General features: G+C 51.2%; 4 protein-coding genes across 8 annotated transcripts; 1 reads left to right on the forward strand and 3 right to left on the reverse strand.

Annotated features, from left to right (window-relative positions):
• Window positions 1-55,595: 55,595 nt before the first annotated feature.
• Window positions 55,596-61,231, reverse strand: RPS15A (ribosomal protein S15a). Of its 2 annotated transcripts, none has more exons than XM_032961112.2 (5): window positions 61,102-61,231; window positions 59,383-59,530; window positions 57,927-58,006; window positions 56,920-57,005; window positions 55,596-55,740 (listed from the first exon to the last, which is right to left on the reverse strand). In XM_032961112.2, exons 2-5 carry the CDS (start codon window positions 59,513-59,515, stop codon window positions 55,647-55,649), a joined length of 393 nt encoding a protein of 130 aa, XP_032817003.1. In that variant the 5' UTR covers window positions 59,516-59,530; window positions 61,102-61,231; the 3' UTR covers window positions 55,596-55,646. The 2 variants fall into 2 exon arrangements, with proteins under 2 accessions (XP_032817003.1, XP_075925985.1); XM_076069870.1 differs by lacking the exon at window positions 61,102-61,231 and adding an exon at window positions 60,282-60,668.
• Window positions 61,232-61,294: 63 nt separating this feature from the next.
• LOC116946171 (uncharacterized) lies at window positions 61,295-66,022 on the forward strand. 3 transcript variants are annotated; one of them, XM_032961109.2, is made up of 5 exons: window positions 61,307-62,255; window positions 62,958-63,209; window positions 63,860-64,027; window positions 64,479-64,680; window positions 65,398-66,022. In XM_032961109.2, exons 1-5 carry the CDS (start codon window positions 62,211-62,213, stop codon window positions 65,508-65,510), a joined length of 780 nt encoding a protein of 259 aa, XP_032817000.1. In that variant the 5' UTR covers window positions 61,307-62,210; the 3' UTR covers window positions 65,511-66,022. The 3 variants fall into 3 exon arrangements, with proteins under 3 accessions (XP_032817001.1, XP_032816997.1, XP_032817000.1); XM_032961110.2 differs by having other exon boundaries at window positions 61,295-62,255; window positions 63,860-64,034; window positions 64,479-66,022; XM_032961106.2 differs by having other exon boundaries at window positions 61,303-62,255; window positions 64,479-66,022.
• LOC116946172 (ADP-ribosylation factor-like protein 6-interacting protein 1) lies at window positions 65,623-70,406 on the reverse strand. The gene is made up of 6 exons (XM_032961111.2): window positions 70,225-70,406; window positions 68,544-68,677; window positions 67,846-67,965; window positions 67,264-67,381; window positions 66,761-66,845; window positions 65,623-66,422 (listed from the first exon to the last, which is right to left on the reverse strand). The coding sequence occupies exons 1-6, from the start codon at window positions 70,264-70,266 to the stop codon at window positions 66,304-66,306; spliced, it is 618 nt and encodes a 205-aa protein (XP_032817002.1). The 5' UTR covers window positions 70,267-70,406; the 3' UTR covers window positions 65,623-66,303.
• Window positions 70,407-71,799: 1,393 nt separating this feature from the next.
• Window positions 71,800-120,492, reverse strand: SMG1 (SMG1 nonsense mediated mRNA decay associated PI3K related kinase). 2 transcript variants are annotated; one of them, XM_032961113.2, is made up of 65 exons: window positions 119,940-120,492; window positions 117,984-118,102; window positions 116,737-116,895; window positions 116,168-116,301; window positions 115,995-116,053; window positions 115,678-115,891; window positions 115,191-115,316; window positions 114,673-114,745; window positions 114,072-114,169; window positions 113,212-113,385; window positions 112,452-112,676; window positions 111,855-111,956; window positions 110,876-111,154; window positions 110,336-110,466; window positions 109,416-109,577; window positions 108,803-108,921; window positions 108,600-108,687; window positions 107,857-107,958; window positions 106,913-107,062; window positions 106,385-106,590; window positions 104,794-104,993; window positions 104,094-104,258; window positions 103,251-103,405; window positions 102,631-102,773; window positions 101,649-101,868; window positions 100,591-100,700; window positions 99,917-100,070; window positions 99,656-99,815; window positions 98,806-98,932; window positions 98,259-98,546; window positions 97,652-97,821; window positions 96,100-96,223; window positions 95,854-95,998; window positions 95,548-95,686; window positions 94,861-95,121; window positions 94,194-94,380; window positions 93,436-93,597; window positions 92,488-92,720; window positions 91,470-91,624; window positions 90,834-91,056; window positions 89,598-89,844; window positions 88,995-89,224; window positions 88,523-88,771; window positions 88,234-88,372; window positions 87,905-88,014; window positions 87,518-87,739; window positions 86,977-87,170; window positions 86,252-86,424; window positions 85,431-85,710; window positions 84,844-85,116; window positions 84,245-84,485; window positions 83,706-83,932; window positions 83,031-83,187; window positions 82,266-82,455; window positions 81,485-81,738; window positions 80,503-80,745; window positions 79,667-79,804; window positions 79,010-79,162; window positions 77,483-77,662; window positions 76,382-76,612; window positions 75,812-76,023; window positions 74,534-74,640; window positions 74,191-74,364; window positions 73,562-73,668; window positions 71,800-73,425 (listed from the first exon to the last, which is right to left on the reverse strand). In XM_032961113.2, the coding sequence occupies exons 1-65, from the start codon at window positions 120,011-120,013 to the stop codon at window positions 73,348-73,350; spliced, it is 11,124 nt and encodes a 3,707-aa protein (XP_032817004.1). In that variant the 5' UTR covers window positions 120,014-120,492; the 3' UTR covers window positions 71,800-73,347. The 2 variants fall into 2 exon arrangements, with proteins under 2 accessions (XP_032817004.1, XP_032817005.1); XM_032961114.2 differs by having other exon boundaries at window positions 101,649-101,847; window positions 119,940-120,491.
• Between the last annotated feature and the right edge of the window lie 1,404 nt (window positions 120,493-121,896).

Raw genomic sequence — 121,896 nt, forward strand, 5'->3', positions numbered from 1 at the left:
GGTTGAAATCGGACACCTTTTTAAATGTTCGCCCGCAGCCACGAAGGCCGGTGTGTGTGTGGGGGGGTCGATACGCGGATTCGCAAATCATCTTCCGCCTCCGCTTGCTCTGCATCCCACGCGGCAAAACAATAAATAAATAAGTGAATCGGGCATCAACGTTTTGTTGTTGTTGACTACACAGAGAGCCGCATTCTCCTGCGCCGGCATAAATCACCGTGACCTCGTTATGACGGCGAGTGAATTGTGACGTCCGCCCTTGTCGAGATCTCGCGGCCCCTTCTCTGTGCCTGCTGCAAAAAAAAACATTGCGGGGGGCCTCCCACCCCCTCCGGGTTCTGCAGACAGAGATACCCAAAACTGGGACAAATCGTGGCTGGAAGAAGCGGGGATGGTGGAGGGGAGAGCCACGTGTGACTGACAAAAGTCAGGACTATCGATGCTTATTAATGCTCTGTCAAGACGTGCGGATATCTCAGGGCAGTTGTCTCAAAATGAGGAGCCTTTGGGAAAACCCAGGACAGGTGGCGACTCTCGCGGCGAGGCGAAGTTTGGTCACCCACAATTAGTCGTGTTTATTTCAACATTTCTCGAGCGACGGATGATTTCCTGGTGAATGTTCATCAACCGGACAGTTCGACACGGAGCGTTGCATCATTAAAGGGGTCGTTCGGGCTGCAGCCCGGTACGCGTGGCGATTGTGATGGCATTAAGAAGTTAAACATGACCGCATTGCAACAAAGGGCGTCTCGTTACGGTGATTGGGTGGCGCAGGTTTTCCTTCCGTAACGGCTTTCAGAACGCAAACACTTGCAACGCACACACTAACGATGCATCACACTCACAACGCACACACTCACAACGCACCGCACGCGCATACGACGTAACGCATCCAATTAAGACAATTTTTTGGCAGTACATTCGTATTTAGTAATTGCCACAATATGTACACTGCACGCATAGTAAACAGGACAATAGGGTGACCCATTAGTGTGGTTATTAGGCGAGGCTTGAAGACGGTGCCTGCGGGCGTGGGTGGGGGGGGGGCATGATACCCATGGGACATCTCTGCCAGCAGCAGCGGCAGCGGGATGCAAATTAGCACTGGTGATTAGAGCTCTCCGGATAGAATGGGCGTTCTTCCGGCACCGCCCACGCACACTTGGGATTCGGAGAGAGAGAGAGAGAGAAAGGAGAGACGGCGCGTGCTGTGATGGTTCCTTTGCTGTCAGGGTGGGGTGGTGGTGGTGGTGGTGGTGTCGGGGGCCATCAGCAGTCATCGCCTGCAGCCACACGGCCGCTCGCCCGTGGCCCTCCGTTGTGGCGGCGGCGGTCGCAGGGCCCCGGGGCTCGGGGGAGGCGACGGCTGGCACGCGAAGGATCGGACGCGGTCGCCTCCGGCAATTAACGCGTCCCCGAGAAGGTGGCAAAACGCTCCGGCAGTTTGATTGCGCACGTCGTGCTAATTGTAAGTGCGGTACCGCGCGTGCGTGTGTGCTCGAACCTGAAAATGCTGAGTACGCTTAACGTTATCGGCCTCGCAGCTACAACGCAGTTTATTTATTAGGCGCTTCCGTTGAAATGTTTCGTGCAATATGCATGTTCGCTCCGTGACCATATCTGTTGAATATTTTTGTTCGTTATTGTGTTTTAGTGTTTTTGTTGTTGTTCGCCGCACCTCCGATGAGCACGAACGGCTACGCGCGAAAGAATTCCAGCATACATACATCTTATTATTTTTCTATCTACGTGACTTTACCAAAGACCCCAAGAGTATACATACATTCTTGTAACGGAGATTGGCTGGTGGAGTGAATGCTCATATTACAGCATCATGAAATAAAAGTGGCAGAGCCGAGGTTCGGGTTTTGGGATCGGGGCCCAGCGGTTGTGGTTAAATCGGGGTCAAGTTGCTGATATTTCTGTGCTTGAGCCAAGAGCTCCCGCGGCGCTCTGCATCTGTAGCGAATCTGGGAGCTTGGCCCTGCCCACGTGAGGCACCGCTGCTCTGACCAAAAAGCGTGCCGCAGCCCATATATTCTATATTCCTATCCCTAACCCATGGCTGATGCGGATGCCTGATGGGCGAACGGAACATTTTAATCTCTCCAGCGTGCGACTTTGGGCATCCAGAACAGACCGTACAGCATATAACGACGCAATGCCCCGATCCACAAACACGAGGGAGACATCACAGCGATGATACACTCCCGCTGCTCCAGACGCGGCCATCTCGCTCGACCGCCTCAATGTGAACTTGCAGTCGATGCTCTGAATCTACACCAACAGCCGTGCGAAAGAAGAAGAAGAAGATCCCGAACCGTATCCGTCACAATTGCCACTGCGGTGTTGTTGTACCCATTGGCACACCAATTAGTGGCGGGGTGACAGCAGTGTTTTTTTTTTCAAAGCAGTCGTGGAGTTTTTTTGTTTATTTCTTTATGACGGTGTCAGAAGAAGAAAAAAAATTCCCAGCAGAGGCCTTCAGCCAGAGGGTGTGTGGGGGGGGGGGGGGGTCCACAGCGCTCAGCGTACACAAGTCGCCTGGTCTCTCGACGCTAGTCCGGTTCCGGATATTTTGTCCCGCGCCGCACGATGTCACGTCAGCCACTCAGCCCGGCTCAGCGCGACAGTGAGCTCGGCTTCTCACGAAAATCACCCAACACCCCCCCTCCTCCCCCCTCCCTCCAACCACGGAGTTTTGAATTTAAAAATGACCGCAGGAGAAGGCGAAATCTGAACAGAGGTTCATTACCCTAATACGCAAGCACTGGGGAAATTATCGGCGGAAACCGTCACCGGCAGCACGGGGCTCGCGGTCCGTCTCGTTTGCATCGCTGCCGAGACAGCCCTCGCGAGACGCCGTCTCGCAGGAGCAGCAGAGAGACCGGGAGCGCAGAGGAGAGAGAGAGAGACGGCGAGAGCGCGAGTAATCCTGGGGCTCAGGCACACCCCGCCGGTTCACTCTCCCTCCGCTGGCGCGCGTTAGCGCTCGGGTTCTATTGCGGCTGACCTTGCATTGTTGGAGCAGAGCCAGTCATCGCTGGCGAATTTATTAACTCGAGGATAAACCACCCCCCCCCCCCTCCCAACACCCCCCCCCCCCCCTCGCGTTTCCGGGCGCGTGAGGAAGCGGTGGAGGCGTTTGCTTGAGTGTGGTGAGATGTTAACTACCTCGCCCCGTATACAGGAGGTTCATGGGTTCGATCCCAACCCTGACGCCTGCTGTATATTTGGAGTTTGCGTGTCTCTCTCTCCCCGTGGTCGCGTGGATTTTTCTCCGGCTCCGGAATTTCCCTCCACATTTATTATCAACATCACGCGTTTGAGAGTATGATATATTTGTCTGCTACAATATTCCACACGATGATCAACCAACTTCGTTGAGCTATCATTTGTGATAGCCAGGTCGCTTCTGAAAAAGAGCTACATCGCTCAGTGGGCCTTACCTGGTAAAATTCCCCCCAAAAAGTTTAGTTTAGTGTGCAGAGTTTGTGCTCCCAGAGCGTCGAGAAAAATCTTTCCCCTCCCAATCATTGCAGGGAGAGCGATGGGGGCAGAAAGTTCCAGTTTGGTCTCCTCGGGCACGAATGCGGAGAGCCGACGTTGAGAAAGTTTGTCTGAACAATATGGGCATGTTTGAGATGGTCAATGTAACAACAGGCGTTTACACAATCATGTATCATTTACAGCAAATGTGTTTTGGTTCATCATTTACTTTTGGGTCGGATCACGTAAAGTGAATTAATGTGTCGTAAACCCTCCTCCACCCCACACCGCCAATACATGAAGGTTGTCACGTGAACAAGCGTGTCGGTTTATAACTCCTTCGGCTGTGTTGGGTGGAGGAGGGGTTGACGACACACTGCTTTTTTGTGTCTAGTGTGTTGTCCCTTCTCCCGGCACCTCCGATTTAGCACGGTTGGTTACGTACGGCGCGAAAGAAATTCAACGTACATACATGCATACATTTCACTCACTACTGCCTGTAGATGAGGGCCTACCGGCCATGTCAGTCTTGGGGGTTGTTTGACCATACTTCACCACGGTGGCCAATGCGGAGTTGTGAAGGGAGGTGCTAGAGACCGGTTCAGGTATCACTCGCCACTGATTCTAGCCGTGCCTTCGAATCACACGGATCGCAATGTTTATGTAATCAGAATATTCATTTTTTTCTGGAGAAATCCGATGAACTATGAAGCTCTTTGACACAGATGTCCACTAGGGGCGGGTCCGCGAGTTACAACAGCAAACAATACATCGCTTCACCGCAATTACCGTCGTGACGGTTAATAAATGAAGTCAACATTTATTCAAAATTACAAATGTCCATTGTGAAAGATTACGTGCGATGTCTGTTGAATCTTCTATTCTTGTGTGTGGCGTGCGCGTGTATTTGGCGTGTGTAGTGCAGTGCGGCGGCGTGGTAGTCGGCACACTGCGCTATGACCCGAGTTTAACATGGTCCTTCGTTTCCCCTAGATCCCCTTGGCCTTAAATAAGCACCTGGTGTGGTGTGTAAACGTCAGTACTGGCGAGAGAGACGGCTGGCCGGACGTGCTTCTGACCACACCACCTCCTCGAGCACCGTGCCGGTCTTCATGGGTGCTCGCCAAGAGCACTTTGCCTCGACAGTCTGTGTGGCTATACGGGGGATCTTTGTATTTAAAACTAAACTATTTTATTTTACCAGGTAAGGCCCACCTGAGCTATATAGCTAAATGCGGAAGGGAAAAACGGATGACCCGGAGAAAACCCCCACTTGACAACGGGAGAGAGAGAAAGACGCACACTCCAAATATAGAGCAGCAGGCGTCAGGGTTGGGGATCGAACCCACGGCCTCCTGCACACCAGGTGGACGCGTAGCGTTGCGGGGCTGCGCCTCGAAGAAGTGCAGCGAGGGGGGGGGGCGGTGCCGTGCGTGTGGTGGAGTTCGCCCCCCCCCCCCACCCTGGTTAGTGCGGCACGGACGGAGAGCGCAGCAGCGCTAACCCCTGGCGAGAAATGGAGAGCTTATCTCGCCGCTCGCACCCGAGCTGCCATAGTCGCTCTCTGCCCCCGCATCTTCTCCTGAGCGGTGGGGGGGGGGGCGGTGGGGGGGGGCAGAGGGGGGAGGAGGGCGCCGTCGCGACGATGCAGCTCCGTCCCGGTGTCCGCTTTGATTGGTGGAGGTGGTTGGGGCGGTGAGGCGCGGTGGTAATTGCTACGGTGGCACGAGGTGGGTGGGGGTGAGGGTGATGGGGCCTCCTCGGCGCAAGGTGTCCGCGATAGATGACCACCACCACCACCACCCCCCCAAGCCTCCACCGGCCTTCAACCGCTCATCGAGGCCCCTCTGATTTGTGTCGGGTGACGTGGAGAAGGGCGCGGAGCAAAGCTCTCCGACGCCACGGCAAGATGCACAGCTGCCTTCGATATCTGGTGATGCCTTTGTTTATCATCTTACGCTTGTTTACCCAGGAAAGCCTCCAGTGAGTCCCGTGACCTTTTTATGTGTTTCCACGAGTGCCCTGTCAAGTTTTTTTTTCTCTTAGTAGCCGGTGGTGGGGTGGGTGGGAGGTTGGGGCGGCGATGATTGACGTGCGTAAATGATGGACCACGGCGCGGGCTCGTAACGTAAGGGCGCCTTTAACTCCCAACGTGCCCAGCTTGGAAGAGGCGTGTCGCCTCGTTGTTCTGTAGAGCGACCCCGCCGCCGCCGCAGCCGCCGCCGCAGTGACGAGGGCGGCCTCTGAAATTCAGAACCACCCCCGCGAGCTTCTGCAACACCGCGGCGACGGCGCCACCACCGCCGAGGAGGGATGGGAGGGGGGGGCCGCATCACCGCCCATCTAATAACTCGAGCGTGCAAATCTCCGGTGACAGATTCACAAGCGGCGGTTCGTTATGGGGGGGAGGTGGTGTTGGTGGTGGTGGTGGTTTGCTGGCCGCGGGAGCGGCGGCGGCGGTGGGTGGAGGGAGATTCGTCACATCGCGGCATTTGTTACGTGACGGCGAAGGGGCTGCTAAGGCGGCGTTAGGGCTGCGAGCAACGCAACAACAAAAAAATATATAACAACACTTTTGAGGATTGCGAAAGACGACGCGCGAAACAGCGACGGTGGGTGGGTTCACGTGGGCAGCGAGTCGGCGTGGGTTGCTCGTGCAAAGCGGACGTTGACGGCGTCAATGAGAAACAAAAACATAAAGATCCCCCCCCCCCACCGTATAGGCTCAATGGACTCGCGCACGCACGCGTGCATAAATATCCAGAGATTGCATAGCCCATTGCACAGGCGACAACTGTCAGCGAGCGCCTATTAAGATAGCGCAAAACCCATCTTCTGCTCACGGTGCGTGGGCGCGGACTGAAGGCTCGTCGCTGGAATTGTGGCCTCCAATCCGAGATAACTGCCTAATCCAATTACGTCACGCGTGACTGCGGAGACTCTGATAGTATTCGATAGCAAATACTCTTGGCTGTTATCTTCCAGCGATCAATAGTGATTTTCTTATATACTTGGTAGCAATAATTGGTTTAAAAATATATATAAATAAATCTCCCCTCTTTGACGGAGAGCTGCTGCAACATGTCGCGTGCCTCTTCCGCTGGCCGGGCTGCCACTTATGTGGGATTTTGAATTTTGGGGGAAATGTCAGCGTCTCGCTGCCCCGTTTTCCACTTGCTCTCCACCTGAGTGACCCGTGCGGCTCATGATAGATAACAGAAAAAACCCCACCGATCCAGAGTATTTAATCCTCCCTTTGAGTATCCACCTGTCGGCTTCACTGGGGAGGTGGATGTGGTTACGTCGAATGACCAATGTCACGGATGGGGGGGTATTCATTCGTTCATTGAATCTTGACTTTCGTACTCTTTAGTTATTTCGGTAAAGTCACGTAGGTATAAAATAAATTAAATCACGACGTTTCAGGCGCAACACAAGCGCCCATCATCAGGTGGGACAACCACAGCGCCCGAAACGTCGCGATTTTATTTATTTCATTTTATACCTACGTGACTTTACCGAAAGAACCAAAGAGTATGGATCCCTGCAGTCACGAACACTTCAAATCAAGATTAAAGCTTTCGTGACTGCAGGAATTCATATTCTTTGGGTCTTTCGGTAAAGTCACGTAGATAGGTTCAAAGAAAATAACAAAAAACTACGACGTTTCGATCACAACACAAGCGATTACGGTCGCTTGTGTTTCGATCGAAACGTCGCGGTTTTTTGTTTATTTTATTTGTATTAATTTGAACCTATCTACGTGACTTTACCGAAAGACACAAAGAATATGATTCGTTCATCGATTGGCTGGCCCTTTGTCAAAAAAAATCCAAAAAGCTGAATGAAGGCATCCCCATTGCAACAGGTCGTGTGTTCACCTCAACAACCAGGCTGCCCTCTGTGTTCGGATAGGTTTAGAAAATGCCGCTGCATTTACCAAAGTGAGCCTCACCCGAGGCCCCGTGGCTTAGCTTTCGCGAGGGTCCTGTCACGGTTTTGCAGTATGGGGGGGGGGGGGGGTGATGATTGCGGTCTCCAGGGTGGTCCAGATGTCTTCGCGACCCTCAATTTAATTGACCGCTAAAGTTTTGTTGTGTTCCTGCGAATATTCATTTCTTATTTTAAATGATTAACTTTCAGATAATTAAATTTGGGGCACAACACATCTGGACCACCCTGTACAGGCCATTTCAAGTTAGCAATTTGCGAGTAATTTTCCAAATTTGGAAACATGATGCCGGCACACGATGGCGGACTCAGATGGCGGCGGGAGGGGGGGGGGGGTTGACCATACTTTACCATGCTGGTCGACGAAGGTTGTCAAAGGAGTGGTCCAAGACCTGATCATAAATCACTCGCCACTGATGGTAGCCGTGGCCGGGAGTTAAACTCCGGTTCGTTGGGTCCGCGGAACAGCACGCCAACTACTTTGTCAACTTCTCGGTGGCGAGAGGATGAGATGTTAACTATCTCGCCTGGTATACAGGAGATCGTGGGTTCGACCCCGACCCTGACGCCTGCTGTATATTTTGAGTTTGCACGTCTCTCTCTCTCTATCCACGTGGTCACGTGGATTTTTTCCCCGGCTCCTCCCGTTTCCCCCTCCACATTTAGAATCAACATCAACCCGCTTTGAGAGTATTCGGCTGCAATAAAATTCCACACGATGAACAACCAACTTCGGTTGAGCTATCATTTGTGGGCAGGTCGCTTCTGAAAAAAAGATCGACATCACTCAGTGGGCCTTGCCTGGTAAAATAAATAAAAAATAGTTGAGTTTAATTTGTTTTGTTTATCGGCATTTAATTAGAACCCTCGTCACGGAGCGCTGAGCACAGAATTCTCCCGGAGTGAGCGAGACGCAGCCTCCTGTGCTGCCTTGACCCGAGCGAGCGGAGAGGAGTGGGGTGGGGGGGGGTGGTCGCTCTCCGATTCGGAGGGATGCCGACCTCGCCGCGCCGAGTCAAGCGGTCCACCCCCCCCCCCCCCCCCCCGTCGCTCGCTGCTTCCGCGTGCGGACGCCGGCGACTGATTTGCCGGCCCGCGTGGCATTCAGCGGAGGCTGCGGTTTTTGGGTCGCGGTGAGCGGAGCGACGCGAGTGGGCGGCAGAGTGTGCAGAGCGCCAAGCTGCTGATGATGCTGCACATTGATTGCGGCTGATGCTTCTGCTGATGCTGCACGATGCCGCTGCTGCAAGATTCTGATGCTGCTGATGCTGATGCTGCTGCAGGACGCTGCACGATGCTGCTGATGCTGCATACGCTGCTCGTGCTGCTGCAACCATTGAACAAGGGGCGTGATGGAGGCGTGAGAGGAGAAGCGTCACTGGAGAGAGAGAGTTAGAGCAACAGGATGGTGAGAGTAGCGTGGAAGGAGAGCGAGGGGGCATGACAGATGTACCGGAGTCAGAGGGGCACCACGGGGGTGTCAGAAAAGCACTGAGGGAGAGTGAGATGGGAGTGGGAGTAGCGTGGGAGAAGCATCAGCGGAGCGTGAGAGAATCACTGAGGGAGAGTGAGATGGGAGTGGGAGTAGCATGGGAGAAGCATCAGCGGAGCGTGAGAGAATCACTGAGGGAGAGTGAGATGGGAGTGGGAGTAGCGTGGGAGAAGCATCAGCGGAGCGTGAGAGAATCGCTGAGGGAGAGTGAGATGGGAGTGGGAGTAGCATGGGAGAAGCATCAGCGGAGCGTGAGAGAATCACTGAGGGAGAGTGAGATGGGAGTGGGAGTAGCGTGGGAGAAGCATCAGCGGAGCGTGAGAGAATCACTGAGGGAGAGTGAGATGGGAGTGGGAGTAGCATGGGAGAAGCATCAGCGGAGCGTGAGAGAATCACTGAGGGAGAGTGAGATGGGAGTGGGAGTAGCATGGGAGAAGCATCAGCGGAGCGTGAGAGAATCACTGAGGGAGAGTGAGATGGGAGTAGCATGGGAGAAGCATCAGCGGAGCGTGAGAGAATCACTGAGGGAGAGTGAGATGGGAGTGGGAGTAGCGTGGGAGAAGCATCAGCGGAGCGTGAGAGAATCACTGAGGGAGAGTGAGATGGGAGTGGGAGTAGCGTGGGAGAAGCATCAGCGGAGCGTGAGAGAATCACTGAGGGAGTGTGAGATGGGAGTGGGAGTAGCGTGGGAGAAGCATCAGCGGAGCGTCAGAGAATCACCGGGGGATAGAGCGAGATGGGAGCGACGTAGGAGCCGCAGGAGGAATTGGGAGTCGTTGTGAGAATTGACATCGCCGCTGCTGATGGAGGCCTCCGTGTGCCGGGACACCCGTGGCCGTGCCACACAGCTGGGTCCGCCAGTCAGGCGAGGCGAGGCAGCACGCGATGGGTGTCCCCGCTCCTGATTCAATCGCCGACCGTGCCCCCAAAAAAAGCGACGGGCATTGGAGTGTTTCAAGTTTAAGGTTTTTTTGTTTGTTTGGTCAACCAGGTGAGCACTCGAGAGACCAGGATCGGAGCGTCATTTGCGAGAGTGACCTTGGGCATTCGTCCGCCAGTACGGGCCGATGATTGCCGCTGCTGCTGCTGCTACTACTGTGTAATAATTCCGACTGAACAATGTGCCGTGCAATTTTCTAATTTGGCAACTTTGGACCCCTGACGCTGCCGCGCCAATGGTGCCCACTCAGAGGGGGGGGGGGGGGGTCTTTAACGTCCACTGCGAGCGTAGCAGACGGCGTGTGACGTTTATTATTGTAGATATTACAACCGCGATAATAACCAGGGCGGCCACCGGAGTCGAACCTGTGACTCCCAGCGGCGGGCGACCAAGGGGAAGTGTCGGTCGTGAGCCAGATGATTGAGCCGACGGGAGACGAAAGGCAGACCTTCAGAGATGCGATGTTAACTCTCCAGGAGGAAGCCGTGGTGATGCGTGGTGGCATCGGGGGTAGCGAGATGTTAAACCCTCGCCGGGTATGCAGAAGGCCGTGGGTTCGATCTTTACCCTGACGCTTGTTGTGTATTTGGAGTTTGCGTGTGCTCGCTCCTCTCCGATTAGCACGCGTGGCCACGTGCGGTGTGACAGGAGCTCAACATAGATGCGGTACACATTTAGAAACATGCGTTTCGACTATTCGGCTGCCGCGATTTGTCCCCACGATGATGAGCCGCCAACTTCGTCGAGCTGTCATTTGTGATAACCAGGTCGCTTGTGAAAAAAGAGTTACATAGCTCAGTGGAGTACATTAGTTTGTAAAAAATAAAAATAACATAAAAATGGTGACCTTCTTGAGCTGTCGAGGTCAGGTCCATCGCGTGCGTCGCGAGAAGGTCCGCGGTGGTCCAGGGGCTTTGCGGCCCCATCCCGCACCCTCTGGGCGTGCACGCGCGACGCTTGGCGTGCATCATCGCCGTGATTGAGGTAATTTGCGGTATCGGTCACACCCAGATTGTGTTAAATGATGACTAATTGCGGTACATTGCGCGCATTTACGCCCATTGAATAATAACATCGCGCGGCACAGCTCCTCCTGCACCGGGGATGGATCGCCGGCACGCTACCGATGTGCTAGATCGGCTCCCCCGCATTCCTCCCTGGTTCCGGCCCTTTCAAATTGATCGTCGCGAATTGTAAACATTTGTGTCACGCTGGTGGCGGTCTGTGCCCTCTGTTGCGTCTGTAACCTCGTGGTGAGAGAGAGAGAGAACGAGAAAGAGGAGGGGGGGGGGAGGAACCTGGCTGGAAATTGGACCTCTACATCACACGTGCGGCGAATTACATGATGATTTAGAGGGTAGCATCCGGCGCGCTTTCAATTCTCGCAGAATGGGGGACATAAATAGTTTATTCAGGTGATTTCACGCGCCCGCGATGAACACCCACGGTCGCGGAATGATAATGTGGCCAGGCAGAGGAGACATTGCCCCGCCCTAGTGATGAATAATCAGGAGACATACATACGTACAGACTCACACACAGACACATACGTACAGGCTCACACACATACATACATACAGGCACTCTCACTCAAAACAAAGATCCCCCGTGTAGCCTTAAAAGACTTGGGGCAAGTGGTGTTAGCGAGCACCTATGAAGGCCGGCTCGGCACACAAAGGGGTGGGTGGCCAGCACCACGCCCGGCCGCCTTTGTCTCCCTAGTGGCGATGTTTTCACATCGGACAAAGTACTCACTTGAAGCTGAGTCGACCTAGGGGAGCCCAGGACTGGTTCAAATGTTGCTCGCTAGTGTCGGTCGTGAGCGGAAATCGAACTCGGGTCGCCGGTTTCGTAGCACAGCGCGCTATCCGTTACACTACCGCTCCTCATACCCTAACGCACAGTGGCACACACACACACCGAGACACAAGAACACACGGGCACGCCGCACCTCCCGGCTCTCGTCATCACGAATTCTCCTGGGGGAGCAGTGACGAAGTTCGGCGGTGCGCGGTGCCCCCTCGAGTCGACGCGAGTGACGCGACCCGGGCGTTCTGTGCGCCCGGCTGGCCTCGGTGACGCTCGGCTGGCCTCGGTGACACAGAGAGGCCGAGCCTCGGTGAGCCAGAATATTTATTTAGACTGCAGGATGAATCCGATGAGCTATAAAGCTCCTTTTTTATCACAGATTTCCAGTACGGGCACAGAGTCAGAACGTTACCACAACAAACAATGAAAACTATAGGAGTGCAAAGTATTGTAAAGGTAAACAAATAGCTTAAAATAAATTTATCTCTGCACAAACAAAAAGTATACTATGTTTTATTTTACCAGGTAAAGCCCACTGAGGTATTAACTTATTTTTCAGAAGCGATCTGGCCGCAAATGAGAGCTCACCAAAGTGATTTGTTCACCACGTGGAAATTTCTAGCAGCAAAAATTGTCTAAATAATCTCAAACGAATCCCTCTCTTCCCCCCCCACCCCTCATCACCACCGTCTCTGAGCCACTGCAGATCGTGGTGTTCAATCTATGTCCGTCAATGACGAGGAAAGCCCCCCTCGCAACAGAAAATGAACGTTGGCCACGTTCATTTAAGGACCACACCAACTCTTTCGGTTATTTTGAGCTGGTGGTGTGTCTAAGGCTGCCAGCGTCTGGACGCGCAAATGCTGCGCACCACTGCGCGATGCTGAATCGATGTTTCCGTGTTCAACGATCGGCAGATGCATTGGAGTAGCCATCGGGTGTAACCTCGGTCATGGAGATTGTCTAACCATACTTCACCATGCTGGTCAGTGCAGGCTTTCAGTGGCCCGGTTGCGGGACTGGTTTTTGGGACCGTTCAGATATTTGCTTTTGCCACTTGATCCGTGGACCGGTTTTGAAGGGCGGTGCGCTCGCAATTGCGACGAGCGCGTTTCTCATTCAACTGGGAGCCCCCTTCTTCATATCGTCGCGTGCCTCCAATTTGGCAACAAACAAAAACACCAGGATTCATTTGTTGCGTGTTGGTCAGATGTGAAGATGTAGAGAATAAGCGATACACAGACGAGCGTGTTGGTCAGATGTGAAGATGTAGAGAATAAGCGATACACAGACGAGCGTGTTGGTCAGATGTGAAGATGTAGAGAATAAGCGATACACAGACGAGCGTGTTGGTCAGATGTGAAGATGTAGAGAATAAGCGATACACAGACGAGCGTGTTGGTCAGATGTGAAGATGTAGAGAATAAGCGATACACAGACGAGCGTGTTGGTCAGATGTGAAGATGTAGAGAATAAGCGATACACAGACGAGCGTGTTGGTCAGATGTGAAGATGTAGAGAATAAGCGATACACAGACGAGCGTGTTGGTCAGATGTGAAGATGTAGAGAATAAGCGATACACAGACGAGCCCTGTGGATGCGCTCGTTTTTGCACGGCAAGGCCCTGCTTGCTTCTTCAACAACAACGGCGACATTTGACACAAACGAGAAACGAATGCCAATTCATTAATTCGGCCACGAGGGCTTTCTTTTTTGGTCTATGCTCAGCATTTCTGTCACCTCTAAATACCACGTTGGCGATTTGTGTGTTCCTTGGCTATTTTGTGAGTGTGCACACGCGCCAGCAGGATAGAATGAATTACAACTTTGACCACAAAGGGGCATTGAATTATTTTCTCTGAAAACGTTTTTTTTTTATACCCGTGGCAGCACCACGGGAATGGGGATTTAAAGCCAACGACGTAGAGTTTGGAAAACAAAAAGAGAAATGAGCGGCAGAGGGAAGGGATGCCGGGATGGACAAAGAGGGGAGGGCAGCAGGAAGAGAGGAGGAGGGAGAAGAGGAATGACCGGGCCAAGGTGTCAGGGATGAGAGGGTGGCTGATGGTGATGATGAGAAGGGAGGGAAGGGAAGAGACGGAGAAGAGGAGACGGAGCGAGCACGAGTGAGCTTCACGAAGGGGCAGCGGCGTCTGTTTTCACAGGGGGCAGTCGGGGAGAGAGGAGGGGATGCAGAGTGGGGGCTGCCACACAGGTCACGTGATTTGCGGCAGGTTTGAGCTATCGCCTTCTCGTTAAGCATCCTCAGCACGTTGTGTCATACAAATGAAGGACATAAAACAAATAACCGGGCCTTCGGTGGAATAAATAACGTTCGAGGAAGTTATACATATATATTTATTTTTACGGGGGGTGGGGGAGGGGAGTGGTGGCGCAGCGGGTTACTCGCCACTTCACGAACCTGGCTACACCTGAGTTTGATTCTAGGCCACACAGCTGAACAACAACGGTGATCGATACGTGAAGCGTTTTTGGGCCTCCCCTCTTCACCAACCGGTGGAACGGGACCGGCTTGGTGAAGTATGGTCAAACAACCCCCATGACCAACAACAGGCTGAGGAAGCCTTAACAAAGGGGTGTTTCACGTATTTATTATTAAATATACTCTCCAATCCTGCCTTAACAGCACTTATTAAAGTAAATAAGCAAATTGGAAAACCCAGCCATGTGAATATCATGTAGGTCTTCACCTCTCTGCCACGTCAATAACTTCTCCTTACCGCGCCTTGTTGACGTTTGACGTTTTTTGCTCCACGTGCTGGGAGCTTCTTCAAGGGAACTGAATTATTAGAAACCCTGAAGGGGAAAAGAACACATTGAAGAGGAAGTTGGGCGCCACGGTGGCGAGATGTTAACTTCCTCGCCTGGTATACAGGAGGTCGTGGGTTCCATCCCGATCCTGACGCCTGTATTGTATATTTGAAGTTTGCGTGTCTCTCTCTCTCTCTCTCCCAGTGGTCGCGCGGCTTTTTTTCTGGGTACTCCGGTTTTTCCTCCACATTTAGAATCAACGTCGTCGCGTTTAGAGTGTTTGGCTGCTGTAGATGTCCACGGTTTGTTTGCCTCCGCGCTTAGAATGAACAACACGCGTTTAGAGTATTTAACTGCTACCATAAATCCCCCACACGATGACGATAAGCCACTTTGGTTGACGCTACCGTTTGTGATGGCCAGGGTCGCGTCTGGAAAAGAGTTATATATAGCAGCTCAGCGGGCCCGTACCTGGAAAAATAAAAATAGTCACAAAAAATAGTCCACTACCCTCCCCCGTCCCGTAGTTAGTTGCTTTGTTTGAGACAGCACATCAGCCCCAGGGAGGGGGGGGGGGGATGGGGAGGGGGTGCCGTGAGACACGGAGGGAGATGCAACGGCCAGCCAGTCCGCCAGCCTCTCGTCATCCGGGCTGTCCGCGAGCCCCAACAGCAATGTCCCGTCGTTGCTCTTTGCAGAGACGAGCGTGCGCCCGTGACGGCGCTGGACAGATACAAATATCATCGCAGCTTCCACGACGTTTCACCTCGCCCCCACCCCACCCCCGGGTGCTGGGCCACGTGGCGGTTCGGGTTGGTGGCTTCCCAACGCGCGGTTAATTGAACCCCCACTTCTTTTTTTTTACTCTCAATACGTAATTCAGTCTTGTTGTAGAATTTTAAGCAAGGGGTCGTAATTAAAAAAAAAAAACAAATTCCAGCCCTGGAAATGCCACGGCAGCTATAATTGTAAGCACAAATCGTTCCTGAGGTTTTAAGGCGATGGACTTCCATTACAATTTTTTTTTTAATGTGTGTGTCCTTTTCTGGAAAGAAAAAAAAATAACTCAGGAGCTAATTTCTTCCTGATTTATGTTGCCCAGGCTCGCCGCTCGTCACGTTCAGTCGTAGATCGCCCCGGGTTATTGTACCACATCATCAACATTTGAGCAATTAGACTGCATTGCACGTCCTATAAAGAAACGGAACTAATTAGCCTGGCGATACTGCTGTGCACAAACAACAACATTCGTCAATAATAATATCAGCTCGTAACGCGCCGCCGCCGCTGCTGCTGCACGGCGTTCACTCGCTCTCGCACCAACGAAGAACCACTCGGAGGCGCGAGGAGGAACCACAGACACACTAAAGATCCCCCGTATAGCCTTAACAGACTGTTGGGGCAAGTGCTGTGAGCGAGTAGCACCTATGAAGCACGGCACACGAGGGGTTAGTGGCCAACACCACACCCGGCCGCCTTCGTCTCCCCAGTGGGGATGTTTACACACCGCACCAGGTACTCGACCTAGGGGAGGCCCAGGACCGCTTCAAATAATCGTCACTGGTGTTGGCCGTGAGCGGGAATCGAACTGGGTTCGCCGGGTTCGAAGCGCAGCGTAGCGCTCACCGCTCCACTACCCGCTCCCACGGGGAATGCGGCAGGAGTAGCGGCCACGTGGTCTTATTCTCTCGTACATCTGCTGATGTGGATGCAGAACAACGGCTACAATGTCACATTCAGGTGGTCAAGCCGGGTCAAGAGCAGTAGCGGAGTAGTGTATCATCCCCGTGATGTCTCCTTCGTATTTGTGAATCGGGCGTTGTGACCTACGTTTTGCGGTCCGTTCTGGATGACCACAGTCGCACACTACTCGTGGAGAGTTTTTAATTTTCCACTTGTGCATCACGTATCCGCATCTACTACCATAATGACTTGTGCAGATGCGATTTAGAGTGGACCCATGAACTTCGTGCAAGATCAATCCCAGCCACGTGATGATCTAGCACAACCGACAATAACCAGAGCTCTGCGGTCCTCTATATATTAAGGTTGCTATTGGCCAATCAATCAGTGTTTACCTGAAAAGCACACGTGATGTAAGTGCTATGAATAAGGACCATTGCTTGAAACGTTGCTTATTATATTTCCTCGTAAGGACACAGTGTTGTTGACGAATGTCGTCTTTGAGTCTATATATATATATCTCCAACTGAAGCCCTTTTAGAAGAAACATGGCTTTGAACATGATAAATTGAAGTCGACGCATCCAAGCTGAAGTGGCTCTACTGGGGGCCCGCATGGGGACTCCCCCGGGCGGGGTAGCGCAGCGAGGGCGACCCCCCCCCCCGTCTCACCACGGACCTCCCCCCCCCCCCACTTCACCCCCACCCCAACCTCTGCCAGCCGCAGTCCAACACGCGTCTCGCTCGTCTGCGAACTCGCCTGAATTTGATTCATTTCCGGAATTAGGCCGCAAACCTAAGCGGTGGGTTTTATTATCACGCGCGTGCCGATAACGCAACATAAATTACCCGAGCCGAGAATATGAATTGGTTTACTTGGCAACGCAGGGAGAGCTTCTGCTCAAGTATTCTGCGGGGATTGCCGGCCATCCGTCATCTATTTTTCCTAATGGGTGAAAAGGCACGGTATTTGTAAGGATGTGTAATTAAGCATGAGATTGCGCGCTTAATAATTGATCCATAAATCGGCACCGCCTCCGAAAAAGAGAAAGTTCCGAGGTGCAAACATCACGGTGACGACGGCGGCGGCCTCGGTAGAGACGAGTCGACGCCGCTGGCGCTTCCCTGCCGGGCATCGCTGCTCCACGTAGCCGCCTCCACACAGCCCCCCCCTCGCCCCCCATCTCCTGGGGCGGAATCGATGCGGTTTGTCTGCCACGCGTTCTGCCCACCGGCTGTCTCTGCGTGAGCTGCGGGGTGAACACGTAGATACCGCACGCCCAACCCCCCCAGGGTCACGCGTCCCTCGCTTCTCCATCGTGACCCCCACCCCACCCCCGCAACTCGCCTCGTCCCCCCCCCCCCTCTCCGTGCCGTGTCCTCGCGGAGCCGAGTGGCGCCACGGCTCAAGTCGACTCACGCCTCCGCGCATCGGCGGTGCCGACCCTCGCTCCGAGAAGGGGCATTTTAGCAGCAGCAGTGACCTATCATTTTCTTATTATTCTCGACGCTGACTTTCATTAACCAGCTCGGGGGGGAAGGGGGTAAGAGGTCACCTTTCTGGATTGTTGTGCAACTGGCCAGAGAACAAAGTCAGGGTGCATTTGTGAGTGTCTGGGTAGGAGCGTAACATCGCGCCGTCAGTTTTACAGATGCGCACAGTGGCCCCCGTGATTATAGCAAAGACGCCTGCTCCACAGCAACACGATCGTTGTATGTTTGTTGAACTTCGTTCGCACCGTACGTAGCCAACCGCGCTTATCTGATGGTGCGGGTGAAGGACAAGAAACTAACAACAAGCAGTTCTAAAGAAATGAGTTTGTCGATCTAAGTGATTTAAAAGTGCATAGCTCCAGTGGCTTCCTAACATCGGAAGGGAAGCGCGTTCCAGACGGCCGCAGAAGCGCATCTGAAAGCGCCGCGCGATGCGGTGAACACCGCCTTTGTTCTGGTGGTCAGCCACAAGCCGCGGCCGATGCTGCTCCGAGGATGACCGCGTGATCATGGTTTATGCTCCTGGACGAGACGGCCGAGACCTTCTCTCCACCTGAAGCAGGGCTTCTCGCCTTGGTGCCGTCCCTTGCCTCTCTTACCTCTCGCGTGAGGCCGTGGTGGTGGCGCGGGTTGAGCTGCGTGAGGCCTCGAGGTGGGTACGAGAGAGGTGGAAGTCACGCAACGTTTACCAGCTATGGTAAAAGCACACATTGGCTTTAAAGTGGCCTGTGCAGATCTAAGTGGAGAATGAAAAAAAAAACTTGGTAATTTTAATGACGACCGGAAGGCATCAGCTTCACAAATAAAGGAGTACCTTGATGTGTGTCGTCACACGTTCACATCTAATGCGTCTTACATCAACGCGTATCGATGGGCAAGGTGCGTTCGACAATCGCAAAGCACGAAGCGTGCACCGATCAATGCATGGGATTTACAAAATAAAATAAAATGTCACCTCTCCCGCACCTCCAATTAGCACGGTTGACTACGTACGGTGCGAAAGTAAGTTCAACGAACATACATAGGACCCGATGTTCGCCTTGAGCAACCTGCACCGGCGAGGAGCTATGCGTGTTGAACTTCCTTCGCACCGTACGTAGCCAATCGCACTCATCGAGAAGTGCGCGGTGCCCCTTGAGCATCCTGGAAGCGGTGCAGCCAGTCGGTAGACTCGCAGTGTAAGTGGGGCGTGCGTTTGGCTGCGGGGCTGTGCGATGGAAGGTGCCGCTGGGGGAGGTAGCAAAAGGCGCTGTACTGATGACCACGTCAGCCCTGACCATGGGGGGTGGGGGGTGTCTGGAATGATGTCGCAGTTTGTGTAATCGACCAAGTGAGCCGTGGTGTTTGTTGCGAGTGGGGGGGTAACGCCGTCCCCTCCTCCCCTCTGCTGTCGTCTCGCCGAGTCGACTGGCGGCGGGAGCTCCACGACTGAGCGCACGCAGCATCGGCCGCGTCCACCCTGGGTCACGGCGCGTCCACCCTGGGTCACACCGCGTCCACCCTGGGTCACAGCGCGTCCACACTGGGTCACGCCGCGTCCACCCTGGGTCACAGCGCGTCCACACTGGGTCACAGCGCGTCCACCCTGGGTCACGCCGCGTCCACCCTGGGTCACAGCGCGTCCACCCTGGGTCACACCACGTCCACCCTGGGTCACAGCGCGTCCACCCTGGGTCACAGTGCGTTCACCCTGGGTCACAGCGCGTCCACACTGGGTCACAGCGCGTCCACCCTGGGTCGCAGTGCGTCCACCCTGGGTCACGCCGCGTCCACCCTGGGTCACAGCGCGTCCACCCTGGGTCACACCACGTCCACCCTGGGTTACACCACGTCCACCCTGGGTCGCAGCGCGTCCACCCTGGGTCACAGCGCGTCCACCTGGGTCACGCCGCGTCCACCCTGGGTCGCAGCGCGTCCACCCTGGGTTACACCACGTCCACCCTGGGTCGCAGCGCGTCCACCCTGGGTCACGCCGCGTCCACCCTGGGTCGCAGCGCGTCCACCCTGGGTCGCAGCGCGTCCACCCTGGGTCACGCCGCGTCCACCCTGGGTCACAGCGCGTCCACACTGGGTCACAGCGCGTCCACCCTGGGTCACGCCGCGTCCACCCTGGGTCACAGCGCGTCCACCCTGGGTCACAGCGCGTCCACCCTGGGTCACGCCGCGTCCACCCTCAGTCACACCGCGTCCACCCTGGGTTACACCACGTCCACCATGGGTCGCAGCGCGTCCACCCTGGGTCACATTTGTTTGTTCCCACGTCGCGAGGCTCCAGAGTAAATGTTTCTGCTCAATGGCAAATGTTGTCGTACGTTTGCGGCGACTCCGTTGTTCTGACAACTTCCGTCGCCCCCACCACCACCACTAACACCATCCCAGCCCATCGCCAGCCAGGCTTTGCAGTGCGATTGTCACGTGCCACGACTGACACCAACGGACACGCGCACTCTGCCAGGGCTATAACAAATTTACGTGGGCGAACACAAACATACCTTCACGCACCATTAACTGGATTTTTTTTTTACCACACGCTACACAGATTATTTCTCTGCTCCTCCTCCTGGGCGCCGCGCACGGCGTCATACTCCCTCGCCGCGCCATACCCCACTCGCCATATCCCCTCGCCGCGCCAAGCCCCCTCGCCATATCCCTTCGCCGCGCCAAGCCCCCACGCCGCGCCTCCAGGCAAAGGGGGCGTGCGTGGGCCAGCAGCCGCGTCTGCGTGGCTGCTACGCGCAAGAGAGGGATGCCGTGGGGCAATGGAATCGATGCTTCCCTGCTGGGGAATTCGACTCCGGGGTCAGAGATCGGCCGTGGATTCTTGGCGCTTTGAGATTTCCTTCGAAGGACCTCTTCCTTTTATCGCGTGTTTTTTTGCGGTTGGGCTGGATAGGTCTTCGTGGTATGTTTTTTTCGTGTTGTTCGGCGCGATGTCCGACGTTTCGCACAATGGCCGATGTGCTGAGAGCTGCTTCAGTGATTGAGTCGCCTGCACGTGTTCGCTTCTCTCGTGTCAGATTCCCACCTTCGTGACGAACTTTTTTTAATTTCTTTGACACGGCGCTCTTAACATTCACCTGAGGAAATGAAAATATATCACAAAAGAGGATTTTCATTTCAATTCTAATCTTCATCTTTTACCCAGATGCATTATACGGGGATTACAATGCCCTCTGCATAATTAATAGCATGTATCTCTCTGGACGTGGAGAAAAAAAATTAGGCCATTAACTTGGAAGGACTTTATAATAAAGGAAAAGATATCTCCACGTTGAGATGCACTTGTGTTGCTAAATGCCCCCTCTCCTCTCGGAGCCAAGCCTCGCGAAAGGTTCCCATCAACGCCGCTACTGTAGCCACGAGCACGCGCAGCCGAGAATCAGCATTTAATATGCAAAACGACTTCAATAAATATTCCACAGAAATTGTGTAAAGACAGCCTCGCATTTGCATTTAAATAGAATTGCGTTAGTGCCATACTTTATGAATGTAAAGTGCCCACGATGCCGTGGCACGGACCGCGGAATTCCAAGTAGGGCCCGGGCGCGGTGAGAACGCAACGCCCGCTTCGGGCGGCGGTGTCTCTGGGGCTCGGGGGGGGGGGGGGACCGAGGGAGCGGCACCGGAAGTCGAGAGAATGGTCGGGCGCAAAAGTCTCTACGGAAACGGGGGGGGGGGGGGGGAGCGGTGTGACCCAGGGTGGACGCACCGTGACCCAGGGTGGACGCACCGTGACCCAGGGTGGACGCGCTGTGACCCAGGGTGGACGCGCTGTGACCCAGGGTGGACGCCGTGTGACCCAGGGTGGACGCGCTGTGACCCAGGGAGGACGCGGTGTGACCCAGGGTGGACGCGCCGTGACCCAGGGTGGACGCGGTGTGACCCAGGGTGGACGCACTGTGACCCAGGGTGGACGCGCTGTGACCCAGGGTGGACGCGGTGTGACCCAGGGTAGACGCGCTGTGACCTAGGGTGGACGCAGCCGATGCTGCGTGCGCTGAGTTGTGGAGCTCCCGCCGCCAGTCGACTCGGCGAGACGACAGCGGAGGGGAGGAGGGGACGGCGTTACCCCCCCCCCCCCACTCGCAATAAACACCACGGCTCACTTGGTCGATTACACAAACTGCGACGTCATTCCAGACACCCCCCACCCCCCATGGTCAGGGCTGACGTGGTCATCAGTACAGCGCCTTTTGCTACCTCCCCCAGCGGCACCTTCCATCGCACAGCCCAGCAGCCAAACGCACGCCCCACTTACACTGCGAGTCTACCGACTGGCTGCACCGCTTTCAGGATGCCCATTGCTCCTCGCTAACGCTGGTTGCTTCATGCGGACATCGGATCCTATGTACGTATGCACAGTGTCTTTCGTACCGCATGTAGACAACCCGTGCTAATCGGAGATGCAGGGGAAGGACAACAAACGCAAAAAAGCACTTCTGAAAAAGAAAGCCTTCAAGCTAGATTTTAAAGTGCATAGCTCCAGTGGCATACCAATATCGGAAGGGAAGAGCGTTCCAGACGGCCGCAGAAGCGCATCTGAAAGCACCGCGCGATGCGGTGACCACCGCCGTCCTTGTTCGTTTTGCTAAGCCAAAAGCCGCCGCTGCTGCGAGGATGACCGGGGCTGGCGTGATGATGGTTCATACTCCTGGACGAGCTCAGCGACGCGTTGCGGGTTTATTTGTGACGCGAGGACTTTGTGTGCGTGATTAGTGCGACCGAGAGCGGGGGAAGATCGAGGGTTTGTGAGGTTCGCTGTGGCCCTGGCGAGCGTGGGCCACTGCAGCATCGACAGTGGCAGCAGCAGAAGAAGCTTTAATGAGGGAACTTAGCGTCCAATTAGGGCACCACGGTCGCACACTGATCATCGGGCCAATAATTCTTGTTGACAGTAATGCATAATGCAGCCCTAAATTAAACTAACCCCTGTAATGGTTTTCCTTAAGGAATGTTCATCTCTCCGTGGTTCGGAGAAAAATAACACCATCAGGACCGAGTTATTCCAGCGAAATGTTAATTACATTTCGCGCGTAATTTTTCGGATGATACGGGCCAGGCTGAACGAATGTGCCAGGCCTTCAGATGTGAGAGCGTCGTACAAGCGCGCAGATTACATTGGTCCAACAACATTTAAACATCAAAGGTATTCGATTCCAAACCAAGGTTAACCTCTTTAATTACAGCAGCGGCAGAATGTGTTGAAAGTTTGATCGCCTCCCAGATCGTTCTTCAGTCCCCGATCCGTGGACCAACACCATTGAACTCCTCCAGTCGCTTCTCCATCTGGGAGACCGATGATGTTTGGAGTAAAATCACGGCGTGGCATCCACGGTGCGAGATGACGGAACGCAACCGGCAGGACACCGTGAATCCACTCCGACACCCCGATACCACCTACACCCGTACTCCCTGACCACCACCAAATCCACAATCCACTCCCCCTATACCACCACCAATCCGATCCCAAACCTCACTGTGCCACTCCCCCTATACCACCACCACTATCAACCTCACCACTCGCCCCACACCACCAACCCCACTCCCATAACCAACTGCACCACTCCCTCTCTGTACCGCCATCAACACCACGACCGGCATCCCAGAAGGAGTTCCAATCACACCAGCAACCTCGCGAGCCAGTCGATGAATTTTGTCCCTAAGTGTAACCTCAATGTGCTAAATTACAACAACAAATTATTAAATCGCCACGATAGCATACATTTATAGCAGTCTCTGCAGAATGTACCATGACGACGAATCGCAATGTTTTTTAGCAGGACCGCCGCCGCGAGTTCGGAAGCGCCTTTCAAAATGCCATCGGGGGGGGGCGATTCGAAATTCGCCGATAGAACAACGGCTGATTGTGCCGCCTGTGTACGCCCTCGCGGCTTTTACTATCACCTCGGGGCATTTTTTGTTTGACTCGCGAAAGCTCCTTCCTTTCTGTCCGCATCGCTATTTCGCACCCCGAGTAGGCGTTTCCCTTAATTGAACTGTAATGTTGGCCGCGCGAAGCGAATCGTCGTGTTCGGGGTTACCCACGCGATCAGGCAGAGGTACGAGAGACGACTCTGAGCTTCGCCCACTTCGTATCCTTCCGCCACGGTGGCAAGATGTTAACTACCTCGCCTGCTATGCAGGAGGACGTGGGTTCGATCCCGACCCTGACGCCTGCTGCTGCTGTATATTTGGAGTTTGCGTGTCTCTCTCACCGTGGTCACGTGGATTTTTCTCCAGGTCCTCGGGTTTGTCCCTCCACATTTATAAACACGCGTTGAGAGTATTTGGCTGCTATACATTTCCACACGATGAGCCACATCATTCAGCAATCATTTGTGGCCAGGTCGCCTCTGAAAAAGAGCCATATATCTCAGTAGGCCTTACCTGGTTAAAATAAAAAGATTAGTTTTTAAATAAGTTTAACATAATCCGGGTGACAGATCCACATCCCATTTCTGCGTTTTCCGTTCATTTGTTTTGTTCGTATAATGAGCTCGATGTGCCGCGACCCTTGTCTCAATCACGAGGTACCCCCCCCCCCCCACACCCAACGTGAGCGGCTATCGCATCGCGGTAGTGGGGGGGTAGCGATTAAAATATCACGATGCCAAGCGGTAGCAAAGACGCCACTGCCGGGTGCGGCGGTTATGGTTTGTGTTTGCTCCGGGTCGCAGGAGCCCAGCACCCTGCGCCCTGAGTGGTACAATCTATTAAACTATTACAAAACATTTCTTTTCATTTGACCAGGTTAAGGCCCAACTGAGCGATGTAGCTCTTTTTTTCAGAAGCGACCTGGCTATCGCAAATTATAGCTCCAACGAAGTGGCTTATCATGTACAGAAGCCATTTACTCTAAAAGCGTGTTTCTAAATGTGGAAGGGAAAAATAGGAGGACCTAGAGAACAAATAATCCACGCGTCCACGAGGAGAGAGACATGCAACCTCCAAATATACAGCAGGCGCCAGGGTCAGGATCGAATCCACGACCTCCTGTATACCAGGCGAGGAAGACAACATCTCCTAGCCACCGTGGTGATAATGATGAGAGAGAGAGACATGCAACCTCCAAGTATACAGCAGGCGCCAAGGTCGGGATCGAACCCACGACCCCTGCATAGCGGGCGAGGGAGACCACATCTCCTAGCCACCGTGGTAGCGAGAGACGACCAATCGTGCGGCGAGGATCTGCGGCTGCGACGGCGTCGAGCAGCAACGGAGCGGTAGAGCCGAGTGCTGTCCGGGGTAACTAATGAAGACGTTAGGAGGCAATTACGGCTCCGAGTTGCGATACACGCAGGCGCTGACCCTTGGGCCCACGCGAGCGGGTTGGTTGCTTTATTTATTTGTCATCGGCGCGGTAACGAACCCGGCCCCCGGTGGCGTCCCCACCCCTCTCCCCGTGGCGAGAGCCCCGAGATGATGTCCGCGATGTTGTTTAGGACGCGCGGCGAAGGAGGGGGAGAACGAGCGGCCGATGAGGACCGTGGCCGCTGTTGACGCCAGCGAGTGTCTGTCTCAGCTTGCTCGGAGGGGGCGGCGGGGGGGGTTACGTTCCAACCGCTGCGCGTCGCGGTGATGGGATGCAGCGGACGAACATTTGAAAGTCGGAGACAATGGCGTCCCTTTCAGAATCATCAGAACGTTTGTTTATGCTGGAGGAATCCGATGAGCGATGAAGCTCTTTTTGCACAGATGTCCAGTCAAGGCACTTGAATCGGAACGTTACAATAAATAAAATACCCAAAAAACACGATAGGAGCGCAAAGTAACAGGGACGGCAAACAAATCACTTGAGAAAATTTACACAATGAAACTAAACGATGTTTTTGTATCTTACCAGCTAAAGCCCACTGAACTATTAGTTTCTTTTTCAGAAGGAACCTGGCCACCAATGATATCTCAAATAAGTGGTGTATGACGTGGCAATTAGATTATTTAGACTAGTTTGCGAATCTAAATGATCTTAACACGTGTTTAATACAGAAGCTCAAGGCTCCTCTCATTCTTTGGATTTGTTTCCTCTTTAATTGTACTCGAACTCTACAATACATTGGCGTCGTTTCAGGAGAGGTAAGACATTTCCATCGCAAACTCGCGCTGCGGAGAGGCCGTGGAAGATGACATCACAGAACTACTCAGAACTACTTCCGAAGTCACTCTGAAGAGCCTCTTTTTGTATCCAACAGGAGCTCGCTTTTGTACAAAGCTCTGCAAAGAGCGTTGGCAGCTCGAACCAACGTGGTTTTAATTCTCACCCGCTGGGACCCGTGTCATCGCGAGGATCTTACGTGAAACGGAGAACATTGTATGAGGACCTGCGTCTCATGGAGATTCGTGCCACAAAGAGTATCTGCGTCGCGAAGATTCGTGTGACCAAGGGGACCCATGTCACATGTAGATGCGTGGATATCCGTGCCACCAAGGGGACCTGTGTCACCAGAGATCAGTGTTTCACGGAGATTCGCGTGACTTAAAGGGATCTGTGTTACCAAGGTGACATCATCAAAATCTGAAATCTTTATTTAGACTGCATGAATCCGATGAGCTATGAAGCTCTTTTTTCACAGATGTCCAAGTGTATCACAGATGTCGGGGCATCGGGGAGCTATGAAGCGCTTACGGGGCCAATCAACCGCGAGCCGCAACCGGAAGAGTTTTATGATCGTCACGGCGCCGTGGTGCGGCTGGCAAACAAACGGGCGAGCAATTGGTGCCGAGACGAGAGGAGACGACGACGACTCCGCGGTTTTGTTTGTCTCCAACGAGATAATAGCTTGAGCAAGCCTTCCCTCCCTCCGCCCCCCGCGAAACTGCGGCGCTCGATTAGATTCTGAATATGGGCGTCCCCGCGCCGATTACGGGGAGGAGGCATAAAAGCAATTAAAATGTACAAGTGAGCGCATTATGAGCATTGTTATTTATAGAGGGGAGTGTCGCACGCGCTGCGGAGTGAGTGATTTCCGTGGCGCGTGCGTCTGCCCGCACCGCTATTGACTGACAAGCAAAGAGTTCGGCGGTCATAATTCCTCGGCGAGCCCCATGCATTTTGCATGAAGTGGGAGTTGGCGTGAGATTGTGAAGAAAAATAAATGAGATGGAGGAGACTTCATAAATCTGGCCCGATACGTGGCGACGACACATCTATTCCCACGATTTATCGGGAAGCGCCGAGCCATCGGTTATGCCAGCTTATAATTTAAACAGCCGCGCGCGACAACGCGGCCTCGGCGCCGCCAATCTACGATCCCCCCCACCTCCTCCTCCATCCCCCGGGGGCCTTTCGCTCCGCGGCCACTGCCACGGATTTCCTGCCGCCGTCGCCGCTTGCACGTCCCCACGCCCCTTCCCGCAGCGGTGCCCTCTGTGCCCACACACGTCTGACCGTGCGCACGGAACGGAGCGCAACAGATTCCGCCGAGAGCGTCGTGTGTGTGTGTGCGCCCTCTCTCTCGCGTCGCGCTAATGCAATAATATCCATTTAGACGAGCGCCTACGGGCCGAGCGGCCTCGTGCAGGCAAAGCCGCCGTCCCCGAGACGCGAGTCTGAAAATTGTAATTTGCTCACAGCGAGGCGAAACCGCGGTGCCATTTGCCGCAGATGGAGATAAATGACAGCGAGGCCGCTGCGCCCACGTGCGCACGACAACATTTGCCCCCCCCCCCCACTCGAGTCGAGTCGGAGGGCTCTGACGAGCCGTGCTCGCTGCCGGTTTCAGCGGAGGATCAAAAACGCAAGCCGCGTGCTCGCGCCGTCCACGGCCGCGTTTGCGGCGAACTGCGACGTCCCTGCGTGGTGCTGAGATGTTGCGCCGCGTCGGTCCCTGCCTCTGGCGCTCGTTGTCACCTCCGGTCGGCAGCACACGGTGACCTGACCCGGACATGGAGATATGACCCCCACAGTTCCGCAAGTGTCGCGTCCATCCCACTTCACCCGTACACTTCTGCAGTGTCAGGCCCATATACCTTAAAGCCCCACTCCCTGTCCCTGCGAATGTCACTAAACACTCGGAGAGTTCTGTAATAGGGTCAGTTCGGTAACGTTCTCCTAGAGCTGACAAAGCACGATTAAACAAAACACCTTCGCGAGCGCCGTTGTGCTTTAATAACGGCGTAAACACGCAATGTGTACCTACCATTGGTCTCTACGCGAGTCTCTGAGCCTCTGCGTGAGGCTACATGCGTCTCCGTGCTAGTCTACGCGTCTCCGTGTGAACTCGAGTGAGGCCACGTTCCAAGGCTGGCACGGCCTGGTTTTATCCATTCGGGTTTTAATCGGTTTTTATATAAAACCGGAGCACCTGCCCAAATCCGGTTTTATTCGGTTTTATTAAAGTTAAGTCGGGATTTCAGTCGCATGCACCCCATTAGCGGCGTTCGGGCCGGGGCCCGGGCTCAGCCGACATGCGCGTGAGCCACGCGGTGCGTTCGGCCCTCGCCCAGACTTTCGTCGTGAGTTCGTCACTCGTCGGCAGCGACTATCCCGCAGCTCCAGAAGATCAGCCATCAAACTGTTCAGCATGGCCACGTAGACCGCCGCTGCGTCTGAGCGAAACTTCTCGACGATGGGATTTATCCATTCCAAGTTGAGGAACAGCCTGGCGCCCGACACAGTCGAGAAGCTCGTCTTCATTAAGTGGAACCTCAACGCGTTCCACGACTACCCGACGCCCGACGACGGCGACAACAACACCGAGTCCAGCAGCGAGAGCGACGACGAAGACGACGACGCGGCGGCGGACGACGACGAGGAGCAGGATTGAAGTGTGCACGAGACGCCGATAATAAAACCAGGTTTTAATCGGCAAAAATCGGGTTTAATTCCATTAAAACCAATAACCCGATTTGTCGGGCAAAAAAATCTGTTTTTTCCCACCCTTGCCACGTTCTGTGCGAGCTGCCAAACCGCGAGCGCCCCTCCGCACGGCGCGAATACCAAAATGTGCTTCTTGGTATTCGCATTATAATCGGAGGCCGAATTGGCTCTCGCCTCTCGATCCTCAGCCCTCCTCCCCCCACCCCACCCCCGCTGCAGTATTGGACACGAAAGGACAGAGCATATTTCTCGGCGGTCCCTGGCCAGACGTTAGCGTGAGCGATGGGCGGTGGGGAGCCGTGTTATTGATTGTAATGGCTCAGAACTGTGTGGGGGCCGAGCCAGGATGAACGCGCTCATGCATGGAATTTATTAAACCGCAGCGAACGCCGTCTCTGTGCGTGCGCGTGTGTGGACGCGTGAGTAAACATTCGCAACGTTTGAGCTTGCAACCAAATTCGTGTCACTCGTGCGGCGATGATTGAATCGCCCCCCCCCCCCCTCGGAATGCATCGTCCGATCTGCTCGGAGCTCGGCAGCTGCGGCGGGGTACGTGCCCCTGGCTAACGCGTCGTGTTGGTGACCGCCGTGCCATTCAGATACGTGGCTGGAGACATCGGAGGACGACGTCTCGACATCGGCGCTCCACCGCCTTGAGCAAGCCCCAGTGACGACCAGCGCAGTCGAGGTGTGGGGTGAAGCGGCGTTCTTCATTGCAAGGCCCGCGGGCCGCTAGCGACCCCTGGTGGTCTTTCGTGCGGGCCCCGGACGATACACGAAGAGTGAAGACAACTCCCATCGTGCTGTCAACTGCGTGGCGGTCCTCACACTGATGATGTCTTACCGGCGAAAGCGCTCCGCCCCCCTCCCCCTTGTAAAATTAGTGAAGGACGTAACCCCCACTTATTTTTGGTAAATCTGTCGGTCTTCCCGAGAAATTAAAAGTCCCCGGGTTTTTTGTCAGTTCCGTAATAATAATCAGACACCAATTCACGTGCGTATTCCTCCTCTAAACTTCTTTCACGCCGTACGTAGACGGGGGAAGGACAACAAACGGAACACAAAAAGCAGTTCACATCGAGCTCTCCCCTCTCGTGGTATTGTGGGAAAAATATCATCTTCTTATTCTTATTATTATCGTTGTTGTTGTTCTTGTCGTCGTGTCACGGCCCCGTGCTTCGTACCTCCCCGAGAGGCGCAGGGCTCGGTGCCAGGGGAGTGCTGGGGTACAGCTACCGTCTCCACGCACGACGGTCGACTGCCCCATCGCGGTACAGCTACCGTCTCCACGCACGACGGTCGACTGCTCCATCGCGGTACAGCTACCGTCTCCACGCACGACGGTCGACTGCTCCATCGCGGTACAGCTACCGTCTCCACGCACGACTGCTCCATCGCGGTACAGCTACCGTCTCCACGCACGACTGCTCCATCGCGGTACAGCTACCGTCTCCACGCACGACGGTCGACTGCTCCATCGCGGTACAGCTACCGTCTCCACGCACGACTGCTCCATCGCGGTACAGCTACCGTCTCCACGCACGACTGCTCCATCGCGGTACAGCTACCGTCTCCACGCACGACTGCTCCATCGCGGTACAGCTACCGTCTCCACGCACGACTGCTCCATCGCGGTACAGCTACCGTCTCCACGGTGGTGCTGCTCGCAGCGGCTCTGCTTGAACCCACGGTGACCTCGCTCATCTCGTCGAGGAGCAACAGCAGCAGCGGCGGCGGCGGCTTTTTGACTGACCTTTGGAATGATGTCACGGGTACCTTTAACTTCCGCTGTGAAGCACACGGCATGTATCATTTAAAGGTTTAATACGGTACTCCGTGCACCCGTAGCAAGAGCCAGGGCGGCCTGTAGGATTCGAACCGCGTAATCGTCGGCAACAAATGGCGAACGCGCGACGTGGCGCCGCTCCAGAGAGCGACCACGCGTAATGTCCGCGCGGTGCGCGCCGAGCTGCATTGGCCTCCACGGTTGCCGAACGAACACGTTGCAGGGTCGCGCTAATTACACACGCAAAGTGCTCGTCGCAGATGAACCACAGCACCCTGCTGCTGATCTCGTCAACGAGCATAAACCATGAAGCACGCGGACTCCCCTCATCCTGGCAGCGGCGGCTTGTGGCTGGCCGTCGAACAGTGACGGTGGTCCACCGCATCGCGCGGCGCTTTCAGATGCGCTTCTGCGGCCGTCTGGAACGCTCTTTCCATCCGATGTTAGGAAGCCAACTGGAGCCGTCCACCTTTAAATCATCATCTAGATTGAAAACTAATTTATACATATAACCGCGTTTTGTGTGTGCAGTTTGTTGTCCTTCCCCCGCACCTCGGATGAGCGCGGTTGGCTACGTACGGTGCGAAAGAAGTTCAACACGCAATACATACTAGGGGGGGGGGGGCCCTCCATCTGACAGGCGCTGGAGCCTGCCGGGCCGGCTCCCTCGAGGTGTTCACGCCGAGGCTCACGAGAGGAACGGTCGCCCCACAGCTCCGATTGTTCTCGACTGACCGGTCACTGCCCCCCTGCAACCCCCCCTCCCTCCCACTCTCACCCGACCCCCCGGGTTACGGACGCACGGCGACTGTGATCGTCGCGGCGTCTCTCTCCGGGCTCGCGATTTCCGCTCAGGGGGAGGGGGGGGAGGTGGTGGAAGTGACCGCGCCACGGCGTCCTCGACACTGCCGGCGATGTTATCTTCCCGCACCGCGTGCGTCGGGGGGGGGGGGGGGGGGGTGTTAAGACGGATGATAGATTGTGCAATATAGCCATCGCGGTGGTTTGACAATATTGAATTACCGCGGAAAAAATGTTCCACCATGACTCATTTTGTCTGGCTGCTATACATTCTGCAAAAGTTGTGCGGGTCGGCCTTATCGTATTATGATAAAGGTTAATTATGACCCCCCCCCCCCCCATCGCTCTGTCCATCAGGAGAGGCGTACTCGTGCAATTGGGCAGCTCGTCTGTCCATCACGAAAGTCAACGCGACTTGTTGCTCAGACGAGCCACAGTCAAACAGTGGTTGTCCTATGGAGAAACACACTCCCTGTGGCTGGGAGTGTGTCTCCGCCATAGGCAGTGGAGAGACGCTCCCTGTGGCAAGGATAGTCTCTCCACAGGACAACCACTGTTTGACTTCCTCGCAAAGTGGTACCTTGAATTTTATCGACCTCCAGACGGATAATGCTCTGAGTCAACCCCCCCAACCTGGATTTGAACTCGCGAAACCTTCCCATTGCGAGCCACTCGCTCGACCTGCTGAGCCACCGGGGCCCGGATCCGCCCGAGTGGTGCCCGAGAATCTCTCGCGGCGACGGCGCAAGGAGGAGCGCAGCGCGCCCCGTGGTGTGGAAGCCGCCACCCCCGCGTGCTAATCGGGGCCCAAGGCCCCGCTGAGTCTGCGCAGACATCGACCGCTTGCCACGCGGCTGCGATTTAATTTACATTCCAACGCAAGGCGAATAATTATTCACTTTATAAAAAATGATATTCAAGATAGAATTCCTTGTTAAAGCTTGAAACTTGCGTCGCGTTTGAATATGCAGTGCTGAAATCAAACTTTCGAATTCGCAATCTGTTTAACCTTCACGGCGCTGTGCCGCGTGCACCTTAATGTCCAACGATAGTTTCCTCATTGCATAATAACGAGCAACATCACACAGTTCACCTTGAGGAGCTCACGGTCTGGAGCGGGGCGGCGGGGAGGGTTTCGTTTTCATTTGGCTTGAACGTCCGCATCGTACGCCATCACCCCGGCACGGCTGACATCGGTGAGCAGTATTTGGACCGCGAGTACGACACGCGGCGTCCAGTTGTCGATGCTTCTTTTAGCTTCAGCCGCCTCCCGACGGCTGCCACTCGCGCGCCGTGCCACTTGGCAAAAGCAACAAAAGGCGCGCGACTTTCCGAGCCTCTTGGTTTCATTTCACTCCCAGTCATCTCCATGTCGTTCCCCCCCCCCCTCCCCGATGGCAAGTAGGGGACTTGCGCGCAAACTGCCTCACAAGGGAAGGTCGGGGCGTGGGTGGGTCGGTGTCCACCGCAGGCAGTTTCTGTATTTGACACAGCGTTGCTATCGCCACTGCGAGCCCCACACACCCAGAGATACTCACGACGCCTCGATGGGCGACGATGCCTCTCGTATCTCCGCCTCCCGGCCAACGGTGGAAGAGCAACGCGGGGGCAGCGCGACTGTGGGCCCTCTGACCTCCCTTCACTATTGACGGACCTGCAGCACAGCACATGGCGCAGGTGAATTCGCAGTGCGACTCACGACCTCCTCTCAATACCAAGACCCAGGACGGTCACGGCTACGCGCCGCTTCTCGGTGGCTGCCCCGCAGAGTCTGGCACGCCATCTATCCCCTCTGCACATTCGCAGCATCACCTCCATCGTCTCCTTCAAGAGACACTTAACAACTCACCTCTACAACCTAACTTTCGAATGACTCTGTGCTTGGCTCCGCGCCTCTGAGTTGTGGCCGTTCCGTCTGCAACATTTGCGCGCGTTACAGATGGCATTATTATTATTAGAGAGAGAGGGAGAAGCCTCCACCGAGGCCCCTAATAAAGAAATCGCCGTTCGCTTCGTTGGATTGTGCCACGAGGCGTCGTTGCTGTCGTTGTGGTGGTGGTAGTGGTCGTGGTGGGAGAGAGACGCAGCCCCGGTGTTTTTGCTGTGATCCCCACCCTCTACCCCCCTCCCCCCGCGGTGGTGGCGAACCGAACGGAAAGGCGAAATGGGGCGCCCTACGCGAAATGCATTTTGGCCTCACAACTCTGAACTCTTAATGGGTTCTAAGTTTTGTAGAATGCGCAGTTCATCAGCTGCTTTTATTTTTCTACCCTCCCACCACCCAACCCCTCCCCCCGCCCCCCCCCAAGCATCACAAAAAATGAATTCTTCAATAATGTTTGTGTTGAAATCACGTTAAATGAATAACGCAACAGTCACCATGCACAAAATCCCTTTCAACTCATGTTTCCTGTAATCCTCTAGAATCGCCTTCCACCAACACCCCCCACTCCACAGGGCTGCGCAGGGCCCCACTGAGATTCCTGCTAAGATCTGGGAACCGGGATCTGGTGTCAGCCGTCTGTCCGTGCTGTAACGAGGCCGTGGGACCCCAGCGGCGTGGGGTCACCGGGGGGTGGGGGGAGTCCCTATAGAGACCCTGAATTCATTGTGTGTGAAATGTCCACCTTTGATGGTCTAATCAGAGGCAGCGGCTTCGCGGTGCCATTGATCCATCAGTCGGCCCGCCACTCCTAAGCCTCTGTGCCGTGCAGCGCGACCACTCTACTCCCGAGACGCGAGAGATGAAGCGAAATGAAACCTTCCCTCGTGCGGACGCGGACGGTGATGTGAGCGAGACGAGAGGCGCGCGTTTGTGTAAGCGGGACCGTCGGTGCGAACACATTTAAAAAAAAAAAAACTTTTTTTTTTAACCAGGTAAGGTCCACTGAGCTATGTAGCTTTTTTTCAGAAGCTACCTGGCCACCACGTGTGATAGCTCAACGAAGTGGCTTATCATCATCACGTCGAAATGTATAGCAGCAGCAAATTACTTATAGCAGCCAATTACAGTAAACGCGTGATGTTGATTCTAAATGTAGAGGGCCCGGAGAAAAATCCACACGATCACGGTGAGAAACACCGAAAATTCAAAATATACAGCAGGCGTCAGAATCGGGATCGAACCCACGGCCTCCTGCATACGTTTTGTGAACTTCGTGAACCCTTCAGTGCGTCATCCTCCCACGTGCTCGTGTTTTCTCCGGGTTCTCTGCTTTCGTCCCACATTGAGAACGTCCTCGATAGGAATCGCGAAACATGCGAGTGGGTAGGGACCTCCTCTAAAAAGCCCCTTGGGACTGAGTTGAGGCGTTTATGAATAAATAATAATGATTATGATGATGACGACAACTGACGGAGCTTCTTGTTGGACGTAAAATTCCCTGCCGCTTAACGCAAAGCACAACCCATCGCAAGCCAGCGGCTGACTTCCCCATGCAGACTCCGCTGTCCTATCCACACGAAGCCTTGTGTATTATTTACATGGCATCTCAATCCAAATGGCCGTTTTTGTGCCGAGAATCGGGCGGTGCGAGGCTTTGAGCTATAAAAGTGCTTCTTCTCGAATAATGGTAGCAAGCTCTCGGCGTTTGGAAAGGGGGGGGGGGGTGACTTGACATTGGTATTTGTGTGACATCTTAAACTGCCAGTGTCAGGCATTTAAAAAGGGGGATTAAACTCACAAGCACACGCACCCGTGTTCCAGGAGATGGTGGGTGGGTGAGCGGGCGGTGGACACAACATCTCTGGCTGGGAGAGAGCGATGCCAAGACGCAGTGGGTGGACTATCGTGGGCGTCGCGGCGTATTCGCCGGGACCACACTGTGCCCCGAGGATGCAGAATGAGTGAGAGAGCCACGTGGGTGTCGACTCCCCTCCCCACGTGAGGATGGCGGTAGCAGCAGCAGCAGTGCTCGCTTCGAGCTCGAGACAAATCCGCGTGTCATCTCATCATACGCCTCCCTCTGAGATGGAATTATTTTTGAATTCGCAATTGGATTGTCGATTTAAAAAAAACCCGACGCACAAGTTTGTAATTAAGCACACCGTCTGATGATGCGGTTTAAGTGAATTCTCAGGCACCCAGTACCAACGTAGTCGCAGTGTGTGGGCACCCATTGAACCTAAGTATCGGCGGGCACGCCTCATTAACAATTCAAATTAAGTTGGCGATAAGCTTTAATTGTCATTAGGGACCCAAGTGCCGACGATTGATGCCAAATTCATTAGGGCCGAGTGCCGCTCCCCAAAAAAAACTCTTCCACGGGTCACTCTTGTCAGTTTGACTTTCCACTCCCGTGCCCACCGCCTTTGCTTCTGTGGAATTGCTCTGTTGGCAGGAGAGGCAGGAAGGAGCCTTCGGGAGAGCTCGTGGGGTGGGTGGGGGGGCGCAAAGCCACGCGCGGGTCTTTCTTTTGTTTTGTTTGTCTAAACCCTTGGCAGACACCGGTCAGAGACGGCCCGGAGGACTCTGTGTGATGCCAGCGGGGGCTACGCGAGAGGGCCCTCTCTGTGGCAATACGCGGGACCGACCACCCCCCCCCCCCCCACCTTGTCGGCGAGAACGACTTCAACCGCACGGCCACCAGTGGCGTGGTTAGAACGACATTATCGGCTCTGGGGAGGTGCGGCAATCGGTCAGGTGGGGTCTCCAATATTTGCTTTGTCTCTCCATGGCGGTTGTCAGGGGATTTGGGGGGGGGGGGGGTCCAACTCGTAGCTTTGGCCACCACGGGGGGAGTGGTGGGAGGGGAAGGCACTCACCTGCCCCCCCCCCCATCCACGCTAAGTCACGCCCCTGCTACCCCAGCACAGTTGGGGGAGACGCCGACACCTCCCGCTCGGGGTTCGCTCTCGAGCCACTTTCCTCGCATCCACCGCTCGATGGAGTTTGTGTTCTCTCTCGCTACCACCTGCAGCGAGCGCGGTTATTTTTAACGGCGGCAAATTCGCACGCGAGCGGCGTCCACTGCCCTCTACAGGTTGCCCGCGGTCGCCGTGCATGCGAGATGTTTTTATATTTATATAAACTAAACTTTTTTTTATCTTACCAGGTAAGGCCAACTGGGCTATATAGATCTTTTTTTCAGAAGCCACCTGGCCACAAATGATCAATAGCTCAACGAAGCGGCTTATCTCGTGGCCATTCACAGCAGCCAAATGCTCTAAACGCGTGATGTTGATTCTAAATGTGGGGGAAAAGAACCGGAGGACCCGGAGAAAAATCCACGCGACCACGGAGAGAGAGAGAGAGATACGCAAACTCCAAATATACAGCAGGCGTCAGGTTCGGGATCGAACCCACGACTGTCTGTGTACCAGGCGAGGGAGTTCACATCTCGCCATCGTGCCGCCAAAAAGGGGACGTTTCCTCTGCTAAAATCACCTGGCCTTTGACCAAATCATAGCCGGAATTCTGCCGGAATTCTGATCAGATCTCGGCAGCTAAGCAGGTTTAAGCCTCGATAGTGCCTGGATTTAGAGACCACCACGCACTGCAGGTTGCTCGTAGCCACGGGGCCCCGGGTGGGCAGCAAAGGGCAGTGCAGCAGAATCAATCATACTGTACTTCTATGCCCCCGCCGACGTCGTTCTACGCTCCCCGCCTTCACCAACCCCATACCGAGCAGCGCGGCGTGCGTCGTACGGTTCAACAACTCCCCTGACCCGCGCGGCGTGGGGAGGCACTCACCCAGCTTGACAACAACATCAGCACATGTACACATCGTTGAGCATGTAGGTAAGTATGTTGAACTTCTTTCGCACCTTACGTAGCCGATCGTGCTCATCGGAGGTGCGGGAGAAAGGACAACAACCTAAACACAAAACGTAGTTCTAAAGAAATGTGTGTGTTTCAATCTAGGTGACTTAAAACCTCATAGCTCCAGTGTCTTCCCCTAATATCGGAAGGAGGAAGGAGCGTTCCAGACGGCCGCAGAAGCGCATCTGAAAGCGCCGCGCGATGCGGCGACCGCCGTCTTTGTTCGACGGTCCACCTCCCACGTCGACCATCGCGCGAGGCGCACACCTGGCCACGTGCAGCGAGGGAGGTGCCACACCGCGCGTGTGGCGGGGCGAGCCCGGGGGACGCGGCCGCTCTCGTTACCCCACCGCGCCCCCGGTGTCGCCCGCTCCGCGCCGCGCCCTACTCCCTCCCACCCCCCCGCCCCCGGCGACAGCAGCAGAGTCGTTGTGGGGGGGGGGGGGGGGGGCTAGAGCCCCTTGAACAGGGGATCAAACGACGCTGTCGCCCCAACCATATGCCAACCGCCCCGGGCGAAATTCCGACGTCCACGTTGCCTAAAGCTGGCACCGCCAGGGCCACCAGCCAACCACCCGTCAGCGACCCCCCCCCCCCGTCTCCCCCCCCCCCCCCATTCCCCAGCCTCTTCGTAGCCTCGCAAATTGGGCCCTTGGCGCCCGTGGGCCCCGATGAAGTGCTGGCAATTGCTGAGAACAGAAAGGCACCAAATCAATCTCAACGTCGCTGCGCAGTAAATATGCAACGTTGGGCCAAGGTTGGCGTGTTTACTTGGGGTAGGCGTCGCTGGATTGACCTTCTAAAGGCGTCAACAATGTCTCTAGACCAGCATGCCGAGTATCACTTCGTCAACAGATGATGCAGAATCCTTACGGAACAAACTTAAACTAAAATATTTTTATTTTACCAGGTAAGGCCCACTGAACTTTAGAGCTCTTTATCAGAGGCGACCTGGCCTTCACAAATGATGGCCCAACGATGTGGCTTATAATCGTGTGGAAATTTATAGCAGCCAATTACTCTAAGCGCGTGACGTTAATTCTGAATGTGGAGGGGAAAAACCGAAGGACCCGGAGAAAAATCCACGCGACCACAGGGAGAGAGACACGCAAATTCCAAATATCTGGATCCGCTCCGATGACATCTGCATTTTGTTCATAGTATACGTTTTTCGGGTAAGATCGTGTAAATATAAATGTGTCGTTAAACCCTCCACCACCCGACACAGACAATTAATAAGGTTTGTCACATATGCAAAACATGCCAATTAGTCAAAGAGTAAACCCACAACATTTACAACTGTAGGATGTCCTCGTCCCAGACAGTCGCTGGTCCCCCTGGTGAAATCTGTCGCCAGAGAAGCCCCAGCCAAAAAAAAAACATCCGTCGACAAAATCGCTAATGTTGGAAAACACTGCCCCGATGCAGTGGCACCGCCTGCGCACTCGAAAGCGGCACCACTGCGTGCGTGGGTGGTGACGGGGACGACGAGGGGAACTTTGCCCTTCTTCATTCGTCTCGCCGAATGAAGATCTTGCGTACGGAGAGTGCCGGAAGATTGAGAGCCGGCGTGGACATGCGGCTATTCCTCCACCGCGGAAGGGGCGTAGACCACCGTGGATTACTCCACAGTCCACGGAGTAATTAGGGCAGTGTGACTGACGAATCCGTTGAGGGTTTATTTCGTTACTATCTATGCTTGAGATCACTACAGCTGCAGTAGTAGCAGCACAAAATAATAGTAAAACACATTTTTATTTATTTGAGACTCAGGCGTGAAGATGACGGCGCGCGTGGGCTGTGCCTGCAGTACTGGACGAGTCATTAGCAGAGGAGATTTCTCCGAAACACATTAGAGGCGGTGGGGGGGGTGGTGACGGGCGGCTGCCGTGGAGCTGCCACAGTGAACAATGAGAGAGGTGTTCACCTCGTTTTGCCTTCACTGCTTCAAGCAATGCCATCGCAATTTCGACAGCGGAAAGTCATCGACGTTCACGAGACGGCTCTGCTAAATTATCCAGGTCAAAATAAAAACAACCCAGCATTGTTTATTCTGAACCACGTGCAAAATATCGTCAGGTCCTGGACTTTTATTATCAAGACGCTACGACACATTCGGCCACTATTGGGTCGTGACATAGCCAACACGGTGGCATTGTTGCATAGTATCGACAAGGCTCGATTGTTGCAACTCACTACTCTACGGGACGTCTGGAAACAGAAAACATTACCAAGCTGCAGCGTGTACAACATGCTCTGGCGCGTTTCGTGACGGGCACTGTGCAAGATCCGACCGTGTTCGTCCGGTGCTCGCTAAACTGCATTGGCTTCCGATTGCTGACCGAATATATTGTTGTATGGTCGCACTCATTACACAGACAAAGCGCTTGTCGTGAATGAACCACAGCACCTCGCTGATCTTGTCAAGGAGCATACACCATCACGCGAACTCCGATCATCCTCGCAGCGGCTTTTGGCTAACCACTGAACAGAGACGGTCACCGCATCGTGCGCTTTCAGATGCGCTCCTGCGGCCGTCTGGAACGTTCTCCCTTCCAACAGTAGGAAGCCACTGGAGGTATACACTTTTAAATTATTCGGATTGAAAACTAGTTTCTTTAGAACTGCTTTGTGTCTTCAGTTTGCTGTCCTCCTCCCTAACCTCTGATTAGCACGATTGGCTACGTACGGCGCAAAATAAATCCAACGTGCGTACATACGAACTTTACGTTATCGACCGCCGCACGAATATAGAGACGGGGCGAGCGAGAGAGACTTGCTGCGCGCATCTCGTTCCTCGCGCCGTTTATTCTTTGCCGGGTCGTTTTACAAATTAAGGAGGCGTCTTAAGCAGTTTGGATGTTTAAATGAGATCCTGGAGGCTGCGTCAATCACCATTCCGAATCGCTGCGATGCTCCCTCGGTCTGCTCGCGTCACGTCAAGTGCAGGCGCATCGCAATTATAACGCCGTTACTGGCGAGATGCTATTTCGGAGGTAATGCCTCTTCTCTCCAACCAAATAGACCCTTGGCATAAAAAGAAGGCAGTTTCCAAACTGCTTCCGAGCAATTAAAGAGGATAATCAGAAGTCATTTGGCTCCGGCAGCAGAACAGAGAGCTTCTGCAGGGGCATTGTGTCCCGTTGATTTGTGACTCTCCTCGCTCCCCACCAGCGTCACGCGGGTCACAGCCAGGCCTGGACTGGGCCACAGGGCAGCAGTCCGTAGGGTAAATGCCCGATGGGCCGGTCCATTCCGATGGGCCGGTGGGCCGGTCTGTGTGTGGAAATTTCAAATGTGATCAGAGTAAATATATATTAACATATTTAATGACGTCTAATGTGCACGCTTCATTGCTTATTTACGCTCTCAGTTGGCATTGAGTTCTCATATTCGGCAGCCCCAAAATATTCTTCCTCACCAGCCACCCATTTGTTTTTTGGACCAATCCAAATTGGCCAATGAGATCGCACAGAAAAATAACGCTAATGCATCACATCGCAAATCTAGCTACTAGTACTATACAGTTTGTCGCACAACAACCATTAATAACATATATATTGCCCCATATCTCGAATTTGGGCCGGTGTCTTTACAAATTCCTGGACCGATTTGTAGTCCCAATCCGTCAACTGGTCACATTGGCCGCGACTCACGCGGGGGCATTGAACGGCAATGTTCGCGTGACTCCAGCAGCAGCGGCGGCAGCAGCGATGGCTCACACAAACCCTCGACCCCAAATCCAGGAGTCACCGACGCCATCACCAATGTCACCGCTACTCGCGTGCCTGTGGGTCAAGCAACGCATGAGACCCGGGATTGATTTTTAATTGGCTCGTTTATCTTGAGGGGTTTTTATTGTTGTTGTTGCCAATGTTGTTCCAGTTGTAGGGAACTATTTGAGAGATGTAAAATCACTTGAAGAAATACCCATTGGGAAATCCCGCAGAGAAAGTGCATTGCCCCATGCTAGAGAACAGCCCGTGGAAGGAGACATCACACAGAACCACTTCTGAGATGTCTGTGACCTCTTTATCCCCGCACTGAGGTTGCAGTACTTTTCCACCCACACTGCCGCAGAGAAATGTGGATTACATATCAGGCAAATATAAACAGTATACACTTTTATTCTCAAAACCTGAGATTTAGCTACATTAAGTGAAAAACCAAACTTAATGTAATGGGTTTTCTTGTGTGTCCAGTGGTTGGTTACCAGGATGAGACCATCAACTCAATACAGGCGTATCTCGCTTAACAAGCGTTCTTTCGACGATAATTCGTTTTAACGAGCGATTCTAATTCAGACCCATTTGTTCACAGAACGAGCAAAATTTCCGCTTAGCGAGCGGAGACCGATCTATCCAACGTGTCCCATGGCAGCAAAGGGCGGCCCTGTGGCCCGCAGCTGTCAGCTCTCCATTGCTGTGCCCGCGTGCTTCGTCCCGTGGGGGAGGGTGCCTCGTGGTGGCACTGTAATGGGTGGGTGGAGGAAGGGTCGGTGGAGGGAGGGGTCAGTGGAGGGAAGGGGTGGGTGGGGGCATGGGGGGAGGGGTGGCGGCGATAAATAATTGCAGACACTGAGGACAGGAAATCTCCCTCTATCTCGTATCGTGGCTATGAACCGAGCAACCCTGGTTTGATTCCGAGCCACGGCTAAGATCAGTGGCGAGTGATATTTGAGCCAGCGGTTCTGCATGGCCCCTGCTGCTCTCTCCACCCACGACAAAATATCATTCAAATAACATAAATGCCAAGCACCTGCAAGCACTACGGTTCTTCATGTGCGGTGTTACAATTTATGTTTTGTTACTTTATTTTGAAATGATAATTTGTATCTCTGACGTTAAAAAAAACCTTGTTAACGACTGGAATATTTTGGGGCTGAAACATTGCTCAGCTTTAAACGTGGGAGGAGTCAATGGGGAAATTATCCTTTAACGAGTTTTTGCCTACCGAGTAATTTTAGCGCAACTGTATCTCGCTCGTTAAGCGAGGAACGCCTTGCACGCTTAAGAACCCCGTTAAATCGTGGCCGGATGAAAGGCAGATTTGTAACGCAAGTTCTCAGCGGTGCCTAACTCTGAGCCCCGAGCCACGCGTTCACATCTAGGCCAATATTACTACCACGCAGGACACACCTTGGTCACCAACGCTGCGTGCCCCACAAATTGCCAGGGTTGGCATCAACCCCATCGGTCACTCTGCCAGCTTCTCAAGGAGAGCAGCAGCAGCAGCCTTCCATTCAGCGTTCTTCATTGGTTTACATTGTGAATTGCGGCGGCGGCGTTGATAATGATTGTAGGGGGGTGATGGTAGACACGGTCATGGAATTGTTAGATTCTGTCGAATGTGATCTCTCTCTCGGCACTGCAACGCATCTGTGGGACAACGTTTGTCCCCTGGTCATCCTCGCAACAGCAGCAGCAGCAGCGGCGGCTTTTGACTGGCAATGGAACAAAAATGGTCACAGCATCGCGCGCTTTCAAATGCACTTCTGCGGCCGTCTGGAAGGTCTTCCTTTCAATATTCGGGAGCCACTGGAACTTTGCACTTTTAAATAATTAGATTTGAAAACTAATTTCTTTAGAACTGATTTTTTTGTTTGTTTAGTTTGTTGTCATTCCCCCGCACCTCCCATTAGCACGGTTGTCGACGTACGAAAGAAGCTCAACACAAATACAGCCCTGCAATTTATTGCATACACCACTGCTAACATAAAGGGCCTTCTTCACACTCGTGGGAGATCTAGGGAGCCCCCCTCTACTGAGTGCTTTGGCCTACTCTTCCACGCTGGCCCGACGTCTTTCAAGAGGTTGGCGTGTCCCCCACACTTTACCCTACCGCCACACGTGACCTGCCGATCGACGAAAGTGCGGCGCACCAATTTATACCGTTGAGTGGACAGAGGTGGGGGGGAGAGGGGATTTAAAAACAAACAATTCGCCAATTGATTCTAGAAGCGCAAAAGGAGATTGAATCGAACGGGCGACCTGCGGATAGCAAGTCCAGCGTACGAGTCATTGCACCTCGGCTGATCTATAGCCACACACAGTAATAGGGGGGTGGGCCCAATATTATATTGTACCCTAAATACTGCTCATAGGCACAACGACACACGGAATTTTGCGTGCTGCTCACAAACGGCAGGGAGGCACAACTCCCGTCACTGCCTTGAATGCACGCACAGCGCTCTCTCGTCGAGACCACGGAATACGACCGCGCGTTCAGAGCGACCCCCAAACACGGACAGGATTTATTACAAAAACAGAACTGCGGCCATCATCCCAATTCGCAGCCGTGCAACGGAGACACGCAACCTGTGGGGCGGTTTCGTCCTCGCTGGTTCTCATCGATGTGTTGCGCCGCTGACGTCTACACCGGAGCCGGGAGTGCTTCAAGGCCGCAGCCTCGCGGGGGAGGGAGGGCGGTGGGTTGGGGGGGAGCCTCGCATGCTCCCGCTCGTCTCACGGGGAGTCACGGGCTGCACCCCCGGTGCTGCGAGAGAACCGCCGGTAGGGCCGAGAGTCGCATCACATAGTCCGAGCCGCGCGGACGGCCCGCGTTTTGGGAAAATATTTCAGGTCTCGTGAAGGCGGAGGATTTGTCCGGGTTCCCAAAACAACGTTGGCATTCTTCGGTGCGTCTTTCGCATTCTATCAGTGTCATCATCATCATCATTGTTTGCGAGTTCTCTCGCACGCTGCTGTTCCTCGTTCTGCAATCGGGAAAATGTTTTCGGCGCGCGTTGTCAATTTACAACGTGCGTTTTAGGATTTTTTTTAATATTTTGTTGTACATTTATATTCGTAAACCTGGTCATTATTGCCCCCCCCCCTTCCCTTGAACATATGAAGGCGTGGGAGGGGGGGAGGTGACTGCTCGCTCGCAGGTATTTCTGAGAGCCCGCGACACAGATAGCGATTGATCTACGCGGCCAAACGGAATGTCACGCCGCTAAAAGGACACAATGAATCACCGTAATGATTCTTTCCAATGGCCCACTGAGCTATTAAATCACATCAGATTTCACCCCGTGCACTCCCTGAGCAGCGCGGGAACAGCAGAGCATGCAAAGTAAGAGACAGCGCCTGAAGTTCGCCGAGAGCCCCCCCCCCCCCCGCGCGCGCCTCGCCTCCACAGCCGATAAATCTTCATCGCGAGGTCACGGAGCAGTACCCCGCCCGACTCGCACCCCGGAGATGACACTGCTAATTGACCCCCCCCCCCTCTCTCCACACTCGACTCCTGCACCTCAGTGTCTCAAACAAACTCGGTGCCAGTGCCGGATTATCCTCGTGTTGGGACTCTACACTAGTAGCAAAAGTAGCTACACGTGTAGTAGCTACTACATGTGTAGTAGCTACTACACGTGTAGTAGCTACGGGCCCCGCACTTTCAAGGGTCCCGCGCTAAATGATTTCAGGCTATCAGTGATTCTGCACTTGCTCTATTACTATAGTACTATACCGCCTTCAACTTTTATTAACGACTGGGTGTTTACGGTTAGCGATTTGTCGTATTATCTGGCTGTATAGCAACTGAAAAAAATACAATTACTTTACTATGCAAGTAAAAATGTGTGTGTTTTTTATATTTAGGGCCCCTTTTTAACATATGCTACAGGCCCCGCACCAGCTTAATCCGGCACTGCTCGGTTCACGTCCGTGGCAGTAGGGTAAGAGCGATTCCCCGCACCGGTGATCTCTCTCTCATGAAGTCAACGGCAGTTACCCAGTCGCAATGTGGTGGCAGCGCGAGCTATATGACATTATTATTATTATTGTTGTTGTTGTTGCCGCACTACTTTAGAGATTTGCTAAACACCAGCCTTGCTGTCTCACGCGAGGCGTCCTGCGCCGACTCGCCAATGTGTGCGTTGCGGGTCGTGCCGCGTCTTCATCGGCAGGAACGTGCAGCGAAACGTCGGACGTGACGCTCAACGACAGCAACGCGCGCCACAACCCCCGAAAGCACTACCCGCGGAGAGCCGCACAGCAGCGAAACCCTTCACGGTACAGCGCCCTCCCCTTTCTCATCCCTCCCCCGCCTCCGCCCTTCCTCCCTGCTGCCCCCATCATCGTCCTCTGCTGCTGCTGCAAGTGGCAGCACGGGGATGATGAACTCATCCTACGGGTGCCTCGCCTCACCCCCCCACCGCCCACTCCCCCACCCCCCTGCTCCACGGCGTCACCTCCCGCAGTGAGGTCGGGGACGCACTGCAACCCCCCCCCCCCCCCGGTCTGCCTCTTCCTGCGCTCCGGGGCCGGGGAGTGTCGTGTTTGGAATGTCTCCTCGACTCATCCGCAGCGACGTGACGAGACGTCGGTCCTTGTGAGGGCGGAGGCGAATTATTCCCCCCTCCCCCCACAAACACGCGCGCGCGCTCCGTCTCACTCAGCGCGCGCCGCCACCAGACGCACATACGTAGATATACACAACATCAACAACAAAACAACGACAAAGATCCCCCTATCGCCTCTAGCCACGCTGTTCGGTCAAGTGCTGCGAGCGAGCACCTATTGATAGGCCGGCACCGCGCACGGCCGCCTTTGTTCCCCCAGTGTCGTCGTTAAATACGCACAGCAGTGCCGTGTGCAAAGTTTAAGTCCGAGTTGACCCAGCGGAGGCCCAGTTTCGACATTTGTCCCCGATGTTGGCCGTGGGCGGGTCATCGAATTGGGGTCGTCGGGGTTCGGAGCGCACCACTGCAGCCCCGGGTAGCCAGACACAAAGACACGCACGCGCACTTATCTCTTGATTATTCGTAAACCATTTGGGCGGAAGGCAAAGGCGCAGCCCTGCAATTGCTTGCTCACGCCACTGTTGGCGGAAGATATCATGGCCTCTTCCACGCGGGCCAAGACGCCTCGGCAGAGGTGAACATTGTACATTAATTACGAAGCCAGTGGCGTGGGAAGATTGTAACAACAACAACAACAAAAAACTACGAAAATGGAACAACTGCAAAGCACCCGAATAAGTCTGGAGGAGAGATGCTCGATTGAGATGACACTGAGACAGAGAGAGGGGAGACGCGTGCATTCGAAAACATCGGCGGCTTCATTGCATCATTCAAACTGTTAAGAGCACGTGAGTGGGGCTTGGGCAGGACGCGTCACGGCTACGAAGGGACGATTGACCGATGGTCAACAAACCGCACATCCGATTAGCACGGTTGGCTATACGTACGGTGCGAAAGAAGTTCAACACGCATAGTAACGGAGTGGCACGCGAGGAACGTAACGCGTCCAAGAGCGCGACCTCTGAAGAGATGGAGCGATCAAATCAGCTCGCGTGCACGTGCTTTTGCGACAGCGGCGTGGTGATGCTTTCATTCAGCAGTGGATTGATCATGGCTGATGATTAGCAGGGAGTGGTATGCAGCCGCAGTCTATCGGCGTTAGCATCACCTTCTTCTTTCCACGGAGTAGCAGGACATTGATTTATCAGAAAATCTCATTTTAGATTTCGTTTCAGCTCCCTTCAAACGCTTCAGAATACAGATTATGTTAGGTAATGTAACAAAAAAAATCCACCACTTTGTCTAGGAATGTTGAAATGTGGGTGGAGTGGAGAGACCCACGTTTGAAAAATCTAAGCTTTTTCATTATTATGAATTTTTTCTCGTTCATGACCAAATCAGGTGGAATCCGATGAGCTATAAAGCACAGATGTCCAGTAAGTGGTACGGGGTCAGAACGTTACGACAACAAACGGAACAAAAACGCGATAGGAGTGCAAAATATAGGAAAGATAAACACATTTGAGCCTGGGCAGTGCTTGAGTGGGTGACTATCAACGCCTCCACACGTGGGCAGTACAGCGGGGGCAGTGCAGCGAATCCCATCGTTGATCTATACTTTACACACATGCCGCCACCACGACGCACTGACCAGCGTGGTGAAGTATGGTCAAACAGCGCCCCCACCATGGCCGACCGACAGGGCGTGTGCAAGGCTGTCTTCATTCGACAGTAGATTGACAATACCCCGGCTCTACGATATTCCTTTTTGTTTTTAACGAAGGGCAGCATAGTAATCTTGATTTGACGCTTTCGTGACTGCAGGAATCCATACTCTTTGGTTCTTTCGGGAAAGTCACGTAGGTAGAAAAATAAAATAAAACAAAAAATAATAAACACAGCAGTAGAACTGCTAAACCAGCTGGATTATTTTTTCCGCCTGAGGACGACCGCTTATGTTGCGATCGAAACGTCGTGATTTATTATTATTATTTGTTTTATTTTAATTTTCTACCTACGTGACTTTACCGAAAGAACCAAAAGGGTATGGATATTAAAATAAATTTGCATTCGATTTGTCGGGGCCAGAGACTCCGGCAGCCCAAATGCCCCTAGACACAGTCACAATAACAACTACCACCACTGCCATCGTCGTCGTCACAATGGGTCGAGGTGTTCTTTTTCCTTACCCCCCCCCCTTCCCCTCGCATCCACGAGAGGAAATGAGACGAAGGCTGCGTGACATTTCCCCGCGAGTCGAAGTCGTGCCGCGCGGCTGCTGCAGTAGGTTCGAGGGTCTTGAGCCCACATTCAGGGTTGGCCCACGGGGGAGAGGGGGGGGTGACATACAGCGGCGACCTGGGCGGACATGAAGGTTGTGTGAACAAAAACAACCTCCCCCCCGTGTGTGTGTCTGTGTCTCCCGTTGTGTGCGCGAATGTGTGAGGGTTGTCTCCAGAAAAAAATCAATGTTTGGGGTCTTGCAATGTCACTGCATTGCCGCTCACTTGATCAGTGACAGCAGTGCTCGCAACACCCAGTTTATAAGCCCCCTCCACCACCACGCCCGTGTCTCACACTGAGGGCCCGTCTCAGTCAAACTGTCCCCGTGTCTCTCTCAGTGTGTCCACGTGCCTCACACTGTCTCACCGTGTCTCTCAGTGTGACCCTGCATCTCTGTGTCACAGTGTCAATCTGTTCCCGTGTTTCCCAGTTGCGTCCCTGTCTCTGCAAGTGTGTCCACGTGGCTCTCGGTGGGTCTTCGACCCAGACAGAACCGGGTGAAATTAATCCCTCGTTATGACAGAGAGGTGTTACAGTAAGCGTGAATATGAAGGCATTGTAACGAATATTATCATAACTGGGAATCAGACAGAGAGGAGGCATTGCAACAGACAGCCCTGTCAGTCACGATCACGCAGACAGGGTTCGTACTCTGGGGGTGTTCCGCGGCCCCTGTTGATGGGGTCGGTGGTGGTGGGTCCCCTTTGCCCTCTACGAGACGTCTCCCTCCAGCCCCGTGTACCAGACCCCCCTACCTCCAAGTCAAACAAGCCACGTCCGGAGTGAAATGCGAAGTTGTGCGGTGATGGCCCCGCTGGAGCCACGAGTCGGTGCTGTTAAGAGGCGAGATCCATATTCATGCGGCGCCGCGGGCTTTGTTTGTCTAAAAGGTTAATGCGGATGTATACGTGCCGACCTTTACAGCGACACTCATTTGCGCCGTGAATCTATTACCAATGCGCGCACACAGCGCGCGCACGCGTGTGTGTACGTACGTGTGTGTGTACGTACGTGTGTGTGTACGTACGTGTGTGTGTACGTGTGTGTGTGTGCCAGACGCACGTGTGCGTGTGTGAACTGGGGAGCGGCAGTGGAGCGGTTAGCGCTACGCTGCGCTACGAACCCGGCGTCCCGAGTTCGATTCCCGCTCACGGCCAACACCGGTGACGATTATCTGAACCGGTCCTGGGCCTCCCCTAGGTCGACTCAGCGTCAAATGAGTACCTGGTGCGGTGTGTAAACATCACCACGAGGGAGACAAAGGCGGTCGGGCGTGGTGTCGGCCACCCACCCCCTCTCGTGAACCGTGCCGGCCTTCATAGGTGCTCGCTCACAGCACTTGCCCCAACAGTCTGTTAAAGACTATACGGTGGGTCTTTGTCTTTGTTGCGTGAATGGGGAATGGTGGCGCAGTGGTAGCGCGAGTTCGGTTCCCGATCACGGCCACACATCAAATATGTGTGGCTGAGTCGACCGGGCCCTCCGGTTTTTATTGGTGTTGGCCACCCACCCCTTCGTGTGCCGTACCGTGTTTTCATAAGCGCTTGCTACCAGCATTTGCCCCAACAGTATATTAAAGGCTGTAGGTGAGATATCTCGTTGTTATCGACACACCGAGAGACACGTGAACACACCGAGAGAGAGACACGTGGACACACCGAGAGAGAGACACGTGGACACACCGAGAGAGAGACACGTGGACACACCGAGAGAGAGACACGTGGACACACCGAGAGACACGTGGACACACCGAAATATGTAAAGGTGCATGTTTGGATTGATGCAGAGTCGACTGGATTAGAGAAGATACGCACGTTCGAGACGACAAATTGACTGTTAAGTCGGCATGGGCATGACACGTCGCGAGGATGGCCGATGGTGGCGAGATGTTAATTCCTTCGCCTGGTGGGCAGGTGGTCCTGGGTTCGATCCCGATCCTGACGCCTGCTGTATATTTGGAGTTTGCGTGTCTGTCTCCCCGTGGTCGCGTGGATTTTTCTCCGGGCCCTCCGGTTTTTCTCCTCCACGTTTAGAATGAACATCACGCGTTTCGAGTATTTGGCTGATAAACCAATTCTTTAATTTGGATCAGATCGCTCCATAGCTCAGTGGGCCTTTGCTTGTAAAATAAATAAATAACCACATTTGTTCAATACTGGAGTCGCAACCAAGAAATGTAACGCGACTGAAACAGGGGAGATGGAACAATGAAATGAGCTGGTGTGCAGGAGCTCAATGGATTGCTACATCGCCGGGCCTTGCGAGAAGCCCACGGTTTGGCTGATGATGAAGTCCATCGTAACTCATGATGATGATGATGATTTTTCATGGATTTTCTGTTTGCACAGTCACATAGTCACTTTAAGATGTTTTCTTGTTCGTGTTTTTGTTTTTTGTTTGTTGTGGTTGCACCCGATTCAAGAGCCGAATGGCTCAACGGGCTATACCAAAATAAATGAACCAACCACGATACGTCGCTGATCTCGTCCAGGAGCATAAACCATCACCATGCGAACTCCGTTCATCCTCGCAGCAGCAGCAGCGGCTTTTGGCTCGGCCATCGAACAAAGACGGCCACGGCATCGCGCGCATAAATTCAGATGCGCTTCTGCGGCCGTCTGGAACGCTCTTCCTTCCGATATTAGGAAGCCACTGAAGCTATTGCACTTTGAAATATAGATTTTAAATAATTTATTTACAATCGATTTTTTTGTGCGTGTTAGTTTGTTGTCCCCCCCCCGCACCTCCGATGAGCACGGCTGGCCACGTACGGTGCCAACGAAGTTCAACATACATAAACACAAACTGTGGAGGCGATGATGTTCTCCGTGCGTACTGGCGGTGGGGGGGAGGGGCTATCTTCGTGTTCTCATGAATTATCGCGTGGTGGAGGGGGCACGTCTGGGGGGGGTGGTGGTGCAGAGGTCACCCTCCTCGAGGGGTCTGGGTCTGCAGCCCCCCCCTCCCCCTCTATACCTGGCCTCGCTTTCCTGTGCAACCCCCCGGCGCATTTCAATGTGTACATTAATATTCATGCGATCACCGGGCAACGCAAATCGCACTTCGCGCTCTTCCCCATCATTACTCAGCGCCCTTTCTCAATCCGCTGCTGGATGAGGGCCTCTCCACGCCACGTCGGCCACGGGATTTGTGTTGATGTTGTTGTTGTTTTCCCATGCTTCACCACGCCGGTTCGGTGCGGGTTGTTGGTGAAGTTGAGGGCGGGGAGTGATGGCCGTAGCTGGTTCCGGCACCACTCGGCTGTCGCTGATGGGAGCCGTGGCCGGGAATGGAACTCGGGTGATCAGGTCCATCCCAGGAAAGCTTTGGCCCAACTTTGGCATGAATGTTGAACTGCTTTCGCACTGCATGTAGCCAACCGTGCTAATTAGGCGTGCGGGGGGAGGGCAATACACTAAACACAATAAGTCGTTCTAAATGAACGAGTGTTCAATCGAGATTTAAAAGTGCATAGCTCCAGTGGCTTCCTGCTTAGCTGACGCGATCGGGCGCATTGCTTGTTATTCTGTCATCGGTTCGAGCATAACAGCTGTGTGGCTTTAACCCGTGTGCCGTTATAACCCGCGTGTGATTACAGAGGTCCGGTCGTGCGCGCCGCGCTTCGAACCCGGCAACCCGAGTTCGATTCCCGCTCACGGCCAACACCAATATCTGAACCGGTCCTGGGGCTCTCCTGTGAGTACAGTAGTTTGTGCTGGGCGTACAAAACATCACCGCTAGGGAGACGAGGGCGGCCGGGCGTGGCGCTGGCCGGCCACCCCACCCGCTGGTGTGCTGTATCGGCGTTCCAAGCACTTGCCCCAATCGTGGCCTACAGCTACACGGGGGATCTTTGTCTTTGCGTGGTCACAACAGCTGCGTGTTTTGAGCATCCGAGCCTCTAGCGCCCTCTGCCGCTCAAACGGGGGCCACAGAGTGGCGCTTGGCAAAAACACGCGAGACACCGCAAAAACAATGCAGCACAAATGTGCAATTTCGAAGGGCCATTGGCCCGAAACGTTACCTGTCAAATATTGTTTGCTCGTTTACGATCGTGTTGTTTTTGTTTGTGCCTGTGCACCGCTGCCAGTAGCAGCAGCAGCATCGCCAAATAATTGGTTTTGGTTTCGAAGACGCAGCAATAGGGCAATGCCTCCTCGATATTTCTCAATATTTCACTGAAATGACACGGGTTCTTATATCTGCATTCATCGGCAATGTCAGAACCGCTTTTGGCTGCTTTTTTTTTTCTAAAACGCTCGCAAATCCTCGCGAACCGTGCACTCGCGCGCGCCAGCGCTGAGCTATGCGTGACGCGAAGCGTTCCATCACCAAACACGCGCTCTCGTTGATCGCGAGTTTCCATCATTTGTTCTCTGCAACGCGAGATCGTTTGAAGATATTTGCGCACACAGGAACGCTGTAGTACTGCATTATTGCACGTCAAAGATGGACTGGAGTGGGTCCCCCCCACCCACAGCAATGTGTCTGTGACACCAGTGCTGGGAATGGGAAGAAATGACTGGGGAGGGGGGGAACTCGTACGTTATTCCGCCCAACCCCCACTAGATCGGATGGGGGGCAGGAGCTTCGCTCCATGTGTGGGTCTCTGTGCGTGTCTTGTGTCTCTGTGCGTGTGGGGAGCGGTAGTGTAGTGGTTAGCGCGCTGCGCTACGAACCCGGCGACCCGAGTTCGATTCCCGTCCACGGTCAACACCCAGTGAGGATTATCTGAACTGGTTATGGGCCTCCCCTAGGTCGACTCAGCCTCAAATGAGGACCGAGTGCGGTGTGTAAACATCGCCACTAGGAAGACAAAGGCGGCCGAGCATGGCGCTGGCCACCCACCCCCTCGTGTGCCGTGCCGGCCTTCATAGGTGCTCGCTAACACTTGCCCCAAGTCTAATAAGGCTATACAGAGGATCTTTGTCTTTGCGTCTGCGTGTCTGTAGGTATCTATCTATGCGTGTCTGTGGGTTTCTGTGCGTGCCTGTGGTTATCTGCCAATCTCGGGTTCTATCTGCGAGTGAAATAAATAAATGCATCCTTGATTCGTTCAGGAACGCAGTCACAAGGTTCAAATGTTCACTCCCACCGCGGCGTTCCGGAGCATTCCGCCACCAAAAATTAGGCCTTACAAAAAATAAATCCTCTGCAAGATTACTTTCACGAATTCTGCACGCAGGATTTGCTGTATATATATTTGAAAAATGTGTCGTTGCAAAACTCAACAAGTTCGTCAATAACACTGTGGCCTCAAAAGGATAATATTGAAACATGTAATGTTTTGGGCATCTGCCCTTCTTCATTCGTTAGTAAACAGAGGCGGCGATGGCCCATGCCTATGACGCAGCAGTGGCGGCGAGGGTTGGCGGAGCGCACAACTGTTGGGAAACTCCCGTCCCATGGGCGTCGATGTCCCACACCCAGGTAAGGCCCACTTGAGCTAACCAAATGTCAGCTCAACGAAGTGGCTGATCACGCGGAAATTTATAGCAGCCAGATGCTCTAAACGAACGTTGATTCGAAATGTGGAGGGGAAAACCGGAGGACCTTGAGAAAAATCCACACGACCACGGGAATGCAAACTGCAAATATACAGCAGGCGTCACGGTTGGGATCGAACCCACGACCTCCTGTATGCCAGTTAAAAACCTGCCAACGTGGTGCCATCTGTATTGGACAGCGGTACACCCTTGCACGGGTGGGGGTTTCTCCCACATGTATAAACGCTCATTAATTAGCTGAAAACATCCTCGTATATAGAGGACAGAGCCTGGACGATTGCTGGTCGTGTCGCCTCACCGCGGGGCTGCCTTCCCGCCCATCTGTGGTGGCTCCTCCTCCTCACACCTCCCCCGAGTCGTTCTCCATCTCCGATGGCAAGTGAATGCTGTGCCGCGCGTTACAAGTCCAAATGATTATTAGCATGTCGTTTCTGTCAAGATTGGGCCAGTGGTTTTTGCCCATCATTTTCTTTTTTTCCTCACACAAATGGGTTAGACACGAAAACGAGGCCATTATTGTGAATAGAATTCGTGTAGTGATCCACCGGTCGATCAATACATGCCACGGAATTATTACGTGGCAGCACGACACTTAAGGCTGAAAACCCACAAGGCACGCAACATTGGGCCACCGGGTGGCATGTGGTTGGAACCGTTGGACGAATGTCAGCGCAACGTTGGGAGTACACGTGCGCTCTGTAAATGCGGGGGTCGTCCCCTGCTCTGCACCTGCTTTAGAGCGACATAGCAGCAGTTGCCAAGGGTACAAATGTTGAGTGGTGGGAATTGTAAAGGGTGCATTGATCTGGGACACTTAAGAATACAGAAGTCTAGATGGGGGTCAAGGAAGGTGACCTGTGTATAAAAGTAACAAGCGCCCCTGTTTTCGAGGCTCGCGTTAGAACCAAGACTCGGATACATTGGCCATGAGCCCACAGCTCGGTAGAGGAACAGGTGCCTACTCGCCTAGCATTGAGTCAAGAGGGAGGCAGTGTGGGTGATGAGATATTGCAGCAGGGGATGTTCTGGTTAAGAGATATTGGAGCAGAGAAGTGCCTGCAAACGCTGTGAGAAGTCAGGTGACGGAAGGGGCACGTGGTATGGGTTATGGAATGTGATCTAATGGTGGTCGATTCGTATACAAAGCATAATCGTCAAAGGAATGTGTTAATACGTGAACTGTGCACGTTTGTATTCTGCATTGTATTTTCAGGTTGTAACAGCTCCTTCAAGTTACGGTCTCTCATTAATCTGTTAGTTTGTATTGCTTGTGAAATTGAGAAATGATTCGAGCCATCTTTTTACTGTCCAATGGCCGAACTTCTTCACAAGAATGCTATGTTATTGCATGTACCCCAAAATAGTTTTGTAAAAAGTATGTCATTGCTTGTTTAGGTGGAAACATTCCATGTGCCTATATTACTCACTGGGTCACTTCACGCCAAGGATTGCTTGCGTTATTGCCATAATCCGGATTTATTTGCAATGTTTTTACAACAGCTTATTAATTTTAGCTGTGTATACCCCCTGAATTACTAAACTATTTATTTTAAAAGGCAAGGCCCACTGATCTATATTGCTTTTATTCAGGAGCGACCTGGCCATAAATTATAGCTCAAGGAAGTGGCTGATAGTGGAAAGTTGTAGCAGCCAAATACTCTATAAACACATGTTCATTACTCTTTGGTTCTTTCGGTAAAGTCACGTAGGTGAAAAAATAAATGAAAATAGAAATAAATCACGTTTCGATTGCAACACAAGCAATCATCATCAGGTGTGACAACCATTCTAAATGGGGAGGGAAAAACTGGAAGACCTGGAGAAAAATCCATGCAACCACAGGGAGAACTCCAAATATAGACTTCAGGGCTGGGATCGAACTCTTCCACATACCAGGTGAGGTAGTTAACATCTCGAAATACATTTAAATAACAGAACCTCGGAGATGAAACGCACTCGAACTCTAACAAATCGGTGTTCGAACGATATTTCCAAACATTTTTTGCCCCGGAAACCGAACGAAATTCGGAGGTCGAACGGGCAATCGCGACTTGAAAAGAACCTGTACACAGCTGAGACACGTATGGCCAGCAGCGTGCATGACCCTTGCCCAAAGGGGCCTCTCCTTCCAAACAATAACACCTCCTCACCACCTTCCACTCAAGCCATCAACTCTCCTTACTACAGATAAAGTGAAGTTAAATGTAAATTTATTCCATATATTTCTTCATTTATTCCATTTATTTATTATTTTTATTTTATGCATGTAATTACTGTAAACTTCGTGTAAAAATGCTTTGAGAGATTTCTTGTGTCTGGAACAAATTAATGTCATTTACATTAATTATGGGGAAAATTAATTCGGTGTTCGAACAAATCGGTGTTCGAATGGCCTTCTGGAACGAATTAAGTTCGATCTCCGGGGCACCACTCTAGTACTTTGATTAAAGTTTGATTTGAACTTCTTTCGCACTGTCCGTGGCCAACCGTGCTAATCGGAGGTGCCGGGGAAGAACTAAACACAAAAAGCAGCTTTAAAGAAATTAGTTTGGATGAATTTAGCAAAGCTCCAATGGGCTTCCTAATATCGGAAGAGCATTCGAGACGGCTGCAAAAGCGCATCTGAAAACATGCGGCGGATGCAGTGACTGATTTTTGTTCGGTGGCTAGCCAAAAGCCACTTATAGGATGACCAGGCGTTCACGCGATGGTTTATGCTCGATCATCGCAACAGCAGCCAGTATAAGTTAAAATGCACGCACGAGAGAGGAGAGTTGTAAATGGTGACGTTTATTCTGTTCCACACAGTGCACGGACGGCTCAGAAGAAGAAGCCCAGGATTTTGCCTCCTGTGTGTTTGCGCCTTGCCTCTTCATGATCCATGATGCCAGCAGACGTGGTCAGCACAATGTAGCTGTCGGAGAGAGAGAGAAGTGATCAGAGTCAGGAACAAGCAGAGGGTAACACGGACCCTGAAGAGCAAAAACCAGGCCAATACAAACTATGACCGTGAACAGTTCTGCCTATAACCAAATAACCCAGAATACACCTGGGCTTTTATATTGGAAGCTAAGCAGGTTGAGCCTGGATAGTGCTTGGATGGGTGGCCACCATGCACAAACCATTGTTAAACGTTACAGGGCAACGTAGTGGACGGCATTAAAATTGGTCTCATTTGGCTGCGTATGATGTGAAAGAAGTTCAACATACGAAGTTCAACGTAGATGTTCTCCTGTATTTCTCTGCTTCAATGTCTGCTTTCACCAAATGCAACTACCAGCATGGTGACGTATCGTCAAATAAGCCACAAGACCCAGAGCATGGGGAGGCCCTCATCCAGCAATGTGGCTTGATAAAGGGGCTGCGATGTGCCCATAATGAACACTGCAGTAGAATAGCTTTTTTAGATTGCGCAACAGTGACAATGTAGTTAATTCCATAATCCCCAAAACAAGTTTGAAATGGTACAAAAATAAATGTAGAACAGGAGAATAATAAAGTTCAAGTTGAGCAGAATGTACCTAAATGTGCAACAAATTTACCACAAACAGATGTAAAACGAGCAAAATACCACGCTCAGATAAACATGAGGTCATCAGAAATCAGCGAAGAACGCAGATTATGTCTCATCATTGCGTGTCTCTTCAAGTTGCTCCTCAATCTAAACGTGCTGTTGTTTCACCCCACACAAATATTGCAGCTGCAACACTATCACATTGGTCTAAACAAGATTTCATCAATGCTGTAGATCGATGTTTGACTTGTATGATGATACAGCAGGGGAAAGATTGCTCAAACTTTGTTTTATACACCCATCAAAAAACCAAGGGACCCTGTATATAAATAGTAGCCTACATAAAAACTTTAAAACCACGCAATTAAACTAGTAACTAGGTTAGTCAGACTACAACTATACTTCTGCTACAACAAAGCAAATTACCCTCACAATGTGGCCAGAAATCCTACATGCTCAAGGGACCATGGGCCAGCAGGACAAATACTTAAGATACTAAAGCAAGTCAAGCAATGTATGTATATAGAACTTATTTCGTGTCTCACTTAGCCAACCTTGCCAAAAGAAGTCCCAACTCACCCAAACTGTCTGGAGGGCAGGAGGTTGTTTTGCCACTTCTCCAGGTCCTTGATCTGCACATCGAACCTGGGGCTGATGACTCCACACTGCATTAAAGGAAAGACACCGTCGCCATTGGTTATGGCCTTACTACTGTGTGGCTGCACAACAACTTGTAAAGCATTATCTTGGGAGAATTATGGGTAAAATCGTAATTAAGCAGAATGCCATTCAGTGTCTCTACGTAGACCAGGGGTGGGGAACATTTTTTCTGCCAGGGGCCATTTGGATATTTATAACATCATTCGTAGGCCATACAAAATTATCAACTTAAAAATGTGCCTGTTATATTTGGTCAAACATTCTAATTAACTCACCCCTAATGATATGGCTGGAACTGCTTCTCTTTGGTGAGGCATGTGATGTTAGCTGGTATTGATGATGTTGCTACTTGCAACTGATTTTCCAGGTTTGCTCCTAGATTTATTGAATTTCGAATCCCGCCTGCGGTTGCCTTGGCAGGGCCAGATTAAATTATTTCGCGGGCCCTATATGGCCCGCGGGCCGGACGTTCCCCACCCCTGACGTAGATTAAAAAACGCTACTTTTACCCCATTAGCATTCTGCCTTTCCAGACCAACATTCATCAGCATTTGTATCAGCAAATAAACTCTAGACCGATTTTGACCTTGGGTCTCATTAGAAAATATTCCCACTCTTAGTAATTTAAGAGAGTTAAAAAAAACACATTGTATATTCTAAAATGTGAAGTTGTGGCATAGTTGTTAGCACACTGCACTATGAATCTGGTGACATGGCTTAGATTCCCAGCGATGGCTAACAGCAGTGGGGTGTGATATCCAAACCGGTCCAGGGCCAACTTCAACACACTGACCAGCGTGAAGTAAAATCCAAACCCCACCCGTAGCTGACAGCAGGCTTTTATCCACTAGCATTGACGTAGCTGTAAATTGTTACTTTATTAAAACGTGGCTGTAGTTGTAATGCAACCAAAGTCCACCTCTTACCTTGTTGAGCCTGCCGGTGAGGTTGACGACAATTTTCCCTGCTCTGTGATCGTCGATGATCTCAAATTCTCCAATGTAACCTGGTTGAGCAGAGACATCAATGAGAGCAAGTCTCTGGAGCCTCTATCACTTAACACATGAAAATATAAAAGAGATGTTTTCGTGCAAAAGCCATTGCAGAAATAAGAGAACATTTTTTATGAATTACAAAGTACACTACAGTGCTGCATCCAAGAGATATAAACCTCGTCATTGGCTATACACAACGCCGACATTCCCCCAGTTATCTGTGCTGTCAACTCCCTGCCCATTTAGGTGTAGTCTCAAGAGCATTCAGGTTGTCGTCTGATTACGATTGTCTCAACAAACTGACTTAATGTACAGCAACTTGTTATGCAGTCCTGCTTAGATATAAATCCACATTCGCTGGTAAATGGCAAACCCACAGACCCCCCCTTCAGTTTACACTAGTTCCCATGGTGTTTAAGACAGTGATATGCTTGGGAGATTACTACTTCACTTGGAATAGTGGCCACATTGTCGTCTGTTGTAAAAAATATATAACTGAATACACCCAGACCAATTTGACCACTGGGTGGACAACTTCCAATCAGATAAAAGACAGAGGTCACAAGTTCGTGTGCTCTTGTAGACCACTGTGCGAAGCAAACCTCGTCATTGGCTATACACAACGCCGACACTCCACGGCTCTACCAAATTGCCACAGTAAATGCGATTGGTGCCAAAAAAATAACCTAGTGTATCATGGCCTATGACAATTCAACTGGAGTATGTCTGATCTCAGAAGCAAAGCAGGCTTGAGACTGCCGAGTGCTGGTGTGGGTGACCACGATGAATGCCTGGTTGTTACAGGCTGTGGAGCTGTGTGGAGGCCAGCAGTGGTCAGGGTGGGAAAATCAGTAATTGTGCAGTACATCTCTGATCCCACATCTTATGCAGCCCCTGCCTTTAACTCATAACTGACTCGCGTGAAGTATGATCAAATAACCTCCATGACCTGCAACTGCATGGGGTAAGGGCCTCATCCAGCAGTGGCCTGACACAGAGCTGTAATGTACATATCATTAGCACTGCAAGATAATTACTTTGAAATTATTAGCTGTAAAATTATTTACAGCCAATAATTCCAGACATCAACGGGACAGAGGAAACCAAATAAATTTCATGTGGAGCAGAATGTACCTACATTTGCAACCATTCGCCACAAACTTACAAAAGCGATCACACGCGAAGCTACACAACTGAAAAAAAAATACATCCGCACAAACTATAGGTGACCACGCTCAGATAAACATGAGGTCATCAGAAATCAGCGAAGAACGCAGATTATGTCTCATCATTGCGTGTTTGTGATACCTGGCACCCCTGTCCCAAACCGCTCCCTCATTTAGCAGTGGATTGATTACCAATGTAGGCATGGGGGGGGGGCTCTCACCGTGCTTCATCATGACGGTGAGGAACTTGACGATGACTTTGGAGCAGGGCCGGATGAGCACCTGCCGCTTGCCACGCTTCTCGGCATTGTTGATGCTCTTGAGCGCATCGGCCAGAACGTTCATGCGCACCATGTTGCCTGCAGGGGGCTGCACGCACACATGGGTAGGAGGGAGACACGTGTTCAAAAGCAATGCACCCCCGTGACCCGCAGCACCATGCTAGTAGCATTTTAATTGGAGGTGCGATGTTTGGATCTCTGGGTTTAAAAACGAATTCGAGACAAATATCGCATCTCCTGGCTTTGACATTCCTCTCAAACACTCGTGTCACAATTAACCGAATTAGGCCATCAAGAGGTGGATGCTGAACCACATCTTCATCAACGGGGTGGCCATACAATCCCAACCATGCACCACAGTTAACGCCCCCCCCCGCATAGCCTTAAGACTAAGAGAAAGTCCCTTAGCGAGCACCTATGAGCCAGTACAGACCACACGAGGGGGTGGGTGACCAGCACCACGCCCGGCCGTCTTTGTAACCTAGTGGCAATGTTTACGCATCGCACCACGTACTCATTTGAGGCCGAGTCGACCTACTGAACTAACCCATCCAGAAATACACTCACATACAGACTCAAAGAAGAGGCCCAGAAACTGAGGTACATAGATTCAAGAGATCAATTACAGGACACGCCAGAGCAATGCGACTGCGTCTATACAACCCAAACTATAGCTCCGTCAACAGGAGAGGAACAGCAAAATCACACCAAGGTTCTCCCGAAGCCCCTCTCGTGGCTAGCAGACCTCGGACATTAGAATTAAGCCCATGGACACATTGCTGCCAATACGTAAGAACCGAACAGTGTGGGGTGAAGGGGGGAGGGCGCGCGAGTCTCACTTCAAAGACACGCAGATCGTAGCGGCTCAACTCGCATGGGTATGAAAGTGGAGCACTAGCACGCAAACGAAATGGCTGAGAGCGGAGCAGATTCGTAAGCGACTACAAGTGGCGGCCACCACCACCAGGCCGATAGGGAAGCGAACACGTGCGGCGCGCCAAGGCCTTCTTCATTGCAGCTGTGGACGCATCACCACACATCCAGTGGCACGATACTGCCCCCCCCCTACATCGCTATGGCCGATGGCTCACGTGCGGCCTAACTCCAGCCGACCGAGGCGAGCCGGGAGGAATAACCCCGAGTGAGAAATCAAGCCCCGAGTGGCGGAGGAGGAGGAGGCGGGTGGCGACAGAGACGAGAACAGGCGGTGAGAGCAAGGAGGTGAAGGAAGTGCAGCAGGGAAGGAGACAGGGTTGGAGGTGGGTGGCGGACAGTGAAACGCATGGGGGAGGAGGGGTAGTGCGAGGGACGTAGGAGAGGTGAGACGCTGTCCACCCCCTCGCCACGGGAAGCAGGAACAGCGAGTTGTAGGAACAGCAGCGGAGAGGCATTGGGGTAGAGCCGCGACCACCACCACCCCGCGCGCTCATCGCCGCCATCTCAAACGGCCCAGCGCCGGCGGTGGCTCGGCCGCCACCCTCCCCCCGCCGCCATCCGCCGCCGCTCTCGGCTCGTCGTTCGCTCTCCGCGGCCTCATCGGGCCGCCCATTCGCCGCGCGGACGCCGCGCCGAGGTGTTGGGGAGCGAGAGGGTGCGCGGGAGGCGACGCCGACCCCAGGATGGCCGCGATGCGAAGCGGATGGCGACCGCGGTACTCACCGCGCCTCAGCGATGGCGGAAAGAGAGGCCGAGGGGCGCGCGAAGCATCACGGGAGAGAGGGAGAGGAGGGGGGCGGTCACCGTCCCCGTGACGTCACGAGCACACCCGCTATCGATTCGGAACGTATCGATCTCCCGCGATTCCTATAATTTATTAGATTACTTAATCGATTATAATTTTTTGCGGGCTGAGCTGGGGGTGAGCGTGGATGCTGCCTTAAAGGAATCGTCGCGTGATAACCGGCACAGCTGCACGCAGACAAAGTTATCGCCAACACGCACGATTTGAAATCGTGAACGAGAGAATCGTATTAATCGATTAATCGTAGATTGCCTATTCAGACAGGAGCGGTGGCGCTGTGGTGAGCGCAATGAATCCGGCTGTTAGTTTGATTCCCGGAGCACGGTTAACATCAGTGGCGAGCGACACCCGAACTTCACCGACTTGCACTGACCCGCGCGGGGAAGTATGGTCAAATGACCCCCCCCCCCCCCATCAAACACGGCGTGGGGAGTTCCCAGTTATTTTTTCACAATCCGTCACTACTGCCATCATCATCCAGCAGTAGATTGACAAGGGCTGTGAGTTAGCGCTCACCCTCCATCCCACGAGGTATTAATGAATCGATTAATTTATAGAGTTGTGGGGTGGGGGTGAAGGTGGAGGGGCGGTGTGCGCGTCCGGTTTCCCTGACAACAGCGACAACAGACGGGGCAGAGAAGGGGAGATCGGAAGAGTGGAGCAGCGAGAGAGTACGGGAGAGAGATAGATCTAGGACAGAGAGGAAGAGGTGAGTGAAGAGGCGGCGAGGCAAGAGCAAGGGCAACGGTAGACAGGGAAGGGAGACGGTATAGGGAGAGGAGGTGAATAGCTAGGGTAGAGCGAGAGAGAGGGTGCACGGGAGAGAGGACAGGGAAGGGATCAGAGAGAGAAGGGGGAGAGACGTGGGACCAGGGTCTCAGATCAAGGAGCAGTGGGGTTTCTGGTGTTTATGGTAGCACGCAAGACCAGGGACAGAGCACGAGGTCCCAGGGAGTGAAGGGACACCAGGGAGAAGGGAGATCTGGGAGAGAGGAGGCAGGAGAACCAGGGAGCAGAGAGAGGAGACATGGACACGGGGGAGCTGGGAAGAGACGATGGAAGGGCATCCAAGGTAAGGGTCCCAAGGGCAGGGCCGAAATTCAGCCGGGTCTGTCGGGGTAAGGGGCCGTCCATAAATGACGTCACGCACCTGGGGGGGGGGTCAGACATTTGTGACGATGTGTGACGACGTCAAAACGTCGAAACGTCGTGAGAATTTTATTGTTTTATATTTTTCTTATTTTATTGTTTCCTTCTACGTGACTTTACCGAAAGAACCAAGAATATGAATCCCTGCAGTCACGAAAGCTTTAAATCAAAAGTACTATTACAGTTGAGTTTGTTCAAACAATTTCGTATTTTCCATAATAATTGTTTTTCTTCCGTGTAATTCGATGAACAGTTGTTTCGGTCGACGGTAGTTTTCTGCGGAACGGATTAAAAATGTTAACCGAGGGACTACCGCAGTCACGTGCCACATCTACTGGACTAGATGTGGCACGTGACGGAACCCGCGCGGCGCTGTCCTGGCTGCTTGCAGATGCGCTTCTGCGGCCGTCTGGAACGCTCTTTCATCCGATATTAGGCAGCCGCTGGAGCTATGGCACTATTTAAATCATCAGGATTGAAAACTCATTTCTTGAGAACTGCTCTTTGTGTTTAGCGTGGTTGGCTACATACGATGCGAAAGAAGTTCAACATACATAGTTGGAGAGCAGTGACCCCCAACCTCATCCTCAATCCTGCTCTGCCGCCATCGTCGGTGCCGCTGCAGCAGCAGGGAGGCCGCGGTGGAGCCGTGAGGCCGCGTTGCGCCGCCGGGCTTGGCAGCAGCACCCGCGCGGCGCTGACGGACTCGGGCTCGTGGCTGCTGCTGCTGGAGGATGCGAAGTCGAACCGGTCGCGCGGACCTCCGGGGCTCGCGGACGGCAAGGGGAAGCGGCGGGGAGCGCGGCCCATGCACGCTTCCACCCTCTCGCTTGGGGGCTCGTCGCTGGGACAGGAGTTCCGCACCAGCCATCGCCATGTGGGTGCCCTGTTTTGTCCCGCGGTTGTGGGCACATGCGGGCATGAGTGTGGGCAGTCATGAATTCACGGCCAGGACCCAGGAAGTGCAAGGTCGAGGCCGAAAGCCACGAGACCAGAATCAGAATGTTTATTTATACTAGAGGAATCTGATGAGCTATGAAGCTCTTTTTCACAGATGTCCAATAAATGCAGGTCAGAACTTTACAACAATACAGAAGCACGATAGGAGTGCATAGTATGGGAAAGATAAGCAAATCACTTTTAAAATATATTTAAACACAACCAAAATATTTTTTTATTTTACCAAGTAAAGCCAAGTGAGCTACGACCTTATTTTTCAGAAGTGACCTTTCAACAAATGATAGCTCAACGAAGCAGTTTATCATGTGGAAATGTATAGGAGCCAAATAATCCTATCTTAACGCATGTTTCTGCATTGGTCTCCAACATCAAAATCCTCATTGCCAGCCTGTGGGTGCGTGGTGGTGCATGGTCACACACCTGGAACCCAAGCTCTCGTGCAGTCCGACTTTATCTCTTACTTGGAAACGAATCACCATTGCCAGCACCAACAATGTTTACATTCACGTGCTTACGTGCATAGCTTCCTTGCACGAGTTGTCATGTCTACTTGTGTCTGGTATGCAGTTCTACTCTGGGAGAAGCTGGGATGAGCGTCCCTTGCCGGCCCAGCCACGGCCGGGAATGTTTCCATCTCTGCACCACCACTCCAGCGTTCAGCTGTCGGCCGGGCTACCCGACCACCCTCCACGCACCCACAACTGGGAGGAGTTCAGGCCCAAGCAGCTCACCTTGGTGTGCGGTAAAGCATTGGTATAAGCACGTGGGATTCTACAACCCATTATCTCAGAGGTCAGAGTACTAAGCTGGCACCGTTGAGATCCTTGGTTTGAATCTATGCTTCAGCCATCTGTGATTAAATAAGGTTCTCAAGCAAAAAAAATCCATCAGGTCAAAATTTGTTCTGCAATTAATGTCTCAATTTCAGCTAGGAGAATCAATGTATCAGTTTGAGTGTAATTTCATGAACATTCTGTATCAGGCAGATGAGAAAGTGCTCCTCTGCTGTGGGGATACGACGTCATTTTAAGGGATATCAGGGATGACAGCAGTCCCATTTCTTTGGAACATTCTCTCATATGGAAGGTTGTGAATGGATAGTTTGTCTCATCACATGACACTGAAAACACCTCTAAAACCTCGTGTTTGTCAACTTTCTTTCCAACTTCAAAATGTGCTACCCTAGTACCACGTGCTTCGGCGAGCTGGCATCAAAAACTGGCAGCACAACACGACCGGCGTGGACATGTGGACGGTGACCACCCCGCAGCGGTGGGCACCTCCGTACCACACCACCTACACGGTGATGCACAGCCACGGCGACACGCCGGTTCGCACGCCCAGCGCAGGCCTTCCTCTCCCACGGCACCAGCACAATATCCTCACGGGTGAGGCTAACACTTGCGCGACCACTGCCAGCATGTCAAGGCTCACGCTTAAGTCTTTCCTGTACGTGTCTTCCACTTTGAAAGTTGTGCGCCAGCAGATATCAAGAAAAGTCACGCGTAGACATGCTTCTGTCCTACAAATAGCAAGAACTTTACGTTCCGAGCTGCATGAGATGTCACATGGTGTACGAAATTTTACATCGTCGCCTTTTTATTGGGCAATCCCCTTATAAATGGGCCGGTGTTCTATATCCCTCATAGCAACCTAACATTATATTAAAAATGTATTTCTATACGATCTTTATAATGGATATCCTGACCCCATGTTATATAGAGATGGATAAAATGTATGCATTACCTTTCAAGCTTCGTTGGAAAACATTAAAACTGTGCTGCTTCACCCAAGTTATTTATTTTAAATACTTTTCATTGTTCAAATTGGTGTTGCTCATGCTGTTTTAACTTCATATCTTTAACCCAGGACAGCCCTAGAGATATCTCATGTTTATCAAATACAATTATACAAAATAATTTTGATTCATATAGCCGCTGTGACTGCATCTCAAGACACTACAAAAAAAATGGCGTTTATATTAGAGACAGTCAGTCATAAGCAGAAGAATAAATATAAATCCAAAGTAACAAAACCAATTTGACTATTTAAGCAGCTCCCTCTGTTGTGCAAGCACACATGTGACGTCATCTCTTGCCCTGCAGGAGAGGTGGTTTCTGGGAAACCCACCCGGCAGACGCAGAGGGTGTCGGGCAACATCATCCTGCAACAGCAGAGGCTGCACACGAGGCAGGAGCCGTCTGGCAACCAGTCCTAATGACCTTGGCCAACACTCAGCCAAGCCAATGGCACTTGCACTTTATACCTTTATTGAAAAATCCAAGAGCTGCTTGCCAATACCACACGTCGAGACAGGAGAACGTAGGCAATTTAACATTCACGAAACTTTTAATGTGATGCGATAAATGATTGATAAAAAAAAAACTATAACAACCATGCTTTTTGATAAATGATTTAACAAGCTCACTTGATTTCTGCAATATTAATAGTAAAACTGTTGTGCGATTAAAAAAGAAGCTCAAGAATTTCGTATCGCGTGAGCAGCACTGCAAAAGTGGTGCGCAATATGGACACTCGCGAAAGCAAATTAAATTACATCACCACGTACAGTATATTAGCACTGAGTAGTAAATTCAATGCATTTCAGATTGGATGGCTTTTGTCTGACTTTATGCCATCTGTTGTGTGACAACTGCCTTGAAATGTTGGATGATAAACAATTCCTCAGGGCAAATCCAGCTACAGAAAATACAAAACAGCCAAAACCTACCTGAAAAGTTACACGTGCTACACTTTACGACTCACAATTAGCATGCACCGTACATCTTTGGTAAACAAATTAAACTGCACACACACCATTCAAAAAACTTTCTAGCAAGGTCTAAGCTATGGGTCACAAGGCTTTCTCATCAGACACTGGGATGTCCCGTTTCTTGACGAATGTTACGCGTGGCGATGACTGGGGATGAATGTTGATAATGGCTTAACATGAAAATAAGCTGCAGAAGCTGCGTGGGGGAGGCTGGGCAGGAGTCCTTGGCCGGTATTCTTTACTCACGCTTGGCATCCTTGCGTTTCAGCAGTGTGTTTATCCTGTCACGTGCCATGCCCACGTACTTGCTAAGCACGCCGTGGCGGTTAAGGCCAGGCAGCAGCAGCAAGGACATGACTGCAGCACAAACCAGAAAGGGAGAGAGCATGAGACTTGTCTATAGCACACGTGAAGTCAGCAGGCAGTAATCACTTGGTGAAATGTCACTTATTTTATGTACGTATACCAAATGAAGTTCTTCGTTAAACTCCATAACATCGGAGGATCACGGGACATGGTGATGGCTTGGGGAGGTATTTATCCAGTACTGGTTTGATCATGGCTATGATGGGAATATCCTGGATGACCCGCTAACCCAGCAGTATCTATATATTTAATTATCTACAGGAGCACTGTCATAGCAACTTCAAAGTCACTGTAAATGCCCGAGGCAAGTATTGTACACAACCACTCACCCAGCATGTAGGTCAGGAGTAGATTATGGAATTGCTCCCCGATCCACGCCAAAACAAGCAGGCCCACGGTCACAGTGGCCAGGTACTGAACACCAATGAACAAGAGGTAAAGCAATGCATCTTACTTTAGTATGTAATACGAACGGTCAGATATCACGTGAAATCTCGCACAATGGATGTGTTTAATGAGGCTTCTGCAGACGTGCATCATTCATACATTCGCCTGCACACAGCTCAATGGGCTCTGCCCTCCTTGCTGCCCCCACCCCCCTCCCTAACCTCTTGAACTCTCTCGCAAGGCAACTGGCTGGTCCTCTGTCTGCATGCAAGTCTCTCCTCCAAACTTTCCTCTTGAACCGTGCTTTCACACCTCGTCTTCTCTCCTTCCCTCGCTTGGTCCCTTTTCCTCCTTCATGTTGTTACGTTAACTGTTCTCAGCATTTAGTTAATACGCAAGTACACAACTCCAGACGTTTGTACGCCGAGGAAACAGTTGTGTTTACCACGAGAGGCTTCTCTTCGCGCAGGTCTTGCAGCCGGAGTCCCCAGCCATACAGCCTACGTCGCAGGTTTGCCAGCTGCTTGCACACATCATTGAAGTGCTGCTGCTTGTCTGTGGTCCTGGGGAGGGGCAAAAGCACAAACTAAGTTTCAGTTCTGCATCAGCAGTCACACAAAGGTGGAAAATCCTCAAAAATCATGAAAATAACATCGAATGTAAATTACAATTGGAATGTGGATTTATGATGTGTCTGAATGCAGCCATATCTCAGGATACTGCACAGAAATGGAGCAAGCACACTAGGTTCATAATTGATGTTTGGTTGAAGGGGATAAGGCATTACAGGGCAGAGAAGATGAACAGGTATTGGTGTTATGTAGTAAGAACATAGAAACATGAACTTCAATAAAGGGGTCTTGAGTCTGGATTTGAATACTTAAACAGGGAAATCGTCGTATGGACAACCACAGAGAGATAGTTCCAGACAAGGTGGAAGAGCAGTAATGACCACAACCCATTCAATTGCTGTGTAGACTGTTGTGTCAACACTTGAATTGACCTAAGTGGGGAACAATGAGCTCACCAATGGTTTGGGCTGAGGAACTTGGAGGTGAGGGTGGGCAGCAAGAAATCCACAACGCACAGCGTCATCACAAAGGTGGAGACCCCAGTGAGGAGCGATGGATCCAGCCAGTAAATCACCCTGTGAATATTACATGAAGCATTAGTCCAACAACCGCTGCAGCACAGTTGCATTGTATGTACGTTGAACTTCTTTCGTACGTAGCCAACCGTGCTAATCGGAGGTGCGGGGCAAGAACAACAAACTAAATTGTGCTGTGCATAAACTTTGCTATAGACCACACTGGTGCTCTTTAAACTTCGAATACTATAGCTATACGCTTTATATTTAGAAGTAGGTTATGTTCAATTAATAAAATAAATGTAAAAAAAAATGTTGCCAAACAGCCCAATACAGAAACATAATAAATGAAAAAAACGGCTAGATAAATAACAAACACATGTACAGCCCTTTTGTCAAAACATTGCTGGATGAAGGCCTGCCCACACATGGCAGTGTGGGTCGTAGCGGTAACTTAACCATATTCACGCTGGTCAATGCCGGTTTAAAGCTGGACACAGAGACGTGGAAGCATAAAGCACACAAAACAACAGATTTTTCTACAATTCCCAACTTGTTGGTAGGGGAGGGATACAGTTTAATGACATTATGCCAATTACTAAAGCATGGCTCAAGGAGTGGGTGCTGAAAGGTCGTACAGGAAAAGCAGGGAGACGGCCCCGGCGATGGCCACGGGGTAGACGGGCTTCTCCCAGCGCAGGGCGCGCTCTGCCGCCACCAGCACATCCCCCCAGCGCTGCAGCTGCTCCTCCAGCCGCGCCGTCTCTGCCGCCTCCAGAGGGCAACCACGGACATCACTTGTTAATCTTTGTCGACCACGCACAACACACTCGTCGTGCACCACCACGGTCAACCCACTATCGACCACATACACCACGGTCAATCGGTATCAACCAGGGACGTGCGGTTAGGGGAGGCAAAGCCTCACCTGTCATACTCCAATGAAAATAGCTGTTACGAAAAAAAAATAATCAAAATAAATATTAAGATTTTTCCACTGATCTGTGTTATAAATGTAATTTCTGTACGATTCCAATCATTTTTATAGTCAAAATCGCCAAATTTGCGGAGCTCCGCTGCAAATACAGGAAGAGACGAGGTGAGGCAGCAACGAGCTCAGCCTCCCCTCTGATTGTGCAACCCCCCAGTAACTGGATGGAGCGCGGGCAATAAGCGCATGCCTGTTACTATCTCAGTGTCACCAATGCCATGTTTGTAGACCCCTTCATTTCATGTCCTCGCCTTCCATACTCCAGGTAACTTATTTCACGTATGTGTATAAAGATATTTAGGCTCGCTGGTATCGTCATGAAACTGCAATGAAAAAGCACCAGAAGAGGCAGCTATCACATCTGCCTCAGAGGGGTACGTGTCTAACACGCCCCCCTAAGTGAGGCCACGCCCCCTCAGTGAGGCCACGCCTCTCACACGTGCCAGTGCCTCCCCAGCTATTGACCTCACCGGTATCAACCACACATCACATTCAACCGTACACCGCGGTTAATACACCGTACTCAACCACACAAAATGTGGTCAAATATTATTTTAAACCACACACGTTAAAAAAAACCATACACTCCAGTCAACCATAACTAATCATAACATGGTCACCCAACCACACACCACGGACGAGTATAATTAACCGCGAGATAATGAGCATTTCATACGACAGGGATTGGATGATTAATGCAGTAAAAATAACCCACAGCTGTTGCGATTTTGCAAATCGCGCGCCCCTTGCGAGACGTAACGGGAACCGAAAATCGCCGCCGCCTGCAGCGCAAGGCCCTGTCCCGTACGTGTTCGTTCGCGGGCCAGAAAAACACAAAAATATAAAGTCACCTTGTAGCTACCGCGCCCGGGTAGCTACACACCCACAAACTGAAACAAGATTAATGTTTTCCCCAAGGCGGCGAGAACGCCACAGACACAAACTGCGGTGACGTGGATTTTTTTTGTTAAAATATATAAACCACGGGGAGTAACACCCGCAATGACGTCTGTAAAATAGCTTTAAAAAAAAGACTGCACGCATTTCTCACAAGAGCTTCACTCGTGTACGACGGGCAACGACACTCGTCTCAAGACGCATTCCACCCCACAAAATAATAGGATTTTAATTGGGCCGCGTCTTTTTAATTTGCAAGGGCGGAGAGAGACAGACTCGACCGCCCTCCCCACCATCCACCCTCCAAGGTTGGCATTCCCACGCTGCCCGAAAATCTGCGCCTGTCCTGGGCGTGGCGACTAGGAAAATCCGGTGGCTTCGGCCCGCTTCCCGCACGCGCCCTCTCAGCCTTAACCGCGGCGCTCGCTCACCAGCAGGTTCTCCTTGCTGATCTCCATGCCGGCCGTTGCCATCGTTGTTGCGTCTCAAAGTGCAACGCGGCAGCCGAGCAAACGGAGCTGTAAAGGGAGAAGTATAAAACGCCTCGGCCACGACCTCCGCGCCTACACCCCAACTGCGCCTTCAGAGCTCTCGCCGCGCAGCCAATCACAGAGCGGCGGAGTTACGTCACGAGTCCAACGGCTCAGTACACCCCCCCCCCCCGCACGTGAGTGGTCAAGTCCGCGCGTAGCACCCCCCCTGCGAGTGGTACAGTCTCGCCTGGAAACATTGGCCGCAGGGGGTGGAGCAGTCCATGCTGCATCTACCGCAGGGGGTACCATCTCCCAGCTAAATGTGTAGCCCGGCATCGAGTGGTAGTCAAACTGGACGTGTTGTAGTAAACCTCCAATTCCCCGTTATAAAGCCTTGCCTTGAAAATGTAGTTGTTCATTGTTTTACTTTAATCACAGGAGGGAGACTAAGTGATGCATTACAGGAAAGCTACCCATACGGATGCTTATCTGAAACCGGATTCCCACCACCATCCATCACAGAAGAATTCTCTCATCAAGACTCTGTATCAGAGCCCAATGCATATCCGACCAGGAACACATAGGCAGTGAACTCAAGCACGTACACCAAGCTCTAAAGGCTAATGGTTACTCCGACTATACAATCCGCAAAGCTATCACTCAAACCATGAAGAAGGACCCTCTTGAGGAGCCTTTCAAAACCATAACTTTACCCTACATTGCGGGGATCACAAAAAAGATCTCCAAAATCTTGAATAAACACAAGACCCAGGTCCGTTTCAACACATTACATAAAATCCGTGATCTGGTTCCGTCTGATTCCGGACATACAATACCCTGGTGTCTACAAACTAAGTTGCCTCTGTGGTAGTAGTTACATTGGAGAAACCAAACCCCATGTCTCGGACCGCATTCGTGAACACACAGCAGACCTTAAACACGGTAGGACCAACACCTCGGCCGTGGCAGATCATTGTTATAATTCAGTAGGCTCACATGACATTGACTTTTCCAAGACAGAGGTTCTTTGTAAGCCATCTGGCTACCATGAGAGATTCGTTCATGAGGCTATCCACATATACAAGCACAGAGACAATTTCAACCGAGAAGATGGATTCTATCTTAGCAATCATTTGAAAGATTTGATAAACCATTTCAGGTCTTAATTGATTGTTCACGCTTACAGTGGCTTTCAGACAGCATACATTAAAAAAATCGTCTCCCCCCTCCTCTTTTCAGAATATAGATGACTAGTCCTAAATAAACTGCCAAATCGCCTCGCGTGGCGCTAACGTTTTTTTATAAATAAATACACCGTTTAAAAATAAATTTATGCAAACCGACACACCTGAAGACGACCGTTTGTGTTATGGTCGAAACGTCGTGAGAATTTTTTATTGTTTTATATATATTTTATTTTGTTTTCCTTCAACGTGACTTTACCGAAAGAACTAAGATATAAGTGATGCATTGTTTGCCCAATTCTCCACAAGGCACCAATACTGTAATCACAAGAGACCAGGAAGCTGGCGCGTCGGTACATGTGATTATCCTTTATTGAACATGTAAAAACAGATTTAAGCGTAATTAAAGCCATGAACATATACACGCGCATTATAGGCTACCGCAGCACGGACAGGCGCTACACAAAATCCCACGTGTTATCCACTTACAACCAAGACCAGCAAAGGCAGTCACGGATGACGTAAAACGAATTGACATGCAGCATTGGCCTGCTAAGCTCTTCAAGCCACACGCTCAAATCCAGAAAATGCGAGTAATTGTTTTGAAAACCATTCAAACTTAACCAAAATGAATCCGTAAATAAAGTGTCTGCTATGTGTATGCGCTTGAATTAATTAGTAGCTCTCGCCATCTGCACTGGGGCGTTAAAATAAAAAAAAGATTAGGAGACATTTAATACATTTCAATTTGAACCTTTGTAACAGTGTTAGAAGCTGTTAAATTAACTCGGAATAAAATAACAACCGATAAAGCATTGAGGCTGCACTACATATTCCGGCAACACTCCAACGCACGTGGCCAATGCCTGTTGTTACGAAGGCTGGTGACATGGTGGCTCTTGCTGTAACGACCACATGACCATCACGCGGAGATTACAGTGCTCTATATGCCAAGTGTCAAGATTCAGGAGGGGTTGGTGCGAGTTAAACGAAGATCAACGAACAGCTCGAGTTACATTCTGTTACCAATCACTAACATCAAGAAGCTATGAGACCACATAAAATCAGAAATTTACCACCTTTGTACCGCATACAAACACAATGTCTACGAATATTTTTTTGTTTTTGTTTATATAAACGTTAATAGCTTTTGCCTCCTCACGGCAGGCACCACCTTTTATCACTGCCACAAGATGTACTCCCAGCACAGGATGGTTTACTTTTGCACTCACGGACAGACCAACTCGACAAGACCACTTCACAACCAGCAGCTACTGCGACCAGTTTCACACCGGGCTGTGTGAACGGATTCCTGTTTAAAGCAAAGTTTTTGTTTACGATCTGCTGTTCCACTGTGCCTGCCGTCCCCCCACACACACACTTCAGGGCAATAACTTTTTATATACCCTGTTTGAGCAGGTGTTTTCATGGTTTTCCCACTTGTGGTTTTTGCAAGTCGTCTTTGATGACTTGGACACCCCCTCATCACAGAATGAGTTTTCGCACCAAGAAAGACCTCAGGCTGAGCAGGACTACCCCTGTCTGGGTGACGGCGAGAGGGTGCAACGTGGAGGGGGGAGCGGACGTGTTGCCGTGTCGACGACGATCCCATCGCAATTTTGCCTCCTCCACTCCTCTCTCGTAGACGTAGCTTTCCTAAACTCGGCGTTCTGGGGTTTTGCCTTCGGCGTGACGAGCAGGCCGCACCAGCCTGGTGCTCTTTCCTCCAACCTCCCTGCGACTTGGCGGGAGAGGGGGCTGCGTTTGCTCTCCGCCGCCCTCCCCTTCCGAGGAGCCTGAGCCTCGGGCGCTGTGGAGGCCGGGTGTGGGGTCAGCGCGGGCCACACGGCCGACCGACCGACTTCTGAACCGACAGATTTTCGTTCTCCACGTTGATTCACACCCACGCTGTCCAGCCCTCATACAGCTGGGCCAAGTTATCCAGGCTGGTTGCCTCTTTGATGACATAGTCAACCTGTAAACACAGACACAGGAGCCAAACACGTGACACGCAGGGGTTATTAGGGCCAAGCCTCCCGCTGCAATGCTGCGTGGCACAAGTGGCTCGCTGTTGGATTCGGTGCCATGGTGTGAGCTGCGCTGCCCTGTACCTGCTCCGTCACTGTCATCCTCCGACTGGGGTCCACATCCCGGCCTTCGAGCTTGGCCTTCACGCGCTTCCACACGCTCACCGCGTACGAGTTACGCTCTTGCACCGCTGTAGAGACAAGTCACAAGAGTGGGCATTAGACACCTAGAAGGTCAAAATGCCGAATGCAATTCTTATCTGGGATAATAGGTTCGGTAAGAGTATGTTGTAGAGTGGCTACATTTTCATGTTAGTGGGGCTACATGACATCATGTCACGTATATACACATTGTCCTTTAGTTTCAGAATGCCTGGAGTCACCATTAACGTGCACCTCTTGTCACCAGTTCTCTTTCCTCCCTCTTGCTCATCTCACTTTCAGCACAATTTTACCTCTTGCCTGCAGTTCTCATAACTCTTTCTTTAATTTTACTAATCTGTATCTCTTTACATCTCCGTGAGCCAAATCGTTCAATAGGCCATAGCTGGGCAGGCCATTCCATAAGCAAATGCGGCACACGGCCCATCAGTTGAAGAACCCTGCTCTTGGCAGTTCTCAACGATGAACACGTTTTATTAATGCCAAGGAAAAGGTTATGCGAATACAGTCGTTAAAAAACCAAACTGAAAAGGTTACGTGCTCGTACGGACCTTTCCCGGTTTTGGGGTCCCGTGCAGTCTTGCGTGGGCTGGTTCCGGCCGGTAGCTTGGAGCCGGGGGGGCTGTTTCCAGAGGCAGCTCCGCCCTTGTGAGAGACGCGTTTGGCGGAGGGCGACAGCCCCTCGGATGGGGTCTTCTGCACAGGCGCAGAGCTGCTACGAACCACTGACAACGAGATCCCAACAGTATCACCTGCCACTGCGATTCACCTCCTGCAGCAGGTTCATTAACTGCTCCATTGCCGAACCGACTGCCCAGGTGAGCACATCAACTGGTTTCATAGAAGAAAATCCTTTGCAAGACGCTGGGATGCTACATCGTGTGACCATCTCACCTGCCAAGATGTTTGGTGGGAGGGCTGGCGCTGGAGTGGGGCTGGCACACTCCGTGGCTCTGTCCGTTACCAACGGGGATGCGAAACTCACCAGGCCGTGATAGACCCTGCAGTGGAGGGCACACAGTGAGCGAGGCACGTTAGGAGTGCCTTAATCTTTTCCCATTTCACTGACGTACGTGTACGTTACCAGAATGGAATCTAAAGAAAAAAACTATAAAAAATTATCTTGATCGGTACGTCTTCAAGTCGGAAGATATACCGAGGCTCCCAAGGCCATGCGGGAGGGTGTGTGGCACAGTTTAGTGCCAGCTATTCTAGAGTGAGGTCGTGTCGCTAGAGTTCTCTGCGGTGAGTACAAGGCGCTAAATGCCTCTCTAAATAAAATTAATGTGAACTGCTTGCGCCTTCCGAAATTTAGTGAACAGAACCCACCCTGCAATTTGCATACGTCTTGCAAGGGGATAGGGTTAAGATGCACCCACTTCTTATGTGGGCACAAAACAGGTTTTCCAGGTTTCTGGAGAAGGCCATATTGTGCAGTGTGAAAGCAGCGCCAAAAAACTGTCATGACAACTCTGCCAGGACAAGGTGTTTCAATATAGGACTGCTAATGGATATTGTCTTAATATTTTTATTTAAAGCTTTCGTGACTGCAGTGATTCATATTCTTGGTTCTTTTGGTAAAGTCACGTTGAAGGGAAACAGTAAAATAATAAAATATGTTATTGTTTTATATATATATTTTATTATTTTATTGTTTCCCTTCAACATGACTTTACCAAAAGAACCAAGAATATTGTCTTAATAGTCAAATCCTGGCCCCCAAACCAGTTCTAGATCAATTTCGAGATCAGATTCACCATCTTAAAAATCCTCCATGTTATGTTACATCATATCATTTGTCACAATTATTGACGTGAAAACTTTATAAATTGGCTATGTCGGGTGAAGGGGGGTGTACGACACATATTTTACTCAGCATTTCTTTATAATAACGTTTTGTGTTTAGTTCGTTTCCCTTCCCCCACGCCTCTGATTACCACAGTTGGCCACGTCCGGTGCGAAAGAGGTTCAACATACATAGGCGACCTGACCAAAAAAATAATCTACAACAAATCATAAGTTCAAATTATAACACAACTGCTTTTGGCGCTTAAAAGACTAACATCGATCGCCATTAAAAAAAAGCACAGAATGCCTCAATAATAACTTCACGAATGTGAAAGTGTTTGATTTGGTAACAACGCACGAAACACAAGCACCATGCGTGCGTACCCCTGGCTCTGTGCTGCAAGCTCCTCGAGGCTGGGCGCGATGCTCTGCAACATCTCGACGTGCTCGCGGCCCTGTGCCTGATCGCACGCCTGCAGTACGGTGAACAGCACGGTCTGCATGTTCTCCTGCCACGCGCGGTGCTGCGCCAAAAACTCCCGCACGCTGCCCTCGTACGGGCTCGCCTCGCCCTCCGCCAGGGCAGCTTCCTCGTCCTTACATGGGGGAAGGGGAAGAAAGGGGGGGGGGGTCAAGGGTCAAAGCCCTGTATGGTTAGAAGCTCCTTGAGGACTAACAAAGGAATGACCTTGTTGTACTGCCTACTCTGGTGCTCAGCAGAGCTCTAGGAGCAGCCAAGATGAGGGTGAAAGAGCAAAGCAGTAAACACAACTGAAAACCAGTGAACACTCTTCAAAAACGAATTGGCCAAACATCCCATTGCACTACACTTTCCTGAATAAAAATAAAATTGGGAGTGATATTTTACAATCACACAGCAGGTGATCTCTTTGAACAATTCACACATCTCGACACCAATTCCTCACACCTCAACCCTAGCAGAACTCGCCTTACCTTAGCCATGGTCTTGAGCAAGTACTTTACGTCGGACAAAAGTTTGTTGTGGCCCGTGAGCACCATCTTCACCAAGTCCACTAGCTCCTGCAGGCCATCCAGTGCTGCGTCCGCCTCCTGCTCCTTGTCTGCCTGCGCCGTCCTCAATGCTGCCAGATCTGCCGACAGGTGCCGGTGTGCGGCTAAGAGCCACTCCCCTGAGCCCACGGGCTGGGGGGGGCTCGACATCATCTAGTGAGGGATGCACGGCAATCAGGAGGCTCATTGAGGACAGGGCCCATGGGCTAAACGCGCACACTGCAGCAAAGATGCTTTAAAACATTTTAAAAATCGAGGTAAAAGGTTGCGTCAAAAACAGCTGGGATCTGAGATAGAGGCATGCCCACATTGAGACCAGAGTAAACATCATGCTCGCCATTGTCATAATAATCAGAATTAGTCAAATCCACTGCTGGATGAAGGTCCGTTAGAACACGGTTAATGCTGAGGTTAGGGTTAGGGGCTAACACTTGTATTAGGGCGAGAGAGAATGGTCAAACATAGTAGTAGGGCATGGCTAAGGCTGAGATCAGGGCTACAGTGAACACTTAAGAACAGGTAAGCCGTGCTAGTCTCGTGGACATCACAATGGCCAGCAGTGCCTGGCACTGGCAGCTGACCTGGGATGCATACCAAGTGTGACTATAATTTGTAATGAATTGCAATCACAATGTAATTGTAATTTGTAGTTAACATTGCTTTTGTAACTGTAATTATATTTGACCCTGGGTCTGCCTGGCTAATACAACTCTGGAACCACCCACCCCCCCCTGACGCCCCCATCCCTCCCGATCTGTAAGATCCTCCAAGCTGCCTGCCGGAACCAGCCCACACAAGACTACACGGGACCTCAAAGCCTGGAAAGATTTTGTGCACGTTACCTTTTGAGTTTGGTTATGAACAATGTATTCGTGTAACCTTTCCCCTTTGCGTTTATAAAATGTGTTCATCATGAGTAACTACGAAAGGCAGGGTTTTCAACTGATGGGCCTGTGGGCCACATTTTCTTGTGGAATGGGCCTGCCCAGCTCTGGGGGGCTGGGGGGGTCTTGGTCGTGTTACCAGGCAACGCAGCAGCTGCAGTTCGAGGGGAGAGACGCTGTTGCTGCACTGTGCCACGTAGGAGCTCAATCCCTGGCAGCGCTGCAGCAGCTCCAGGCATGCCTTGTCCAGCACACTCGACTCGGGCGTGCGTGTGCGCAGGCTCTCAAAGTGCAGCACCGCTCCGCACAGCATCGTCACCTAATCCACACACATTGCACATGCGCAATAAGGGGCCATGACTCAGTATACGTTTACATGAGAAAATCCAAGTTGTTTCTTGCCCTAATGGACATTGCAGCCAGGGCCGGTGCTAGGGTGGTGCTGGTGTAGGCCCTGCACCACCAAATGTCCCTTTAAGAACCACTGAAATCCACTCACGAAAGTGATAAACCACTGTCATGGTGGTCCACACATTGACTCTACTGGCCCATCCCTTCCGAGAGAAGCTGGAGCTGGGCCCGATTGAGGCGGTGCTCATCTCCTGTTTACAGCCCTGAGGCCAGGGGTGGAAATTCTGCATTCCTATTGCACGAGTGAGTCTACCCGATAACACCACCATTGTTGACTTCTGCACAAAGTGGTATATACTTTATCGACCCCTGAAGGATGATGGGAATGAGTCAACACCCAAACAGGACTTGAATTCGGAACCTTCCGATTGCGAGCCGCTCACGCTACCGGTGAGCTAACCGGCCGGTTTACATTACAACTCTGTGAATGTATACGGTTCTGCCTGTATGTCACTGCATGCGTGTGGATAAAATGTTGACGTTAATGTGCTGTTTTTGTGATCAGAGTATGGGGTTTGCTATTAACTCATCGACTTGAGTTCAATACCCTACCATGGTCATCCACGTCGAATTTGTGACTTTGTCCTGTGCCATTTAGGTTGAATCAGCTTGAATAAGTGGTTGCCAATGGCGATTAGTCCTTGTTTGATCTTAGGGTTTGAATGTGTGTTGTCTTTTTTTAGGAGGGAGTGGTGGTACAATGGTTAGCGCTACAAACTCAGCGACCAGGGTTTGATTCCCAGTCACAGCTAACATCAGTGGCGAGTGAGATCCGAACCGACCTTGGACCTCGGCGAGGTCAACTCTCCTAACCGAGTACCTGGTGCGGTGTGTACACATCAGCACTGGGGGAACAGAGATAATTGGGCGTAGTGCTGGCCACCCACGCGCTTGTGTGCCATACTGGCCTTCATAGGTTCTCTCTAAGGGCGCTCGCCCTTATAAATAACGCCTTAATACTTGAATCAAATTTAGATGCTTGAAAGGAACAACTGTATAGAGTTAAAATAACAGTAGGTGCTCACTAAATTTGGATTAAATAATTAGTTTTCACGAAGGGCACTTGCCTCAAAGGTCCACAATGTTGCAAGGAGGATCTTTCCTTTTTTGTGTGCGAGCATGCGTACGTACGAGTGCATGTGAAAAAGAGCTTTATAGCTCATCGGATTCCTCCAGTATTAAAGCAAGATTCAGATTCTGAGTGCGTGAGTGAAAGCGCGAGTGCAAGAGCAGTTGGACAGGTGGAGGGCCATACCTTGGACACGCGCTCCTTCTCGGTCAGCAGGGTGCCGCGGCGCTGGCAGATGGTCGCCTCGAAGTCTTGCAGAACGGGAGCCAGAGCGGGGTTGGCCCCGCCAGCCCACTTCAGCCTCTGCTCAATGCTGCCCTCCAGCACTGCGACGCGCTCCTGTAAATTATATTACCACGCCCTTCTCACTACAGTCCCCCACCTTCACGGTGCTGCAACTGCGTTCGTTTGTGTGCGACTTTCGAATTGTAAGGAACAATCCCATCCAATTTTAGCACTTGATTCAATCAATAAAGTACCAAAATGTCCCAGAATGCAGTTGTTTATCCTAGTGGAACCCCGACCCCAAATGGAAGCTTGTCCCGGTGCGGCCACAAGGAGAAAATAGCAACGGCCTGCAAGTGGTCATTAGTCTACCAGTAGGAGTCAATGATTACTATGCATCCTCCCAATTGAGTACTTTGAGTGTTTTCTGTGAAACGGGAGGTTCTATTCGGAACGCAACATTTTCATTGCGGCTTTCTAGTAGCAACAGCGAAATTCACACTTGGGAGTTGCTGCAAAAGCAGGGCCCTGCACAGACGTCTGGAGAGAAGTACAAAAGCACTTCGGCATGAAGAATATTCCAGCAACGGCCTCATGTTCCTGCAGCCCATTGCCCACCTGCAGCGCCGCGATGGAGGTCTCCATCTGGGTCAATGCGTGCAGTTTCTTCTTCATGTTGGCCAGCACGCCGGTACGGGGTAGGCCCACGGGCACCATGGGCTGGCCCCGGCTCATCAGCACATCCTCGTGCAGCCACTGTGATGGGGGGCGAGAGCGGCGAGCGCGTTACGCAGGGTGACGTAGATGCTCACGGCATCAAATCAAGCACAGGCGCCAGCCACTTTCTAAAACGTGGCCCTGTTGGCCTGCCGTTGTGCTGAGGCACCTGCAACGTCATCATCATCAGCTACGATCTATCCACTGCTGGAGGAAGGCCTCCAAGCCATCTCCATTGCTCACGGTTATGCAATGTAACAATCTACTTAGAACTGGCACCACAAGGTGATTGCAGACTTATATAATACATTCATTTTTTATTTCTTTATATTTTGTGACTCGCTTACCATTTTATATATTTTGCACTTCTATAGTTTTTTGTATTGTTTGCCGTTGTAACTTGCTGACCCGCCCGTACTGGACATCCGTGAAAAAGAGCTTCTCATAGCTCATCAGATTCCTCCTGCAGTCCAAAGATTCTGATTCCGATTTCAAAGCTCCACCTCTCCCGATGGACTTCCTCAAGGACGCGTTCCATTGAACGATCGCCACTGCCACTACACTCTTGGCCCATCGGCCATCATCCCCGTCCAGCAATGCGTCCTGCCAAAGCTCCGATTTGCGCGTGTTCCCCGATCCACGTACGAGTTTCCCCTTTCAAGCATTCACCTCTCTCGCTCTCTCTATCCACGCGCATTGTTTCCTCCCTTTTGCGTGCTTTTTCAGCGTGCGGGCACCTGGAACATGGCGACGTGGATCTGCAGGCGCTGCAGGCCATCCTTGCTGGAGGCGATGCCCCCGTCGAGGCGTCGCGCCAGGTCTTGCCGCTTCCAAGCGGCGTCGAACGAGGAGGCCAGCACGGCCGCGCGGTTCGCGTCCGGGGTGGAGAAGCGGCCCTGCTGCAGGCTCAGATCCGCCACCTTCTTGCATAACTCGTCCACGGACACCTTGCTCTCCGCGCCAAAGTCGCGAGCCTCCACCTGCGATTGTTTAAAAGGACGGGGGGGGGGGGGGAGCAATGCCCTTGAAACAATTCTCTTCACTAGCACAGCGCAGACACGTTAAGCCAACGGGAAATCTGAATATCTATTTATACTGGAGGAATCCGATGAGCTATGAAGTTCTTTTTCACAGATGTCCAGCAGAATGATTGGAGCCATGCTAGCCATCCACAACTCCTTCAAGCCACAACATGAACTTGGGGAATTCTGGATTTGATGCGCAGGGCGCTAACCACTTTGCCATTGCTCCTCACAATGCGCGCACACACACATACCAACGCACACAAACATGTCGGTGCGCAGCTCCTTCAAGTCCAGACGCTCAGACGTTTGAACACATGCTTGCGTGTTCACAAGAAACAACATAGCTCTGTAGATATGTACTTACATTGTGTGCGTGTTGTGGATTGTCCAACAGGAGTCTAACGCTTTATCAACGAGATACGAGACTTCAAAGTTAGGTTAAAGCACGTAGTTTTAAGCCCGCTATTGACATCGCTCCCATGCGTCCGATAAAGTCAACGCGGCGGCATCACCAATGCGCTGAGGCAGTCGCACCGGAATTTTTTGTTTCAGTATTTTATGACTCAGGAAACATAAATCTTGTGTGGGACAGTCAGAGACACAAAGGCCTACGCGTGTAGCTACATGATAACTGCATTTGAGAATGTTTTTCCGGGAAGCCACAGCCCTACACCACCACCATGGACGCCCTCACCTGTGCCGTGACGTCCAAGCCGAGCACGCCCAGGTAGCTGCAGACCGTGAGGCCCAAGGCCTGCGTGGGCAGCCCCACCAACAGCATGCGCACAAAGTCGGCTGTGAACGCCTTCACGGGACGTGCCAGCTGCTCCTCACCGAGGCAGGTGGGTCGCAGGGCGACCAGCGCCAATTTGCTGGCAGCGGATAACGAAGGCCCGTTGAAGGACCCAGCAATGATGCTACCACCGCCCTCCTCCATGCTCCTAATGCCTGACACAACACCCACGATGCCGCAATATACAGTCAGAATCTGAAGCCGCAACAAAAGCGTGAGGTTCACACAATAAAGCTGGGCGACATTGGCTGAAGTCGTTTTTAATAACGTCGAAGCGGCCTTTTAAATTACCCTGAGCTTGACCACCCACACAGCCCACGCCAGGACCGCTCTTTATCACAGATGAGTGGTCGGTGTGGCTAAGGTCATTGGCATCATAAGCAGCATACGGCTGAGAGCCTCGGCTAGGTTGGCTGTTGGGTCGACTGCTTCTGGCCAGGCTGAAAGTACGTTGGGACACACACACACAAACTCACACATACTAGCGTTGAGCAACTTAGCAGACCAAAACATATAACACCAACGTCCTTCACTTCCTTCTATATATATAAAAAAGACCTGGACACTGTATTGGCGTCATACGTCACCCAGCTCGATTACTCAACCGGCCCAGTGATAGACACCGTGTCCAGTCCGAACGGCTGCGTCCACGCGGGAGACGCGTGCGCCCGGGTGTTCTCACCTGCGAGGGTCTGCGCGTAGGCCCGGCATTGCGTGAAGAACTCCTGGATGGTCTGCAGCCGCTTGAGGAAGAACACGTCCTGCATGAAGCGGCGGTTGAGCTCCAGGTCGATGATATGCGCCTGCAGCGCCCGCGCCTCGCGCAGAACGTCCACCTTGCGCCACGCTGCTGGCACCTCGAGTTGGACCAGCTGTTGGGCAATGGTGCACAGGGGCCATGACTCTCTTAGCCAAACACTGCCTGCCATTCACTTGGTGCATGTTGCGCTTCTTCACTCTTTCACAGCTGTGCATATTTCAATTCTACGTCACCCTGCAGCCAGCCACATTTAAACATTAATTCTGTAAACCTGGTCGGATTTCTATTTGGACAAACAGAATGAACGGGGCGTGATTTAGGTCAATGTGCAACACTTTTCTTGAACAGATTTTGCCACAATATGGCAGCAAACCTAACGCTTGTGGCCCACAAACAACACCTACACATTTGGTCACATGAACCATCAGGAATGGTCACAGCAAGGCGGTATCGCTAGGTTCTTTGAATTAGACCTGCTCTTTCAGATCTGTCCATCTCAAAGGTCCCCATGACTCGCATCACATGCAGTATACCTCTGGCTGTGGCTATTCGTCACGTGCCTACTCTCATCTACGAGCTACCCATAATATATTCCATTAGAAATAAAGCCCTGCATAAGACACACACAGCGCTGAATTTCAGCGCTGCATGGGTGTGGTGCTGGAGAGTGGCGTGGGAGGCGCTCACCTGCTCTGTGAGCTGTGTAAAGGAGCTGTCTACTTGAGCAAACATCCCATCAAAGGCCATGAGCAGCATCTGTCCCGCTGACATTTTGGGGGGGTCCTCCACACCGCCATCGTGACCCCGCGGTTGGATGAAATCACCGTACTGCACGCGAAGCTCCCTGGCTCGCAAGGAAAGCGGTGAACCGCCATGGCATTAAAACAACAAGTGGCAAAGTGGCAGAGTTCATACAGCCAAACTGCCACATCTACATGGGTTTATAATTCATGTTGCGGATTAACCGATTGACGTGGTTGGCTACGAACAATACAAAATAAGTTCAACATGCGTACAGACAACAATGATTGTGAAAAAAAATTTTTACACATGCCATGTCTTAGTAACTACTCCTTACTTGGTGTGGGTCATTAACTCAGTGCCCACGTGACCACAAACGCATCAATGAAACACGTATGGTAAATTATACATCTCCACCCCCATTTTATGGCGGTAAACAAATGCATCTTTACAGCCTAACATTTGTTTGGCATTATCCTTGTTGTCCATCTCTCCTGTCGTTAACAGCACTGACAGGACAATCAATCAATTCACTGAAACACAGCACAGGCACGCGAGCCTCACGCCACCAGCTGAAGCCACCAACTGCTCGAGAGCGGTGGGTCTCTCGTCTGCGCTCACCTGACGATGCTGACGAGGTGCGTGCCGGCTTCGTCCTCGATGCCCATGGCCTTGTTGCGGAGGTGGCCGTGGAGGCCGTCAATCAGGGTCTGCAGCGGGGCTCCATCGGTGGCCTGCTCCACCAGGGACCCGAGTTCTGCCAGGAGGCCCTCCAGGCTCTCCTCCTCGCGCAGCAGGCAGCGCAGAGCCTCGGGAAATATTATCTGCCGGAAGTTTGTGTTCAACTCCTGCCAGTGGAGGGGTAGAGAGCCACATTGTGAGAGCACGAGGTCAGCTGTCAAATATCTATATCCCACAGGCTGCATGCATGCGTGTGTACATGTGTGTATGCTGGAGGAGTGATGGAGTAATGGTGAGCACAATGTGCTACAATCTCATTGACTTGGATTTGCTTTGCAGCCATGAATAACACCAGTTGCAAGCGCTTTAGAAACCAGCACTAGGCCTCTTGGCTAACTCGGCCTTATAGGAGTATTCGGCATGCGATCTGTAACCTCATTAACATTGTCTTTGCGTTTATGACTCATGCATGCGCTCACCTGCAGGGAGGTGTATACGCTGTGCGCCAGGAAGACAGCGGTCGTGGCCTCGAGGTGCAGGAGAGGCGTGTCGAGGTCGCGCAGGGCACGCAGCTTGCACTGAGCTAACAGCTGCACCAGGCTGGCAACGTTCCCGCTCATGCTGCACAGCTCCTCCAGGAACCAGTCACCGTCGCGCGAAGTCAGGTCGGCCAGCTGGTCCCCGGCTCCCGACGCCGCGCGCTCCATGTGGAGGGACCGCCTGCATGGTGGCCACCGTCACGTGTTAGCCGTGTTCACACAGGACACGCCCGCGTGATTCGATGTGTGTGGGTGTTTCAGAGCCGATGGCGGGGTCAGTGTGTGTGGATGGTGTTTGGTGGGGCTGACGATGTGCGAAGAGGGATTGGTGGAGTCATTGGCAAATTGGTGGAATTCGTGGAATCATGGGGGCCAATGTGTGCAGTGGAGGTTAACGGTCCAGTGAAATTGGTGAGGTCGGTGGGTTACGTGTGCGCGGTAGGGTTGGTGGGACTGATGGCGTGCGTGGGTACGGTGGGCTCAGTGGGGGTCAGTGGGGCTCGGTAGTCTCGGTAGGGCTCGAGAGTGAAAGCGCTCACCTGGTGAGGGTGCTGAGCGCCCCGACGATGACGCTGGCGAGGCTGGTGGATCCGCAGCCCCTGTCCTCATCGAGGAAGACTTGGATGCAGCGCTCCACCTCCTTGGTGTGCTCCTCACAGGCGGCCGGCACCGCCCCCTCCTGCTTCAGCCGCTCGCACTGCCGCAGCAGGCGCCCGTTGAGCTCGGTAAGCGCCAGCTGTAGCGCCGCCTCCATCCCAAAGACCCACTGGGCACGCGCAGAGCCCGGCTGGGGCAGGTAGGCGTCCTCGTAGCTGTGAACGCAAGCAGAAGTTTTTTTTCTCTTCGGAGAGACAACTATAGGATGGACATATTGTCTTATCTATTTCGTATAGACCAGAAGTCAATTTGAAGGGATCTGAGGTAGCTCTGTAATATCAGCTTCTGTGGGCAGTTTAAAACAGATGTTGCACTGTTCTGGAACAGTTCCGAATGGGTACTTGGTATCATGGCGTGAAGCCGATAGCAAAAAATGGGTTAAAATTTGCGATTTTTTTTTACAATACTTTATGGAACAAAAAAAAAACACAAAAATGTGTTTAAAACATTTTTGTTGCGGCGCTGTCACCTTGCGTAGATCTCCTGACAGCGCGTGGGCGCCCCCTCGCACAGAAGCGCCTGCAACCAGCAAGCCCAGCGGTGCGCGCGGTGCGTGTTGAAGGCGGCGCGCGGGTAGTGCAGCCCCACGGCCGCGTAGTTGTGCAGCGCCTCGAGGCAGCCTCGCAGGATGCCTCGCCGCTGCTGCAGCGCCGTCACAAGCTCGCACTCCGCCGCCTCGCTCTGCGCAATCACCTGCGCCTGCCCCGCGCTCTGCAGGAAGCCGGTGGCCGGCACGTAGCTGGGGGGGCCTGTGCGAGGACAACAGCAACACACAGAGACCAATGAGAAAGCAGCTTCTACCGTCATCATCATAATTTGCATGTACATATGTTGAAATTATTTTGCGCCGTACGTAGCCAACTGTGCTAACAGGAGATGCGGGGGAAGGACAACGAACTAAACACAAAAAGCAGTTAAAAAAAACGAGTTTTCAATCTGCATGTAAAAGTGTATAGCTCCAGTGGCTTCCAAATATTGGAAGGAGTGTTTCAGAAGGCCGGAAAAGTGCATCTGAAAGCACGCGATGCAGTGACCGTCTTTATTTGATGGCTAGCTAAAAGCCACCGAGGATGACCGGAATAAAAGCTGCTGCGAGGATGATTTATGATGTACACTACAGCGCCCGTGCAGTATACATCTCAATGGCCACTTCCTCATTATTCACAGCAAGTGTTCGGACCTGTTGAATGGAGGTTCTATTTAACGTCGTTAAGTGGCAAAAAACCACCCTCCAGAATGCCCCTGCCCCCCTCCCCAAAGAGCACACGTCGGTGCTAAAGAAGACGTTACCCAGGTCGATGGGCGTAGCAATGTCGTCCAGCAGAGCTCCCAGACGGGCGGCCTCCATTCCACTGCTCGCCTGCATGTACTGTGTGCTCCAGGCCTCGCACTCGCTTAGCTTGAGCGTCACCGCCTCGTGCACCGCCTGCTGCTGAGTCTCCAGGCGCGCGTATTCCTCATACCTGCGGCACACAGAGAGCATGGGCGTGGTCAGCGGCACAGCAGTGCCATGTCCATCATCGTTGTCGTCATTACCACTCAACATTTAGACCGCGCTTCCCTCGCACGACATCTCGAGATACCCTGCGACAGTGGATGTCCAGTGGAAGCCGTTCCTGTGAGGCACATACCAGCAAGTTGGCATTGGTCAGTCGTGGTAGGTGTTGCTATGTGGTTTCCCAACTAAGCAATTTATCAAATCTCACATATTTGGAACATGGCGCAAGCACAGGGCTAATGTTTTCGAATAACGTCATGGGATAGCAAACATTCTTGGTAGTAAACCAACAGTATTAACCAGGGTGACGACTGGGCTCAAGTGAATCTCTGTAACAAGAGGCAAAGAATCACGGTAGTCCACAGTAGACAACGCACGGGAGGGTTAAGTCACCCTCCAGGCATGTGTGACCTCGTGTGACCTTCCTAAAATTCCCAAGAGCAGTTGCTGCTCTCTGGCATTCCCCATCACCCACTCCCCATCCACCAGCGTCCACCTCCCCGGGGCGGCCGTGTACCTGTTGTGCAGGGAGTGCGCGGGGTGTTTCGCATCGCGGCTGGCCTTCTCCAGATACTCCAGCTGCTCCAAAAGCTTGTCCTGTAGGCACTGTCCAGTGGTCAGCGTGTCCTGCAGGCACACATAGGCCTCCAGACCGGACTTCAGCCGAGGCAGCACTGCCAGCATCTCGTCACGATTCCTGAACCATGACACCTGCAGGGGGCAAGACGATGGAAACACGCTCGTGCGGATATGAACTCACAACCTTCCCGATCGGTGCACAACTCGACCTAAACACGCTATCACTGCTCAATCCTTCCTTATCATAAGTCTAATTACAAGTAACATGAAAAAGTAGTCATTGCATTTGTGATTGGTATCTAAATTACACGGTAAATAGGTAATTTGAATCTGCTTCGGTAAATTTAACGTAGTTTTCCGATCACTGCGGTAGCAGCGGTAGCAAGGGTAGCCCCACCACATCAGCGCTCACGCCACGCGGAGTGCACCCCCCTCCCGACCACCGCCCCCCTCCGTGCGGGGGCACCCACGACGCTCACCTTGATCTCAGCGACGCGTGACGAGAAGAGGCTGCGCGTGATGTCGCGCTCCATGTCCCGCTTGCTCTGCTTGCTGTCTGGCTGCTGCCCGCCGCCACCCCCGTACACGGCGCCGGCGAACCCGGCCTCCCCGCCGGCCGTCCAGTCCACGAGCGGGTCGTACACGAAGGCCTCCAGCAGCGTGAGCAGCGTCTCTCGCCCGCGCCGCATGATCTGCAGAATCTGCCCCGCGCGCACTCCCCGTTACAAAAGCTCCCCACACCGAATCTCAAATTTCTCACGCACTGCCTAGGCGGACTGATTCTTGCCACGATAACATCGCAGTGAGTAAGACAATGTACTTGGTGTTCACCATCGGACTCCGTCTTTGGCAGGAAGTGCGGGTACCTGCTCGCAAGACAGCCGGAATATGCCCTCCACGCCCGTGACTCCAAGAGCTCTCTCGATGTTCTGTGTCATCCGGAATGGAACTTTTTCCGGAACTCTAAGGCTCTTGCCTGCAGGAGGAACAGCGACCACGTGCTCAAACAAACTGCTGTCACATGCAAGCATTTAACAATGCATAATTGGCCGTTTAACCAATCCCACTACAATGTCAAAGGAGTTTTCAAGTAATGAAGGGGGAGTAGAAGGGTTTCTATACGAAACAGGGTGGTTTTACAATGTGAATATGCCTCCCCAAATTCAGTGGTCAAGAGCAGTGCGATGTGACTCACCTTTCTCAAAGCAGACATTGTAGTCAATGTGCACGACCTCGCCAGTGGTCATGTCAATCAGCACGTTGTCCAAGTGCCGGTCGCCCAGTCCGATGATGTAGCCCACCATTGACATCACGGCCGTCGACCTGCAGTACATCTGGAGCAAGCACACACGCGGTGGGTCACACGGGCAGCGTGCGGGGCACCATCGCACACCTGCATCGCTATCGAGCATGACGAGGGGGGGGGCGGTGGGGTTTGCCGAACGCGTGTGTTACGGAGGCAGGCCGTGCGGGTCACAGCGAACCTGCGTCACTCTCCACCACTCGTCAGGGCTGGCGCTGGAGCACCACAGCTCGCGTGCCAGCAGGTCGGGCGGCGTCTCGTCCATCAGCTCCAGCAGGACTGAGCGCATGGTGGACAGTGGCCACTCGCGCCGTGCCACCTCGCTGTTCAGGCCCGCCGCACGTAGTGCCGGCGTCATCTTTCCGTAGAAGAGGTCGCTGGGCCGGGGCACGGCCACGCCGGTCGGGGGCAGCACTTCACCGCCCGGTGTCTGTCGTGCCAACACATGGGAAACGAACAACAGCATTGCCGCATTTTATTTACATTTTACATTACGTTGTTATTTTTTTATCCACGAGTTACACAGACGCTTTTGAAGGAGCTCACCGCGCATTCTCTCAAGTGTCTCACAAAATTTTAGAAATGTCACCATCTGCCTTAATTTGTTTCCGAGGATCCGCAAGCCTGATCCGGCTGCATGGCACTAGCTCTACCTTGTGGCCAGCGGTGAGTGTCTCGCGCTGCTGCCAGCGCTTGTAGAGGCCGAAGAGCGGCGTGGCGCCATCCACCCACTGGATGAGGCCCGAGCGCGAGCCCAGCGGCGTCACAGAGTAGTGGCGCGCGTGGAAGCGGTGCCACTCCCGCCCGTTCCCCTTCACGAACATGTTGTTGACGATGGAAAGAAATTGCATGATACGCTCATCCAAGTGCAGATCCTCCAGACCTGCGGAATACGAGAGACACGCAACCAGCATTTGAGACCACAGCTGCCACTGACAGCCACACTATGCATGTTGAACTTATTTCGCACCGTACATAGCAAACTGTGCTAATCGGAGGTGCGGAAGAAAGGACAAACTTAACACGAAAAGCAGTTCTAAAGAAATTAATTTTCAATCTACATGGTGTAAAAGTGCATTGCTCCAGTGGCTTCCTAATATCAGGAAGTGCATTCCAAACGGCTGCAAAAGCGCATCTGAAAGCACGCGATGCACCGATATCCACACTACACAATTACATCACACACCACACCACATAGTGCTGGGCAGGGAGCACTCGAGGCAGCAAGCAGTACTAGTAGCAGCAGCAGCAGGTACCTTTGAAGAGGTAGGTGTAGGTATTTCCGTCAGAGGCGAGGAAGGACAGCTTCTTGGGCTTTGTTTTGGTGGGCAGGATGGAGACACTGGGCGCCAGCGAGTGGACGCACACGGCCTCGCGCGCGTGACTCTCCCCGGGCAGCGCCATCTCCGTGCCTGCCAGGGCACTCAGCCGAGGGCTCATCTCCGCCAGACGCAACAGGTAGCTGGTGCGCTTCTGTGCGCGCTGCTGCAGGCTCTGCAGCAGCTGCAGGGACACACAGGAGAGAACGAGCAGATTACATTTAAATGCGAGTTTTTTCGCGTTGGGCTGTGTGTTGAACATCTCTTCCCTCAAGGTTGCTACGCACTGCTGCGAGTGTCTTCAAGGAGCTGAATTCAACAAGCGGCTGTGAAAATGTGCGTAGCGTAAGCAGTCTCCGCATTAATGTTTGTACAGTGAAGCATGCTTGCACTTTTTGTTCTTATCATTTTCCAAATGTGTCTGTGTTACGTAATCTTGTGGCTACATTAATGTTTGAAATACTCACACAGTAAGAAATGCATTACTTTGTATGACAGAACTGCCCAGCAAGATGTCGCAAAACAAATGGTCACCAACACCTAAATGAACTTTTTAAATCCTTAGTGCAGGAATAATCAGACTTAAGTGACAAACTGGGTTTAATTACGTTTTTGTGTAGTTATCAGCCCACTGAGACCATCAACTCAGTTAACCCCAGGAGGATGAGACCCAGATTTGAACCAACAATTTCAGCAGTGCAGGCTCAACAATGCTCCTACATAGCATTCACCCCCAGAACTAACCAGCCACTTCACAAACACTAGTTCTCACAAATGAAAAAGATTGAGAGAACCTGGACTCAGCAAGACACCTTTTCAACGGGGTGCCCACAATTTGGATGTTTGTCATTTCTTCAGACCAGGGATGGGGGCTCTACAGCCCCATGACTTAATTTGATAGGTGTGGACACACGAGGCCTACCACTTTCAAATGGTCCCTCACGATATTTGGCCCTCAGTCAGGGAAAAGGCTCCCCCCCAATCCCTGTTGTGAGCAAACGAAAAATAGAGGCCGCCACCCCCCGCCACCTCCCTTCAAAATCAAAGTCTTTATTTATACTGGAAGTATCCGATGAGCTATAAAGCTCCTTTTCACAGGTGTCAAAGTAGGGGTGTGGTAACGCGATCGAGGCATGCGCCGGGCCAGCAGGGTGCAACGTGGCCTCGCCGTGCCTGTCGGAACGGAGCCCAGCTGGCGCCAGGGCTGGCGGGGTTGGGCGGGTTCTTGAGGCGCTCCAGGGCGGCGGAGATGGAGGCTCCGTACGTGTCCTGGAACCAGCGCTCGTGCGGAGTCTCCGGTGGAGCCGACGTGATGCTGTGCGCGTGTTCCAGCGCAAACACCACCGGCTTCATCAGCGCCGTGTGCTTCTCTCGCATTATGGCCAGCTTTTCTTCCCTGTTCACACAAGCAACCGGGGCCAAGCACGAGATAACAAAAAATTAGTTCGTAAAAATCACGTTCAAATGCACGAAAAGCTTTGCAACAAGCATTTGTCTGTGGATAGATTTCATCAACAGTACGGAAGCTGATGGGTAGCTGTCAGGACATGCACATCTGCAATGTTCTTTAAGTTTCAGGCAAAAACCCTCTGATCAACTTGACCAGTTCCTAACAACAACTTTATACTACAGGTTGGTTCGCGCCGAATCATCTTTACAAAAGTGCCGTCCCCCCAACCTCCCGACCGCCACCCCGTTATGCATTGACAAATAGTACAAAGGAATTAATGTATTAATAATGATGAAGCAGACACCACACAATACTGACGATATCAGAGAAGGCGCGCGAGTCAGGAGAGGTGGCCATACTTGCGCAGCGTGACGTTGGCCTGCACGCGCTTGCCCTCGTCTTCCAGCTGCTGTACTCGTCGCAGCGCCATCATCTGCTGCTGCAGCAGCACCCCGAGCCACAGCTCGTCCCACAGCACCGTGATCCGTCGCAGCTCCGACACCAGCAGCTGCACCTGAACACGCGAGACAAGCGCAGCGGCAGCTTCAAAGCCGCGGCCCCAACAACGGCACCCACCGGGCAAACTACTGGTGAATGGTAATGAAAAGGACAAGGCGATGATCGCTCGGGGGCACTGTGATGGAGGAAGGGCCTCTCACGAGAACAGGGGTCGGGAACCAAAATAACAAGAGCCATATTCTATGGTTCATTCGGTAAAGTCACGTAGGTAAAAATAAAATAAAACAAAAATGAAAACAACTAAATTAAATCACGACAAGAGCCATTTTTTTGGAATTCGGTAAAAAAAACCCTCAATATTTCAAGAGCCGCAATGCAGTCCTTAAACAGCCGCAGGTTGTCATTCCCTGCACTCGAGGAAACTCTAGGGAGCGCCCTCTAAAGACTGTACTTTGGCCTACTCTTCCAGAACTGCCATCTTGGCAAAGATAGCAGTGGCCACACTCAACTCCACCGCAAGTGACCTTGTGATCAACTGTAGTGTACACATTTACAGAGCTGGGTGGGGACAGGCCGGAGGGGTGGGGATTTACAAAAACTTGCACCATTGTTTCAACCGCCACACTGGAAGATTGAACTGGTGACCTCCGGATTGCAAAGACCGGTGCGCTAACCATTAATCCATGATAAACATCTAACTCCTACCGTGAGGTAGAATATATTTGCAGAAGAGGTTAGTCACACAAACTAACAGCGGTTGCAGATACACGGCTAGGGTGTGCGTTTCCAGTTTGTCCCACAATAATTTGTAGCTTCTTTTGTGAGAAAACAATTTGTTAAATGGGCTGCGCCTTTGTTTAATCGAGAACACCTCTCCACTTCCCAATGTTTTTGTCTGGACATGGTGCTGCACGGAACCTGTGAGACCATGGTGGGGCTGCTGGCCATCAGCTTGTCCACAATCTTGCTGTAGCAGTCTTGCATCATGGCCTGGTCCTGACTGGATGCTCCCACCAGCGGGGGAAGCGCCTCTGTGCCCTCCCCGTCTGCCTGCGAGGAGCAACTCGCTGCCCCCTCGGGTCCCGAGAGGCCGCCCTCGCGCTCGTTCAGGCTGCCCAGAAGAGACGGCAGCGCCGACATGCGACCGCCCACTGCGAACACACGGGGAGAGAATATTCGTCATTCGGTAGCGCAGGGTATACAAAGACAAAGATCCCACGCATAGCCTTTAACAGACTGTTGGGGCAAGTGCTGTAAGCGAGCACCAATGAAGGCCGGAACGACACACGAGGAGGTGGGTTAGGAGCAGTAGCTGCGCTACGAACCCGGCGTCCCGAATTTGATTCCCGCTCACGGCAATACAATTATCTGAACCGGTCCTGGGCCTCCCCTAGGTCGACTCAGCCTCAAATGCGTACCTAGTGTGATGTGTAAACATTGCCACTTGGGAGACAAAGGCGGCCGGGAAGAGTATACAGCAGAGGCTGCGACACACTTGTTCGGTGATTCCTCAAACAAGAAACAAGCAACATGCATGTGCATGGATTCTGCCATGCTTTCTAAACATTCATTTAGCCTTGAAAGTAGTTACCGAATAATCAATGTGTTACCTTCCGAGAGGCGCACCATGACGTGCAACATCGCGAGATGACATCACACGTCACGACACATTTTAGACAGCCCTTTCATCAATTGGCCATTTTTTGTCTTGGGAAAGTCTCACAAAATATGTAATTTCAATCGGATCTTCACGAGAGTTTATCGTGAGCCCATGTTACAGATGAACACACACACACGGATCTAAAGCATCAATAATGAAACCGATGGTTGAACGTCGGCTCGGCAAAGAGACGAGGGGAAGCCTACCCGAGCCAGGCGCGTCACCGGTGAGCGAGACGGAGCCCACAATCGCAGGGTAGAGCACGAGGTGCGGAGAGTCCTGTGCCACGCGGCACAGCAGGTTACAGATGCTCTGCCTCACGTACGCCTCAGGGTGGTTGAGCCGCGAGAACAGCTGAGGTATGATGCCTGCAGGGGGTGGGGGGGAATGGGGCGGGCAGCACCGAGGGAACCACGACGCATCACAAACCGACACGATCCACAGGACAGAACATGCACACGTTTGGTTATATTAAGTGTGCATTTTACTGCCCTTTTGAGCACCGCTGCTGCTGAATCAGACCTTAGCACGCCGCGCGGGTCGTGGGGCTTAAATGACCATATTTTGCTACGCTGGTGAGGGTTTGTGAAGGCGGCGAGCGGAGATGCTCGAGCACAGACGTAGAAAAATTATGGATTTTGCCGACCTGCCCTCGACTACCCACAATGCAGCCCTATGGAGCTAACGCACTTGGCGATAGATCAAACGCTAATTGGCGATGCGTTAAATGTTACTTGCCAACACCTGCCATCGTAAATTTACACGAGTTTTCTTTGCGATTCTATAACGAGCAGTTTAAGACATTTATGGTCAATGCATTCGAGGTCTTAAAACAGGGAGGCCGCTCGTCCCGAACTACAGGACCTCGGCAACGCGGCAAATGCGCCATCACCTAGTCGTGCGACCGGTTGGCAGGGATGAGCAGTCAGGATTGCGTGGCATTGGACCCGAACGAGGGGCTCACCGCGCCAGGGAGACGTGGGCGTGGTGGCGAGTCCATGCTCCAGCTCCTCCCGGAGCTCAGCAGCGTGCTTTACCAGCAGCCGCAGCAACCGCAGCGTCGCCATAACGATGAGGTCATCTCCACTCTGCTGTCGGTTGTCCGGAGCGGCCGCAGAGGTCTTGGAAAGATCCTCTCCATCGGCCCCCACCTGTGTTCCACACGGGCACGCCATTATGTCGTGCTGCGACATTGCCCACGGCACAGGAAAGGTGTGGCAGGCGCACGCGATGACTAAAGGGGAGAAACTTTATTAATCGTGACACAAACACTCCTGGTTACGTAAAACTAATCACCCAGAATGCAGATTGACCCTGGGAGCTCAGCAGGTTTGATCCTGGATAGTGCTTGGATGGGTGACCAACATGCACAGCATGTGTTATAGGCAGCAAGATTACATTGTGGGTAGCAAAGCACAGACCAGAAAATGCTGTTGTTGTACTCATCTTCTATGCGCCCATGATCATGCATCAGTTGATTTTCAGTCAATAAATGGCAAATGGTCTCGAGACCTTTTTGATGACTGTGGAAAGTCTATGTAGCCACTTTTTGAAGTTAGTTTGGCAAATTCCCGCTTTCAGGAGATGGGAACACTGACGCCAACCAATATGAGATGCGGATCACCGCGGACCTGTCCAGCGTTGAGCCTCAGGAAGATGAAGTAGGCACGGCAGGAGAGCTTGTAGAGGCCGAAGATGCGGCCTGCGACGGCGCGCCACACGGACAGGAGTCCGTCGAGCGCCGTTTCGGGGTCCTCGTCAGCCAGGGCTGGACATGCAGCCAGTAAACGGCGCCGCACGGCCCCCTCACCCTCCCCTTCTGCGGCGCCCTCCACAGCCTCTGCGCCACCTCCCTCATCACTCTCGGGGGTCTGCACCGATAGCTCCTCATCCTGGGCAGTGGGGTGGGTGGCAGTGGCAGTGAATGCTAAGCTGCCAGCGAGAGGTCCGGAGGCAAACCCGCCTTTACGAGGACAGTATAACACAAAGGTTGATAAAGCCACTCGTTATCCGAGTTTGGTTTTACAGGTTAGCTCACCTGCTGAGCATACCTCGCACTATTGCGGGCATCTCTAGGAGAGATCCGCAGCACGCGGTCTATCACGAAAGATCACACTTGTTTTATAAGGTTCAGTCTTTGGAGCTATGGAGCTCTTTTTCACAGATATCCAGTAGGGGCGGGTCAGCAAGTTGGAGATTTAAGGAGAGACCAAACAAGTTGGCCAGGGACCACTGCCTTCATGAGCACAAGCCATGCACAATTATAAGACGAATCAACACTGCTGCTAGTGATAGTAATGCACGTGTGGGACGGTCACCTGCAGGCCGGTAGCCCGGCAGACGGCCTGGCCCAGAATGCTGTAGACAAGCGCCCTCTCCTCCTCTGGGATGCACGCCGGCAGCAGCGTCTCCACCTCCGCCTTCTCCGTGCCGAGCAACGGGATGCTCGCTCCTTGGCTGCAAGACAATCACACACGCTGACTGTGGTGCACACACTGCGACCAACACCAACAACCAGGGCCAGCTCGTCGATGACAAATACAGACTGCTTGTGGCCCATGGGCCGGGCTGCCTCCGTAACAGTTGGAAGGGAGAGAAGAGTGTTCACTTGACTGTGTCAGCACCTGGAGTTGTCGACGACTTTTCGTCCCCAGCGATAGGCCCAGCTGCCCAGGGAGGCCCAGGCTTTCGCCGATTCAGGGGCGCGCATTGCCGTCAGTTGATAGAGCTGCCCCATGATCACGTCCGACTCCCCCACGCCCACGCTCACTGCAAAGAAAACAACCCGATGAAACTCGCCATACTCAAGTGTAAAGTGAACAGCGTTCCATTTCTCCCGACACGTCGAGGTGAATTGAGAGTGCCGTCACCTGATGTCTCGGGCGTGAGGCGAGGGCAGGACGGCGCACGGTCTTCTGTGGGCGGTACCGCGCGACTCGCCTCCGCCAGCGTGGAGATGTTGGTGCCGAGCGGGGAGAGCGCGCCGCCAGCCGCCTTTACCAAAACACACGAGAAACTAAACTATTAACTATTTTTTATTACACCAGGTAAGGCCCACTAAGCTATACAGCTCTTTTTCAGGAGCGACCTGGCCACAAATTATAGCTCAACAAAGTGGATTATCATCGTGTGGAAATTTCAAGCAGCCAAATACTCTAAACGCATGTTTCTAAATGTGGAGGGAAAAACTGGAGGAGCCGCAGGCCTGGCTCACCGGCCCGGAGCAGTGAGACAGCGCACAGGGGCTCAGCAGTTCTTTTGTGTATCTTCTATTTGCGAATAATCGCACCAAATGTTGTCACCTTCTCACCAAGCTGCTTGGCAATGGTCTTGTAGCCCATTCCAGCCTTGTGTAGGTCTACAATCTTGTCCCTGACATCCTCTTTGGTCTTGGCCATGGTGGAGAGTTTGGAATCTGATTGATTGCTTCTGTGGACAGATGTCTTTTATACAGGTAACAAGCTGAGATTAGGAGCACTCCCTTTAAGAGTGTGCTCCTAATCTCAGCTCGTTACCTGTATAAAATACACCTGGGAGCCAGAGGTCTTTCTGATTGAGAGGGGTCAAATACTTATTTCCCTCATTAAAATGCAAATCAATTTGTAACATTTTTGACATGCGTTTTTCTGGATTTTATTGTTGTTATTCTGTCTCTCACTGTTCAAATAAACCTACCATTAAAATTATAGACTGATCATTTCTTTGTCAGTGGGTAAACGTACAAAATCAGCAGGGGATCAAATACTTTTTTCCCCTCACTGTACCAGGCAAGATAGTTAATATCTCGCCACCGAGAGCTTGTATCACCTTGCCCAGGCATATGATCCCTCACTTGAAGGGTAGAGTACACCCGGTAAATGTGGAATGCGTGAGAGATCCCACACATGCACGCCATCACCCAAGGTGGTTACAAGAAGCCAATGCCGTGTAAAAGTACCGAGTGAGCACTGACAACATCCCGAGTTTAGATCCAGTTAACCCCCGCTCATGCGTAAGCTGAGTTCTTAAGTTTAGCGCGTTCACGGTCTCAGCCCAGACAAACAAAACATCAAATGAAACGTAGTTTATCACTTTCAGTATTAAAACGGTTTGTTTGATTACTATGTGATGAATATTCTTTGGAGGCCGTACATACAAAAGGTGTTCCCTTCGAGCATAAAGAGAGGCCTAATGAAGCAACTTAAATAATTTCTGACTACTCTGTGTTTATATTACTTTGTGTTTAGTTTGTTGTCCGTCTTACGCACCTCCGATTAGCACGGTTGGCTACGTATGGTGAGAAAGAAGTTCACAGTAAATATATATATAAGGTGAACTGCTTGGCTGCGATAGTTACAAATTAAAATTTTAAGCATTTTACAACAATATTATGCCAAGAGGAACGACTTAAATAAAGAGGTATATTATATATGGTGAGGGCACCTCCAGCTGAGCCCTGAAGACCTGGCGCAGGTGGACCGAGGCCTCTTTCCAGTCGCCGTAGAGCCACTTGGTGAGGGTGAGCAGGGAGCGGGCGCAGGCCTGGCTCGCAGGCCCGGAGCAGTGCGACAGCGCGCACAAGCTCAGCATTTCCATGGCGCGAGTCGTTTGGCCTGCACAGCACATGCGGAGCCACAGCGAGCACTCAGCGCCTTCCCTTTAAGCAAGTAGACCGAGTAAAAAGCTCTGAAATGATCGCGACATTCACAAAAAACTAACCGCGAGGGAGCTACGTCATAGGACACACACCCGTGCCAGTGTTGTTAACCTAAGCCATTTGGTCGCCAGGATTGAGCAACTTGTGGGTTTCCCCAAGCAGCAACATTTTTGTCAAAGCGATTAGCGACAAAGAGAAATTTTCTGTAATGAGAACACAATGCAGAATTAGAACAGATTACCGGAATATATTAAGAGTGCTTCCAGTTTATGTGTAACACTTGGTAAATGGTATATTTACACTTTTTAAAGGTTTGGGTCTAGCTAGCAACACCTGGCAAGTTATTGAGGCTCGTTTGGCGACTTTACGCTTTAAGAAGTTGCCGAAACTGACCCATGCAGTACAGGAGTTTGGCCTTCTCAATGTCCAGCTCGGCCACCCATTTCTCCATGCCCCCGTGATCCTGCTTCAAAGTGAGTCCGGACAGGAGATCGGCCAGGTCCTGAGTGCCGGCGATGACCTCTCCGGCCACACCAGCACCCTTCCCCGCGGTGTTACTTGACGATCCGGCAGCCTGGGTCAGCAGCCGCGTCGCCAGCGCCACGTTGCCGCGCTTGCGCGCGAACTTAGCGGCGGTGAGACGCAGCTCTGTGACGTGGAGGTCCACCGGGATGGTGGGGCCTGCGGAGCGAGTAGAATAGAACGACGATCACCCTCTCCTTAACTACACCCTGGGTACAGAGCAACAGTTACACGTATGAGGGCGACCACCATTGTTTTAAGAGTTCCTAGTAATTCACCATGAAAATCATCCGGAAAGCACCCAAGCTTCCACATTTCACCCTTCTGTTACTCCATTAACAGCTGCAGGCAGCCAATCACGATGCGACATCGTGCCACGCCGAGCCGTTAGCAACAGGGACGCGGAGCTCCGTCTGACCTGTGAGTGCGAGGTTGGGCGCCAGTGCCTGCTGAAAGGAAGCGTAACGCAGGGCCTGCAGCCACGGCCGCACATCCTGCTGCTTGCAGGACTTGCGCACGCGCTCGGTCACAGGCACCAGGCACTCCTGCACAGGCGCACACGGCCACGCGTGGCCACACGCCACAGTTATACCAGGGCTATTGTAAGGACATGTTAACACTCACCATCTGTCATGTATCGGGCATAGTGTTATAGTGTGCAGAGCAACAGTTACAAAAGAGCTACAAATTTGGACACAGTGCTGCTATAGTTATAATTCCTACATTGCTGACCATTTGTAGATTTAACACTGATAAATGTTGGTTGTCACGAACAATGAAAATAGGCCCCGAGTTAAACTAGTTACAACGTTGCACAAACGAACAGCTGGGTATAAAGCAGAGTAAACGAGACGCAATGAAAGTAAAACAGGCCAGTGAAGAGTCAACTGAGCATTGCAAGGTATTCCACATTTTGCGTGTAATCATTTACAGTGGCGACATGTTGACTACCTCGACTGGTATACAGGACGTGGGTTTTATCCCAACCCTGACACCGGTATATTTGGAGTTTGCATGTACTCCCCATGGTCGTATGGACTTTTATCTGGGTCCTCCGGTTTTTTCCCTTCCACATTTAGAAACGTGCATTTAGAGTATTTGGCTGCTATGCATTTCCACACGATGATGAAGTCACTTCGTTGAGCCATCATTTTTGGCCAGAGTCACTTCTGAAGAACCAAATAGCTCAGTGGGCCTTACCTGGTAAAATAAAAAAATAATTTACAGTTGAGTTTCAATTGTAAAAAGTTTCAAAGTGGACACCCCACCTTGGTGCTCATCTGATTGGCGATAGTGTTCTGCAGGCTGCTGGTGGAGTAGAGCTGCAGCGTGGAGAGCGCCGGCAGCCAGGGGCGCAGGCTCAGCAACGACAGTCGCAGCGGCGTCACCGTGAGCTTGGCCGTCTGCTTGAGGTACTTGGACACTTGCCTGCGGCGGCAGAGACGCGGCAGTGTTTACGGCGCGGCGTTCCACGGCATGGATCGCGCTCCGCGTGGGCCCACCCATCGAGTGTTGCGTCGCAGACTCACTCTGTGACAGCCGCGAGGTGGCCCTCCTGCTCCGCGCCATCGGACCGCGCCGCACCCACGAAGCACGTGGCCGCGCGCATCAGCTGCGTCTCCACCGCCTTGTGCAGCTCCGTCGGGTCCGGACTCAACACGCTTGGCAGCAACTTCTTAAAGTCTGTGCACGCACGTGACATTTTGAGGAAATTTTCCTCTATTTTTGTCCACAGTGTGCTGTTTACTACATGTCAAAGTATTCGTTAGGATCTCTCGTGCGTTAGATAATGGTCCACAAAAGCAGACATCACAAAGTTATGTTTTCCACATTTTCACATGAGTGAAACCGATATTTTCACAGCTGGAATTTAGACCAATTAAGACCAAAAAAATCACATTTAACTTGTTGTTCTTTTTGCAGTTATTGGTGACCAGAAAACCAGGTTTAACCACGGGCTGCAATCGAGCCCAGGTTCTCAGCGATGCAAACTCTGCACTCAGAGCCACCCACCTCCCCATCACACACTTAACTTTTATAGATTTTTCTAAAACTCATCTGGCACTACCCTGATTTGTATAAATTCAGTGGTGCCATTTGAATGCTTTCATGATGTGTATATGCATGTTGAACTTCTTTCACACCATACGTAGCCAACCGTGCTAATCGGAGGTGCGGGGGAAGGACACCAAATGTGCCGTACCCATCTTTTCCTTGACGGTCTTGGGCGTGATGCTTAGTCCTTCTCCGGGCAGAAGATCCAGTTGCTCCCGACATCCGGTGAAGTCCCCGTCTTCAAAACGGCTCAGGGCACTGTGCGGTCATACACAACCGCAAGTTCTAAAATAACTAAAAGCGCTAACCTACGTTTCTTTACGTGACAAACTGCACTGGGCTGTCCGGTGGTGGAGGGTTAGGACACATTTATACCTACGCGATTATAACCAAAAAAACATTATTATGAATTATATTCTTAGTTTTTTCGGTAAAGTCACGTTGAAGAGAAACAACAAAATAACAAATATATATAAAACAATAAAAAATTCTCACGACGTTTCGACCATAACTCAAACGGTCATCATCAGGTGTGTCGGTTTATATATATTTGTTATTTTGTTGTTTCTCTTCAACGTGACTTTACCGAAAAAACTAAGAATATGAATTACTGCAGTCACGAAAGCTTTAAATCAAAATTATTATGAATTGTTACAAATTTTTTCATGATATGTAGAACAAAAAATATCCGCTTACATTCTCAGCTTGGGGACACGATATACGGCAAGTTCTCGCTCAGCACATTTTCACACCACGGCGTTATCGCTATAACACTTTTTTTGCTATTAGGGAACACTTTGCCACAACCGGGAACGCGATGAGCGGTCAATGACCAACTACTTTCTTGAGCTGTGCATCAAAACAGTGTGGGAATTTTTGGTATCCGCGTGAAATTACATAATACGCAGCATACCCTCATCTCAGTTCTTTGTCCCGCAATTGGATGAACTGAAGATTGATTTTATAATCCAAATGTGATGAAATTTTGCATAGTATTTATTTATGCACCGGAATGTTTATATCTTAATTCCCTCGCTTAACCCATTTTCGCTTCACACGGCACTTTTCAGGAACGCGTCTACCGCGTTAAACGAGGAATTACCGCATCGGCTATAACAGCACCATCCATCGTCCGGCAAACTGACGCACCCCCCCCCCCCCCCACTCTTCACCAGTTTTCCCCACACTAAAAAGATGGCGTTGTACCGAATGTAGTTCATGTCCACTTTGAGGGCCAGGGCAGCTGCGGTGCTGGGCTTGAGAGCGGCCGCGCTGGTTTGCCACTCCTGCACGGCCTGCCAGTCGGACAGCGCCATGTAGCACTCGGCCGTCCTGCTGGCCAGGTACCCGACCATCTCCCACGGCGGCTCGCTCGGTTTAGTCAGCACGGTCTTCTTGCCTTCGCCTGAAACGGCAATGCGCATGCCTAGAGCAGCAGCAGCCACACAGTGAAGGCTTAAACGAATTCTCTTTGGCGTTTCGATTACCAAGTTGATATGTATGTTGAACTTCTTTTGCACCGTACGTATCCAACTGTGCTAATCGGAGGTGCGGGGGAAGGACGACAAACTAAACATAAAATACGTATGATAGATGAGTATGTATGATAGAGGAGTAAGTGTAAAAACGGTGAGCCTTATGACTTGTGCTTAGGGCTTGTCGTGCTGGTGCTTGGATTGGCCAGCCGCAGCATAGCCTTTATCTTAATATTTGTTGCTTAACTTGATCTGTTTACACTCCCTATGGCCACTAAGTTTCATGGCCCCTACTTACAAGTCCAGTCAACTCTTGATTATCAAGGATAATGTGGGAAGTGGCCCAAACAACAGATAATGCACACAAATGTAAATCAGGCTATAAGTTTTTGTTTTCCTACGCAAAATGGGGTGAAGATGTAAAATGTGAGGTCTCTTTTTATTGTTACTTAAAGTGATCCGTTTACTTACGATTCAAAAGCATGTTTGCGGTCACGTGGGCACTGAATCACAGACCCTCGATAAGTGGGGAACAGCTTATACTTAAAGCAGCGCATATGTAATCATAATTTGTTCATTTTTCACAAGCACGGTTAATCCGCAACCCATACAATCCACTCACGCAAAATCGAGAGTTAACATATATACGTGTAATATATGCGCGTGTACACGTGTAATGACTGCACAGCGTTAATTTGTTAGTGCTGAAATACCATTGGTCGTGTGCTTAGGGCTTGTCGTGCTGGTGCTTGGATTGGCCAGCCGCAGCAGAGCCTTGTCCAGGCCCCGGATGCTGCAGTCCACCCCGGTCAGCAGGCACACCTGTTCCTGGTAGTCCATTGCTGCCTTCTCAAAGCTGAACACACACATTATATAGCATTATTCTTATACTTACTTTTCAATTGACAAAATCAGTCTCTCTTGCACAGGTCTGCTCAGTGTTTCTGTAATCACACGCCAGGCTTTCTTTGAATTTCCACTTATATTTATGTAAAACTTATTTCATACCGTATGTAGCCAACTGTGTTAATCGGAAGTGCGGGGGAAGGACAACCAACTAAACACAAAAAGCAGTTGTAAATAAATTAGTTTTCAATCTAGATTTAAAAGTGCATAGCTCCAGTAGCTTCCTATTATCGGAAGGAAGAGCGTTCCAGACGGCCACAGAAGCACATCTGAAAGCGCGCGATGCAGTGACAGCTATGCCAAAACGGCCCCTTCTCAGGGCCATTTGACTCAAAAGGCGCTGGATGGGAGCTGCGCCGTCCTCGCCAGCCATCAGAACCATGGAGTATAAGTGTCAGGCCCAGCGTGGGGGTGGTGGAATCCTCACCGGCCCTCTGCATGCAGCGCCACCGTGCCGATCCACTGTAGGTTCTTAGCAGCGAGGCCAGCGCACCACACCGCCATTCCCGTGATAGCGTCAGGGCAACGCAGGTCCCGCAGGGCTTCCACAACCATCATCACCGCCGACTCAAACTCGCCTCCCTGCGAACGTCACACAACCAGAGCCACGACGATGTACACACACAGCAGCTCAGCATTAGCATAACTTGTCACTTACAACCATGACACGAACCCTGTCCTCAAGTTAAATATTTACTTCATCACCATCATCTCCAGCCATAATCTATCTACTGCTGGATTAGGGTCTCTCCAAGCCATCGCCAGGCCTCGTGCGCCGGCGGTGCAAGAATCACACGATCCGTTTTTATCGCTCCATCTCTGTGGTGAACGACCGCCCGGGCAAGAGCTCTCCTTTATCTGCCACTGTCGTTAGTCTGGATCACTCGCCATTATTCCTTTTCATGACATGTCTGGCCCAAGTACACTTATTTAAAATATGAATATTTTCAGTATTAAATATAGTTATCTATTGGTTTCCTGTATTGTTTGTTGTTGTAACTTGCTCACCCAACCTCACACTGAGCATCTGTGAAAAAGAGCTTCATACATAGCTAATCGCATTCCTGCAGGATAAAGATTCTGATTCTAATTTCAAATGTAAATGAGCACACACGTTTACACTCGCATAAACATCGAGGAGGGGAAGTTAGTTAACAAATGAGTTTCACTGTTATCAAGACTCACATAGGGAGATCGCTTACCAAGCGCTAACACGTGGCCAACTACGGAGTAGCGTAAAAGTTCCCTCATGCCCCCGGTGTCGCCGCACCTGTGTGGTGCCGCCGGCCTTCATCTCAGCCAGCAGGTGGTAGCCATGCCGCACCGTGACGGCCGGCTGTCCCGCCAGCAGCCCCACGCGCATTGCCGCCAGCCGGATCCGCGTCAGCCAGTCCTGGCACGTCTGCCGGTTCGTGAAGAAGAACGTCCGGATGGCCTGCACGCACGCGGCAGAAGTGTCCAACATGGTGAAATGTGTGGCCCAGCGTAAAGCATGCCTTTCCGTAGAGCTGCAGCTCAAAAGCTTAAAGCAAAAGACCAGATTGTTGATAAAACTGTACGTAAAACATGCTACCGCTTTCCCATGCCGTGTGGGACATGGTGGATATATGACCATACTTCACCGTGCTGGCAAGTACTCGATGGTGAAAGTGGGCATCATAGAAGTGGGAGCATAGAGGTAGAGTACCACAACAGATGTGTTCCACTGCTCTCTGCTGCTCACAATGTAGCCTCCACAACCACCATTGTGCATGGTGGTCGCCCCATTCAAGGACTATCCATTCTCAACCCTGCTTATCAACTAAAACCACGATACCAGTGATGTCACAAATCCCAGCCCATCACACACGTGGAGCGAGATTTATTTTTCCGCCACCTATTTTCCCATTGTCCAATTAGCGGAGTAAATGGGTAACCGGTGGATCGCTCGATCACAGGTTTCTATGCTGCACACAGAATGCAAGTGTTACCTTAGGCGGGGGCATGAGGGCGGATGCGCAGCCCTCGTAGGCGTTGTACATCAACTTCTCCAGCGCCTCAAGGTAGTGCAGCAGCAACGTGAGCCGAAGCTGCGAGTTGCTGTGGCCTTCGTCGGCCTCGGCGTGCGTCCACGAGCCGCCCCCGTTGCCCTCGGGGTTCAGCGCCACTCCGGCGAGGCTCCGCACAGCTCCTGCAGCCCCCCCACGGTTCATCGTTAACAATGTGGGATTACAGAACGTCTAAACGCTACCGCATAACACAGACGGCGCACAGAAACAATTACGACGACGATTGTGCTGATCAAAGTGGTAATGGTGGGAATTATAGTATGTACAGTGATGCACTGGCTATCTTACAGTCAAGGTGATCAATGACGATTATAGTCGTGAGGTTGATGATGATGATGATGGTAGTGATATTGACGATTATTATGCTGACCAAGGTGTTGGTGAAGGTAGCAATGGTATCGATTATAAATGTGCTGGGTTGATTTGACTGGGACAGTGGGTAATAAAATCAAGAAGGGGAGCAAGATATATTTTGGAAGTGTTGATAATGTTCAACTTTTCATCTCCAATTAGCACGGATTGGCTATGTGCAGTGAGAAAGAAGTTCAACATACATAGTCGAAACAAACCTAAAAACTTAAGTAGAGACCTCAAGACTTGCGTGTGTGATGTTGCAAGATGACTCGTCAAGAACTGCGCGATTACGGTATGCATAATGACGCCATCGCCTTGGCCGCCAAGTATAAACCTCTTAGAGCTGGTTCTCATTGCCACGTTTTGGACAACCCTCTCGTCAATTTCATCGGATTTGCATAGGGCAATTCCCTTACAACAAAACTTCATACAAAATTTTAATTCATGGTGGATCATCTTTACAAGTTATCGTGACTCCACTTTCCTGACAGATGGACAGGGATGGTGCATAAATATGTTGAGGTGGAAAGCATAAAAAATATACCAGCGGAAAGAAAAAAAACGACTGAGGTCTGCAGTAAATGAAAAGCACACTGAAATACAAGTGTACTATAAGTAATAATCAATATAATCAGGGCAGTAACGTGAGCTAGCAGCAGCCTTTTAACAGCTTGTTGCAGAAATTCACGGGTGGAATCCAGCGACCGCCCTGATTAATACTGTGGGTGTAATAACCATAATAATAAATAGTTTGCGTCATGGTGGATGTTAAAGATAGTTTGAAGTCATGCGAAAGAGAAGGCCATTGTCTGCTGCCATCAGGGTCCAAATTTGCCATATTCCAAAATTACCCAGAAAATTATCAATTGGCACTATACAAAGCAATCATCACCCCCTACTGGCAGACCAATGCCCCAGGTCACTCTTGCAAAAGATGTATATTGAACTTCTTTCGCACCGTACGTCACTAACCGCGCTAATCAGAGGTGCGGGGGAAGGACAACAAACTAAACACACAAAAAACATTACTAAATAAATGAGTTTTCAAGATACTTTCCTGGCCCCTCGAGTTTCCACCTGGTTAAACGAAACACTTTTGAAACTATTGAAAAAGAACCCGGTGATGCGCCACGAGACCATTTGTGGAACGCGCGCTGACCTTCGATGGTCTGGAACGTGTCCTGCGCGCGTCCAAGAGGTGTGCGCAGCTTGGAGAGAACGGTGAACTGCGCCGCCTCCCACACAGCCCACAGCCACAGTGCCGCCTCGCAGCGCAGCAGCCGCTGCTGCGTCACGCTGGCACGCGCCTCAACCTTGTCCTGCCGCTGGCAGCTGTGATACAACCGCTCGAGCCACGGGTCCTTCCTGTAGCCGACAGTCCAAGCGCAAGGGGAAGAAACGTGGGAAAGATTGAGAAACAGTACAAGCTGGATATGAGCACACAGCTTGAGAGTAAGTTCAGGTGTACTTATATCCCAAGTGTGTGTAATGTAAATCTATGTTGCTTATATAAGAACTGTGCTGAAGTTTAAGTAAGTTTGGAGTTATGCCGCAAGCTGGATCAAACGTGTTGGCGAGCCGCATTTGGCCCCGTGGGGCTGCAGCGCGCACAGCCCAGAAGTGGTGGACGTCTACGGCGTTCGTGGCGAGTGACAGGAGGCTTGGTAGCCGCTTCGTGAGGACGCACCCGGAGCGGTTGAGCGTGCCGTAGAGGATGAAGGCGAGGATGTCGGAGAAGTCGTGCGGGTGGAAGGTGCCGCTGGCGGGGCGAGCCATGTGTGTGCGCAGCCCGAGGGACACGCTCTGCACCTCACCCCTGCAGCCGCCGTCGTTGATGCTGCGCCCAGACAACCCACGGCGCATGCCACGATCCGCTCACAAACCCGTATTTAAAAGTTGCAAAAAGTAAAAATCTTATGGAAAGCATAATTGTAAATTGTATCTGTTGAACATGCTGTTTATGCTCCCAAAGGTTCACTGGCCAAACATATCTGACTTACGTCATTGTCTTACTCATGTCCTCCTCCCGTAATATTCCTTTTCAAGGACACATTTGAGAATAAGTTAGAACTACTGCTTCTCTGCCGATGACCAAATTTCCTGAAATGCACCCGATCTCATCAGATACCAGATGTAAAGCAGATCTGTGCCGGGATAGTGCTTGGATGCAGAGGCAGTCCAGAAAAATCACTTCTTGGACTAGGCTTTGCTCCAATGTCTAAGCTCCCTGCATTTGCCAACCCACACTGACCAGTGCAGTGAAGTATGAATATTTAGAGTATTACATATAGCTATCTATTCGTTTCCTGTACTTTTTGTTGTTGTAAATTGCTCACCCGCCCCACACTGAGCATCTGTGAAAAAGAGCTTCATACACAGCTAATCGCATTCCTGCAGGATAAAGATTCTGATTCTAATAAAAAATGTAAATGAGCACACGTTTACACTCGCATAAACATCCAGGAGGGGCCAAATAACCTCGACCTGCATAGGAAGGCCCTCGTCCAGTAGTAGATGGGGAAAAGGGCTGAACATATACAAATTCTCCACTGAGCGATAGACCTGATGATCGGGTATTGCCATCCCTTGTTTTTTATCTCAGGATTGATCATAGACACCCCCTTCTCTCACCAAAGCACGATGTCGATAGGGAGAGCTTTGAGAAGTTTCCCAAAGGCCTGCTTGACACGGCCGGCTGTGTGGAAGAGCTGCACCTGACAAACCCCGGCACACCTGCAGGTGGGAGTCGCCCAGCAAGGAGAAGGCAACAGCAAACAACAGCGCATTAACCACATACCAAGCGGCACCCTCATCAGCGAGTGGAATTACAGTAACCTATTTTGCACAGGTGACAAAACAAGTGTGTCGAGATATCGTTTTCATCATTTTGCCCCATTTCATCCCGATGATACAATCTGTGCCAAGTCACGAAACAAATAATCAACCTGGAACTCTCACAGAGAAGTGACAACTTTCAAGTTTGAGAATGGCCCCATGGAAGCAGATACCAGGGAACAATTTCTGAGATCTCTTAAGCAGCCCCAGTTTGATATGTTAGGGAAGGGGGGCACACAACTAGTTCCCACCAGCACTGCCACAGAAGGTATGCTTTTTGGAAACGAGAGTTAAACCTTAGTATTTAATTCTCAAAGCTGCAATTATTCCTGCATAACCACATTTAATGCGATGGATATTTTTTTATGCGTCGTCATTCATGAGCGGGCTGAGAATGCCCTACACTTGAAACATCGGGTTTAATTACAGGTTGGCCGAAACCTGGATTCAATCATAGGATGTCAGCAACGCCAGCTCTGTGGCACTTGACATCTAACATCACCCAGCCACCCCCGTGTTCCAATGTCGCCAATTCTCACCGTTGCATTTTGTCATGGGGAAGGGATGAGGCGAGGATCTGAAGGCTGCTGCAGCTCTGCAAGCAAAACGATGGCTCCTCGTGCATCGCTGTTAAAAAAAAATAGAAATAAATGCTCTTCATACAAAGGACAATTATTCAGGCATGCTGCCTTCCCTTTACATGCACGAATACAAGTTGTCAGGAACCCATTGAGGCAATTACCAGTGATTAGAAGTCCTTTGACAAAAGTGTGGAAAGCCGAGCAGGAGAACAAGGGGCTGTAAGTATCGGACTTTTTCATGAGCACTGCAATCTCTTGGGCCCAGGTCAACAGCATCTGCCTGCACAACACGAGAATAAAACATAATTGAGGCGGTGAATGCACAGACACACTGTACACCTCCTGAAAAAATTCAAATAAACTGTATTCGCATGGATTCTATAACACTTACCAATGCGAGTTTTTCCTCAAAATGATTTCATTGGCAGAAACGTAACCTTAGGAGGAGCACATTTAACGCTGTCATGGTAAAGCGTGTAAAATCATGGCCATGGCCAAAAGGGATTATCCATTAACGCAAGATTTTATCACCAAGTTTTCGGCAGCCCTTCGATCCAAATAAAAACCACAACATTACATTCAAATCTTTATTATATTGGAGCACCTTTACGAGAATTACCGTGAACCCCCCCCCCCGCCACTAGACAGACGAATAGAGCTGATGCATTAACGCTTTCAACCTGAGTTGGAAAGCGTTAAAAACCAAACGCACTCCCCAACGGTGCCCGCGAGTTCAGGAGGAAGCAACGTGTCGTGGCTCGCTCGCATGTGGACCTGCTGTCGGGGGCCAGCTTGTCGCTGCACAGCAGGGACCCCAGCAGGTTGATAATGGTGCTGAAGTGCCTCTTAGTTGCCATGGTCACCGTGCTGATGACGGCGCCGTCAAAGAGGGACGGCGACAGTGAGCTGAGGCTGCTCGAGATGAAGTGCTCGTGGCTGAAAACAAAGACAAAGATTCTCCGTATAGCCTTCACGATTGTGTGGGACAAGTATTGTTGTTAGAAAGCACCTATCAGGGCCGGCACGGCACACGAGGGGTGGGTGGCCAACACCTTGACCGGCTGCCTTTGTGTCCCCAATGCTGATATTCACACACCATATCAGGTACTCATTTAAGGCTGAGTCGACCTAGAGGAGGCCCAGCACCGGTTCAAATATTGGTCGTGAATGGGAATCGAACTCGGGTCACCGAGTCCGTAGCGTAGTGCGCTAACCACTACACAACCGCTCCGCCCAGAAACACATACACATGCATTACCGCTTTACAATAACAAGCCACTGGCAAATCGGGTCTGCACATACAGAAAACTGTATTGACAAATCATATTTAAAGGCTCAAGAGGACATGACAGACCGTGTATCAGCTGGGCAAGCAACATCAAAGAATGGACCAAGAAATGGAAACAAAGCAGGGATGGAAGCGTAAAACAGAAAATCAACTTGAGACACAGCAACGAACCGAGGAAATGAGAGCAGGAAAACATTTAGCCCCAAGGTTGTGAAGACCAAGGGGTAGATAGAAGCAGAAAATTTATATCCATGTGTTGAAAGCATTTTCTGAGTGTGCCGTGCCTTCAAGACGCTTAAGTTTGTTTGCGGTGGATTTGTCCAATTAACACACACAGAGGGCGGTCAACACGCAGGCAAGCAGTTAACAGACAATATTGGCATGGTGAGAAGCAGGGAGAGCTCACCGGGTGCAGTGGGAGTACAGCGTGTAGAGTACAGCGTACTGCACCGCGGGGAAGTTCAGCGCGATGTTCAAATGCACGACCGTCAGGTTCTCGCTCAGCAGCGCAAACACGGTCGGAGACAGTGCCCACATCTGAAAAAAGACGCAAGACATGACCGAGGTGAGCACACCAACTGCCGCTATGCACTTACCAGTTCAGTTGCGCACAATGTTGTTTTGCTTAATTTGCAATTATATTCCAACAGTACCATTGGTGTCGTGACACAAAGAAATTATTTCCGAAACCTCACAGGGTATGCCCACGAACAGTGTTCGTTGCACACTGACCAACCCAAAATGTTCTAATTTTCAGGATATGGAACACGCACAATAAATAGTTCGAAGACCCTAGTCCCCTGAAGCCTTCCCCACCACATCCGACCCCTCATTCTTTAGCTTCGTTAACCGATTCCAAGAGTAGCATCCGAACAGTAAGGGCACAGTCACTGGCGACGATCTCAATAAAAAGCGAACGGGTCACAAAGGCGGCAATAGGACTCACGCCAATGATGGAATTTTTGGCATTGCCGATGGTGGTGAGAGCACACAGGTTGAAGACCAGCGCTGCCTCCGCCATGTCGGCACTGAGCAGAGTGCCAGCGAACGAGGGGTGGAGGAGGTCGACGCAAACGGGTTCTGTGTCGTCCGCCCCAAGTGATGCCAGCAGGCTGTTGACGGCGCACGCCACCTCGCCCAGGATCAGCCGGTAGGCGCTCTCCAGCACGGGGATGTTCTTGAGGCCAAGCACGGATTGGTATACGGAGAGGGCTGCCTTCACCACCTGGCAGCAGCAGCAGGACCAGCAACAAAGCGACATGACTCCTTGTGCTCTTTCTGGCCCTCAAGGGATATCATTCTTGAAGAAACTGTCACTATTGTTCATTGGAAAAAATTCAACATTCATTTTTTTTTACATTCTAGTGAATATAGCACCTCTACAAGGCTGTATGGTTCACATGAACCCGTTACATAAACTAATTGAAAATAAACAATTCTTACACGCACAATTGTATTAATGTATTACGAGTTGAAGAATATATTAAAAACTGTATAGTTACATTGTTCAACAAGACAATAAGTACACAGTAATTAAGACTTGTGGACCACCTGCCTTCTTGCAGGTATCAATGGCAAAACAAATAAATGTTTTCAAGCAAATTTTAATGCACCTTCTTATCAGCATTATAAAACAAAAGGCAGATAAGTATGTGGCACAAAATGTATCCTACTACAATATTTGTTGGTTTTGCTCTAGTCAATTTGGTGACGCAGATCACTCTTGCAAAATGAGACTATCCTGATCTCTTGAGTTCTCGCCTAGTAAAACAAGATAGAATTGAAACTTGAATATAACACTCCCGAGTGCTTCCCAAGCAAGTCGTGTGCTTTGAACATAACACTCCCGAGTGTTTCCTAAGCAAGTCGTGTGCTCTGAACATAACACTCATCCGTGATTGCAGCAGCTCTGCTGTTAACGTTACCTGGTTGTCTCTGTGCAGTCGTAGCTTAAGCAGATTTGAGTCACGAGAAAACAGTTTCTCCACAAACGAAGACGGAAGCTTACTACCAAACTGTTCCACGATCTACACAGGAAAAGAGAAAAAGCATTGGGATTGCTGCTCGGTAAATATATTAGACTTTACCGATGAATGGTTATCTACTACACTTAAAGTTTGCTTCAGAATGTTGTACATATTCACGAAACATTCCGACATTACAAGACATTCAAGCAGAATAAAAAGACAAGTGCTCTTGTGAACTAGCGTTACTGAAAAAACAAATCGCAAACACTGCATGAACATATATCAACATAAATTAGAATACATTTCCTGCAATTAAATATAGCTTGGACATTACTTTTAAAAACCTGCTCCGACTAAAATTAAGTAGTATAAACATTAAAATGGAATGAGGGTGATTATTGCAAGTGAAGTTTATCATACAGCATCGACAGTTTAGCATCAAATTGCGATTTAGATGGAAGAGTAAGAGATTATCGATAACAAAGAAAAAATATAACACGAGCGATGACGCTCCTGCCGCTGTGTGGCATGGGGGGGGGGGGCTTTCTCCCTCACTAGGGCTATGAGGTTGAGGATGGACACGGTGTATCCAATAGCGTAGGTGTCAGGCTGCTCCAGCTGGCTCAGGCCGAACTCCACGGGGCCCTCCACCGTGCACGCAAGCTCGGGTTCCAGGCTGCCGAGCAGCACGCACACGCACTCATTCCCCGCTGTCATCACCGCCTCCGAGAAGTAGGCCTGCTTTGCCACGCTCACGCATATCACCACGCGCTGCAGGATCTGCAGCGTGGCCAAGGGTGGAGAGAGGGGGCAGGGAAAAAGGAAACCGCTTGGGTAAAAGAAAAAGAGGGGGGGGGGCTCGTTAAACGGTGAAAATACCGACTTGGAAGATCGGAAAGACCTCAGGTGGCCTGGATTTAAATCCAGGAAGCCGAATATGACTAATGACTAAACGGAGTTCTTTACCGCACCGCACAAAAAAATTATATTAATATGGTCAAGCAGTTAAGTTGATTAAATGCCAGAACTGATAATTAAAAACATTGGTTTGACTACCATGCAACGAACATTATTTTCAGTGGCAGAGCTGGGAGAAAATGCTGTGTGGACCAGAGGTTACTTAGGGGTTCTCAGAGGTCGCACTGTAATATCCAATTCTGTGGGCTGTCCTCCGACAAATGGTTGCACAGCTCTGAGAGAAATCCGAATGGATTATCTCATTACACGACGATACCACAACTGGGATAAAACGAATTTTAAATATTAATAGACAGTTATAAACACCAAAGCAAAGAAATTATCGCTGTTGACGCACCTCTGTGACGTAGGCCTCTGTGATGGGAGGGCCCTTGATGGGGTTGAATCGCTCCCCAATGCTGCGCACCACGGTGCTGAACACTCGGAGCAGCGCTGCCAGTTTAGGCAGTGACACAGACGGCGGAGGAACCTCCTCGTCCACAGAGTCCCCGCTCACAACATGCCTCAAATCCTGACACCAGAATACATTTCTAAAATTAGTACGCCCCATTGAAGCAATGCAACACTGTATTATTAATGACCAATGCACGTAAATAAGTGGCCTGCCACAGGAGAGAGTGATTCATATTAATTATATGAACACCTTATTAATAATGTATATTCTTGCGTATGGCAATGTTACATTATTAATAATGTACAGCCCTCTGCCAATGCACTGTTGGATGAAGGCCTACTCACACCATGTGGGGGTTGTTTGGCCATATTACACTATGCTGGAAAGTGCAGGTTGGTGAACGGGTGTACCCAGAACGGGTTCAAACATAATTTGCCCACTAATGTTCGCCGTGGTCGTTAATCGAACTCAGGTCGCCAGGTTTGCATCTTGTTGACATGACAAAGGGGTGCTCCAAACAGCAGGAAGGCACCAACCACTCCCACCATGCCATTCCTGCATATGAAGTGACCACCACATTACACGTACAATGATCTCAGCCTTGTCTAAGCCACCATCCTGGAAGCTGAACAATGTGGCCATTAATTATACGTATTTACAGCCTGCACATATCTGCCTGTTGCGAGGGGTTTTCTCATCATTTATAGAAAATGTTAAACTTGGACTCTAGTGAACAGCAGTCAGTGTGAACAATAAACCAACGTTACGAATGCCACCATCACCCAAGACTTTTGATCGTCTACCTCTGCATAGGCCTCCATGTCCTCGAGGAACTGCCCAAGGAGGGTGATGGAAAAGGCAAGGTCGGCCACCCAGAACTGTTCCAGACACTGCAGCCAGCCTGACAGCACAACACAGACATTAGCCACACACACACGGTGGTCACGAAGCACTTAATTTAAACATAGAAACCTCTTGTTTCAGAGACACATCGTGTACATGTCCAGCCCTTTTATCAATCCACTGTTGGATGAGGGCCTCCCTACGCCGCGTGGGTCGTGGGGGTTATTTGACCATACTTCACCACGCTAGTCACTGCAGGTTGAAGGCGAGGAGCATAGGTGTGGGAGTATAGAATGACAGTACAACAATGGATTTTAATGCACTTCATTGCCTGCCATATAGCCACACATCCCTATGACAACTTATCAGTGCACGATGGCCACCCACCCAAGCACAATGTGGACTTAGCCGTGCTTTTAATAAAAGATCTGATGAGATCTGATTTGATCACATTCGGGGTGATTTGGTCATAGGTATAATGAAAACCAAAACTAAACAAATCGAAGATACAAATTGAAAAAAATTACATGCTTAATAGATTAGTCTTAAAGTCACTCTTACCAGAAACCTTCTGTGTGAGGCTGCTGGTCTGCGTGTGGTCTATGTGCCATCCCACCAAAATATCCACCGTGTCCTAAAAGTGCAGCAGAGGAAAGCGAAAAACAACAAAACAGGTAAGGACCAACACCATGCTGGGGTGACTATGATGATGTATATTGAGGTCATCCAAGGACGTGGTTCGATGATGGCAACGAGCAGACGGGACGGCGTTCAAGACGGTGGGGGCTGCTATTGAGTGACGGTCCTGGTTCATGGTACACAGAGAGGACGTGAGTCACGCCACAGAGAGCTCTACCCTGAGTTGTAGTGTAGGGTGACAGGATTGAAGAAATATCCAACAGATGACCGAAAGAGGCGTGGTGGTACAGGTATTTGATTTTGTATCTGACACCGCTTGTGACTGGAAGCCAGTGGAGGGAAAAGAGGGAGGTGAAGGCATCTAGCTGAGGATAATGGAGGGGGTGCTGAATAATTGATTGTGTATTCATCCTGAAGGCACAGGGGATAAGAGAACGCACCCTGAAATTAGTGCTGAAGACGTGTGGGTAGCTGCGTGCCAGCAGGAGGATGCAATGCACGCAGTGGCAGAGCAAATCAGGGGGGTCCACATTCTCCAGGATGGACTGTAAGCTGCTCATTACAGACTGAAAACACAAATCACACAAGGTACACCAAGGGAAATTATTTTGATGCAACTGTTATTAAACATTTATACACATTTCAAAACAAATATACAAGGTATAAAGTTAAAAATTCGGTGAACTTGCACAATTAATAATATGTTAAATAGAAATCACACGGATATATACTGGAAATAAATAACTTCATAAATGTCGACCAACGCATCGATAACTTCGTTTCCTTTGTGATAGAAAACATGCTATTAAAATATGAAATTAACTTATATTTAAATGGCTATTAACTCATGTGTAAAGTGACATTGATGAATCAATATATTAAATACAATGAGGCTATATGCCACCAAAGTAGGGGAAGGACACTGACCGGCATGACGCTGGTGAAAGTCTTGCTGTCCCCGGCAGCCTCCAGGCCCCGGTGCACAGCGCACAGGTAGAGCATTTTCACATCGTCTTTGCTGGACAAGTCAAACTTGCCAAAGATCCATGTAAAGACCTTCTCAGCATCGTAGCCCAGGGTGCAGCAGAGCAGCCCTAGGCAGGCAGCTGCTTCTTGGCGCAATTCCAGCAGCAGTTTACTGCTGCAAGGGTCAAGGGGAAAGATTGGGACTACTCAGCACCTGGCCAACTACTGATGATCAAAGGTCACTAAATTGTGACAGTGACTCGAGCTCCAGTACATACCTCTCATTAACGACATCCTCAAGGACTGCCAAAACATTGTCCAGCTGTTTAAAAAGAACCTGAAATAAAACAGACAATTCATCATGTAAACTATGGAGGTATTTGTTGGCTTTACGAATGGCACTTCATTGAGACTGAGCCACTTCCAACACACAGACGGGTTTATGACTCACCAGCCTATTGTCTGGCTGCTGGATGAATTCTCTCAGCTGCCGGGCTGTGTTGAGACGACGTTCCCTGTCATCTTCCCGAGACACCCTCCGCAGGAGATGAGACAATCGAGAGTCCTCAGAGTAGGACTGACGCTCTGAGGCCACGCAGTATAAAAAGCACAAATTAATTAATGGCCCACGAATTTTCTATACTGCACTCTCATGACAGTTTATTTCCTTGTACAACTGCATCAGATGCAAAACAACTCAACCCCAAGTATATTCTTACTATAATAAAACATTAACATGCAACCGAGTGCATCTATTCTAATAAAACATTAAGCGAATGTTGGCAGTGGTATGCAGACAGTTATACAAAAACAGGTGATGCTTGTTTTTGAAGTAGACAGTGTTTATATAATTATACAGACCCTGAAAATTCTGTAACATGGTATTTCTGATAATTATTATAATATAATTATATTGTAATATAGGAGCCGGATGATTAGTCTGTGTCGTGTGTTGCACAAAAAGTTGGAGCCCACTGGTGCGCGGACCACACCGTGATGTCAGAGGCCCAGCCATCTCACCTAGTGGTTTCCTCATTTCTTTGGAAGCAGAGGCACGGTTGCCATGCTGTACGGTTGTGGATCCCTCGGCGCTCACATCCACACCCCTCAGCTCTTGCCTCGCCGCCCTCCTCTGGTAGGAGCTCTCTCCTGGGCCCCCATTAACCTCATACCTCCCTCCTGTCCAGCACGTTAAACACAGGACGCACAAACCATGAAGAAAACACGTGAAATCTCTTCAGAGCATTTAGAAGAGCTTGTGTTTGCAGAAAAGAAGTGTGCACCTTTGCTAGGTGGGAAAATATTTAATTACTTCCTGTTTCAATTTGGTGGAAACGTCTTCTCCACCAACACATGAATTAGGCCTGTGATATCTTCTGACCACACAAACCCTAAGTCACATTTTGTCGAACATTCCTGATGCCCAATTTTTGGAGGAGAAAAAACATGCCGACGCCTTCATCACGAATGGGAAGGAAAAATAAAAAATGCCAAAGCGATATATTATGGTCATTTCATAAATAACTGAAACATGTATTGTACACTATATATGATCTCACTATACATCATTGAACAAAGTTCAAGAAAAGCATACGAGTCACAACACAGGGTGGTTAGGAATCCCCTCTACCTCAATGAGTTAAATGGCTTGATTGCAGGCAGTTTTTAGAATTGGGACAGACCTGATTTAGAATCACGCGTTTAGTGTATTTGGCCGCTATAAATTTCCACATAAGCCACTTCGTTGAGCTATCATTCGTGGCCAGGTCGCTCCTAAAAAAGTGCTATTATAGCTCAGTATGCCTTACCTGGTAAAAAAAGAACAATAATAGTTTAGTTGTTTTATAGGTTTATGAGGGTAGTAAATAGTTACGTGACTGTATAGGGACCCCAAGTCCAGGGGATTTCCAAAAAATGCATGATCATTTGGGAAGTAAATGAAACACCAGTATTTCCTGAAATTGGTTTCAAAATGTATTACTGCAACTAATGAATACAAGCCAAGTATAAACCATGTACAAATGTACATGATTAATAGTGAATACAAGACTGATTAATCCCATATAAATACAGTGACTGGGAATGGATGGGGGCCCAAAGCCCACATATACTAAGGAGCCCAAATTAAGAATTAGGGTCCCAAAGATCTCAAAGGACCATGGATAGGGGTAAAAAGGGTCTCCCTGTCCACCCTGTACAACACAGGAACATCTTGGCCCCATCACTTGAGAGGCAACGCTGGGAGCGTTGTGTGGCTGAAACATCACCTCTGTCGTGACTGCGCGACTCATAGTGGCCTCGGCCGGACTCATGCTTCTTCCACGCCTGGTGGGACTCGCCAGAGAACTGCGGCGTAGAAGTTCCACTGCTTCCTCGCTCCCTGTCCCTGTCCACAGACAACGATTATAGTTATAATGTAGTCCTTCACACACTGGAAAAGTGCCGTTAATTTTACCGCAATATAAGTATGAACTCAAACACTGCACCATTCATAGAACATAGCATATGGTGTCATCATAATACGGTGTCATGCAACACAAACTATGGACCATATAGTAAACCACAATAGTCTGCGTGCTCCTTCATACAGAGGAATAGAAAAAAATACACGAACTCTCTCCTGAGGCCATCTCGCGGCAAACAGACCTCGACATTGATATTTAGCTCCTGAACATATTGCTGCCATCGGCAAGAAGAGTATACAAATATCATATACGCATACCTTTCCACCCATAGGGGTTTACCAGTATTCTTGTACAGGGAAATAGATTTTTCAGGTCCATACGGCGTACAGCCATTTGAATACGGGTAAAAAAAAGGTTTGTCTATGTTTGTGGTTCTACACTTTTGATGGGACTTTGTAGGATGAACATTGAGATGTATAAGGGGACGGGGTGACCAATAAGGTCTGAATTGGTCTGTAATAAGTTAGGCACTGGTAAGGGGTTGACATGTATGTGTACTAAGAAAATAAAGGTGGCGCAAGGTTGTGATCCTATACTTTGAAAGCAAGGGTTCATGGATCACAAATCATATATGAAATTCCCAACCCCATTTGGGTTGCAGTGGTCAGGAGATGGAAGTACACCAAGTGGATTCATGAATCCGTGTGTTCACCAAGTGGATTCATGAATCCGTGGGTCCACCAAGTGGGTTCATGAATCCGTGTGTCCACCAAGTGGGTTCATGAATCCGTGTGTCCACCAAGTGGGTTCATGAATCCGTGTGTCCACCAAGTGGATTCATGAATCCGTGTGTCCACCAAGTGGATTCATGAATCCGTGTGTCCACCAAGTGGGTTCATGAATCCGTGTGTCCACCAAGTGGGTTCATGAATCCGTGTGTCCACCAAGTGGATTCATGAATCCGTGTGTCCACCAAGTGGGTTCATGAATCCGTGTGTCCACCAAGTGGGTTCATGAATCCGTGTCCAGACCTTAACGGATTATCCTCTCGCATGACATCCCAACGTAGCAGGACCCTCTTGGAAGAAAAAAAAGTCTCGCGACTCGCTGAGCGGTGACAATGTTGTGGGTTTTTTTAGCTACTGCGCTAATAAGAAGCCGGCAAACTCGAATACGAATCTCGGTCACGGCAAAGAAACGTGGCGAGTTAGGAATCCCCCCCCCCCCCTTCAAAAACCCCCACTGAACAAAGTTAAGTAATGAGCAATCAACAACCCCTTACCACCGACACGGCGTGGGGAGAGACCTTCGTTCAGCATTGGAATCACAAAGGCCGTACAATATTATGAGTTCACAGCGTCATTACTCGCACACGTTATTGGTTTTTTTTAAACGTAAAAAGATAAAAGCAATGCCTCGTTAACGTGAGCCGGAGCCCCACGCGGTTTCTGCGCAAAGTCCCGCCAACAGCTCCTAGTCGCACACTGCTAATTGCACGGAGTTCTCTCGCACTAAAATACCGGAATACTTTACCTATGACAAGATGTATTTTATTTAATTAAAAAAAACCCCAGCACCGCCCTCTACAGAAGCCACAAAATAGGACTCTTAAATAGCGCCAAAGAGAGCAGGCCCGGGCCACGGCCTCGCCTAGCCGCGTCACCGAGCCAACGCGGCCGAGCGCGGCAGGCGAGGTCGAGGCTTCGGGCTCGCTCGCGTCGCGTCTCCGTGGCGGGGTGTTGGGGTGTGGGGGGTAATGAAGTGGACGGGCCAGGCGAAGACGGTGAAACGTGGAACAACGAAGCGCCCAACACTCACCTGGGCTCCCACTCATTCCAGCGCTGCGGCTGCTGTCGCTTGCTGCCGCGAATGCTCGCAGCTCTGTTGCTCATTACCCGCGCACACGCATGTCCCGCGGGGCGCGACAACCGAGGGGCGGCCTCCTCCACCGGTTCCTCTCCCCCTCCCGTTCCTCTCCTCTTTCCTCACCACCACCTCCTCCTCCTCGTTTCCCTTCGTTACGGGCGATGCCACTGGTAAGTTGGAAGATGAAACCCGCGGTGGCGCGCACCCTTCTCCTCTTCCTCCTCTCCCCCTTTGTCGCCTTCTGCTCCTCGTCCTCCTCGTCGTCGTAGTCTCCGCTGGACTTGGAACCGTCGATAAACGTCGTGGTTCCGCCCGTGATGGAGGATCTGTGATGTCGTGGTGGTTGACGATGGTGGTGGTGGGTGGGTTGGTGGTGGTGGTGGTGATGTTGCCGATGACGATGTTGATTATGATGTCGCGTCACGACAATGTCGCGGCTGCCCTCCCCCCTCTCTGCCCGCCGCGTTTGTCCGAGGCGATCGTGGAGCGCCTCCCCAGGGTCTACGAGGGGAGAGCAGCGAGCGGGCAGCTTCACGCGTGGGGGGGTGACGAGGCACACCGTGGGGGGGGCACACCGTGGGGGGGGGGGGGGGGGGGCACACCGTGGGGGGGCACACCGTGGGGGGGGCACACCGTGGGGGGGGGGGGGCACACCGTGGGGGGGCACACCGTGGGGGGGGCACACCGTGGGGGTGACGAGGCACACCGTGGGGGGGGGCACACCGTGGGGGGGGCACACCGTGGGGGGGGGGCGTGCCCCGTCAACGCACGCGGTTTGTGCCCCCCAGCGCTGTCCTCCAGACAGTCTCGTCCCTTCAACTGATGAAGGCCACTTGTGTTGTGGCCGAAACGTCGTGAGAATTTTATTGTGTTATTTTATTTTATCAATTTATTATTTTATTCTCATTCTACGTGACTTTACCGAAAGAACCAAAGAAGATTTCCAAAAGGTTTTTCGGTTTGGCCATTTCTTGTTGTTGTAGTAGTACGGAGTTAGAATGATGGCTTTAATCTAAGTCGTCTTGTGGTTGCTGTTGTTGTTTGACTTGCATCCCACTGGGATAATTTGCACACAGCGTTGGTGTACGGTGCTTTTAATGGAAGATTTTTGCTGTTTTTTTCCTGGATTTTTCTGTTTGTGCATAGTCACTTTAAGATGTTTTTCTTGTTCATGTTTTTGTTTTTGTTGTTGTTGCGGTTGCACCCGATTCAAGAGCCGAATGGCTCACAGGGCTATACCAAATAAATACAACTGAAACTGTTTGCGTTTCTCCCTTGTGATGAGACTTGTTGAATGTTGAGATTAATAAGGCCACGGGGTGGCCAACACGCTCTGAATTGGTGTGTAATAAGATAGGCACTAAATTTTCATTTAAAGCTTTCGTGACTGCAGGGATTCATATTCATGGTTCTTTCGGTAAAGTCACGTGACTTTACCGAAAGAACCATGAATAAGATAGGCACTGATAAGGGGTTGACAGGAATGTAGTGTATAGTGTATCGTAACATACCGCATAATGCACTAGCTTGATACGCGGTGGTTTGGCTGCTGCAGTTCTTTATTATAAAAAATTCCCTGTACAAGAATACGGGATAAACCATATGGGTTGAAACGGTATACCAACGTAAGCTTTTTGGTCCTGGAAATTCCGCGCCCGGCACACCGCATCCAGTATACTTTCGCGCTCTGGCTAAGGCTACTCCTGGTCACGTATCACCTACCACTTTAGTCTTTTTAACAGCGACTCTGAGAAATTAAGCCCACAAATTAAGGAATTATAGCTTTAGTAAAGGCATGTTTCATCAAAATATAACGTGGCTTTAAACCTTAATAGATGCGTGGCATGTCCAATCACGTAACTGCACACAACGCTGAATAATGACTTTGCGTAGTTTCGTTTTTTTAAAC

Source organism: Petromyzon marinus, chromosome 26 (assembly GCF_048934315.1).
Source record: "Petromyzon marinus isolate PM22_M1 ecotype Great Lakes invasive population chromosome 26, UKy_Petmar_22M1.pri1.0, whole genome shotgun sequence".
Classification (NCBI taxonomy): domain Eukaryota; kingdom Metazoa; phylum Chordata; class Hyperoartia; order Petromyzontiformes; family Petromyzontidae; genus Petromyzon; species Petromyzon marinus.

What these genes read in the sequence shown, in the direction of transcription:
- LOC116946171 (XM_032961106.2), top strand. Translation starts at nt 62,211, where the DNA reads ATGGACACGGGGGAGCTGGGAAGAGACGATGGAAGGGCATCCAAG. An exon ending in ACGATGGAAGGGCATCCAAG is followed by an intron (nt 62,256 to 62,957) that starts GTAAGGGTCCCA and finishes GTGCCGCTGCAG; the next exon opens with CAGCAGGGAGGCCGCGGTGG. An exon ending in GGCCCAAGCAGCTCACCTTG is followed by an intron (nt 64,028 to 64,478) that starts GTGTGCGGTAAA and finishes GTGCTACCCTAG; the next exon opens with TACCACGTGCTTCGGCGAGC.
- LOC116946172 (XM_032961111.2), bottom strand. Translation starts at nt 70,266, where the DNA reads ATGGCAACGGCCGGCATGGAGATCAGCAAGGAGAACCTGCTG. An exon ending in TCAGCAAGGAGAACCTGCTG is followed by an intron (nt 68,678 to 70,224) that starts GTGAGCGAGCGC and finishes TGCCCTCTGGAG; the next exon opens with GCGGCAGAGACGGCGCGGCT. An exon ending in ACTCCTGACCTACATGCTGG is followed by an intron (nt 66,423 to 66,760) that starts GTGAGTGGTTGT and finishes TTTGTGCTGCAG; the next exon opens with TCATGTCCTTGCTGCTGCTG.
- RPS15A (XM_032961112.2), bottom strand. Translation starts at nt 59,515, where the DNA reads ATGGTGCGCATGAACGTTCTGGCCGATGCGCTCAAGAGCATCAACAAT. An exon ending in TCACCGGCAGGCTCAACAAG is followed by an intron (nt 57,006 to 57,926) that starts GTAAGAGGTGGA and finishes CCTTTAATGCAG; the next exon opens with TGTGGAGTCATCAGCCCCAG. An exon ending in CTGCCCTCCAGACAGTTTGG is followed by an intron (nt 55,741 to 56,919) that starts GTGAGTTGGGAC and finishes TCTCTCCGACAG; the next exon opens with CTACATTGTGCTGACCACGT.
- SMG1 (XM_032961113.2), bottom strand. Translation starts at nt 120,013, where the DNA reads ATGAGCAACAGAGCTGCGAGCATTCGCGGCAGCAAGCGACAGCAGCCG. An exon ending in GCCCACGTCTCCCTGGCGCG is followed by an intron (nt 93,598 to 94,193) that starts GTGAGCCCCTCG and finishes CACCCCCTGCAG; the next exon opens with GCATCATACCTCAGCTGTTC. An exon ending in GCCCCACCATGGTCTCACAG is followed by an intron (nt 91,625 to 92,487) that starts GTTCCGTGCAGC and finishes TCGCGTGTTCAG; the next exon opens with GTGCAGCTGCTGGTGTCGGA.